Consider the following 144,179-nt stretch of genomic DNA (forward strand, 5'->3'; position numbering starts at 1 on the left):
GTATTGTTAAGCTGAAAATGTAGGGTCCTATAAGTTTAGTCCCTTGTTTGTACATATTGAAGTTTCTAAATTTGACAAATCAAGGGTTGTTGGTGTTTTTTTAATTCCATTTTCGTGGTTCGATGCTCAATGATTCCAGGACATCAAAATGGTAACGAATACCCCCCCCCCCCAAAAAAAAAAAAAAAGAATCAAAAGAGACGTTTATTTTGATTTTACGCTGCCTCAGACTTATCCGTAATGGTGTGTTGAATGACGCAGGTGGATTTTGCAGTGCGTTATTCGTTACCTTGCATTCACGTACGGCTTTAGACTTTAAATCTCATTAAAACTTTGCTCCCCTTTTTTCCCCATTCACAGCCCCTCTCCAGAGAGCAAAGAACCGAAGACAAACGGCACGAGCCGGAAGTTCTGGCACTTCGGCTCCAGCAAAAATAAGGATCAACGAGACAAATCGGCAACGCCAGTCAAGTCCCCCACCTCACCTCCCGTTACAACTAGCAGCAAACAATCACTGTTCGGTCTGTCGTTCGATCGGAAAACATCGTTCCGCGGAGCTACAGACGATCGCTCTCCGGCCTCGCCCGCTGCGTCACCCGGCCAAACAACAGCGCAGAAGTCCGCTGTAGACAAATTAAAAGAACGGGCAGAGGCGTTTACTCAGGAGTACGAAAAGAGAAAGGGCGAACGCCAGTCTCTCGCGGACCGAGAACCGCGCAGGGCCAGCATTTCGTTATACTTGGATCGCTACAGTAGAAGTGCTTCAGCTGACAGGAGTAGTAGCTTCAGTATCAGTAGCTCGTCGGGAAGGCGGTCGAGTACTGCCTCAAGCACTGACGAGTCCGACTTCGAGCCTCGACCGCGGCCGCGTTTGGCGACATACGCAACCATGATTCGGTCAACGCAGAGCATCGGTTCGCTCGCCGCCAAGTTCGAGCAGAACAAGGCAAACGGTTCGCCGGCCAAGTCCGTCACTTCACCATCGCCTCGAAAGGATCTGAAGTACAATGCCAATCTGGATGCTAAAAAGGCGTTATTCAGCAACGCAGCAAATGGAAGCACGAGTGCGTCATCGACAAAGAGTAAGGCGAAGGATCCCGTGCCGCTGATATCACGATCGTCTGTCCTGCAAACGCCGTCGACGTCGTCCTTGCGATCGAAATTCGAGTCGCCGTCGAAGGAGAAAGAGACGGCTGCAGCGCCGTTCACTCGCTCGACGCAGGTACGTCAGTCGACTGGTAAGTTTTCCTACCTCGACAAAATCGACTCGAAGGAGAAGGAAGTGTCGCCGTCGACTTCGTCGTTCACCAGAGCGTCGCCTGTAAGACATTCGACTATTGGAGTCACGAAATCCCCATCAATAGACGTTAAGAGCAGCTTGACGAAAACCACGTCGGTAGACTCTCCGCGTAGCGTCACATCTAGTTTAAGAAGTAATGATAGTAAGGAGACATCCAAACCAGTCTCCACTGTTACACCAACAACTTCCGCCTCGAAAACTTCCTCATCAAGCAGCCAACAACCGACATATATATCGCGGTACGAAACCGTCATCAATTCCGATTCAGAGTCTTCCGTCGCCTCCTCGTCGTCCTCGTCGTTCTCGGACAGGAAATCCTCGCGCACGTCGCCGTCGATCTCGTCGCGCTACGATGTCAGGTCGCCGCGCGAAAAGCCGCCGGCGTTCATCAAGAAGCCGATGAAGCTCACGTCAACGGAGGGCGAATCGGCAACGTTCTCGTGCGAGATGGAGGGCGAACCGAAACCGGAAGTCACGTGGCTGTACAGGGGGAAGCCCCTTTCGGACGAGGGTCGACATGAGATTTACGAGGAGAAAGGCACGCATTTCTTGGAGATCTTTAACGTGGCACCGCGAGATGCTGGACTATACACCTGCCGTATTGTCAACTCGGCCGGACGATCTTCGGCCCTTGTGGAGCTCATTGTTACATGTGAGTATAACAACATGCCTAGTTAATTACTGCTAATCAGAAAAGAGTCTGGTACATGGAATCAAAGTCGATGAAAGAAAGATTGAGGAAACTGTTGAGGAAATGTCATTTCGCTGAGTTCAATGTTATGGTAAATGGCTATTCCCCATGTATCTGCTAAGAATTGGTGGACGGAGAACTCAAATGTCACTAACTGTCTTTGATCATCAGCTTTTTTTTTTCTGGAAAGAAACTTGCTTTAGCGAAATGGAAGAAAATACCTATGATTGCAAGTGATGTTGAAATGTTCTGTTATTGTTTATATACCATTATATGTCATGATAAGCCCTTTTAGTGTGCAGGACAATCTTCGTCTTCCTTGGCATGGCAATTGATGACTTCTGTATTTTGTACATTACATACACGGGACCTAACAAAAAAATGGACTGTCTAAAGTTTTTCCACCGTTATCTCTGTCAAAGAGTGCACTGTTTGCGTTGTTCGCAGATCAACAGAACCCGCAAGCCATTGAGAATGATTACCATTGTAATTATTAGACATGATATCACATGACTCACTTCAATGAATCAGACAAGCGTAAGACACATCCAAATGTAAGCCCCTATACAAATTGATATAAGATGATGCATACATAAGTAGAGTAGGCCTGGTTATAGGCCTACCCATAAGTACATGATTAATGATATTTTTTGACAAAACTTTCGGCATAATATAAGTAAAAATATATAACAAACAAGCAAATAAACAAACCAATGGACCAAGTGATGTCAACATCCATGTTGTCTAGGCAGGACTTGAGTTGAAAATGAAGTAGAAAATAAAAAACACCCTTGTGAGATAGACAGGATAGGCATAGAGAGCCTACATGACTTTCTGCACTTTCATTAAGATTCAAAATTCCACCTGCCTTCTTCAAAACTTTTTAACGTATCAGGGTCAGAGTCCTTCACTTTGCACCTCACTTGTACTCTGCCTCCTTTCACCCGAAATGAACCATTAGGTCTAACTTGGTATTATCGTCTGTCACAGGGCGGATGTATTCTATCGTCAAGAGTCTATATCCCCAGAAGAGAGTAGGAACAAGAAGGAATCCCGATACCATGGTAACGAAACAAAAAAGGTTACCGCTCTCTTAGCGTCGGCTTTTGAATGCATTTGACCCACTTTTTTGAGCCGTGTTCTTATTGCTCCGTCGTCATTCACGAATGGGAAATAATGAATGGGGTGTGCGAACAACGGCTGGAGGTAAACAGTCGAGCCGACAAGGTACATTGTGTCTGATTCGATGGGGAGTATCACGACCTTCCCTCCCCAAATGGACTCCCGATCCTGAAAGCATCTTTGTTCGATATCGAAAGTGGGTAAATCACCTAGGAAGGTCTGTGATGGAGCGTGATATGTCAGAGGGGGTAAGGGGGTGAGTAAGGAAGGGGCGGGGTATAGGGTTATACTTTTCTCGGATGAAATTAATGAAACAAAACATCGCACAAAACATCAGGGAATTGTTTCTGTCTTGCATTTAGTAGGCCTATAACAAAGGAAACAGCATGAATCCAAGTAACCTATTTCACCCTGTACTCGGCGTTAAATGGCGTTTACGAACTCCCGAATTTTAGATGGACCCGTCCCCTTAAAATTAATTTTCAAACCCAACAGATAAAACAAGTATGCGTTCTAGTTCATAAACTAAACACATCAAACCATGGATCGTTTCATGGAACAAAGTCTAGAGAAATAAGAACTAGACTTGAACTTCAGGAATATTTCTCATAATGACTGAAAAGAGACTAGATGGAATCATGAGAATGTAAATGTATATGAACTGACACTTGTGTGCGGTCTGGTGGGATGTATGGCTGTATGTACAAGTGTATGGTGCACATATGTGTGTTTGTTGTGTGCGTGAATGTGTATGACACTTTTGGCCGACGAAATATATGTTTTTAGAGAGGCTGGACTAAATAGTTGCGAGTTTTCACGTTCGACCGAAATCTCGCACGCCTGCGGGGTTCCTATTCTGCACGTGGTAATAATAGACGACCCGGAATTCTCCAAACTATGCGGTTACATGTGAGCGATATCTGAAGAATGATAAACAGGAGGAAACTTACCAATACACTATTTCTTTTGAGAGAATCGGGTTTCCATTTTTTGACATATCGTAAATTCTGAGAGAGAGAGCGAGAAAATGATACCAGACAAGTAAGTTATATCTGACAAGGATAACGAAAGACACCTTCATCTTCAGAACTGCGTTAATGGAATTTTGTTATTTGCCAAGAAGTGTTATTTTCAAAACGCCGAGCTGTCCGCATAGCGGTGTGACAAGTTCAGCGTACGGTTTTGAAATATTTGAGAAGAGATGGAAGCGCGCAGGTGTTAATAGTGTGCTTTGGGTGGTTGTACAGGAGCGGGCGCGTAGGTCAGATCGGGCGGGCTCGACAGGCACCCCCGAAAGTGGCTTGGCCTCCTTTCTTTCAGTAACTCTCGCCTTTCAAATCCCTGTAGGCAGCCAAAAATCTAGAGTACTAGGTGTTCATCCACTCTGTAGATCACCCACAAACGCATACAACAAAATGAAACTCGACATGTTTATAAATAGCTGAAGTCAAAAAAAAAAAATGTCTTGTATTTTAGATTGTCTCCTTTGAGTCGATGTTCGTACGTTGCATCTCATGTCTGTTGATTCATAAAGTGACAGTCAATGAGAAATAGACGATATCCGATTCGAATCTATCCAGCTTGTAGGCCTGTGTGGTTTAAACTCGAGACAAAGCAATTTACGCTTATGAGGGAAGGTAAAGACAAACAAAACACACGACAGCTTAAAGGATTTTAGATGAAGTCAATTTCGAAACAGTTAACAACTGGGGCACTACAATGTGTATGATAGAAAGAATGTATTATGCAAGCCCTGGGTATGATTAGTATAAAATACAGTTACCAGTAACTTGTATAATGCATTTTGTCAAACTCTACAGTTATAGAGCAAAAGTTATTTTACCTATTCCGTGTGTGCAGCATGACGACTTGAAACAAAACCAAAAACAACAACAAACGGACTGTCAGTCTGATTTGGAATGCCAATCTCTATAATACAGTGTATCATGAAAGATTCTCCCATTATGCTATAAGAACGAAATATCCCTCACTCCATTATTCTTCGAAATAAATTACGATGTCTGTTTTGCTCTGTCATCATGGCAGTATTGTAAGACGTGAGTCACACAACACTCCTGTCTGAGTAGACTTCATCTTCACGTTGACGAGTTTTATCATTATGCGTCATACATAGATGAAGCAAAACAACTTTAGAGACGCTAGTTTCCACTTTTTTGACGAACTTAGTCATAAAAATGTTATTTTGGCTATGTTTTGCTTTGTTTTGGTGGCGTTTTCTTTTTTTTTTCTTGTTTCAATCTTTACGTTTTAAAGCAACATAGCAGTTATCATATACGAGATAAAACTAAAACATTGTCGATACTCGACAACGAAAGAGAAAAAACAACAAGAATGCTTGAATTGAGGCTAGAAGTCAGAGGGTAGTCGAAACTTGGAGGTGAATATCTTAATTGCTGGCTGGTATGCCTCGCTTCCAAGTTAGCCATTCAACATGTTCTGATGGATGTTATTAGATTTCTGATGTTGCGTGTAATCCTAACCATGCCGTTTAACCTCCTTCGGATCCCCGCCGAAATGGGGAGGCTCGAGTCGCCAGCCGAAACGTGTCATTTCTCGATTAACTTGGATGATAGCAGCGAACAAAGGGTGTATACCTTGAGGAGGATGGGGTGTCAGGTAATGTGCCCCTTTTTGCGACATCACGAGGCTCCGTTTTGAAAAGTTCAATGTCTATTTTCTCATCTAGAGATATAGATAAACGTGTATCCCTGCCATAGCGTGTAGGATAATGAAATCACCGTTGAGTAATGACTAAATCCGGAGGGGTGGGGGTGGTGAAAACCTGCTTAAAACTGTGGTTGATAGGAAGTTGCAAAACCTATAAGCTGTTGCCTTTTTCCCAAGTGAAGCCTTGACATTGTCAATAGAGGGATGCTGCCCCAACCAAGTTCCAATGCTGCACCCCTCCCCCTTCCTCCTACCTTTTTTTTTTCGTCAGGGGCATACTCTGTGGTTGCGTCATGTGGTTCCTCTTACAAGGCACTACCTTTGTCCGCCAAACATGCTGCTTTTGGGACTTGTACCAAGTCACACCATGGCGTAAACCACAGTTAATTCGACAGTTGCGCACCTATTGCAATATATTGCAAAGCAAGCCAGAGTTCATGTGGCTTGATGACTACATTGATATCAAGAGCAGCCAAAATGACTTGCGAAATTGCCTAAAAAGTCGTTTTCGTACAATATCATAAGCTGATGAATGGGGGCATTATTCTGTCAGAGGAATAAAGAGGGGATTTGAAAGAGAGGGGCGAAGAAACGGGCGGAGGCGGAGGAGGGGTGGGGAGAAGACGGAAAGTGCGTGAAATGTAGCGGTAATGGTATTGTAATATGAGTAAAACTAATAGTTGTGTTGGAAGTAATGACACTACTTTCTAAAGAAAGTGGGTTTGGTATTGGTGTTTGGAGCATTTGTCGTAATTGTTAACGTATAGAAATGACACATGTACTCCATTGATGGGACAAAATGTTATGGTCGAAAAGAATGCAGTAGCATACAAGGAGAGAAGGGGAAACCTCAAAATGGGGAGATGGGGGGGGGACTTTTCATCCTTAATGGGCCACACTCCCAGCTGAAGAAGCACCACGTCATGCCCCTGTCTCACATGGAGTTGAGCCTACGAGTGCCGATGCAGCCACAGGGGAAAGGGGGAGGGGAGGGGACAGGGGCAGAGAAGAAACGGAAAAATTAGGGAAAGAGAAAACGTTGATTTTTTTTTCTTTGCCGTTAAGAGTTCTCAAATTTATTTTCTTTTCATCCAGTTTCGATACCCGGTATACCCAGACGCGGTAGTCGAATTTTTAGGGATTAGTTAGAGCTTTTTCTTCCCCCGTCGCGTGCGTCGTCATGTTAAAGATACTCTTCACCAAGATTTTGATCTCGGACGCGTGTTTTGCTGAATGGAAACAATAGGCCTAGTACTTCAACTTTGATCATTTACCAGCACGCTGCTATTTACGAAGTGAATAATACGAAGGAAGGCCTGTAACATCTTGTACATTAGAAAATGTGGAATCGCCAGCCATGAAAACAGCAAGATAAGTGAAAACAAGTGAACATAATACTATATGAAGACAAGTGTCACGTTTTTAACACGAATTAAGGAGTCAGTCTAAAAAAAATCATTACCCCTCAAAGCCACCACACTCACTGTAAATGAGATGGAGAGGGCAATGGATGACAAAACACGGTACACACTTAGCTCTTCCGTTACCATGACAACCAGGAGGAACACAGTGCTGATGATATTCCGAGGTGTTAGTTCTGAGGGGATTGCCATTGTTGCTGTAGTTTGCTCATGTGTTAATTATCTTCTCACGTGTATAGTCGGCATTTATTTTCAAAGGATCATTTATCATCTATAAACAGCCCCAAATAGGCCGTCATCATTATCGGATATAAACATTAAAGTAATTGGGCCACTAATACTGGTAAACGTGTAGTAATAGTCCTTTATCTTCTCGTTCCTGTAATTGTTCTTGGATTTCAGAAACCTTGCCAGACTTCAGGACAGCAAGGACTGAATGTATAATTAAGCAGTCGACATGATATACCTATTCAAAACCACCACCCTTTCCATGTTATTCCATCACATTGCATTCTACGGTGGCTTTTGTTAATGTCACATGCGTCAGACTTGTGTCAAACCTCCCTGCTCAAACTAACAAAATGTGATCAGTTGAGAGAAATGAAAACCGTCCTTGAAATATTGTTTATTACCATCTCCGAATAGTTAAAGTGTTTTACGGTCCTTTAGGGAAAAGGGGGAAAGAAGAAATATCAACATTTCTGAATCCCTGATGTCGTATTTTTGACCATGAAGAGAGCAGTTAACGTGTGACCTCACGGGGCGATCTTTGCTGCCAGAAGTACTCGATTTCTTTAAAGGACAAGTTCACCTTCATATACACATGGATTGAGATAATGCAGCAATATAAAGTATAAGGACACATCAGTGAAAGTTTTAGGAAAATCTTACAATCCGTTCAAAAGTTATAGATTTTTAAAGTTTTTGTGCAGTCACTGCTGGGTGAGAAGACTACTGAAGTGTATGATGTCATATGCGAAGAATGATATAACGAAAATATAAAGAGAATTCCAAAAAAATCATTAAAAAAAGTAGGCCTACACATTCCCTCAACTTGTAACTGACGTATGTTGAGGGTAATTATTACTCCCCCTGCCTGCTGAAAGAGGCAAGTCATGTGCTGTTTTATTATGCGAGAGAAAGTGAAAATATGCTGAATCTTGTTTGTATTTTCTTTAAAATCGTTCTACACGTATGACGTCAGAAACTGTAGTAGTCTTCACATCCAGAAATCGCGAAACTGAAGCTTCAAAAATTCATAACTTTTGAACGGATTGTTAAATTTTACTCGAACTTTCACAAAATTGTTTTACTATTATTGCTGCATTCTCTCAATCCTTACGTTTATGAAGGTGAACTTGTCCTTAAAGCCACCCAACTGTCCCTCCCTGCACTATGGAGCAATAAAATGAGGCACCTTTCGAGAAGCGTGTCTTACTTTCATCTTCTTTGCCAAGGACATTATGTTGGAAACACAACAGATTCGGGAGAGATCAGTCGACGTTAAAGTACATTGTGTTTGCAGGTTGTATAGGCATTGTTGCTAGTTGTATAAAGAACTTGAACATCATCATGTAGGCTTACATTATTAAAAGGAACCACAATGAAATCTTGACGGTTACTTATTAATTTGTCTCCTTGCAGACCAGTTCATTGAACTTGTCTTCATTTATATGATTGATTCGGCAGGCCTAGTGTAATGATAGTGATATATCTTCCTACCTGGGGCTGAGACAAAATTACAGCATATCGAATCTTGCAAATAATGTATACAGTCTCAGACACGTACTGACTGATAGATCTTGTGATGTATTGTGCCAATGTTAATGGGGTTGCTCAACACCCATTTACCAGGTGTTTGTGTGTGGGGGGATGAGTGGGGACGTGGTTATGTTGAAGTTCACGGAACCCTCATGAGTCAAACTTCCAACACACACCCATACTCACACAAGTGGCAAAAGATGCAGACATGCCTGTTGAAGGCCGTCAGAGGAGGTATCATGTGTTCCGTAGAGCTCCATGGTAAAGGGTTAGTCACTGACAAGCCTTGTCAACATTAAAGGGATAGACGTGTGTGTGTGTGCGTGTGTTTGTTTGTTTGTTTGTGTGTGGATGCGTTTGTCAAATAGAACCTGTTTCAAAGACTATTCACCATTCCAATTAATAACATACATTAGTTTATCCTGAATTCATTGTGACACAAAACTTTCTTTTTTCCAGTTGACATTTATCATGATTAGGGTACCTACATAAATCGATCGATGTGTACAATCGATTATAGGAATTGAATGCTACAAATTGATTTACATATGAAATGCCCATACTGTAGACAAGATAAACTACGAGGCTTAGGATGCAAGTCGACTGCGATAAAGTGTGAAAACACAAATTAAATAAGCCAAGTATTCACTCGAGCTTGATATTCTGATAAATAATTCGATTTTGAATAACATATGGGTTGTTCACATCTCCAATAGGGATTGTTGTGCTCCTCATTATATCAGGTAATAGAAATACCAGCCCTTCATCCTGCTCGAACTGCTGGAAACGGCTGGCGACTCAAAACATGTGTAAATCTTATAAAGATTTTATACTCTTATACGTACCCATTTCAGCTTCAAAGTGACACTCCTATCTATCCTAGTCTTGTACCTGCAGTAGATCATGGGTTCGAATATCTCTGGACATTTTGTTTGTCCGTTTGTTTGAATTTTTAAATAGGATATCCAATGAATATAGCAGATGATATATTCTCAGCACGGGGGGGGGGGGTGACAAGCGCTCAAACAAGAAATTCACGAACAAGGGAATTGAGTGCCTAACGATTTGATTCATCACCTTAAGACGTGGAGCCAGGTAACACCGAATATATCTAATGCTGGCTGCCCCGATTCTTCTTTGTCTTGAATAGACTGGATAACATTGATGTGTTATTGTGTGTATAAGGTTTGCGAAGAGGCTCCGTATATCTTTAGCCTCGTAAAAAACCAATTAACACAATTATAGAATCAAAGTAAATGTTGTTTGGCGGCGACATTTCGAGACAGATATAAAGCAAACATTTCCGCAACTACAAAGCACAGCACAGATTTTCACGCTTAGGGGCATGCAGTATACAAACTGTATATAATTGATTCCCCTTCCCCTCTATTTCAATTTAAGAGCCTCGGCAGACATTCGCAGACGGAGTTGATTGTAACCGAATTTCAACTAGTTGTAACATATTCTTTGCGATCAATTACAAGTGCCACCTTGCAACAGGTCCCGTCTTTTGTTGACTCATCCTTCTCTCGATGGATATCGCAATTATTTCGATTTCTATCGTCCTTCTTAGGTATGATTGTCCATTCATGTTTGGAAGTGGATACCGCGATGTGATTGATTCGAATTCGAGCCCCGTCTCCTCCTCTAAATGCGGACAGGCCCCTCAAGTCTTCTCGCTACACGGTTGCATTCACACTCACCCTATTGTCGCCTTTCTAAATCCACCTAGTAAATGTTTTGACCTCACATTCCAAATCTGTTTACCCACCAGTCGTCTTCAGCAATGGAGAGTTTTTCTGAAGGTAGCCACCATGGCGGAGATCCAACGCCATGACTTCAGCGAGACATGCTCGACTCAACTTCGACCCTACTCGAGAAAGTATGCCCCTGTTTTATTATGTAAAGTGAAAGCGCTTTGCAAACATGGAACGAGTAGAAATCAAAAAACTTCCACCAAGAATGGCCCGCACTCTCTTTATGCTCAGGTGTTAAGCCATTCGATACCAAGGTCTTCTTTTTACGTGTGCAGACGACATAGGCGTGATCAGTTTGGTGTGAAAAGGTTTTTCCCTTGGGGGACCACACCTCCACTGTTTTAACATGCTGGGACATTGCAATGGGGAGATTATAGGGTATAGGGGTAAACTATAGACGTTGGTTTGGGGCGCCTGTATTGACGCTGTCTTTTGTGAATTTGTTGTCAGTAGGCCTATACAGCGAGTGAATCCGATACGCAGCTCGGCTAAACAGAAAGAATCCAGAAACCTTACGTAGCTTGCTCAACACAGTCTAACATTCTGACAAGAAAATTTGTACGAGGCATATCAGAGAGAACTACAAATACAAATACATGCAGATTTGTATGACATGACATGACATTACATACATGTAATGCGATGTTAAGAGAGAGAGGGGGGGGGGGGGGAGGTTAAACGGAAAACTGCAGAAGGGGGAGAGAAAGATAACAAGTAGGCCCTACCTGTTCCTAAACTTCAGTTATTAGTCATGCTACATAAGTTTTACAATAGATAGGCTTAAATGTTTGTTTTCACAAATCATACTTTTAATTGGCCTTTATTGTGGAATGTTTGTAGGCCTATATGTTTATTGTTTATTGATTAACAGTATTGTATTCATCAACTGACCGTGTTTGATACTTCTCTTTCGCATCCTGCATTTTCAGTTAATGGAAGATGGTCGCCTCTGGCTGATATATTGGAAGTAATCTGTGTCGAATAATAACGTCATTCTCCGATATTGTAGATGTTAAACTAGGCACTTACGAGTTAAGATTCACAGGAAATGTTATTTCAGTGACAAGAACACTGTATTCAGATTACTCGTCTCACTGTCAGCGACATATACTGATATAGGAGCCTATTGACATGGTATGTAAGTATGTTGTCCTTGAGACTGGATGAGTTGGAAAGCGTTGTTCATCATCATCAGCACATTATGTGATCTAGGCCTATATCTTAAGAGTGTCGACATTACAGTATGCTGCATGAAAATAACGGCCTGGCACCCAAATCCCAAAGATGGTCATGCTGCAGAAGATTTCACGAGCGGAGAAGGCCAGCTTATGGATTTTTTGTTTGTTTAGACCACATGATGTAGTAGAGCACTGATTTTCCATTCATGAAACACCGTGTACTTGTGAGCTAGTGGTTGAAAACAATTGCAGTTGAATTTAAGTCTAGTTAACTCCTGCTGAGGTAGCACATTGTGTAAAATTAAGAAAACTTTGGATCGTTTTATAGCGTTTGTTTTCCAGGGGAGGTAAGATGCTATTGTCAATCATGTAAAAAGTGAAATGTGATCGTGCTCTTGGGAAAAAAACAAAAACCCAATGATTATAGTGGTAATAGATTCTGACAAACTCGTACAAGTACACTTTGCGCTGGGTATCTGCTTGCGTCTCCTACGAGACGGTGTCAACTTCTGTTCAGACCATCGTAATGCGCAGAGGACTGCTAATGCAGCTGCGACAAAGGGTTTTGGCCTAAAAATGAAGAACGCAAAAAATAGGCACTGTAAGTCATAATGCCACTTCCCTTGACCTGTTCTTCGTGTTTAGACTGATGTCTTAGCCTTCATAACCTGGCTCTTCCACATCAATTTTGGATTAAAAACTCTGGAATAGTTCAACGAAACCTATCCTCCTTCGCTGACACAAAACTATGCAATTTGTGTGTGTGTGTGTGTGTGTGTGTGGGGGGGGGGGGGGGTGCTGCAAAGGTGTTCCTACCACGTACCGGTACATCTTCCACTTACAATGCGATTCCCATAACACATTCGTTATTGAGTTGCACTTATTGTTATGACCACTTAAATATCATAATTAATTTTAGTATCACTTCAAATACTGAATTTTGTAGTTGTTATTGCCGATGGTATTCATCACGTTCGGTAATGTTGTATCGGCGTTTGTCCAGTAGGGCCCAAGTCTTTTCCTTCCTATGATGATAAAGATGCGTTGGTCAAGTCCTTGGAATTCATCTCATATTATTCCCGGCGATGTGTGGTCATCGCCTGTCATTGTTCTGTTAAGTGGTCAAGCATTGAGTGTGACCAATTATTAGTCATTCGTCCAGACTGGCGGATTTCTCAGGATCAATTACACCGCAAGTACAAATATTTCGTATAGTAGGGACATTTCGAACAACAAACCACAACTAAAGCTTCTTGAGTACAGGTATTCTTTGCATGTAGTTTTCTATCTTATTACTCTGCATCCTCTACCTTGTTTGGGGATTTCTCCTTCATCACTTACTGAATGTGACTAAGGAGCAAACATTCCAGAAATACATACGCTGACCTCTTGAACGAATATTTCTGACTTCTGATGCGGGCATTAATTTGAATGAAACCTTCTTAAAGGCTGGCGTAACCGACGAGGAATGCCCTGAAAACAATGAAATGGGGGTGCGAGTTTGTTTTGTGCGGGGATGATTCACGTGCGACGGCATTCCATCCTTGGTCGCTGGGAATAACCACCATAAAAACTCTTGAAGAGGGGTAACCACCATAAAACTCTTGAAGAGGGGTGATCTCTCCCCCATTAAGGAGGCATTAAGTCGCCCATTAAAGTCTCGGAACAGAATGCGGACATGGCGGATACTGTACCTTCGTCCCATGTATAGACAAACGATGAGACTGGGTACGAGTGACAGCGTACGCGAGCAGCGTTAAGCATTTGACCAGAATAATCTCCATTGAGAATGATTAACTCTGTAATACGATTAGCCGGCACGGTCGCGCGAGCACGCACTTTTACAAGGTTGATGTCTCTCAAGCAAACATTAGAAGAAAAAAAAAACACTTAACGAAGACAACTAGGTTGAACAATTAGAACTGCTAAAGGTCGCCTAGCATGTATCATCCCATGTTAAGCTCTCCGCTGTGACTGTTTTTACGAATGTAGTGAATGAATGTATAGGACATTAGTCATTATCGTTACGTTATTTGCCCCTGATCACGTCCACGCAACATGACTTTCAAATTAGTCACCAATTACATCTTAATCATCTCTCGCACTGTTTTGTTCAAGTGCAAATCATATCAGCCGCATTGTTAATTGACTGTGTGATTTCATGTTCGTTAAGGTGTTTTGCATTCAATTGCAAACCGTTTCAGGCTTAAAACGTAGGTCACAGTAACACAAAGACTCAAAAGGACAAAACAAGTGAGATTTAGATTTCTGGCTCGTTGCGTAATATTGGTGATGAAAACTCCCTAATGTTAATAGCACCAGTAAAACATTCAGATAACAATATTACTCAATGCAGTCCATAATTTTTGTATTAACCATGGTGCGACAACGAAGTGTGCGTCTTCCCGCCAATACAGAAACCAACACCATAGCTTTGTGACAGGGAACTTCTGAAATATAACATTGCCGTCAATGGCTATTCACGATCATGATGATTGTTATGATGTTATGATGATAATGATGATGATAATGATGATACAATTGGATGATAAGGATGTCATGGAATTAAATTGCTAATAGTGATGATAGAAATCATCATTATCAACATCGTAGTCATCGTCATCATCATAGAACGAAAGAGGGCGCTGTTTTATTTACCCAGTGGGTCTATTACCATGGCACTCACAGAGGACCGGACCTGTCATTGTCACACTAATGATCACACTCCGTCAGACTTCGCACATGAATTTGTTACCAATTATGTCTGTGCGGAGTTTGTGAATGTATGTTGGTTAATGTCTTAATTTGATTGTGTAACTATTTTTCATTGGTTCTCTGGCTGTTATGTTTTTTTTTTTTTCCAGAGGACAATGTGGAGACGTGTTTAATCATATTGTAAGTCGGCAAATAATGAGGATAATGTGGGAATTGAAACTGTAAATGAAATAAAATAAAATATTATTTTCCAAGGAGAGTATGATGAATCATCCAACAGTTTTATGTGACATGGTCTTCATTCTCCGAAACTAGAGTTAACTGAAAGAAATATCGTTTTCACTGTCATACCCTAAGCATCCACACTAATGTCTGAATGGTTGAATGTTATCCTAAGTGGATAAGCCACGAGATTGAACCGTTATCCAGAATCAGACATTTCGAATTAACTCGGTTCTCACGTTTCATCCATTTCCCCCCTCTCAGCCAAGCCCAAGCGACCTCCGTTCTTCCTACAAAAGCTCTCCGACTGCGAGGTGCACGAAGCTGGAGCCAACGGGCGACTGCAGTGCAAGCTGGACGGGGAACCCGCCCCGGAGGTGGCCTGGATGAAAGAAGGGAAAGCCCTTCAGGAAAGCCACCGCGTTCACTTCGTGCGCAACGCCAACGGCATCCACGCCCTCATCATTGATGACGTCACAGAGGACGATGACGCCATCTACACCTGCGTGGCCAAGAATAAGCATGGTCAGGTCTCCAGCTCCGCAGAACTCATAGTCGGTAGGTTGAAACCTTAATGAATCTAGTATTGTTATCATCAGCGAAATCACGCACATTACACGCAAAAATTCAGAAACAGAGGGGGAGATAGAAGATGGATTATAGAGTGCTTCTGTTGGAATAGGTTTATCAGATTCACACGTACAGGCCTATAAAGTTTTAAGTTAGATTTCCGTTAGTTAGAATTAATCACAATCCAGGGCAAGATCGAGTGCCCTGACCGTCAAAAGAACACAAACCCTAACTCTAACCCTAAACCTAACACGTACAGGCCTATAAAGTTTTAAGCTAGATTCCCGTCAGGTAGAATTAATCACAATCAGGGCAAGATGGAGTGCCCTGACCGTCAAAAGAACACAAAGCAAGACAAAAATCAGTGTTGTTTTTTTTTTAACTACGTAGGTGGCTTTCAAGTCTCCTTTGTATTGTATTGATTTTTTTTTGTTTCAGTAAGGAATGCCTCTTAAAGTATAATGCATCACTAATTGCATCACGGCAATCATTAAAGTAGTACACCTTTTCCATCTATATTTCTTTTCATAAGTGATCAACCCCCGGATCTGTAGCTTTGTCAGGAGTATTCCGTCTTTGCTGCCGTTTTCGAGTATCTGTGTTAGTCACTGTATTTGACCTGATTTTTTCTTCCTGAGATCATATTACAGTACGGCGGAAGGATATGATTTCTGCGTTACATAATTTAAGCTTGTCCTTGGTAAACAGATAAAGATACACTTCCTTTTCGATCATAATAATTATGAATAGCATACTTGACAGCACTTCTTTAAACTGATGGACTCGTTACAACGCCCACACTTTTGTAGGAGACCTCAGCAATACATTAGGGGTAACTACAGCAGGTAAACAGATGTGGCAAGGTAAATGTGAAGATTAGTCTGTCTGTCTGTCTGTCTGTCTGTCTTTCTGTCTGTCTGTCTGTCTGTCTGTCTGTCTGTCTGTCTGTCTCCCTCCATCTCTCCCTCTCTTCCTCTCTCTATCTTTTATACCGTGACACCCTAACTCTCTTGCGTCCCACGTATCTATGCTACAACAACCTCTCTTTTTGCTTTGAGGAGAGTATCACGTGTCGTCACTAACTTTCTCGGGCCCATCTTTAGGGAAAGTAGGGAATCCAATGTGGTTTTTGATAGTCACAGAATGTGCGTACCATCTTTATGAGACCTTTTAGAAATGGAACGCTGGTGGGCAGATTTACCGTGACTACAGAATAAAAGTAGGAAGAAAAGGAAAGGGAACTGGAAAAGATGGTATAAAAGAAGGAGGAGAAGAAGAAGAAGAAATGAGAAGGCGGAGGAAGGGGATCGAGGAGGAAAAGGAGGAGGAGGAGGAAAAAGAAGAAGAAAAAAAGGAGGAAGAGGGGAAAGGGAAGAAGGAGGAGGAGGATGTGGAGGAAAACAAGAAAGAAGGAGGAGAAGGAGGAAGAGGGCGAGAAGAAGAGGAAGGAGGAGGAGGAGAAGAAGAAGATGAAGGAGGAGGAGGAGGGGAGGAGGAGGAGGAGGAGGAGAAGAAGAAGAAGGAGGAGGAGGAGGCCTGTTAGAGAAATGATGTCACATACTCTTTGTATTGATGCGTGGTTTCCTCACAAATACAAGCGACCGTGTGTTTATCGATGAATCAGTTCGACTCAGTGATTTGTTTACCTCGTCGTTTTCGGGGAAGGAATGTGATGGTGGGAGACTATTCGCAAAATCAGTGATAAAAACAATTAAAACCAGTGACGATAACACTTATGTGAAAATTCAATGCCAAAATACCCCAATTTTATGAATGCCCCCCAAAAATGTGACTGGCATTTCGTATGTAATGAGTAAATTCTGTCTTTCAGCCCTTATTTGTAGAATCCTACACACATCAAGCCACATTCGTGGTGTACACACAAATAACGTGTATCATACCGGCAGGGAGGGTTTGGTTGTGCAATGTTTCATCCTGTACATCCCTGTTATCATACAGAATGCACTCTGCTACTGTTTCCCCCACAAAGTTGTCACTTCTATGTTGTCTGCGTTCAGTGATAAGGGTCGCCCCGTGGCGGCTTCGATAATTCGACCGTTTCCTGTTTCTATCACTGTTTATCAGTTTTACCCCGTCCTGATCGAACCACAATTATCACTACAATTGGCATGTTAAGTAAAGGCATAAAGTTTTGACGTGAATGACGTAAGTCTTGTGGTGCCATTAAGCTAGCCCGATGTGCCAACCATTTTTGTCACCTAGCCTGTTTGTTGCTCAGTAATAACAGTCTGTGTTAGCCTTCGAGTATCATACTATTCGTCATAAGCATGATTCATGATGAATAAAGTCTTATCAGTAAACACTGACATGATACAGAGGACATTATTTAATTCAAATATATTTCAGAATGATCCGTTCAGTTCCGTTACTTCTGTTCTGATTGTTAGTCAACCAACATGGTCAATGATCACCTCAAAATAGTCATCTCTTGAGGAGGAAGTATCATTTATTTTCGGGAAGGGGGGATGATTCGAAATTAAAGGTGTGTTCATGACCTTTTGAAAAAAAAGGAAGGCAAGATTATGAAGATTACGTAAATTAATGTTTATACACATCGTGTTATATAAAAATGAGGTGGTTCTTTTCGTTCTGTTATTATTATTGTAATTATACATGGTATTTCTGTCTATTTAGGAAGTGAAGGCATCGAGGTCACGTGACTTTAATAGACCGTTATTCCGAGCTGCTGGAAGGGCACCATATTGTGTCACGTGATAGCTGACATCTTATCCGTTGAATTTCCTCCATTTTTGTCTGACATTGCCGATATGTTTGCCCGTCTGTTGCTCTGAGTTCATCCGTTTCATTCCAAATTACGCTCGTCTTAAAGACTAAGCTTTTCTCCAGCTACCATACTGCGTTGAAGAAAGATTGCAGATGAATGGAAATTTGATATGACTATTTCTTATTGGTGTTTTCACGATTGTTTTTTCATATTTGCAGAAATCGACCCACCGACCAAAAGTGCCGATGAGAACACTGTGTTCAACAACAACCCTCTTCATATCGACGAGTCAGACATTGATCCCAGGTGAGATGCAATAAACCAATACTTCCTTATATTAGCGTCTGATGACCTCAAAAAGAGATTTGGGTGTTCGTTGCATACACCTGTGACGATATGTATATTACAATTAATGTCTGTCTAACTTTCCTCGCAACCTTGTAACACGTAAACTGATCAGTACACCTCATAAATTCTACCCAGCCGAGGTGTCACGTTTCTTGCCCGGTGAAAAGATTTATTCGGTGGGATCGTATATCCCTCAACAGGTCATAATTATTTCCTGCATCAAATAAATTATTATTAACGAGAGGGGAAAAAAAGAGCGTCATAATCATTCATCTCTCGTCCTTGAAAGATTATTGTAAAATCACATATTTGACTTTAATGTATAGAATTAGCGTGGTGTTAAATACCCCGTAAAATCACGGTAAGAGATACCCCGGTAATAGATACCGCGGTAATAATAGATACCTAGGTAATAGATACCGCGGTATTTCAGTGGTACCGTTCTCTCATTCGCGAGATACCGTGGTAATCCCGGTCCGGAAGTACACCTCTCGGAGGTAAGCACTGTGCATACGCATATCTCCTAGACGGGAAAAAGACAGGAAGTGTGTCTAGGCAGGGAGGTGGAACTTCCACCTCCCTGGTCTAGGTCACGTGAGAAACACACCGCTTTAGCTTTACGGTTGGTGGTACTTCGTGGCACTATTCGAATTCAAATTTCGCATCCTTATTTGGCGCCAAGTTTGAATTACCATTCTCTAAATACCACGGTATTTCGCGACGTATTTCGCAGTGTCTTTCGTGCAGTGTTTGCTTTCGTATTACGAAATACACCGCGCACATCAACAAACGCAAATGAACTTGTCAACCAAATGTTTGACAGAGAGTCTGAGAAGTTCATGGAAATATTGCAGGGCTCAATGATTGATAAGTGGGCATAAGTATTTCTTAAATTATGTTAAAAGTTTCCAGAGAGGATAGATGTGTAACTTCGTCCCCAAATACTACTCGATTGTAGATTTTAAAGTGTTCTGTCATATGTCAAGTGCAGATGATGGCCAGTAAGACAAATATTTTCGTTTCCTCCATGTATTCTAGCTCTTCCATCTCGTCGGCTGCCCCAGCAGCACCCGAGCCGGTGCATACGGCTCCTCAGTTCGTCACCCGCCCCAAGTCTGTCACGGTGAACGAAACCAAGTCAGCACGCTTCTGCTGCACTGTTTCGGGGATTCCCCAACCCGTGGTCACGTGGGCACGGGACGACCAGGTGCTAAAGGATGAGGGACGATTCGAGATCTTCGAGGACCATGGCGAGTTCGTCATGGAAATCTTCGACGTCGTGCCCGGGGACTCCGGGATGTACACGTGCACAGCGTCGAATGCCGCAGGGAAAGTGGCCACGGGTGCACAGCTTACCGTTCAAGGTAAGCAGGTCTCATAATTAAAGCTTTTAAAAAAGTCACCACGTAAAGGGTCATTATCTCGGAAGTTCTTATGGAGAGACATAGAATTGAAAACCAGTATTGTATGCAGAAGATAGCAACAATTGATATATCAAATTTTTAGAAGACTTCCAACAAGGCCTCGTAATATCAGCTTCCATTCACTCGCTAAGCACACTGATCAGTCAGTCACGACTTTTCGATGCTTAGTGTGGAATGACATTCATTGCTTTCATCATGTTCATGAGGAATTGATTGCCCAGCTTTTTATTTCTTACTGTAATAACGTTAGTATGGTAGGTATATAAACAGTGTTATTTGATCAGAAGTTTTGTATTTAGTCAGGTGTTGGGCTACAGTCCTGAGTGTGTGAGTAGTAGACTATTAAGTTGAAGTGATCACGTTTTTCAGTAATGTGTGTTCTCGCATCACATTTTCCAATAGCAGTCAAGAAAGCAGAGAAGCCACCGGTGGTACCGTACACGAACTCGATGTCGTCGACCGACGTCAGAACGGAGGATGTCTTCTCCTCGGAAGACGTGGCTTCCATCCGTTCGGAACAGATCCCCGAGCCGACGCCGGCAAAGACAACAGAATTCGAGCCCCCGTCTCGCATTCCGCCCGAGTTTCTGGCCCGCCCGTCCTCCCAAACCCTGGTCGAGCCCAACTCGGCCAAGTTCGTCTGCCGCGTCGTAGGCGACCCCAAGCCCTCTGTGACGTGGAGCAGAAACGGCGTCGTACTCGGCGACGCCGGCAGATTCGAGATCTACGAGGAGGGGGATGACTTCGTGCTGGAGATCTTCGACACAACGCCGCAGGACACGGGATCGTATGTGTGCACGGCGACGAACCTGGCTGGTCAGAAGGTCGCTGAGGCGACGCTGACGGTGGAAAGTAAGCATCAAGATGATGATGATGATGATGATGATGATGATGATGATGATGATGATATTGATGATGAAAAAGCATTTTTTTGCGCCATTTATCAGTAAAAACATTCAAAGGTACCCACCTCCCACAATGTGTTCCACATCATTCACAAATTTGCTGGAAAAAATAGGTTCATCACAAATAACCCATGATTAACCGAGATTCATTAATTGTCAAAATATCAAAAGAGAAAATGACAGAAAACATAAATAGCAACTAGAGATCACGTGCTATCCATGACTTGCCATATTAAATGCCAAGGACGGAAAGAAAATTAAACAATACACGTCATTCTTAACGGTTTAGGAGTCTATAACTACAAATTTGAGCGAGGTATTGGGAACCACAAATATTATGGATGTGTCAAAAACTAGCAGAAGAATCACAAGGAAATTTTCCACCATAATTTATCGTGTGAGACAAAAGATGAATATACGCTCCATACAAGCATAATTTTTGTAAGCAATTCACTTCAGATGGAAATCTTATTAAAGAGATCAAATGCCAGATACTGTCAACCTCACCCCGATAGAATCATACGGGACTGGAGAAAAATCTTTGGACTTACGTGAATTTCTACCTAAACAACATAATTACCTCGTGTTTATATCCATACATGTCGAATTTTCCTTCGGCTTGCCAGTTTTTAGACTTGTGTGAGGTCGACTTAGGAGAAACTGACTGTATGTAAATACTTAGCAGATTGTATGTATGTAAATATTTAGCATACTTAGCAGTTTAAAATGAGGATGAATTTTCATATCTTTCACATACAAAAAGTCAATTTCACGAAATATGTAACATCATTTTAGGTATATAAACACATTTACACAGGATTAAAACGATCAGCTAACAGATGCTTTCCATTAATGTCCCGTATGGACATTGCAGTTTCCTACATAGGGGCGTAACTATAATAAGAAATGCTATCCCCTTGAAAAGACGGAAGTTAAGTATTAAAAGAAATAAATATCTGAGGTGCTTTAATAAAACACTGATGTACAAACGTGTTTCATTATCATTATCGTACTGGAAACAAAAATGATACTTTACAATGCAACACTCTCACAGTTTCGAATGAGACATACGGGTATAGTGAAACCTGTCTACAGCGGTCACACAAGGTGGCCGTTATAGATAGGTGGCCGCTATAGACGGTTTTCACGGGGGAGGGGTGGTGGCCGTTTACGGCAGGTAGCCGCTTTAGACAGGTGGCCGTTAAGGCAGGTTTGACTGTATATCCTAGATTGACTATTACCCCTGACAGAATACTAGCTTTCGCGCGTAGAGTGTCCTGTAAGGAAATCTCTTCTTTTTTTTTCCACGTTGTCTCGTTTGTCTAGCACTGTTAATCTCTACAGGAAACCCGCAGCTTGCTTGTGGCCATGGCTTATGAAATCTGTGCCGGGCCTAACCACAGTAGATAGAGATGGTTCGAACACTGGAAAATAGAAACGGAAGAAGCAGGTGCAGCCATTAAGTCATCAGTGGGCAGTGGAGCCAAAAATATCCCTAATTTCAATGCATGAGTGCATTGGACGCCGTGTGACGTTCCCCTACACCTCAATCAGTCAATGTATCTTTATCGATAACTGTCTTTTTGTCATTCTGAACATGTCATAGAGACTGTGCATCATAACGATCTTCTGCTTCACTTACGACGCTATAGAACTCTCCGCACGAACTGAATGGATAACACCTGCCTTGTATTATAATCTTTGTCCCCGCTAGTCTTCAGCACGTGACCGCGTGGTGACCCCGAGACGATTTATTTCCACTTTCGGTTTGATATAAAAGGTGTTGAGCGTGATGCACGTGCGTTATGTTTATAATTAAAACAAGAGAACGGGGGCCCGCTTTGGGGCTAAAAAGATGACAGGATTTTTAAAGGAAAGAACACCCAAAGAGAAATGTGGATTGAGTGAAACCAGCAACATTAGTAGAACACATCAGTGAAAGTTTGAGGAAAATCGTAAAGTCCGTGCAAAAGTTATGAATTTTTAAAGTTTTGGTTTTGGAACTGCTGGATGAGGGTTATGACATATACTGTGTGGACAACAATATGTATAAAGAAAATATAAAGGGAATTCCACAAAAATTCATTTTTCTAGCATAATGAAAGAGCACTTGACTAACCGCTTTCAGAAAGCAAGGGGAATAACTGCTACCCTTGACATGTCAGTATCAAGTTGATGGAATCTGTAATTTTCATGAAAATGATTTTTTGTGGTATTCCCTTTATATTTTCTTTATACTGCTGTCCAGACATGACACCGTATTCTCTGGTAGTCTCAACCCACATGTCTATGAAGGTGAACTTGTCCTTTAAGTTTTGCCATTTTGGATCATAATTCCAGTTGACTTTATATTGTAATTGAAAATGTGTCCAGAGTGAAATCAAACATGCGTATGCCTTCAATGTTCCTAAAGTGCAGTTTTACAGTATGTCCCCAAAAAAATTACAACGGGGCCCTCCGCAATGATATCTTTAAAAGTAGTGAATCAATCTAAATACAAATTCAGGGTATGAAACTATAACTCATTGCCCACATCTTACAGAAAACCCCATTCGATTTGCTTCAGTGGTCAAAGAGAAATACGGAATTTTGTAGAGGATGTCGGGAATCTCTTCTGTCCAAGTTCTGTCTATTGTTCACACACAAGATCATCGAAATGCTAAACTCGGAAGAATCTGATTCATGACATGCTTTACAACAATCCAAATTTCTCTGTGACCGCTTAACCAAATCGAATGGGGATTTCTGCAAAATAGAGCTAAAATGTTATATTTCAAGACCCTGAAGTAGCATTTGAAAAATTTAATCATATTGGGCATTATCAATGCGAAAATCTTATTGTAATTTTTTGGGGGACATACTGCAGTAAGTCGCCCCAAAAATTACAATCAGATTTTCGAATTGATAACACCTATTATGATCAACCTGTGTACGTGCTACTTCAGAGTCTTAAGGTATAACATCTTAGCTCTATTTTGCAGAAAACCCCATTCAATTTGGTTAAGCGGTCACAGAGAAATGTGGATTGTTGTAAAGCATGTCATGAATCGGATTCTTCCGAGTTTAGCATTTCGATGATCTTGTGTGTGAACAATAGACAGAACTTGGACAGAAGAGATTCCCGATATCCTCTACAAAATTCCGTATTTCTCTTTGACCACTGAAGCAAATCGAACGGGGTTTTCTATAAGATGTGGGCAATGAGTTATAGTCTCATACCCTGAATTTTGATTAAGATTCGTTCACTATTTTTAAAGATATCATTGCGGAAGGCTGCGTTGTAATCTTTTTTGGGACATACTGTATTGCAAGATTGGATGCCATTGTTATATCTAAAGGGAACATAAAGGGGTATGGCATGCGAATATAAAAGTTCCTCCGTTTCTTACTTTTTTCCCCAGGTAAATGCAGGAAGCTCTTTTCAGCCTTATTAGAGTGGGTTGAAAACTTTGGTTACCATGGTTACAAACATAACACGTTAAAAAAAATATTTAGTCAGATGTGTCTTCCTAGCGTATGGTATAGAACATTGTGCCAGGTTGATACCGTTAAACAAGTGTGAGTACACAACACCAACGGAAAAACAGACAAGGGGTACTACAAGGGTTCCTTAACGCGATGCATTATAAACTAGAGTACGGATATAATATTTGTATCCTGAAATAGATCGACTGATTACAGCCTTCTTCAACGTTTCCAATTTACCAATTGAGTCAGAAAGCACCCTTAATCACGAGTCAATGTTCCCATTTTGATTTGGCTGGAGGCCAAGCTTGCCCTGCTTTAGAAATCTCTTTAGCCTTAAAGTCTGCGGATGTTCCTTCGATGTACTTGTCCCCGGCGGGGGAGATCCCCGTTGAAGTATACCGCAAGCCCATCGCAGCCCACGGAGGAAGCATTACTCTAAGAACAAACCTGGCGTTTTCACAGTGTGAACATGAGAAACGCCTTGATTAAGACTAATAATAACATGTCACTTCCGGCTGAGATGACTTTAATGAGAAGAGTAAAAGTGTGCATGATATTTTAATGCCGTTTGTTTCGTAGTCCTTAAAGATAGAGAAATAACACCTAATGTCCTTCTATTCTAATTTATTTTGGTGAGATGATTTTTTTTCTTGTCTTTTTTTTTATTTTGTTTTGGAAGTGTGTGCTCTGAATACGCTTTACATCAAATTACGTCACACCTGGAGCCCTATATTTACTGCAGACAAAATGTGAAAAATCATCTGCATGTTTACAAATCACTTGTATTTTGCCAGGTTCTGCACCGAAAGGCTCAGCCCCCGAATTCCTGGAGAAAATTTCTGACGTCACGGTAAAAGATGGAGACTCTGTAAAGTTCGTCTGCAAGCTGGCGGGTATACCGCCTCCTACCGTCCACTGGTTCTATCGCAACCAGGAGATCGTAGGCAGCGACGAGGTGTACGAGCTCTTCCATGATGGCGAGACGGCGTCGCTCTGCCTCCCCGAAGTCCTCCCCGAGGATGAGGGCGAGTACTCTTGCAAACTTCGGAATACCAACGGAGAAGCCAGCTGTAAGGCTAACCTCAAAGTTCATGGTGAGCAGAGTCTTGTTTTTTTACCAAGGTATAGCATCTATAATGAATGCTGAAAATATAAATTACGATACGTACTCATTTGTGCACGTAACATTCTGCTCATGTTTCACACAACGGCAGAGTATAACACTTTTTGCTTCATTAGTATACATCAGTGATCATGAGCATGGGACCATTACAATAAAAAAGATGAATGAATATATTGATCGTGAATCTAAATTTCAATCAAAGGCATATTCAACCCATTCAAAATAATGTATACTAACACATTCAGGAGAAGACAGGTCCTGAAGCGTTTCTGAAGTCTTGTGACAGAAATAATTGTTGAGACCTAGATATCGGAACATAAGTACTGCACAGAACAAACAGTACCAGTTAGAGAAGAAAACAGATGATATTGGTATGACGATGATGATCATAGGGATCATTCAAGTTAAAAAAAAAAGTTAGAAGTGGAAGTAGTTGTAGCAGTAAAAATAATGATAGTAAGTTGTAGTAGTAGTAGTCGTCGTCGTCGTCGTCGTCGTCGTCATCGTGATAATGAGAATGATAATAATGAGAATGATTTGAATAAGAATAATGATGATAATGATGATGACAACAATAATGCCAATTATAATGATAAATGATAATGATCAGAAGAAAACAAATATGTTGTTATCATCACCACTTTTAAAACTCTAACTACTACTTTTACAATCTTACCGTCATTTTCACTACTGACCACATTATCATGGCCACCTTCGTTCATCGTCGTTATTATAATTACCCTTTTCCATCATCTGTCACAGCTGCACCTGCTGTTGTCAACAATGCGACCGAGGTCGACAAGGCTTCCACGGCGACCAAGCCCGAGTTCGTCCAGAAGCTGAAAGACATCCAAGCCATCGACGGCAATCCCCTCTCACTTCCGGTCAGGGTCAAAGGTGAGACTCTTGTCGGTGTTTTTATCACCATTATGTCGATAACATATACCCTTGTATTTAGATATATTCGATGAAATATTCTTAATGCATCAATGGTGGTAGCTTGTGTATTGATACCTATTTGTAGATATTTTTTCTGTGAGAGAGGTGTTGTCTACTTTGCTCAATGTAGATTATACTGACTTTTAACCTTACGTCGCCATCTTACCGAGAATAGGTTCAAAATAACATTTGCTCTGAACCTTTGGTTTGTCTTATTAGGCTCTCCCGATCCCGAAGTGAGATGGTTCTTCAACAACGAAGCCATCAAGGAAGATGACGACTTTAAGTTCGTACGAGACGGTGATCGATACTCGCTGGTGATCGCCGAGGTCTACCCCGATGACGCTGGCGTCTACACCTGCAAGATTTCGAACGCAGCCGGAGCGGACGAGTGTTCAGCGAAAGTTTTCGTCCAAGGTGTGTGCTGCGTACATTAGTACCTACATTTGTTATCAAAATTCATTGTTTCTTCCCTGAAGAGTGCCATCTAGCTAGTGTTTGAGTATGTATAGTCTGAAGTGGCATCGAAGACACCTGCTAGTATCAAATTTCGTGTTTACACATGCGTATGATTGGTTATTACTAGTTTCCTTTTTCTTTTTTAAGTGAAATTACTGATTGGGATAAATTTCACAAATCCCCCCTCCCTCTGTGCATTGCAATAATCCTTCTTGAGAATGGTTTTGCATTGTCATGAAGTCAAAGGAAGACTTCGTTTCTAAGACTTGCAGGGAAGGAGTACCAGATTTGCCGGAAACATCGTGTCGAAATCAGTTTTCAGTCGTATAATAGAGAACTGAGGTTATAATACAAGTCAATAATTATTACCTTACACTAGTCTTCTTTCAACGAAATGCATGGATTTGATTTGACCTGACAGAGAACGACTTCGATGGATGCCCGCCAAAGTTCCTCCAGAAGCCTCGCTCCATCAACATCGACGAGGGGAGCAGCGTCACGCTCTCCTGCAAGATCGACGGCGAGCCGCTGCCCACGATCACGTGGATCAAGGACGGCCGCCCCATCGAACCCGGAAGGAGATTCAAGATGGAGTCGTCGGGTATTTCCGGCACGACGCGCTCGCTCAACATCCCCACGGTGCTGTCGACGGACGCGGGGAGCTACACGTGTGTGCTGCAGAACGAGTTCGGGACCGAGCAGTGCAGTGTGTCGGTGGTGGTCAAACCCCTGGAAGAGGAACAAACGGACTTCCGTTCACTGCTGAAATCCAGGTATGTTGACTCACCATGTCTTTTTCCTGTCGGCATCTTTGTTGCGTAAGGTGCCGAAGATAGTTTTTATGTTTATAGTTGAGTGATAATTAGATGAATGTTCGAGTATAATCAAATGCCTATAGGCGTGCAAGAGACTGACGGCATTTAGTTCGCTGTGAGTTCACGGTCAGATGACATTTCATCAGAAAACATAATTACGACATTAAAGTGAATTGCTCATTTGTCACTTCTATAAGGAAAATGAAATCATCATAAGGTGACTGGGAGACACATCGAATATCTAAATGATGTGTATGTTATGTTCTGGCGAAAATGCAAATGCAAATAAAAATTGAAATGAAATGAAATGAAATGAAATGAAATGAAATGAAATGAAATGAAATGAAATGAAATGAAATGAAATGAAATGAAATGAAATGAAATGAAATGAAATGAAATGAAATGAAATGAAATGAAATGAAATGAAATGAAATGAAATGAAATGAAATGAAATGAAATGAAATGAAATGAAATGAAATGAAATGAAATGAAATGAAATGAAATGAGGTAATGGAAACTTGCTTATTTTTTGCTGCTCACGATAAGTGGACTGCTGCTTAAAGTGTGTGACGCCTATATTTCTATCGCTCTTGTTTGATGAAAAACGTTACAGATGGCGGAGGCACAGATTCAAGGGCTGCTACACATATTATTCGGCTTGTGAATCATTGATGAATGTTTATTTATTCCACTGCAGACCCCGTCTCCAGAACATCTCAAACTCCCCAAACAACATCTCCAGCGACCGAAGCGAAGTGGACCAGGTCGACTTCCGTCACGTGCTCACGCGCCACGTGCAGACCAAGAAGCGGCCGGTCTTCACCCGTCCCCTCACTGACCTCGAGGTGATGGAAGGCGAGCCCGCCTGCTTCGAATGCCACGTGGACGCGTCCCCGCCCCCTATCATCACGTGGACGCTCAACAAGAAGGAGATCAAGGAATCCAAGTACTTCCAAATGAGCTACACAGGTGAGATAGTGTTTATACAGCGTGAGCATTGGGTTGTCCCGTTGTACATTTCATCACTCAAATCGCTTAGTGATCAAAACACCTTTTTCAAGTCGGGTGAGATGCGTGTTCTGCCTGTCACAGGGAGCTCTAGATTTTCGACGCGGACGTTGAGACGACGAATGCGTTGGCCATTCTCCTCTCTCCTTGCATTGTGTTGCAAAGTAGCTTTCACGGAGATGCAGCCAGTACAAAGTAAAATTATGTTCCCGTATCATTATTGCATCAAGTAGCTCTCTGCGTCGTAAATGTAAGCGGAAGCAAAAATGGCCCGAAACTGACCATGAAAGCTAAGACGACGCGATATCAATTTTGATGAGCAATTTTGAGCATACGCAGAATATTTTGTCCACATGGTGAACATCTAAAGCTCCATAGCAAGAAAATGTCAACGGATTGCGACATTTGAACGTTCGTAGCTAAAGTCGTGATATCGGACTGCATGGCCTCCACAAGGAACTGTCAATTATGGCCTGAACACAAACGTGGTTAGCGCCCTCTATCATTTTAAAGGTTGATTTCATCGTGTCTTTGTTTTTATTGTTTTACTTTTTGAGTAAAGCGACTTCTGTTTTTTCGGGTGAGTTAGAAAGTACAGTGACTTTTAGTAAAATAGAGAAAGTACCGTGATCATTGCTGCAACAAAATCTTAGAGGAGCAGTGAAAGTTGAGATAAGACCACTTGATCATAAGTAGCAATAATTTTGACATTGAAATTTGAATAGAGATTCGTTCCAGGAGGGTGTGTGTAATAGCGTTGTCACACTTTTCAACATTCAAGTGACAGTTATTACATGATTTCTTAATGAGCAAATTATACGTCAAATGCCAGCATCATAAGGCTATTATGTCTGTGGTTAAAAACACAGCCAGTATGTCATTCCTAGTAATAAGGCTACTAAAGGTACAGGGCTACTCCTGCATAAGGATACAGAGCGTAAAAAAGAAAACTTACTAAAAAAAAACACGCACAAACGTAGGGCACAGCTGCAGCATCACAACCAATACAGTAATGAGAGGACATCTGTAGAAATATTCACCAGACTTTCAGCCTAAATCTCCGTCCTAATATTCATAAATTTCGCTGTAGGTAGGTGTTCTTTTCGAGGGAGAAAATGGCATGATCGCATTATCTGCCTTGTAAGTCAGTTATGAGCGCGCTGAACAAATTTAATTGTGTCTCACACAGCGTACGAAATGAATACCTCACAGCCCCACACTGGGTGACAGGTAGAAACACCCCTGGGGCGCCATTTTCTCCCCTACCGGCCCAGAATATGTATGTGCAGTCATGTGTGGAGACCGAGCGGGCGACTTTATTGGATCCCCGGCGGCGGATCATTGAGCGCGTTCTGCACGGAAAACGAGCGTACACACACACACACACACATACCAGACACGTACGGTGTACAATGTAGAATATAGAATGTCATAAAAAACCGAAGGAGACCACACACAAAGTATACTGCCCCTAGCAAAGAGAGCATTACTGCCATAACGCTTGATAGAATTAATTGATTTTGAATCACAACGGAGATATTTCACACCCGACATCGCCTGACACTGATCAAATAATCACATCAAGCCTTCTTGCACTGAAAGAAAGTTTGCTTTATCCTATCACTTGGGACATTTTAATATTCTTATTGTTTGACAGGTATTGATTTATTTGATTTGGTCGTGCTCAGTAAATTGAGTAATGTATTTAAGAAGAAAGATATAAAAATGGAAGTTGAATATAAGTTGCGTTAAATGAGAGCTATAATTTTTCAAAAACTGAAGTGACCATCAACTTATCAAGAGCTATGTCTGCTACCATAAAGACGAGAGGATTGATGTTTGCAGGGTCGTGAATGTCGTGAAGTGTCAAAGAAATTATTACAATAATGTTCAAATAGACCTACTACCACGTTTGTCTACCATTAGTTACGAAAATGATCATAGATTTGAACACTTTCAAGTAGAGTCATAATTGTGTTATTTACGCTAAATGATAAATTGAACTAGTGTCACTGTTTGCACTAAAATCGTTTTACGTCTGCTTTCGAATGGGGCTCTCCCGAGATGCTGTCTCTCAACATTAAATGAAGTGTGAACGTTCCCATTAAAGGATCTATGCAATGAAAAGGCACACTGATGATTTATGCTACTCTGACCATCACGAGTATACGAGTATCTGAGCATGTGCTATATATTGTACAATAATTTTCTACTATTTTACTTCAGATTACTTGGATGTGCCCATAGAACGCCTCCCAAGCCAAGATTCTGTTGATGACATCATCTGTCGGTTACTGCTAAATTGCTAATATGATTAACAAAAAAACACTGGAAGGCACCTTCTCCTAATCTGAGCATATCTTGCATGCTCCCATGTTACTAACATGATGAGCAAAATACATTGTTTGGTAACATACAGGTTATGCTCAGTCTCGGGGAATGTGCATTCCGTTGTCTTTAGTTAATCTTACTAGGCATGCTGTAGCAGTGATTGCCTGATGATGTCATTGACAGTATCTTTGTTTGGAAGGATTTTTTTTCTTTTTGTGGATGTATCTAAGAAATCTGAAGAAATGTAATGGAGTGAGCACAAAGCGTTGTGGATTACATGGGTCCTTTAAGCGCGCTGGTATATTCCGCAGCCGAGCGGAACGCGGAGATAGCCCCCTCCCCGTGATACCACCCAGTGAAGGCATCACTTATTATAACAGCCGAGTCTTGAGCGAGAATTTGACGAGAATGGACGGGTTTCTTTTGACTGCTCGCAGTACAATCTTTCCTCTGCTCTACTCGGAGTTAAGATTCTTCTTTTGACCTTGAACTGAGTTGGAATAAGAAATCTTAGATGACTACCTGCGCTGATTGTCAAGTAATAGGGAAAATATTTATGAATTTTCATCTGTTTCATGTTGATGCCGCGCTAACAGACCGGGATCAATTAGTTTCGAAATTGTAAGTCATGATAAATATCAGTAAAATTGTGGTTGCTTGTTCGTTTGTTTGTTTGTTTGTTTGTTTGTTTGTTTGTTTGTTTGTTTGTTTGTTTGTTTTTGTCTTGTTGTGAGTTGAGATTCATCGCTTTCAAGAGTAAAATCTGCTTTCTGGATAGTCAACAAAATCAATCACTGCTGGTCCGACATTCATTTTGGTAGAGTTGTACATCGGTCGGTTCATATTTGTTTGTTTGTTTGTTTGTTTGTTTGTTTGTTTGTTGTTGTTTTTTTTGTTGACATGTCCACTTAAGTCTCGTTTGTTTTGTTCTTTTCTTTGCTGTTTTTTTTTTTTTGCTTGTTTTTGAATTGTTGATTGAAGTACTTTGTAATCAGAAGGGTTTTTCGTATCGCTGCGCTGATCTGCAAAATCAATGTACATTATTTCGATGTGATTCGATGTATACAGGGCGCGGCTATTGCTATGTTTCGTCTGCGTTTTAACAGTGTACATAATCATAAGGATAACTTGAACTTGAACTTGAACTCAAAGGGTAAGCTGAAATGACATGCATACTCATATTCGCACATTCAAACCTTTTTGGAGTGTTATTTGTTGAAACTATCGGAAGTGTGACACAGAATTATCAACGCACATAATTAGAAATTTGGAGTTATTTGTCCAACAGTGGAGTATGTTTTCATATACATCAGTGATATAATTTTACAAGAAATTAATGTTTTATCCATATTATAGCACACGATAAATGTATTATGCATCATGTCAAATCTTTCATTTCATACTGCAAACACATCTTCAGTCGAAGTCTGTACGCAGTCCTTCTCAGTATAAAAACAAACAAACCAAAAGGAAGACAGTGATTGCTTGTTTTGATTTCATCAACATTTTGTTCGTTAACCATGAACAGCTTTGATAGTCAAGCCTCAATCTCGCCTCGCGTCATTAGGTGGCCAAATGGGTCGAGGAATATTAACTTGACTTTGACATCAAAATTGCGGGATTGGGAACGGCTGTACACTGCCGACTCGGTGTCTTCGTTTCGTTTAATTGTTTGTTTGTGTGTTTGTCTTTTTGTTTGTTTGTTTCTTTGTTTGAATTTTTGCTTGTTTTTAGTACGCAAGAGATCAACAAATAAATCCGACAGACTGACGTTTTCATTGACAAGAAATTGTCGTCTATAACCACACGCACAAATTAGACGAAAATTGAGGACAATCGACTTCCCTTCTTTCAAAAATATGAAATTGGTTTACGGCATAATGTGTTGAGTTTTTTCCAATAGGGTATCAGTCGAAGGTTTTAATAATACGTGTTATACTTACGGATTATAATTTATGCCAACTGCTCGAACGGTGACGTCTCCCTTCATATTCATTAAAAAAAAAACACCCCGTGAATCTACCACCTGTCGTAGTTGAACACCTTGCTATAGCTGAACACATTGCTATGTCTTGTTCTCCAATTCAGATAACGTGGCCAAGCTTCTGATCGCCGAGGCTTTCCCCGAGGACGAGGGGGACTATACCTGCACGGCTACCAACGACGTGGGGCAGGTCTCCTGCAGTGCAGACCTTACTGTGCAAGGTACCAAGACCAAGATATTATAATCATGAGGAGTTTAGATAGACTGTTAAACATATTAAAAATAGGAACATAGAAAGATAGATAAACATATAGATAGATAGATGGACATAGATAGATGGATAGATAGATGCATAGATGATAGATAGATAGATAGATAGATAGATACATACATACATACATACATACATACATACATACCGTACATGCACACATACATACATACATACACACATATACATACATATACATAGGTACAGGTAGATATATTGATAGATAGATAGGTAGGTAGATATATTGACAGATAGATAGGTTGATAGATAAATAAATAAATGAATAGATAAGTAGATAGAGATAGATAGTAGACGGATTGATGAATAGGTAGAGAGAAAGATATATGGGTGGATAGATAGATGGTGAGACATGATGAGGGATATATACATATATGGCAAGATGGGTTAAACGATATAAGTAGATAGATAAATGAATAAATGCTCTGATAGACTAATAGACGAAGTGATAGACAAAGTGAAGTAAAATAGAGTCAAAGGTAATGCAAATTTACCGAAGAACAGATGGGTGGATAGGTACGTAAGTAGAGGTAGTTAGGTTGATAGATGGATACATTGATAGAAAGAGAGTTCAACTGATTCATAGTTTGACAAATAACTAAAAAGATAGATGTATAGATAAGTAGATACAAAAACAAATAATAATATGTAGATATTAAAAAAATGGATATTAGTGTATAATACATCCAAATTGATAGAGACGAAGAAAAAGAAACAAAAGTGACCCACAGGTAGACAGGCAAAGAGGATAAAAAATTATCTATTATTGTATTTTTTTAAATATTTTTAGTGTTTAACTTATCTCTATTTTGTTGTTTCATGTCCTAGCAATTGACATTTCTGACTGATGATTTGCTATTTCACAGATGACGAATCCAACCTCAGTGTAGAGAAGGCTGTATGTGAGGAGGAAGCTGTGATAAGGGCGCCATCTAGCGACGGAACTCGCAGTGTGATCGAGCACGATTCTACCAAGGACAAAGTCGCAACAACTTTCAATGTGCGCCTGTCCAAGGTGATAAACGGGACCGAGCCCTCAACGGCGGTACAGCTTAACACGAACACCAATAACAATAAAGCGGTCGTTTCGGCGCCAGTAGAGCTATCTCCGCCTGTCGTGTCGCCAGAAAAGCCCGCTCCGGTGGTGGAGCCCGTGTCTAAGTCAGAACTAGCCGCGGTCAACGCAGTCATGGATCACGCAGCTCAGAACGGCGATCGCTCTCCTCCGGCATCCGAGCCGCCCGCCTTTCTGGAGGGCGGACTCCGCGACGTGACGGTGCTCGAGGACAACTCGGCCATGCTGAAATGCCAAGTCGTCGGCGAGCCCGAACCCGACATCCACTGGTACAAGAACGACGTCGAACTCAAGAACGATCGCAAGTACAAACTCAGCTTTCCCGATGACGATGTCGCGGTTCTTATCGTGAAACTGGCCACCCTAGACGACGCGGGGACGTACACGTGCAAGGCCGTTAACTCGTGTGGTTCTGCAGAGTCAAGCGCAAAGATCATCGTAGAAGGTAAGTCAGTTCAATATTCGCATTAATTCTTTGTATGCTTGAGTATAGACTGGCATAGAAAACCTATAGCATTATACACACTTTCCCAGACATAAAAAGGATTAAAAACGCCTTTGGGGGGGGGGGGGGGGGGGGGGTTGCACAACCACCTTTCATATATTTTCCCCTTTTTTTTTCTTTATTTTTATTACCACTGTTTTCATTTAACCCTATACACTAAGATACTACAAAGATGACACCTAATCTCGGTTTTAAGTGCCCATTTGGTTCAGGAGATTGAATTTTACACTTTTTCCGTGCCATGATGCTGCCGTAAATGCGATATAAATTACGCGTTTTTAACTTGTTTTTGTTTTTTTCTTGTAGAGTTCCGTACTTATCATCGTTTTCAAATGTTTTGATTGTGTGCAATCTTCAGTAATTCGGAGTGAAGAGCCCTTTTATGATGCAAGTGACGATGGTTGCGTAATGTTAGTCACACTATGACAATCAGACTAGAGACTATTTCTTTCTACGAGGCAGTAATCATTCAATATCACATCAGAGTCCTAGATATAACTCTCTTCGACCCGTTTACAGCTGAAACGATGCAAGCAAATTCTAATAGCATGGGAATATATGATATGCATGTTCGTGCGAATAATGTGCAACCAACTGTTACGGATCAAAAGTACTTCATTCGCTCACCTTTACGATAGCCAAGCAGAAAATGAAACCAGTGGTCAGTTAGAAATGTCGCACCGATCATCTTCTTGATTGATTACGCTCAATGGAAACTAACGAATTGATTTTTGGTGACACTTAGTTTCACTAACCCCAATGAACTCCGGTTTCGCCTGTGTATTCATGGGGGGGGGGGGGGGGAGATTGTAATATCTTGCATTTTGATGATATCAAACTTGGGTATGTAGGTAGGGAAATTATGTTTCTCTAGCTTGGGCAAGTGAATTTCAGACTCGATATCGTGTACTCGTCGTCCATAAGTTTCCAGTTATACAATCATCAATGGCGTGTATGTTTATGGTATGGAGAGGTGTGTTCGTGTTACACGATTAATTTCAACACTGATTAACAACAAATGTAAGATGTGAAGTATATGCAGTGTTATCAAGTCAATGCATTGTGTTGGAATAGTTCATTTGTTTGTTCGTTTGTTCGTTTGTTTTAAGAATTAAATACAATAATCTCTTCTACATTTCTGGATGGACCATGCAATATCGGGCATTTTCATACACATTGCATAATGCGCGCCCATCTTATGTCCTATTCAAGTTATGTTTATTGCATGGTATGGAAAATACATGCCACACTTAAGTTATGATTGTATTTGAGGGACCTTTAAGTCAGGTGATACATTACTGTATTCTGCGGCCATGTTTAAAGGTCCTTATTGTTCATGCACTGTTCTGTCTGTGACGGAGAAGGCGAGACCTGTGATCCTATTAAAATCCGACGTCTAAGGCATCTATTTTAGGATAGTGGCTGTCTTCGGTAAACGCTTCCCCAAATCCCATGAAATGTCACCCCAAGATGTCCAGTCGCATTCATGAAAGCACGTGGTAGATTTAAGATATACAAGTGTAAACTGTCTTCACTTTTACTCTTCACAATGAGTGCTGAGATTATTGTTTGGAATCTTAATTTTCTTTGAATCTCAGAGATGCCGAAATTCAAGATGATTTGTGACAATTGCATGCAAAATATTGTCACGTCAGTAAGTTTCATTCACTGACCATGGCCTTCTAGTTGAAATATTGGCTATACCGTATTAATTATATTGTATATGATTACGAAAGCAGAACAACTCAAGGAATCAAGATACTGTCATAATGTATCGTATAAAGGCTCCTGAATCTAAGATTTTCAGGTAGACAAAATTTTCCCCACCCGCCATCCATGTCTTCGTGTTGATGTTATCGCAGAACAAATATGCACCTGGCTAAACGAAAAAAGTATGCATCTCTGCTTTGCGTACGTTCTACAACCTGCCATAAAGATTGTTATCGGTGAAAACACATCTACCACTATTTAGATGGACATCTGACAGTGTAAACATCTTGTTTTAGAAAGAAAACAACGGCTGGAGTAGACCATTGTACGATGGGAATAAGTACAATTGTGATTATGTATCTGCAACAACTTGACTCCAGTAGTGTATCATACGAGTTTTACCTAGAAAGCGAAAAGGAGCAAGGAAAAGGGGTGGGGGTTAACACTACTTATCAGAATTGCAAATGGAAGCGAAAAAGAGATGTTTAAAATAATATTTAGCATACAGTGTGCAAAGATTGAGATAAAATTCTCGTTACAGGCGGCGCGGAAAATCCATTGCGAACTGATATAGAACTTGCTTGAGAAAAAGGTCTTAAATTGGAAATGATTATAGGAAAATAGATCGGCGAGGTAAGAAGAGATGAAACTCAAATGAAGACAGTGAATGACAAATGAATGTCAATCCAGTATTATGTCCAAAGAAATCCTCTAACTCTGTGGCCTATTTCTCGCTCATGTCAACTCACCTTGTGTCTTGATTTAATTGTTTTTTGATGATGTCATGTTTACCGCGAGAAGTTTCGCTCGTGTTGGGACTTAGGCATGTAAAACAGTTTTTTTTTAATTCCACTTGCGGTTAATTTGCCGAGAAGATTAGTTGGTCTGTCGGGAGCAAAGTAACCCCTGTCAGAAAAGTGCATCATCTTTCATTTCTTCTTCTTCTTCTTCTTCTTCTTCTTCTTCTTCTTCTTCTTCTTCTTCTCCTTCTCTCCCTTTCTCATCATGTCTTTCTATATACCGATACTTCTGGGCAATTCCGCGGTAACGGAATTACAAATTAGAGAATTTTGGCTCATATTCTTTCACCCTGTATACAGGATTGATTACTTTGCCTTCTCTTGATACATTTAAAAGATGCAGAGGTACTCACACTGTCACCCCAAATACAAATTTGTTAAATGTTCTCACTTGGTTGGTTACAAAGGAGGTCTATGTGCGATGGTAACGGAATTACCAGAGAATTTAGTCACAACTCAAACTCTGACTTTGGGAGTTGTTTCTCTGAAATCTATAACACATACACTGTAGTTTGTTATCTGATTTCATCTTTGATTGTGTCGACTTCAATTCGGTTGTATTGTTTTTCAAATATTTCATCACATTTTCCAAGCAGCACGCTTTTTTCCTGTAAAGTCAGTGGTAACGGAATTACACAAATGGTAACGGAATTACTCCTTCTGAAATACACTGGAAAAAATACACATTCTTGGTACTCATGTATTTTGAAATGTCTTGATAAAGATTGCTTATGCCTTTAGCTATAATATAACCACTAAATAAGTACTCTCTAGCCTTTGACCTTGAACTGCTACAAGTGTATAGGTGCCAAATGAGTTTTTATTGTCAAAAAACATAAAATGTTCATGCTAACGACTGTGAATTGAAGTTGTAACTATGTCAATCAAGATCTCGTAACTTCTAAGTACCACATCCATCAAAATTTGTCTACTTTTAAGTTAAGAATTTCACACTCTGCAGGTAAATGACATCTAAGACACATGGTAACGGAATTACGCTCGAATAGCCCTACACAAGTACAATTCTATAAATCCAGTCAACAATACTCAAATTTTCTTGTATTTCTTTTGTTGATATCATGCAAGACAGATTTCTCTGTTTCTTCTTCCTAAATATGCCAATAATTGACAATATGTGTGAATTACTTACAGGTATTCTACATAAATATGATGTGCACATGCATAAGAAAATGATAAAAAACTGTCCGGATTGACACTGAATTTAAATCTAAATCATAAAGTGCCAATTTACAGTGCAAGAGCACAATGTGCAGCCCCATCATTGAACACAATGTTTAATATTAAGGATGAACGCTACAGATGCTTGAAACTTTTAATTTGGAAAGTGAAGAGATGCAGTTGTGGTTCAATGACAAGTATAACAAATTACAATTCAATCATAAATAGAAAAGAAAATTTTCTTATATGGTACTGCACCAGTGCTTAATCATTATCATCTATATGTTGTGGCATATATTAATCACTAAAAACTTGTGACATTTTACTAATAGCTGAAGTTGCCCCCTGGTATATAATGTAGTGCATAATTTGATAATTCCCTTACAGTGTAAGTCCTACTTAAGCCCACCAAAATAAAATGAACTAAACTAAAAGGAAATAGAAAACAGCAAAATAACTTTGACAAACTACAACTCTTTGAACCATTAGAGTGAGTCCACCAAATTCTGTTAATTCATAGAAAGGTAAGAGGGCCTCTTTTATCCATCTGCAGCTCACTGTGTTAGAGATAGATTAATCAACCTGTGAATAATGTTAGTATTTACTTCTTACCACACAAAATTTCCAAATGACGTCTTCAGAAACACAATCATGACTAAGCCTATAATTTTCCTACAAGTTTCCTGTCTCTGTCTTTCTTCTTTGACTTTGTCTATTTTCTCATCCTGAGTGTTGCTATATATTTACTCACAAGAAGTGTGCATCTTCTCTTTTGCAGTAAGTTGAATTTTGACTGCCTGAAAGCAAATTATAAAATACACTGTAAATACACTGTAATGGCACTTGTATGAAAGGAAAGTGGATTGTACAGCAAATGGTAACATGAAGAGTAAAGGTAGAAGCAGAAGCCCATTGACTTTAATATTTAAAATCTTCTTAGGATTGGAAAGTATAGGCTTAAATGTTACATTTCAGAGCTGTATCACAATTACTGACTGGGTAAATGTTCATCACAAATGGTGTTTTTGTCTTTATTCCTTTTAAAAAGAAAGGATTAAAGAACAAATTTCAAAGGGTAGCAGATGCTCTGTATCAAATGGGCATGAAAATCAAAATACATGTCTCTGTGGAGGAAAGATCTAAGAAACAAATGAAAGAAGGTAATAGTCATACACTTACCATTAAAGATAAAGGACTTGAGGATGAAAACAGGACATGTTCAATAAAAGGTCAGACTATCGACTTGGTGATAATAAAGCCTTTAGCATACAGAAAGATCAAAGGTGTCACATTCAGTGGGCATCCCGTGTCAAGTAATGACTTCTATCACATTGTGTATGATCCTTCTCTTAAATTCTTGATCCTTCCTCACAAAAATCATTTCTCTCTGTCAGTAGCAGTGCTCTCTTTTCCTTTTAAAGAAATTTTATGTCCTTCCTCTTCTTTGTAACCTTTGTTCAATTTATGCTGCATCACACCCATTTAATAGTCCCTCATCACTATACTTAGATTTTGTATGAAACCATGAGACTTTTTAGCAAGAAAATATACAAATTGATATCTCAGAATTCAGTATTGAGAATGAGTATCTGTAGCAAACCCTATAAAGTTATCAGTTAGCACAGTCTCCATGTACACATGTAGTTCTTGTACATGAGAGAAGGTGAAGGAAGGGAGGAGACTTTCAGCACAAGAAGTCTTGTCAAGCGTGTACCCTGATGTCAGGACTTACTGTCAGAGGTATCCAGCTACACTGTATGCTGAGTCATGTCAGTGTATCATACCATACATCTATTTCAACTTTCACTCCTTTACTGCCAATCACTAACACTGTTAAGCTCAATAATAATGCCCTGAAGCTATTTCATGGACAGTTCACATACATATTGGCACGAAAGTAGGATATGTCATTCTCTTCCATATTAGATGTGCGTGTAATTCCGTTACCATGTAATTCCGTTACCACAATTACAGAAGAACTGAAGGAGATATTTCACAAAATGTTTTGTGACTTTTCAGGGAGTCACATGTAGAGAAAAAATTTACAAGGGGAGAAAAAATCAGTGATTAGTTTGTTCAGGAGAAAACTTTTTTCAATTTTATGGTAACGGAATTACGTCAATTTGTCAGTAGATTTTGAACATTTCTCCAAAAAATATCATAATGAGAGTGACTGAATGCTTCATTAAATGTGATTGTTGAAGCATAGGAATAAAAATGTGGAAGTATGGATAAAGCAGAGAGATATTTAAGTTGTTTCATTTTAAATTTTCATTTAATATTGTAAGATTTTAGATAAATACAATAAATAGTCTTCCAACTTCAAAAGTGTGTACAACAAAAACGAGGAAAGTTATTGGTAAAGGGTTTTTTGTTTCCGTAAATACAACAATCCGTCTGTACGGGAAACTTAAATTTCTGAGCATTTACTTAACTTTTAATTTTGCTGTTTTTGCCCTTCCCATACGGAATTGCCCTTCTGTCTTTGTCTATCGATCGATCGATCGATCGATCGAGTCGTCTGTCTGTTCTTTCTATCTATCTTCATAGCTGTCTCTTTCTTCTCTTTCTGTCTATCTCTCAAAGAAATATACGCGCACACATAATATGAGCAGATATAGAGTACATAATAATATATTTGTATATTTCTCTCTTTTTTCTGTCTGTCTATCTTTCCTTTACTGAACAACAACAACAACAACAAGACACAAAGAGCATTTCGTAAAGGAAGAATGATATCACTTAAAAGTTTAAATTTTCTTTTCTTTGCATTCTTTGGACATAAATTTACTACATGAGGTAAATTTAGGACAGCAAACTGTTTGATGTGAATAAAGATTCTATATGCCTTAATTATACAGTAGTGTGGTTTTTAATAATCATAATTTCGGCATGGAAGCAAAATATTTGACCAAAGAAATGAAAATGGAAAAAAATGAGACAGTGGGTACATAGATGTATACATGTACGTGCATTTATGCTTTGTGAAAGATATGAAACATGTTCAGAACTATCAAAATCATGCGCCGTTCTAACAAGACATTGATTTATAATGGTTAGGTGATATGAAATAGTCATGTGAATTACAACGTCGTAAGAAGTCAAATGGGAACAAACTCTGTCAGCTGAAAACCAACTATCCTAGATCAAAGTAAAGTTCATGTGACAATCGGTACGGGAAATGTACAGCACATGCATCTTTGTAAAGAATTTGCCACAAACCAGCAATCTAACAATGAATGTATGAATCGCATCCAAATCACACAATATTTACATTATGTGGTATTATCAATTTTGTATGTGGTGAGTTCATCTACCTGTATACGTTGACCCATCGGTGTGTTGTGTTAACGCTCTACACTCGAAAAAAAAAAAATCAGCCTGTCACGATTTTATTGTTGCCAGTTACAAACAAGGGGACACCACAGCGTACATACGTTAAGTGTACATTATCACCGTTGTAATCGCGACAGTAAATACGTCTACACTTCGCCTGTTTGTAAAGCTCTGTATACAAGGCGTGATTGGATTTTAAGCCCATGCACAACACCGTTCCTCATATTGTTTCCAAATGTAAGGTCCAGAGGTACGTCTGATTAACTTGTTTCCGTGGTATTCCTCACTAATTAGCATAAATGTGGTCAATGACGAGGGACGAGGAGTTAATTGAAAAAAAAAAAAATCGTCAAATGCACCTCTGTAGAAATAACGTTGCAATTAAGTACAAGTCCGGAGCTAACGGTCGGTTTTGGTCGACAAACCCCACAATGCTCCTTTTTTTTTTTTTTAATACGGCACTCGGTCAGATATTGGGTCATCACTCATAAAATCCAAGGGGAAGGAATATAGGATGCATTTCTTCGCAATTACGTAATACTGTATAAATATTATCACATTACCCACAATGAAGACGTTTTGCTTGACCTATATAGTATACCTTTTGAAAAATTCATCAGTCGCAGCTAAAATGAGGTCGATTTTTTTTTTTTTTTTTGGGGGGGGGGACATAAAAGATGTTCCAGCAAATAAGGGTCACTACCTTAGAATAGACCAAGGGTATCATCAAGTCTAATATTATTATGCCAAACCAGTTTGTGTTCTGAAATGTCACGGCGCAGACAAGAACAAACCTCAAAAGGGAGGCGGTAATCTCGAACGGTCTGCCGCATAATCCTATTCTGTACTCCCCATGACATTTAAAGTGGAGCGTATTAGTGCATGTAATAAGAGGGCATGTTTACGGGTTCGTAAAACCATCGGTCCGGTCCCTTACGCACTGCCTATCCTTTGCCAAAACATTAACCGACGAAATTTAGTATCACATATTTGCAACGTTAAAATAATCATATACATGTACATCAAGTTTGTCACTCAGTCGTATGATTTCAGTGAATTATGTCTGTAGTTTATGAATCAATTACTCAAAATTGTAATTATATATCTCTGAGTGATGGCATGAACTTTCTATATTTTAATGACGGGCAAATGAAAAACAGTCCTTTAAGCCATAATATTGGGCTGTTATTTTATCATGTTAAACATATATGCGAAGTCAATAATCAGGCCAAAATGGTAGTATTTAAGGATACTTAAATTTGCAATGTTCATATTTACTGTGTACAAATCATGACATTATAGAGTCATAGAGAGGAAAGAATCCAAAGGTCATTGACCTGTCAAGGCTGTTCCTGGAAAATTAACCCTTTGAGTGGCGATTGACACATACAGAAATCCCACATCGTTGAACACATTGTCTGAAGTCCCTTGCACACAAAGGATAAAACAAAAGTGTAATATTTTTTATGTCCGGAAGTTTATCTCAAATATTGCCGTACATCTCTACTTTAAAAAAAAAAGATTCCAGTTGGCATTTCACGAAATGAAATATTTATAATTTCAATCCCACCTTACATGTCGTTGAACAGCAGCCGACACAGAATACTATATTGCTTTCTTTTTGCTTCTTTTTTTTGTGTGTAAATATATGATACTATACTGTCTTGTGTATTGTTTGCTGGTACATTTACTCTTTTACCTCGGTGGTGGAAATAAATGAAGTATAATGAAAACGAAATACAACTGTACTGTAAATGACTACAATCGAAAATGTCTCATTATGACGTCATCTACAGCTCCTGCCAGCATCAAGGATGCCCCTCGCTCCGTCCAGGCAATGGCTGGCAAGGATCTGACCATCACGTGCAACTTCGTGGCCATCCCCGAGCCGGACGTCGTGGTGTGGAGCAAGAACCGCAAGACCATCAAGGAGGACGACAGGATCGAGGTCGACGAGACGGAGACGAGCACGACGCTGATCGTGGGCAAGGCCACGCACGCCGACGCCGGCCGCTACACCCTGCTGGTGGAGAACGAGCTCGGCTCCGATGAGGCTACCATCAACGTCAGCGTACTAGGTGAGACGACAGACCAAGCCGGCATTTTGTGTTTGTTTGTTTGTTTGTCTGTTGTTGTTGTTTTGTTGGTGGTGGCGGCGGTGGTGATGGTTGTGTTGGTGGTGATGCTGACTTTTATTGGGGGGGGGGGGGGGTGGTGTTCGACATCAGCAAAGATTTGTCTCATTTCGTAATATTAATACATTATAGCACCTATCTGTAATGGTAAAAATATGAATGTATGCACATTCTTTTCTTCACATGAAACACCCTGGATTTACTGAAATAGCCGGTCGTGGTTCTCCCACTGTGACTAGCAATGGGCAGCAAACGGTATCAACCAGGCACATTGTGCCATACGCTTGAATGAATGAATTTCATTAGGGGTCACCAGCACAGATCATTATTGAAATTGACAGTGGTGTTAGCAGTGATATGATGCAATTTTTGCCCTTCGTTCGATTCCAGACAAACCCGACCCGCCGGTGGGCAAGCCGATCGCTTCACACGTTACTCGCGAGTCACTCACTCTCTCATGGACCGGCTCCAGCTACGACGGGGGTAGCCGAATCACCGGGTACGTCATTGAGATGCGTACCGCTGGGGACAGACCCGAGGGATGGCAACGCGTGGCCACCGTCTCCAACACCTCCCACTGTCTGGAGGACCTAAAAGCGGAAACAACATACATCTTCCGGATCAGCTCGGAGAACGAGTTTGGGATCAGCGAAGCGGGCCAGGAATCCGATGAGATACTGACGGTTGTGAAGGAGCAGAAGAGTAAAGCGCAACCAGCGAAATCCGAGTCTGACTCCGATCGTAAGCCAACTCCTGTTTATTGCTGCTTGTTGTATAGAAAGGAATATAAGCAGAAAGAAGATAAAGAAACACATGAAGCTGTGGCGGAGTGCCTTTGATTAATTTTGAAAATGAGAAAAATCCATGTTGAAATAAAGGATGAAGACAGATTCAAAGTTAGGTGATTATGTGATTGAAAAGTAATGTCAGGATTCATCCCTAAATTTGTCGTTTGTTCAAACACTAGTGTGATAATGAATGATATGTGTTAGTCCTAACAATGTTGAATTGAGGATATACATCGTACGTGTCTTTATTTATTATCATACTTCAGATTGTGATATACACCTACTGGTAATGAACTTTAAAGCATCAGCATAGTACAGTAGCACACTTTTTTTATGGGCATAGCCGCATATACGTCGCATGGGTGTTGATGCGTGAGCGATTGGTTAGTCTAAGTATACAGACTTGAAATTGTCGCGTGAAGATTTATCGCCACAGGCAGAATCATCGTATCTCGGGTTTTGCCTTTAGCCAGTCGGAGACTGGCATAAAGTGAACGAGTTTCATCACCCATCCATACAAACCATGCTTATCTATTACCGCCCTTTGCGATGATAGTAGCGACCTTTAGTTCTGCGACGCGAACGCGAAGGCGACGCAGACCCCCGCCGGACGGGGAAACAGCTGTCTCGAGTATTTGCAGAACACCATTTTTTTGCCAAAATGGCGTCGTCTTACTGTTCGCGTCGCAGATCTAAAGCTCGCTCGTTTCGTCTGTGATTGGAAGTTCATGGTACATAATCATGAAAACGTTGGCATACATGCTAAAAATGTGCTGTTAGAGGTGCTTTGTTGACTTGTAATTGCCACCGACATATCATAGACAAGGAAAATGGTAGTAATTTGTCTTGTTTTGTTTCGTTTGGTTTTGTTCTCTTTAATGTAGAAGATGCAGAGCAGGTCGAGTTCCGTCACGTGACCATCAAACCCGACAAAGAGTTCTCGGAGAAGTACGCCATCAAGGAGATTCTCGGAAAGTAAGTTCTGAGAGTCAAAGTTTATACAAACTTGCCTAATAAAGCTTGTCCCCGACTATCGCGTATAGCTTGCCCTAGATTTTCCTCCTACAATAGTTTTGTCTGTCATGGCAACAACTAAATGCATACAAAATACATTGCCGGTATAGAAATAAGTTGAGTATACAGGTGGATGCAATAGCTTGTTACAAAGTCCTTAGATGAGGGATAGAATAGAGAGTTAAATACAGTAGCAAACCTGCTTATATTATAATAATAGTTCATTACCAGGTCATGCAGGGGAGGGGGGGTATGTCCACACATTTGAAGACATGAAACAGGTGTATTAAATAGGATGATCTGACCCATAAATTATCGATGCACTGCCAGGGGTCGATTCGGCACAGTACACAAGTGCGTGGACAAGGTGACCGGTAAGGAGTACGCCGCTAAGATGATCAAGACCATCAAGGCTAGCGAGAAGGAGGCTGTGAGGAACGAGATCGAGGTGATGAACAAACTCCATCACGCCAAGCTCCTGCAATGCCTCGACGCCTTCGAGTCACCCAAGCAGATGATCATGGTGCTGGAGATGTGAGTATATGGACCTAAATAATACCCATGTGTGTGTCCGCCGGGTGTCTATGTGTGTGTCCGAGTGTCTATATGTATGTCCTAGTGTCTTTGCGTGCGTATGTCTACAATGTTTATGGCTGACGTGTTTGTGTGTGCGTATATGTCTATGTTTGTGTGTGCCTCTTTTTGTGTCCGTGTCCGTGTATGTGTCAGTGTCTCTGAGACTGAGCGTGTCACAGGGAGTGTCTGTCTGTTTTATTTGTGTTTGTGTACTGATACACATTGCAGAGGACATAATGAAATGAGAAGCTCGAAAGTCTAGATCCTCCAGGGCCAATATTGAATTCATAAATGTGAAATATTGATAGGCAGATTTATTCACAACGAGTAGAGTTGAAGTGTAACTTAGAGGAAGTGATGAGCTTAATGTGCACGTGGACAGAAAAATTCTGAAATATCAAAAATTGTCAGTATAACGAAAGTTATTGCAACAAACAATAGTTGTATGCCAGCTGTCCGTAACCACTTGTAGCCGATCAGCTTTTTCTTTGTCAATCTATCAATTATTAAGGTTTCAGGTTGATAAAATTGTCAATGTGACCTGTTATAATTTGCCTCTTGTGTGTATGTGTGGCGCAGTGTGAACGGCGGAGAGCTGTTCGAGCGGGTCATCGACGACGACTTTTGCCTGACCGAATGTGACGTCATCAAGTTCATGCGTCAGATCAGTACGGGCGTGCGTCACATGCACCAGCAGAACATTCTCCACCTGGACCTCAAGCCCGAGAACATCCTCTGCGTCGACAAGACGGGCAGCCGCATCAAGCTGATCGACTTCGGCCTAGCGAGGGCGTTCAACCCCCGCGAGAGCACCAAGGTCATGTTCGGCACGCCAGAGTTCGTCGCCCCGGAAGTAATCAACTACGACGCCATCGGCTTCACCACGGACATGTGGAGCGTCGGGGTCATCTGCTACATTCTGTGAGTGCTCGCCGAAGAAAGATTCTCAAACTTTATCTATTGATATTACATGCGATTTTTATCTGTTTATTTATTTATTATTATTATTATTATTTCTTCTTTTTTTGGGGGGGGGGGATAAAGAAAGGTTTATGATAAAGGAAAGAAAAGTCTATGCCATGTGAAGAGGTGTTTGTGTGACATCTTAATCAATTTTTCCACATATTTTTCTGGTATAGTTTTGTGCCAAGGTAAGTCACGGATACCGACATAATATATCAGAGCATTACATATATATCATACTTTACCGAGTTTCTACTTCTCAAGTTGATGTAGAGCGGTGCGGTATGGGTACCATGCCCAATTCAGCTACCTCCAACTCACTGTGTAGCTACGTCTGAGCAGTAAGTTGTTTTTTTATCATAAAGTCCATTATCTGGATATACACGCATAGATAGTGAAAACCTCGTGATCGCTGATGTAACATTATGATTATCGTTTCGTCCGCCTTCCGCCCCCAGGTTGAGCGGCTTGTCTCCCTTCATGGGCGACAACGACGCCGAGACGCTGAACAACGTGACCCTGGCCGAGTGGGACTTCGAGGACGAGGCCTTCGACGCCATCTCCGAGGACGCAAAGAGCTTCATCGACGGTCTGCTCATCCAGAAGAAAGAGTTAGTCCGCAAATCCATTGTTTGTTTGTTTGTTTTTCTCTCGAGCTGATTTTAATGTTGTATGTCATATTGCTATTTTAGTGATAGGATCCGCTCGTCATACATACACTTATTGTAACGCTTTTATATCTTACTTTCCTTAACTTCAAAACGCAATAACTTTACTGCCGATTTATCTTGGTTCTTATTCATGACATCAAAGGTTTAGACGGTGTCAATAGCTCAGTTTCAAGAGTAATTTCAAGTTACTTAGAAGATGAAACATAGATCATTTTCGGTTACTTTTGGGGAGAGAGGAGGAAAAAATGGATACATCTTCAACCTAGTCTCGTATTCCTGTTCAAAAAAAACAAATTAATATATAATACTTAATTATTTCCCAAACATACCTTTTCAAATACTCTACAGTCCTTCCTTTAAACTTCAGAATAATAATCTATACTTCAAAAAATGCCATTACATGGGATGCTCTATTTTGTTTTGTTTTCTTGGGGGGGGGGTGTCAATATTATTAGTGCTATGCTTCTTTTGTATAGTCGTTTTGTATTGTTTGTCTCTATGAGGATAATTTGTGGTTCGATTATTGAAAAAGGAATTGGAATGAGTACTGCAGTAGACTGTAGATAACTTCTTCGTATCCATGGTTACAGGGAAAGGATGACAGCCGATGGGTGTCTGGAACACAAGTGGCTGCGAAACGACTCCAGTGACCTCAAGAGCAACAAGATCAGCACTGCCAAACTCAAGAACTTTGTGGCAAGGAGAAGGTGGCAGGTACGTTCACCTATACCTAGAATATTCCTAAACCAATCATGGCTGAATTTATCGTGAAGGGATGGATTTACCAAGTTTTGAGGGCGATGCAAAAAAAAAACCAACTACAACAAAAAGCATATCAATTAAAATGCGGAAGGTCATCAAGTAAATCATGTTCAGCACTGCTAGGAATTACCAATGTTAATACTCAAATGATGCCACCGTCTTTGAGGGCTACTTGAAATGATTATACAAACAAAAGGAAATATAATGAATTTTGCAAACCCAGTGCTGCAGCGATCTTTGTATTTTTTTACTGCTCTCATTAAAGTGGATTTCTTTCAAGATGGCTTTCTCTTTAAAGCTGCTTTATTGGGAATTGGTGCATAAAAAGCTGTGCTTTTTACATCTCGGAAGAGAGTATCTTTCTCTTTCTCAAATAAGTTTCCCCTTGTTCCCCTTTGTCGCTTCCGTTGCTTTCAAATTCCATATCTATATTCGTTTTTCTTCAATTTCGTTCATTGGTAGTTGTCATTGTGTACGTATTACTGTGATATCTATTTCCCTTTATGTCATAGTCTGGTATAATCTCCCTCTTGTTTCCCCCCCCCCCCCCAAGCCCCATCTCCCCTCAAGTTCGTAACATCCTGTATATGTATATGTGTGTATGTGGTGGATATCTTTTCCTTGGGTAATCATTACATGCCATATAAAAGGGTTGGTGATAAATTTGGGATGGTTGGGGGAATTTCGCTTTCCATATACTTGTTAATCAAAAGATTGTTCTTATGTTCTTTAGCCATTTTCTCTTTCTCTTTGTATAGATATCTCCCAAGTTATACATGTACTCTCTGTCGACACCAGAGTATATATTGCTTATTTACCTTTGTATATACCTCAAAACGGGCTTATAACAGATCTAAATGAGTTGCATATAATATATAATGTTTGTTGGTATCTTTTATTGTCTTATTTTAACAATACCGAAGGGTTCCAATGGCAACTCATGCAGCATAATTATTCTCCTTTTCAACATTAAAAGAAAATTACCGGATAAACTTTGACAAAGCACATGAACAGGTTACCAATTTGAAAGTCTTATCCTGAAGAATACTTGACATAAGATATGTTTTAGGGGGGTTGTTATTATTGAGGGGGCATAAAAAATTCCTTTCTTTCTGTAGCCTATACTCTATTTATGTTTCATCTTGATCTATTTTCTATGGACCTACCGTATGTTTTCTTAATTATTGTTCCCGTCTTTCATGTTGTTTGTTCGTTTACCTGTTCTTCGTACGGAGTCTTCTTTCTTTCCTTTCTTATAAAGAAAAAAGTTCAAAAGAGCTTTTTGCCAAAGGCTGATAAACTTTTTGTTATGAATGTTACTCATGTGTGTCGCAAGTTTTCAAAGTTAAAGGGTAGAAATCGTTTTCACATCTTTCTGTTGAAGCAGAGTGGATCAAACGAGTTAGATTCGAGCTCGTCTGATGTGGAAGAATCAACGGACGATGTACGTGTACACGTGGTATACGGTGCTCGCTTTTTGTGTGCGGTGCTAATACTAACAATCACCAACAACATGTTTGCTTTTATTATTCAAAACAGAGTGGTTTGGGGCGCAATATAGCCAATGGCGTGGTACTAATATTCGAGGGTTATTTCATATCTTATATCATCTGCGAAGAGGAACTACTAACAGTTTTTTTTTGTTTATAAACCTAATAGCTCATCTTTTCCTTTTAAGAGTGGGATTGAATTTTTTATGCAAGACTGAGGTTTGAAGTGTTCACAAATCATTCATAAATGCGATTATGATTATCGTCCGTCGTTGCATTCAATCATAATTTTGTGCTTTACATATCGATAACCTGCTCAATCATTATTTATTCATTTGTCAGTATATTAATAAACTGGACATGCACGCAATTAAAATCACGGTTAATCTACGGGTTAAAGAGTCTCTCAAAGTATACATATAATGGGATAGGAATGATAAATATGTCTTGGTTAAAGTCACGTGGGTGCAAATCAATGTCACCATCCGAGACATGACGTAACAGTGTATTACTTTAGGTCGTCACGGCTCATCTTCACGCATCGTACTGATGCCTCGTAGACACTCAAGAAAGATAAAACTGAAGACTTTAAAATAAACGTTTAAAATGCACCTTTATACAGTGGACTCCCGTTATCACGAAGTCCTCGGGACCCACACCGGCAGTTTTCAAACGTTATATCGAAATTTCTTCATAACCGAACAAATAAACAATAAAAAACAGAGAGCCATTATGTTGCGGCCTGAAAGTTTACTTCGTTGTAACCGGAATTTCGTTATAACCGTGTTCGTTATAACGGGAGTGCACTGTAGCTCTTCTCTCATTTGAAGCTCTGATATGACATATTTCGATCGAATAAAACATTGGAATTCAAGGTTAATTTTCGACCCTTTCATATGAGAGAAAATAAATGAATCTATCATTAATTCGTGAGAGCCACGTTTTTTGGGGAAAGAGGACGGGATATAAGGAAGCACTTCTAAAGATCAGCCACTGACGTATTTCGGGCATTTATGAGATGGCTAGTCACGTAAGCACAACTCATGGCCTTGTTAACTCATACCTCATATGCAGTGATGCTTCAGTTTATTACTATAATAATTTCTAATTTCATATTCTGATTGACCCAATGACGTCACTCATGTAACATTTCTAAGCTCGTTTTATCTAATGCTTTTACTCCATATTTGAGCATCATTATCATAATTTTTTTATATAATTTTGAATAAATTGCTGAAATTTCTTGGAGTGCAACTGGTGTATGCAGAACCCAGATCTGACACAGGAAAGCAAAAACTCGTATTCTGTTTAAAATTACAAATTACGCCAACAAGAATTGCGAATTAACATATTTCATTAATTTGAATTAATGTTGATTTATCAAGGAAAAGAAAAACTCGTCAGTATACAGAGTGGCGTGAACCAAGTATCATTGAAGAACAAGTGCAACAACTGAACTTCACTGCTCAGTCATTTCTCGATTGAATGAGACCAATGCTGATATGTATCATCAATTCTAGGTTCTAAATACATTACTAATCGTCATCAACACCATCTCATTTCCACAGAAAACTGCCACAGCCGTTCGTGCCATCGGGCGTATGGCGTCGCTTTCGCTCTTCGGAAGCGCCAAAAAGTCTGCCGACACCAAGGCCCAGTCCCCGGCGCTTCCGTCGCCGAAGGAGAAGGTGGAAAGTGAAGCGGCGCTTCCAACGCCTCCCAATAGCGACATCCAAGCAAAGACCGAGTCTTCTGCAGCGCCATCTACGGCGAAGACCGAAAACACTAAACTCGAGAGCGAGCTTATCGTGCGAGAGGATAGCGTGAAGCTTAATGCGCAACCCAAAGTAGAGGATGTGAAATTAAATGACAGCCGATCAGCAAACGACAACAAAAAGGCTAGCGAGGAAGCGGCGAGCGACGGCGCTGACGAAGAAGGAGACGAGGTTGATGGTCTGAGGAAGGATTTGAACCAGAACATTCCGGGAGCGCCTCACTTCACAAAGGAGATGGTTGACTGCGAGGTCTTCGAAGGAGACAGCGCGCGCTTCGACTGCCGAGTGGCAGGTGACCCAGAACCGGATATCAAGTGGTTCCAAGATGGCGTCGAGATCGAGGAGAGCGCTCGATTCATCTTTGACTACGACGACGGCGGCCTGTGCTCGCTGATCATCAGGAGGATCCAGGAGGACGATGAGGGGGAGTATTCGATCATGGCAACCAACAGCAAGGGGGAGGCGACATGTGTGGCGGATCTACTGGTGGATGGGTTCTAGAGTTTAGTCTTGGCATTATCAGCAGATGAAACCTTGAAGATCTAATGTGCGCATGGACGTTAAATCAGTATAACACACGAAAGTAGTGTGGGCAAATGTCTGTTGTGCTATGTCCTTTGTGACGTCAAACAGCAATAACTGCGGTCAAGCTTACAGCAATGACAATTACATGTCTCTGCGAGAACGCAGCCAGATACAGACAAATTGGATATGGCTTTGCGGCTCTTCTGCAGACCACGTGCACAAGGGTCGAGTCAAAGTTGAAAGATATGATTGGTGCTTCCGAAATTAACTTTGTAATGGCGATTTTTTTTTTTCTAATCACAGAAGCAAAGTAAACAGCAATAAGACTCTGTTTAGTAGATAAGATTGAGTGGCTTCAACAGCGCGGGGAATGTCCGATTTTCCCAGGGCTAGAAAGATACACCGCCGGACAGGGGGTTCGCCCAGTTTGGAAAGATCTACAACAGTTTGCTGTTACAAGCCAACCTCGATAGGAGCAGAGCGAGGTGTCAAAAGGAGCATTTGTCTACCTTATGGAGAATAAGGTGAACCTATGTTGCATATCTTTTTATTCTTATGAGAACAAAATAATACGTCAATACATTTTTGACAATATTCTTGTTTTACCTATCCTACATGCGGCGGAATGTTCTTTTCTTTTTCTTTGAATGGTGTTTCAGCCACATCAAACTACAGGTTAAAATTTGAGACTTTTGTTATATTACCAGAGGTAACTTATTCAAACATGTATTCATTACGATATTTTGTATTATCGTTTTATAGAACATGGACTTCAGCTGCCAAAGTGTGTAAAATCTACGCACTTGTATGCTTGTATAGATATAAGATTGTGCTTATTGTATGATTGTTTTCTAGTGTTTTGTAAGGTAAAACACGGACGCAGCATCCGAGACGACTGTTTTAGCTCCATTGTGTATTGCGTTTTACGAAACGATAACATGTAATGGCTTCCAACAACAAAACGGAGTGTTTCCACATCTGGTTTAATCCAGCTAGGCCTAATTGCTCTTTGATATCATTCTTGACGGATGAATATCGAGTCACATCTAACAGCAAATTGGGTCTTATCCAGAGCTTCTTAGAAGACTTTAATATGTATTAACACGACGCACAAAAAGAAAAGTTGTGTCTATTTTGTATTACGGGCCTTTGAGCAGTATCCGTTGTAAATAATATTTAGCTAGTCTTGGACTGCTGGGGCTATGCATAGTATTTCTTAAAGAAAAACTGATCAAATTTAGGGTATAAAAAAAGGCAGACTTTGAGGAACAACTTGGCCCAGATTTTACCTGCCGTCAGTATTTAGTTGTTTTGTTTTGTTTTTTCCAGACCAGTGTCGTAGTGAGATGTAATAAGATTATAGACTATGGTATACATGGCTTATAGAGTTCATATTTCGACCTTTGGGATGTCGGGAGTTTTATGATAATTATGCCTTCTTCATAGTGCATTGATGTTTGATCCAACCTGGTAATGTATAACATTTATTATGGCTACCAGTGGTATGTATGTGGATTAATACTGAAAAATTTACGCGCTAATTGACTGAGGAAATATTCACATCAGTGCATGAATAGATATGATCAATAATCTTATTCATGTGCCACACTAAATATATTTTCTTCTTACAGACGATATCGCGAAAACTGGTCTTATATGCATTATAGTCATTAATAATATTGCATCTTGACATTCTGCAATGAATGATACACAAGTGTATGATACATATACTCATCATAGAGATACGGATTGTATCCATGTATATGCAATTAATTCATGTTATACATAATATATATTATCATTATTATTGTTACTCCTACACATTGGTGCGAATTTTGTAAGGACCAACTTGTATATTTGCCATTCCAGAATGTTCCAGTGTAAATAATGCTTATATTCCAGTAGATTCTAGAAATTATTCTCCATTTACCAGGTAATGATTATTTTTATCAAGAAACAAAATTATATTTGACATGTGTAACTGTGTAGTTTGATATATCAGAGAATTCAATTGGTTATTTCAAGCTTTTATTCCGTTCATGTTACCAACGAAACGCAAACGTTAAATATCTTGGCACTATACTCATCAGCATTATTATGCGTATTAACACCGTTTCAAGCAGCTAACATTTTTATACAGCATGGATTTGGTAAGTGATGCGAAGCTTTCCGAAATTTTAACATCGCATCATTGGTATGTACATGTATTGCCAAATGTATTGGCACATTTTCTTGTGTCGTGTGTTACAGGCCTTGGCATTTACGAACACATCATACGTATTGGACAAATGTGTTTTAATTGTTCAGTTTTTGAAAGATCGTTTTGTGTTTTTATATTCCCAGATAAGGGTACTTTTGATCGCATTGCTTCCTCCCTTGTTTTCTATGAAGTCTATGCATGTGTATCACAAACTTATTCATTGTATTAATTTTGGAGTCAAAATATAGTAATCAGAGTGTATGAGTTGTCCATGTATTATTTTTTTCTGAAATGTAATAAAAAACAGGTCAAATAACGTAAACTTGTGTGCACTGTGATATTTGTATCTCGACTAAACGCGTCGTATCTGTAAAGACATCAGCGAGTGAAGTGCATGCAAAGAATGATTTTGATATAAGTACAGTGCACTCCCGTTATAAATGAAACGGCTATAACGAAATTCTCGTTACAACGAAATAAAAATTCCGGTCCCAAAATTATCATCTATGTAGGCTAATAATATTTATAATTACACTGCACTGTTCGGTTATAACGAAATTTCGATACAAGGAAAGAAAATCGCCAGTCCCGAAGACTTCGTTATAACGGGAGTACACTGCATTTTTTCTTTTATTTGGGCGCTAAGCATGCAACCAGGGGACCGTAGCATTTAAAACTCTTTCGAAGAAATAAGCAATAGGGGTATCGAGCATCGCCTAGGGGCACAGCCGCTGAAGGGACTCGAACCTGGGATCTAGTAATTGACAGCCCGTGGTCTTTATCCACTCGGCCACATCAGCTTCCCAATGCAACGGAATTATTACCTCAACACTCTTGTAGGGATGGTATATTTTTGGTTGAGAGGAGGGATTCAGATTTGGACTTTTTGCGAGATGATTAGAAATCACTTATGAAATATTAAAGAGCGTGCAATTCTAAGAGAAGTTCAAATTTAATTTGATAGCAATCGGTTTTAGAATGCCTGAGATATCCAAACTTAAAGTAAGACAGAAATGTCCTACCTTTTATTCGGTCCTCTTTGTTGGATATCTCGGCCATTTCAAAACCAATATTAGAATATGCATTGTACTTTGAGTTCATCTTAGAATAGGACTCTCTTTCATATTTCATATAAGAGGTTTCTCATTATCTCGCACAACAAAAAGTTGGAAATCTGAAGAACTATCCCAACCAAAACTATACCATCCCTTTAAAGACAATCACAAGACAAATGTTTCCTTTTATTTGGTATCAAATTTAGTAATCGTTCACATACATCAACATATACAATTCAATAAATTATATTCATCTGCATATCATAATGGTGATGATTCTCATGGTCAATAGTTTTACTTTAGAATATACAACAGTACCGACGGAACACACTTCATGCCATCGCAGTAAACAATTATGCATTACTATCATTTTCAACACCAGATTTCTCCATTCTTTTCATCCTTAAAGAAGAAGAAAAAAAATGAAATCCAGTTGATCAGCAACATCACATGAAAAATACATAGTTTCATATACACATGTATTCGAAAATGCCTTACAAATGTGTTACAGTGCACTTCCGTTATGACGAACACTGTAATAACGAAATGAAGTAAAAGTATAGGTTACAGTATTATCATCTATATATCTTTATACACTTTACTGTTCCGTTACAACAAAATTTCTGTTACACCAAAATTTCGATATAACAAAAGAAAACCGCCGGTCCCGACGACTTCAATATAACGGGAATGCACTGTACTATAAATGTATCAATTTCTTTCAGCAACACTTGGTATTATGCCTACAGATTATAATCTAGTCCCACCGTCCCACGTACATGTAATCTGTCTGTACAAATCAGTCAGAAGACACACTGCTCTCTATCTGATAGAGTATGTGGGTTACATTGTGCAAAAGGCACATAGTTAATGTAGTAAATCAGGTTATTAATACTGTAATTTCATGTTAAGAGATGTTCTCAGTCGTTTAGAGAAAAGAAAAATAGTCATTGGAACAACGGAAATATATATGGGCCGTGACGCGAGAAAAGGGCCCTTAGAGCATTATATACCGAAAATGAGTTTTCACCTCCATATTGTAGAAGAAACTCTGACGTATTTGGATATGCAAACCTTTGTCTGAAATTCCACTCCTAAATGCTCCAATTACGACATTCAAAACAGCATGTTTTGTCCAAATCCTGTCACTTTTTGATGCGTCTATGCATTTCCACGTAGTTAGCCAGTTGATCTTTTTTTGCGCGTATTGCTTTGTTAAACTTTCGCGCCGTTTTCTAGCGTTTGCGCGCAGCGCCGCTAAGGGCCCTTTTATGTGCTATATGTTTTTCATTGGACTCCGATACCCAGAGTTTGGGTTGTGAGTAAATAAACTTTCAAACTTTCAAACTTTCAAACTTTCAAACTTTTCGCGTCACGGCCCATATATATATATATATATATATATATATATATATTGTGCATGTGTGTGTATGTATATATATATATATATACACACACACACATAGATACTGGTATTATTATCCGCGTGTTGGAATAAGAGCATGAAGACGATGAAGACAAACAAGTTGACATAATGCATTAGATTCCAACTTCATTTATTTGTAAACCAAATTTTCGACCCTTGCACTGTTACCCTGAGGAAGATCCGTGCAAGGGTCGAAAATTTGGTTTACAAATAAATGAAGTTGGAATCTAATGCATTATGTCAACTTGTCTGTCTTCATCGTCTTTATATATATATATATATATATATATACATACATATACAATATACATTATATATTAAAGTACGGATCCAGCTTGAGGGGACATTACATGCTCATAATTACTTTATTGAGGAGACACAGTACCTTATAGAGACAATTCTAATTTTTGTCTCTTATACGTCTCCAGCTATATTATACCCCATTTAATCGCATGCTTTACTGCTGACATTGCCAATTTACACAATGTCTCCCTAAAGCTGGATCCAGAGTGTTATACATATATACTATGTATATATTTTAACAAGACCAATTTACATTGATAATTTGAGGACAAATGGGGCACACAGTACTCATGGTGTTAATGACCATCTGGCACGCCATCAGGTAACACGTCTCGTAACAGGTCTCGGCATGCTCTGTTTTTAAGAACAAGCTGGACGAGCACTGGAAGAACTGTGTATTTGATTACGACTAAGTGCTATGTATAAGTCCTTGGTCTCAAGCAGTTTTCACCCCTCCCTGCCATGTGTAGGTCCCATCGATTTTTTTCTTTTTTTAATTCTAAGGCGACATGTTTGAATGAGATTAGCTCCTGGCTATATTAATTGGAAGGATCAAGAGCAGCCAAGGATACAAGCCTGATCGATGAACAGGCTCTGACCTACAGCATCATTCCGGAAAAGTGAAGTAGAGTAAGTAATAAAGCCCATTTTAAGGTGGTTGAAAAATTTCACCCTTCAGACACGCACAGATTATAATGCCAATATTGTCATCATAAAAAATATATCAACAATGAAACACAAATGCATGTTCTACACGGTCCAAAAAGTGTACCATCTTTCTCCTTTCAATATTCTCACCATTATGATTTATACAAATCCTTTGAAGCAAACTAAAGGAACGGTCAGTCAGTAACCTCAGTCAGTAACCTGAGGGTTACTGACTGCCTCAGTAACCCTGAGGATTCACATCATTTTAGTGATTGTACTCTCCTCAATATATCATTCATGGTTCATTTTCACTTTATACCTAGTCTGGTTTCCAGACCCTGAGCCAACTGTAGTCCCTTCCACAAAATACAGGATATAGAACTTCAGATGGTTCTTGGGACTATCCAGCTCAACCTGCTACTTCTGTCGTCATTAAAGGGCATTAATATATTCTGGGAAGCAAAATGGTCAAGGCAGAAGGTCTGGAAGCCAGACTACGTTGTAAATATCAAATGGTGGGGCATGAAATAATTTATTTCCAGCATTTATTTTGAGAGAAAAAAATAATGAAAGAAAAGGCTACCACAGACAGTACTGGTCTGAGCGTTTGAAAACAAGAGGGTATGGTTGTGATTATGACACATATTGAGTGACATCGATAGTATTCAAGAGTGTGGTATGAGGGGGAAAAAATGCAAAAGACATTAAAGCTTGTTTGCAACATCAGAACTATCATCTCACAGGTATCTCACGTCTCACAAGTGGAGATGAAAATCTCCAAAGCCGCATTCTCCTTTGTTCACTCATTTGAATTCCTACGACAAATTAATGCTTAATTTCATCCCACCAGGATTATCCTGTACTCCTCTTGAGTTATCAATCACATGGCGTACTGACAGCACACATCGACACAATACCCTAGACAAGAGGTGACTCTGGCCGTCAACCTCACAAGAACCTTACAATTGCAATTTGCAGTTATTGCAGATATCATGAATGATAACAACCAATCAGGCAAAGGCATGATGGTTGTTGCCATGGTACCTGCCACACATTACTCCTCCCACTTCCTGTTTTAAAAGATTTTTTTTTTTCTCTCTCTCTCCAGTGGCGGATCGGGGGGAAGGATGCGTACCGGGCACATGCCCCCCCCCCTTTATTTTTTGTCAAAACAAAAGAAATCAAAAGAAAAAAAGATGGAGGGCTCTTGCACCCCCTTTAACTTTGTGAAGGTGCCTCCCCTTTACGGAAATCCTGGATCCGCCTCTGAATCAGGCAAAGGTATGACAGTTGTTGCCATGGTACCTGTCACACATTGCTCCTCCTACTTCCAGTTAAGATTTTTCCCCCTCTCTCTCGGTGATGATGGTCAGTCCAGATGAGCCAGATGAGCCTGGACTCCACTTCTTGGGTCCTCCCTACAGGAGGATCTGGTTCCTGAAGCTGGACGTGAGCTGCTTGTCCGGCAGCAAGATGGCGTTCAGGACCATGACTTCCGGCGGTATACTCACATTGGTCCCTGTGGAATGGGAAAAATGTGAAGATTCATCAATCAGACCCACCTCTCTCTACTTGCCCTGGGCTACTAAAACCCACTCTTGGGCATGTAAATGTGAGTACGCATTTGCCTGTAATAAGTTCAGGACCCTTGCCCAAATACCCATTTGGTGAGGGAAAGAAATAATTTTGTGAGGCCTTGCATAATTTGAACTGCATAACAGGTGCATTAATATGTGATTCTGTCCATACTAAATCACAAACATCCAAACATAGATAGGTTGAATGGTCAGGGGGCTGGCCTCCTGGATCAATTTATTTAATCCATGGAGTCCTGATTGGGGAATTTTGCTGCAAAATTCATCATCTTGTCATCATTACAGAGACATTTCTGAATTTCACTGCCTTTCTCTAATATGCAAAGTGTATCGAAATCACAAGACAGATGAAATGCACCTTACCCTATAGACTGATCTGCATGTTTCCCATGACATATTTTGTTAATCAAATTAGTGACATGGCAACATGCACATTATGCTCAGTCAAGGGAAAAGTGCATCCAGATGTCTTTTGTCAATCATATAAGTACTATAGCAATGATTGACAGATGCTGTCACTGGCAAAATCTTGGTTTGGGAAGTTTTGTATGGACGTATCCAAATAATCTGAATAAAAAACAGTAAAAAAATTATTATAAATAACATATATAACACATTAAGATATTCTTTCGGCCACATACTGTAGGTGATGTTGAGGGGATCATGAATCAATATAAGTCAACATGCATTCACACTCCACAGTTTTGTCTAAGAAGGCATCAATATTGAAACATGCTTTAAAAGTTAGGGTGGGTTAGTGCCAGCATGATATGAACAAGAAGCACAGACAGGTGAAAAGGTCACTCCACTAAAGGTGATGTTAATATGAAAATGGAAAAAAAACAACAACAAGGTAATTAAGATGAAGGACTATAAGCAAACTCTTCAGATTCATTGCGAAATGAACATGAGCATAGCAAAGCTGCACATACGTGTAATATGATCTTTACACAGACCATGTACATGTATGTATGCAAACTAAATAAGCATTGTCACATTTTCTTTCCCAGACATGACTAGGAACCACATCAGGGCAATAACCCCCAGAGGACAATTACCCCCGGCTAAATACTGGCTTGTGATAAGGTTAGAGTAAAGATTAGGGTTAGGATAAAGTTAAGGGATATAGTTTGGCTTAGGGTTGGGATTGGGTTGGGATTAGGTTCAGGATTAGGATTAGGGTCAGTGTCAGGGGAAGGGACTAGGGTAATTGTCCACAGGGTAATTGTGACCGTGCATCACAAAAACGAACAAAAAGTCGCACACACTGATTTTGCGTGAGGACTGAAAATAAGTGAAATGGGTCAACCTAACCCATCTTGACTTTTTCATATTTTCTGAAAGAGCAAGTCTTCTTTTACATTATGCTAAAATTTGGGATCATAAAACGGGCGGGAAAGTGTGTTTTTTAGCAGTTTATCTCGAACATTTTTGGTGATTAGGTGTGTCTTTAGAGTCCCTTTTTTCATTTCTGAAAAACCTTGTACACACTCTTCACTTTCAACTCTAATAACTTTTGAAAGGATAGTGCTACTGCTTTGAAAGTTGGCATTAATTATGGACAGAATGTGTTAATGAGGCATGCTAAATTTCAGTTTAATTTGATAATCCCTTCATTGTTGTTACTCGGGTGGTTTACTTCCTGTTTTTTGTCCCATTCATCGCACAGCCAGCACGGTTTGGTAAAGATTAAGCGCTTAAGTAGACACCGTACTTCAGAGCCTCTTTTCTCAGTTCACACTTTTCCTGAGTTTGTGCTTTCTTTCCAATATCTAGATAGGTTAGGAGAGTCCATTTGATTTGAGTTATACATCATTTTAAAGCTTAAAGTCTGCTCTTTCAGAATATGGTCTTAACTAAAAATTCATGTCTGGCGACTTTTTGTTTGTTTTGTGGTGCAGGGTCACAATTGCCCTAGACCCCTAGAAACATAGATTTCTAATCACCAAGACAGTTCAACAGCACAAAAGCACCAGAAACAGCAAAGGAAAAAACCAGCTTCTGACATTCACTTGAGTGAAGTTGTATGGTAGAAAGATGAACACAAAGCCACATTTGCACCCATGATGTGATTGGCCAAGACAAGCTAAAGAGGTGCTTGTGTACTGTAATATTGCAGTAATAACATTTTTTTTTCAATAATGACACTATACATGTTAACTTGGCCATCAAATACAGAAAACCATGGCGCATTACAAACATTCTTTCTGTTACATAGAAAATGTGATGTTGAAAGTTTTGCCATCAGAAAGTTCCAAGTGATTCTGATCAAATTTGTACCAAAGATGATAGTTGCTACTTCACCTGTAGTCATTGCTACAAAGTCTTTACCCCTCTATGCTCCAATGTGCATCACAGGTAGTACAGGAAAAGACCACTCACTTTGTAGCAGCCATGTATTTTTGTCAATCTTATAAAGCTTGCAATGTAAAGTACAACACAACAAAATAATACAAATAAGATTGTGATATATCTACAGGTACAATGTATATGAAATGTCCCATGACTCTATACAAAGAGAAAGTTTGAACAGCTAGGTATTTCGTAAACATGACACGCAAGCTCCTAATAAAAAAAAAAAGGGAAACAAATTACCAAAAGCTTTGTGACTTTGACATAAAAATACTGGCAAAATTATGATTTGATGAAAACTGCTGACTATTATAAAGTTACTATTCTAGGGCTTTGAAAAAAGAATAAAGTATTAGTTGCTGAACAAGGACATTAATACATGTATGCTCTCCTCTAAAACACACATCACAATGTTGCACTTTTCTTTATGTATGTACAAAGCAAAGTCCTTAGAGCTAGCATTGAATTAACAAGATATGAAACTTAATACAACACAACTTGAGTCAAACTGAAACAAAAAAACCAAAGCAAACATTTGCATGCAAAACAATTACAATCTAAAAACAATGACCAACTGATACTGATACAATATATACTCGGAAATAAAATCTATAAAAACACACAAAAACGTAGCGACTGTACTGAAAACAAATCTTGTAACAAATCTTTTGATACAGCATCCACAGAGACATGCATCGGCAGAAGGGATGTAGGATCTGGAGTGGGCTCTTGCTGTTGATTTATTTTACTCATTTTCTTCCTTTTAATATATACATACAAAGAGTCCCCTGAGATTTCATTTTAAATACTGTTTTCCAAGTTTATGAAATACTGAGTATGTGGGGAAAGTTGGTTGCAAAATAACCCTGATTCGTCTTTATTATGTGCAAGATGGTTACCTTGTTTGGCTTCAACTCTAACATTCTTCAAATCATCACCCACAAACTTGAAATTTCTCCCAACCCTCTGGACCAATCACAACACCACCGTGGCAATTCCTTTTCAAATTGATGGACTTGCTATTTTTCAACAGATGAGTTTAAAACAGTGTTTCATAAATAGGAATGGTTTTTGTTTTGCTTTTGTATTTTTTCTTCTTTTTGATATAAGTGTTTCTCTTTCTTTTTACTTTTCCTGGAGCAGTCCAAGTGGCAAACCATTTTCAACATTTTCAGTGATGTTTGAATTATCGCACAAGTGCGTAAAATTGTCGGTGTGTGTGTCTTGTGTGCATTTGAGTGTGTGTGTGTGTGGGGGGGGGGGGGGGGGTGAGGGGGAATGGTAGATGGGGAAACTTGGGTCCCTGACTATGGGTCATAAGTCCTCCTCTCAGTTTCTGTTGCTGTACCATGGTGTCGTCACAGAGACTATTTTTCTCATTTGATATCTTTCACCTTGTTTGTTCATAATAATGCAATCATGTAATGACAGGTAACAGTCTGAAATACAGCAGTTGTGACATTGGAAATAAACTGGGGGAGGTTGGGGTCCCAAACAGACATGGGTTGATTGCATACTATTAAAGCTTAAGACATTAATGGTCATGGCGGCAAATTTGTGGCATCAATACACGCAAATTCTTTAGAAGAGAAAGATAACTATTGCAAGAAGAGTTAAATGACAGCTCAAAAGCCAGATATATCCAAATATCAAATTCATATGACCTGATGAAGTTTTAGCCAATGAGATCTAGACAATTTTAGTAGAGCAAGATAGGAAGATACCAAATGACTATGAATGGTCAAAGGTGATGTATAAATGCTTTAATTTGTTGCTATTAAACTTCTGCCACAGTTGAGGTATCATGCTGTTCTAATACCAAACCCCCACTGCAGATAAAATTTTGTCAGAAATGAAGATGGATGTTGTAAAAGGCTTACTAACTTGAAATAAAAGACTGATGTAGATGCAATGTATGCTTGAAAAACTTTGCATTTTGGTGTATTTAGCAGCCCAGAAGGTGGATACTGTAAGAGGCTGTTAAGTTATTAGCACCAAGTAAAAAAACTGATGTAGATGTAATGTATGTTTGCAAAACTTTGCATAATATGTTTAGCATGTTTAGTAGCCCAGAAGATGGATATTGTAAGAGGCTATGATACTAACTTCAAGTAAAGGACTAATGTAGATTCAATGTATGCTTGCAAAACTTTGCATTTTGGTGTGTTAAGTACCCAAGAAGGTGGATACTGTAAAAGGCTTTGATACGAACTGCAATTACTAATGTAGATGTAATGTAGTATGCTTGCCAAACTTTGCATTTTGGTGTTTAGTTGCCCAGAAGGTGGTATTAACTAACATAGAGTATCAGACTGATGAAAGTGTAATGTATGCTTGCTAAACTTTGCATTTTGGTGTGTTTAGTAGCCCAGAGGACCCAGTTGGACCAGGGATCAGGGCAGGATGGAGGAGGGTTGCTAGGATACTGTCACCAGGCAACGAGGCATCATACCTAGAGTAGGATCTGGTTTTTGATGCTGTAACCCAGCTCTTTGTGCGGCAGGACTATGGAGTTGAGGATGACGATTTCTGGCGGGATGACCACGTTCCCACCTACACACGGGTTAGTCATAGGTTAGTCAGGAGATCTTATAGTCACACATTTCATGAGACAGATACTGCATGTGATCCCATAAATTTGGGAACCCTTTGATGAATATACACACTGAAATCTTCAATCATCCCAAGACAGATACATGACAAAGCATAGTGATAATCCTACAATATGACCACTTTTCTGGAAAGCTTCATAATAATAATGATGAATGACCATGATACATATTTCTCAATAAAATTGTAGGGTGAGAATAACATACTCTCTAATTTGCATATATTGGAATGTGGAACAAAGCATTTAAGCTATCACCCTGTACACACAATGTACATCTTTGATATCAGAAACACTTATTGTATAATATATTAAGAAGCATTGTTTCAGAGAAAGAAAAAAAAAAAAAGAAATTTACATGACAAATCTTTGACAGGCCGTTTTCCGTCTGATAATCAAGGTATTGATAACTTTGACATGACTGTGTTGAACACGCTTGAAATAATTGATTTTGTTTTGTTTTAGAACCACAATACAGAGAAGACTATTGCTGCGAACTCTAGCCAATTGCACTATGGAGAAAGAATGGCAAAATGTAAATGTTACTTCATTCAAAGGATAAAATAAACAAGGGCGTATCATACTTGTCCATATGCTTTGCAGGGGAAAAAGGGCAGAGTAAAAGTGTGAATTGTATCTGAAAAAAAAAGATAATGCACAGTAAACCAACAACCCAGCATCAATAGTGAGTGAGAGAGTTGCTTTTAATAGTAGCAAAAATAAATGAGCGAGGATTAAATATCAACTAAGACATTGCTCAGTGGGTCTAGTAAGTCTATAGATAGTATTAGATGACCACTACCGTATGCCCCCCCAAAAAATTTACAATGGGACCTTCTGCAATGATAACTTTAAAAATAGTGAATCAATCCAAATACAATTTCAGGGTATGAAACTATAACTCATTGCCCACATCTTACAGAAAACCCCATTCAATTGATTTAGTGGTTAAAGTGAAATGAGGAATTTTGTAGAGCATGTCAGGAATCTCTTCCCTCCCAGTTCTGTCCATTGTGTTCACAGTCCAAGAGCATCCAAGTGCTAAACTTGGAAGAATCAGACTCATGACATGCTTTACAACAAGCCACATTTCTCTGTGACCGCGTAACCAAATTGAATGAGGTTTTCTGCAAAATAGAGCTAAGATGTTATATCTTAAAACCCTGAAGTAGCATTTAGACAGTTTAATCATATTGGGAGTTTTCAATGCGAAAATCTGATTGTAATTTTTTTGGGGACATACTGTACAGTGCATTCATCCCTAGATATTGAACAATGAAATATCAATCCCCACGATGTTTTCGTTTTTTTGAAAACCATGACGGCAAGCATCAGATCAGTGAAAGTCCAAGCAAAAACCAGGCAAATCAAAGGAAAATGAGACAGTTCATGGTTCCAGTTTGCACATGAGCAGAAAAAAAGGTAATTTACAGTGACAGACACATTGGCTTTAAATTCATTGAGATATTACCGTAAAGCATCTGTGATGTAATTTTAATCATTCCTGTAATTCTTATAAATGGTGCTTGCCAGTACATCTGCCTGACAGAAAGCCTGGTATTTGGCAATATTAACCCCCCCCCCCCCAAAAAAAAAAAAAAAAAAAAAAAAAAAAAAAGTTTGTTAATGCATTCAAAACAATACAATGAAATGGAAGCTCTCCCACATGTTAATATGGACCATCCTGGTCACCTGACCAACGAAAGTTCATCCTTCGAACATGATTGATGAATTCCATCAAATTGTTATGTCGGGCAAGCTATTGCATTCTGTCAATTTGAAACGAGTGATGTGCCTGACCAACTGAAGAAAAGAAAGGTCATTCATACCCATGTGTACACACACTAACTCTGAAATGGCTTATAGTGACAGCTTAAATGCTGGAACTTGATGACCTCTGTCACCCTAGGACAGGTAAAATTTGTCCTGTTTAATCATCAGAGTGTAATATCTCTTCTGTTGCATAGTTCATCATTTGTGTTGTCAAAGAGATTACTAAATTTGATTAATTTTGCAGGCATAAATATTTACTTCCTCTACTTTGGCAGATGATTACAAAGATTGTCCGAGGTACTGGTGTACAGTATTTATCTCCAGAAAAGTAGCAAAGATTTGTTTGTTTCTTTCTTTCTTTCTTTTTCTTCCCTGCCTTGTAAAAGTTGTGATACGACTTGTACAAAGCAGCTGATAGGCATTAAACTATCAATGTTTGCAATGCTATAGAGTGGATCCCAGGTACAAGTGTATCTAGATTAACTGTCAGGATATCAGTTATGCTCAAGTCCTACTGTAGTAATCAACGATCTTGCAGGTTTTAATACATTCTCCTCTAAAATCTGGTTCTCAAGCCGCCCATAGTCTTAAAACCCAATCACCAGATTAGATTTCAGTACTTTTATTTAACCATCATTAAACCATGGTTACACAAGAAGAAGATATGTATAGATGTAAGTGGTGTTTTCGTGATAGATAGCATTTGCTTGGCTCAGTGTTAGCTTTACACTCCAGACATTTAACAGGTATGCTGCTCTCTCCCTAATTCAAAGGCACTTTCTTAATAGAAATGTAGTCAAAAACTAGCATGAGACAAATCTGATACTAGCCAAAATTCAGACCCAGCCAACACTAGACATGACAGTGATAACAGTGCTCACGCACACATATTGTGATTGATCAAAATATGAAATGTAAACAGGAATATTCAGTAAGTTTGAATACTGGCTTCACCCTTACTGTGTTTCACTTGCCGATTGGCACATAAGCCGGAGTGCTTCATCGGCACAGATGTCTAGAAACGTAATTCTCAATGAATGGAGATAATCTAATCCCCTAATCCCTATTGTGCCACCATGGCCTTCTCCTTGGACCAAGGCACATTGCCACGGTTGAGTGGGCACAGCTTCCTGTACAACTAGGTTAAATTCAGTTTGGAGAAATTATACAATGCTAATGTACAGGCTTTGCAATAAAGCATAGTGCCTCAGCACATATATGTACAGGGGTTAAACCATCCATTGCAAAGAAGAAGTGGGCTTTTAATATACTTCTTCAGAAACTTTGTACAGAGTTATTATTTTCAGTTTTTATTTAAGATCTCTTTGATTACCCACTCTCTTAACCCTAACTAGGCTGGGGGGGGGGCCTCCGAGGCCCCCCCTCGACGTTTCGCGCGATGTATCGCTATCGCGAGAAGCTATCACCGCGACGTTTCATGACTTTTTTCTTTCGAGTCTCCCGCATCTTTTGACACCAAATTTGCGATGCCCGGGTGCGCGGTTCCGAAGTTGCGCATAAATATGCACGTGCATGTCAGACCAAAAATTGCTCAAAAACGTGAATTTGTGTACAATTTCAATGCAAACTGTGTTTACAGGCAAATTACATAAAAGCATGATTATTTTGAGGGTTTATCAATTAAAATCAATAAATAACGCATTTTCTTGTTCAGAACAATGTCACAGACAAATTTCATCGAAAAAACAATGAAAACATAAAGTCAAAAAAACAAAGAAATACATAAGAAATTCAAAAAACAATAAAATACTTACGAAATTTTTTCTGATTGTGCAATTTTTTCTCTCACATTTGCTAAGGACACTAAAAGGAATATTTACACCAAAAATGTGCCTGTTTTGAGCTTTATTTAGTGATTTATACCATATTGTCTGATTTCATGCACCATTATGCATAAATTAGCATAATTTAGTGTAAATGATGATTTTTGAACAAATTAACTTCATGGTACTTTAGATTACATCATAGGCAATGCGTGCGCCAATTTTCGTCGCGATCGCGTGGTCGACGGCCGAGATCAAGAGGGGGGCCTGGGAGGCCCCCCCCCGGCTCTGTCATCTTCCTAAATAGCCCGGCCTAGTTAGGGTTAAGTCATTCTTGCATTGGGCCAAAGCACTTCGGCCACCATACACTTTACACCTCGCAGTAAATGACTACCACACTATCAACACATTGACGCGATTTATTGGCTAGATAGTACATTTTGGCTAAGATGCTGAAGAATTTTTCAGTTTGTTTCTTTTGTAATATTTGTTTGCAATCCAGCTATACAGGTGTATCATAAACTTGCACACTCGATCATGAATTGGGTCATACATAATATGAAGGCATGAGAATGAATGATAGTAGAGTATCATGAGAAGCAAATGGTACCATGACAGATGAGAACTCTATTTATCTAAGGAACAAAAATATCTTCTTCTGAATATTGCCACAACCATGATAAGAGATGTGTATGTCTGGAGAAACCATCACTATAGTATACAAAAATGCTGTTTTCTCCTATGTTTTAATCAATCATATCAACAACAACAACAAAATACTTTTCTTAGAACTAGTAAAATATCACAGGCCCAGTGGGGTCCAGGCAAAGCTTCCACGGGATAGGTGAACATCACGATGTCATGTTTTATGATTCACATATACTTCAAACTGCTTATATACATGTAGGTCCCTATGACAAGGTGTGTATAACACACAATACATCAGATATACACTGTAGCAGCCATGCCATACCACTCTCTGATGTATAATGTAATACTATTCCACCATTTTGACTGCTGCTGCATGAATTGTAATGTTGAAACTTTTAGGCGAGTCTTTTTTTTGTCACTCTGGCACAATTTCAAAGAACGTCACTTTCTGGTCAGTTTTCCTCTGTTTGCATTTGTTACTTATCCATCATGTCAAAGGTGAGAGTATTTCTGTAAATATCAAATATTTCCCAGACATACACATATCTGCATAATAATACTTTAATACTCTTGCACAAGTTCAGTCAAGTGTAAAATTGGCAAAAACTTCCACACCACAAAATTTTCCATATTTACAGTATTTGAAATAATGATTAACCCAAGCAGGCTCAGCCATGAGGAAACTGCAGGCTGGTATAAAGGAAAACATGTGATATGACAGAATGAAATCGTATTCAGTGGGTTAAATAGAAATGAAATGACTACTGCATGATCATTCAGCGCCATACAGAAGCAAGATTCTCATGAGCATCCCAGAGATATATGAAACCATGATAGAATCTCAGCATTTATGAATCACCCAGTATTAGAAACTCTTTGCAAGCCCACAGGATGTAGAAAGGAAAGCTTCGCTTTGGAGGGATTAGTGTGCACAATCAGGTTGTGTTGCTTGGAAATGTTCAGAGAATTATGCTTTCAGTGAATGAGAGGGGAAAGGAGGTAGGAATTTTCAAAAACATCTGTTTTATAGTCACAGTGAGTACGACATAAAGATATACCTAACATCTACCTGGTGAGAGAATTTCATTTTATTTTTCTCTCTTGCTGGTTATGCCATACCCTAATTTCTAGAACCCCATTCTATCCTGTTGGCTAGTGAATGAAGGTAAAAAGCACCAATACTGGCTTGAGACTATGTGTGCATACAGGGGCCAACAAATACACATAATCTAGGCATGTGAAAATATAGTAGCAGCATAATCCACTTTACAAATCTAATTGCAGAAGTATTGCTTTAAGGCCACTTTCTTTCCTTATTAAACCTTGTTTGTTTACATGCTTACAGGACTTCTTCATAACTTATGGTTTTCACACATACTTCTCCTTTCAATGTGTTTCCTGTGATCTTTTAAAAACTACGCTGTTTTTTTTTTTTAATTATTATTTTTTAGGAATATATAACTCGTCTACATGAGCACGCATGCACATGTTTCTATCTTACCAGATACAAGGATAACACTTACCCAGAATGGTTATGGAAGGGTTGAGTTTGCCTTCCTCGTTGAACAGCGTGCCGCTGTCGATCTTGGCATGGTCCAAGTTTGGGTTGGGGTCGTTTGGAGTGCCCTCCACCCTAGACCAGGCCCCAACCATGCTGTTCCAGCCAATGATGCTGTGAAGAATACAGCAGTGGTCCTGGAACCGGGAAAGAAGAACAAGAGTAACAATTTCTGCATGCCAACGATATAAGACAAATACTTTTTTGATAGATTAACATTTGTCATGGCCTGTAAGTTTGGGGCACATATTTTGGTGATTGTCTGTGCAATGCACTATGTGACTTCTTTTGATCTAATATAAACCTGTGAAGATTTCCTCATTTTTTTACAAAGTTCACCCCAGAAATTTGGCAAGTATAGTTGGTGGATGTTTCCAATTGAATACCACAAGCCAAAGCTGCTTCATTGTTTTCAAGTCAAAACTATCAAGTTTACACAAACATTTTGAGAATCCTTCAATTATGCGATTCCTATTTCCCTGTAAATTTACATACACATTCAAGTCACCTCATTTTCATCCATTAGACTTGCCGTAAATTGAGTACTAGATCTCCACACGTAACAAGCAGTATTGAGCATGTGTTGTGTTACTATAACTATCAAAACTAATGTACATGTGTCCATACATATCTGGTCAGAAAATGCACTAAGAAAAAAAATACACTGTACAAGCTAAAATTTTTGCATACACATATTTCCATGAATTGCTCCTTGTCACATTTTCTTGTGTTGTTAATTTCACAGTTGCAAAGGTCCAGTAACCATTACTTCACCTTTCAAGAAATAAATCTACAGTAATGAGCAACAAGCAACTATACTCTTTAATACCAAATGTTTTCAATCGGTGATTTCCTGTACATAAACAAGTAGCGTGTTCTGCATATGAATTATTGTACTAGCATGATGCTGTCAATAATGCTACTATGCTGTCATGGCCCACACAGTGCGTTGGACCCACATAGCTAGTAGTTGTGTGTGATGCAGTACTGGCATGGCATACCGGGAAATTGTTACCGGCATTGTTATTTCACAGTTTAAAGGCATTTAATGAATTTCACAAAAAATAAAACCAAAACTTTCAGCTCATAAAGTATAAGGCGTATCTGGTAAATTGGCAGCGAGACAGACGCGGTGCAAATTTCGTTCAATTTCCGACATCAAAAGACACCCAGCGATGCTTGGCGACGGTGTACAATCACGAGTTTAGACAGCGTGTCGGCGGGTGTCACCGAGTGCCACAAAGCGTCGGCAACTCAGGTCAAAGGAAGCAAACAGTTGCAACAGTCCAGTATGAAAGTAGTGTAATTTCTAACCTGTAATGTAGCACCCTCCAGGATAATTGACTCTCGTACCCTGACACCAGCTCCGATGGTAACATTCGGTCCTACCGTCACATTGGGACCCAACTAGGAGAGACAAAATCCAAACAAACCTCGAGGGTGTGGGTAACAGGATTTACCAGTAGATATGCTTCTAGCATACCATCTCTACATGCAAAAGACTAGAAGTAAGAGTTCTTTGTTAGCTTGTACCATGTGCCAGCAATGTAGCCTCAGAAAGTAAATTTACTGAGTAAATTGCAAACGATGAGTAGCTTGATTTCAAAGTTTGCATAGCCAATGGCATAACAAAAGAAAAGCTGGGGGAAAATACTGTCTCACAAGGAACATACATATTGTACAGTATGTCCCCCAAAAATATTACAATCAGATTTTGCACTGATATCACCCAATATGATTAAACTGTCTAAATGCTACTTCAGGGTCTTAAAATATAACATCTTAGCTCTATTTTGCAGAAAATCCCATTCAATTTGGTTAAGCGGTCACAGAGAAATGTGGATTGTTGTAAAGCATGTCATGAGTCTGATTCTTCCAAGTGTAGCACTTCGATGCTCTTGTGTGTGAATACAACAGACAGAACTTGGAGGGAAGAGATTCCTGACATCCTCTACAAAATTCCTTATTTCTCTTTGACCACTGCAGCAAATCGAATGGGGTTTTCTCTAATATGTGGGCAATGAGTTATAGTTTCATACTCAGAATTTGTATTTAGATTGATTCACTATTTTTAAAGATATCGTTGCGGAAGGTCCCGTTGTAATTTTTTTTTTTTTGACATACGGTATAACTCCCTGAGGACTGTCCATTACAATAGTCAAGGCAGTACCAGTATGTTACATCATGTGGTCTACATAAATACACTACATTTCATTCTAATCCTGTTGGCAGCCAATCAAACACTGGAATCATATTACCGGATGTGACGTCTTTGCTCGCAATATAACGACTTTGAACCTGACTGCACTAGTCATGTGATTGTATTATGACCAATTGCCTACCAGTATTTATTTATGTAAAGCAATTAATATCAAGATATCTCATCCACAGACATTCTGTATCATCACGTTTACTGGGTGTCCATTCTTCAACTTGATTAATTTCTTCAAGTCGTCTTTACATCTTTGCCGGAGAAGAGCGATATGAATATTGAATGTGCGCATAATGTGTAGTTTGTTCAACTCACTGTGGATGATGGATCCACGCTTGCTGTGGGGTGAATGTAGACGTCACCTCGTATTTCCGGACCGGTCTCCAAATCATTCTTTGCCAGCCGATCTGCATGTGTCTCGTGGTAGAGGCTTAGGTAGAGCCTGTTGGCATAGATTGCTGACCTAGACAGGCAAGACAGGTGATTGTCAATCATACTTTATTCTAACACACATGTTCAGCTTCATAGAATAACATAACATAGTCCATGCCGATTCTTGAAAATAATACGTAAATGGCAATCATTTTTCCTGAAAGGCAGAGAGTGAGGCAATTGTACGGAGTTGTACACAAAAGCGATCGGCTGACATTGTCGACAGTAAACAAGTGAATGAATATGCACAGCAAATGTCTGTATACTGTGATGTCAGAGGCATGCAACGGTACAAAACTTTGAGTTGGTTATGACCCTATCATGGGAGTAAATGTAAATGGGTGACATCAGAGTGCAATATCCACAATTATAAAATGGGTTCAAGAATGTAGCCAATAGGAAGCGCTGAAATGAGTCACGTGTGCTTTGGTTACTCAGTCCCATTGCACTGCGTGTTAAATCCTATTGCCAATCGTCTGTGCGCGCGGTGGCTCCTTTGAATTGCATGCATACGCGCTGTCGTCAATCCTGTAAACAACTTCTAGTTCGGACTGCCGGCCGGCGCGGCCAGCCTTTCTTCCCTTGTGCATAACATGTGTGGCGTACGTATCATACATACAGTGTACAGTAGACCAAGCGTTGTGGGACCGGACGCGTACATGGAGTCACTTTGAAGGGCAAATCCAACGATTTAGCAAGTCAATTCTCACGCCGTTTTCAGAGTATGTTGTCTAGTAGGCCTATATGAGGAGTCTATATCAAGTCTTTAAGGTAAAGGGTGCATATTCTATGTGAAATAAGTAAGTTTTCATGCGGGAACTTAAGTGTCCGGAAACCCAACCCCCCATCATACTTATACTGTATGTGCGGTATTTCTGAGTGCGACGTGCGTAAATGTTTGGGACGAACATCTTCGGACGTCTTGACCCACAAAGGTACGTGAAAAACGCTGAAAAATGCTGTTAGTTTTCGAATTTTCGACCCATTTTATAAAACAAATGATGCACAGGATTATTTCGTGGCGTTAGTGGAGGCGTATAGTGCACTCGAGGGTATTTACAATTGTGAAACATGCACGAGGCGAAGCCGAGTGCATGTTGCACAATTGTAAATACCCTCGAGTGCACTATACGCCTCCACTAACGCACTCTATCCTGTGCATCATTTGTATACTGATCAACTAAAATTGCACACTGACCAGCAATAGTGTGCAATGGTACTTTACCTGCATGTCACATGATGAGCAGTCAATTAATCAGATAGCTCAAATCTTTTTAGTTGTTGTATAATCTGGAGCAGTACATTATTCTGGTCTTCTTTACGATGTCATCTGTCACACAAAGAATTTTTCTTTCCAGAAATATTCCATATTATTTATAATTATAACAAGTCTTGTCTTACCCTGCTGATTTTATCTGGCTCCAGAAATTGTTGGTCTTGAAGGTGAAGAGTTGCCCTGTGCTGGCCAGGGGTGCAAGAATGTCTTGCTCCAGTCTTATTGTGTCCTTGGATGGGAAGAGGGGATCCCCACTGTAGGAGAAAGACAAAATATACCTGGTAGACACACACCTACAATCCTTTATCAGTACAGCACATATTATGGGTGGGTTTGTGTGGATGTGTGTGCACGTGCTTCAATCATCGAAACATATTGATTTCTACTTTTACTGTACACAAATACTACACAGAAAGGACAGCTTTGTTACAATTGTGACCACACTATACAATTTTGTCACTCTATACAGTTATCCCAGTTTGAGTTACTGTCTCACGTATCATGTGAATGGAATGTAATAAGTACTATTGAATGTGTGTGTGGGCGTAGTGTTGTATGTGTGTGCATGTTTTGTACATTGTTACACCATAGCATATTTGTATCATGCTTGTGAAAAATAACAAATTAGCACTACTAGAGGTTATCAAAGCAACTTTTGAACACCTTTCAGAAAAAGAAAAAAAAAATCAGAAATCAGATGATAAAATGATTTCTTTGAAAGTAAACTATACATTCATTATTTGCCATACAAATCCCAAACAATATAAGGCAAAAAAAAAAAAAAACAATACACAAACACATTCATAACTTACAAAATACAATGAGCAGAACATTTGTGAAGGACTGAGAGGCATGTCTTGTCATGAAGTAGGTGTCTATCTTTTATTTTGATATGATACTCCCTTTAATGAACCGATTGTTTCTATTCATCGATTTCATTTACTTTTTTTCTTGTCACATATGTAAGATAAGCCACAAAAATTCTGAAGTAGGCAGAGTACCCAACATCTCTGCTCTGAGAGTCATGTCACTTCTGGCTCTGAAGCGACTTACGTGTATTATCGTCAGTCCTGTGTTACCTGCTGACCTGCTACATTAGTGGAGATAGGCCTGCGAGACAAATTGCCTGCAGAGAATTGATTCATCTACAATTGGTGTCAGACTCCATTCTCATGTCTGTGGACATTGCTACACAAATGTCAGAGTGGTGATGGGCTGGATTCCTAGCTGGATATTATTTGCTGGATTATTATTCACACAGCGACTGGATGCGGATGTCATAACGTCTGGATTCTACACGTGTCACGGTGGATTTATACTTTGGATTACAGTAACCTGTGCCCATTAGTGAACATTAGTTTATGGCTTCTTTTGTGTGATCATTCTCAGCATGATTTTGGTCGTAAGAAAATCAAACATAAGAAATCTGTGCAAGTTCTCAAATGATAACAAAAATTATGTAATTGTAATCAGCACCACATTTATCATCAAGGTTGAAAGCAAAGTTTAAACACACAAGCAAAATTTGATCCTCTACCAATCAGAATGGAGCATTTTCATTCATTATTATTTTCCTTTTTTTCAATAGTAAATGCATGCAATCAAGAGCTTTCCAGGCACAAAGGCCCTGGCATTATTCCAGCAGAGAGTACTCACTTGTACACCTCATCCTGGTTTTGCTGGAAGGCCTTTCCAATGTGCTTAAAGATCTCTGGCTGCAGGATGTACAGTCCACAGTTGATGACGGAACTGACAAATGTCTGAGGTTTCTCAACATAATGCATCACCTGTTACAAAAAAAAAGAAAATTGTTGGGTAAACATTTGGCTTATTACAATGAGTGCAAGCACCACTTCTCCACAGTTCCATCAATGACGCCAATACATTCCTTTTCCTCTCAAATCATTAGTATTTTCTGTCTGTAATGCTTGTGAACAAATGAACAAATAGTAGAATTTGGTATTTAGCTGTATATCTCACATGGCAATATAATGAGTAACATTCACATACACTCGCATGATTCAGGGTTCATGTTTACTCACAGGAGTCATACTGTTGTTTTTATGCCTATTAATCTGTGAATATTACATTGCACTCACGAGACCATAGCCATTTTTTTTTTTGTTTCCCCATGCACCCCTTACTCACTCTAGTACACTGAAATTAGGAGCAAACTCAACAGCTTAGATGCTCAGAATAACCTCGAATGTGATGCATATCCATTGGTTGGATACCACATTCTTTTATCAGATTGACTTTTAGGAATCTAGGAATGGCTGTGAAGGAGTGTTGCTGTATTTCAGAGGTGTTTGTGTGGACACTGTGGCAGAGTGGATAGGACTCTCCGAGTTTTCACTGGAGGTCCTGAGTTCAAATCCCATCAAGTGCCTACGCTCATGGACAAGATTGTTTTTAATCATCATGTCCCTCTTGACCCAGGTGTATAAATGGTTACCTGGCAACACTACAGAAATGATAATGGAAGGACCCTTCGGAAGAGCAGTGGTAACTCTGAAAAGGCTACCCTGGATAATAAAGACTGTATCATTATCATCATCATCATCTGCATCATCATCACCTGCATCATCATCTTCATCATCATCATCATCATCATCATCATCTGCATCTGCATCATCATCATCTTCATCATAATCTTCATCATCATCATCATCATCATCACCATCATCATCATCTGCATCATCATCATCATCACCTGTATCATCATCATCATCATCATCATCATCACCATCATCATCATCATCATCATCAATGGTATTAATACTATCAATCGGTGTAATACATTGAAGATGAGCATCTTACCTCGTGCGTGTTTTCATTCTCCACCAAACAGCCATAGGACAAGCTCTGGTCTCTCGTGGCCTGGCACATGGAATGACGGAAAACAAGGAGAGACAGCGTAAAACATTTTCCAATTCAACAAAAACAGTATCATCAATGACTGGAATGAAATGATATGATCAGAGAAAATTTGTATACTGTGTTTCCACATGCAATATCAAACCTTTTGATAGCTGAAGTTACATCAAGCTTATCAAAAATCTGTGGTGATATACCCATGTACGCATGGAATGTTAGTTCCATGTCTAACCCTCAAATGCACATGCAAATCTCAAATATGTGCTGCTTGAACTCCCAAATCCACTGACCCTACCTACTAAAATATCAAAAATCCTTCATAAAATCCATAAAAATTGCCAGATCACTACAAAAATCTAATCATCTGTCACTTGTGTCATTCTCAACCTTCCCTGTAAGTTTAATCCAAATCCGTTTGCAACTTTTTGAGTTATTTTGCACATCGACAAACGGAAAAACAAACAAACAAACTAACAAACAAACCAACAAACCAACACCGGTGAAAACATACCCTCCTCCCTTGGCGGAGGCAACTACAAACAACAATACATTAACACATGTACACAAATCAACAATACTACACCCCTACCAGCCCCTCACCCCATCCCCCAGTAAACAGAAAGTACAGTGACCCACCTCTGTGGACAGCATGGTGTAGTGGACACCCTCAGCAACCTGCTCATGGAAGGCCCACATCTCAGCCAGGGGAAACTTGCAGCAGATGTCGCCATTGAAGACCAGGAACGCCTTGGGTTGGCCCGTCAGGATCTGGTCCCGAAAGTGGTAGAGTCCGCCTGCCGTTCCAAGGGCTGTGTACTCTTGAAGGTACCTAGTGAAGAAGATGCATAGCGAGAGAGGAAAAATCAGTATACAAATGACGCACAGGTCTGAGTGCGTCAGTCGGAATTGTGTGCATAAGGTAACTATGGAATGCTTAACCCACGAGGCGAAGCCGAGTGGGTTTAGGCTAAATTCCATAGTTACCGCATGCACACTATATTCCGACTGATGCACGAAAAGACATGTGCGTCATCTGTTTTATAGAATTGGTAATTTTCTTGCCAAAAACCCATTTTTCTATCGTGTTACCCGATGACAAATTTACTGGATGCACTTCCTTTTGGCTTGCCATAGACGCAGAGACTCCAACTCTCCCGTTTTCGACGGGAGATCTCCCGCCGAAAGCCCATTTTTGCAAAATCTCCCGTTCTCCCGTTTGAGATTTAATTTCTCCCGCCCTGGCTCTTTGTCTCCCGTTGGAAGGGATTTCTTACTTATTTCTATCGTATGTTGAAAAAATAAGCCTCAGATAGCACAAGAGAGCATCTAGAACCCTAGGAACTTAGCGCTTCGCACACATCAAGTTGGAGTCTCCCGTTTGCTAGGGGTTTCAGGCGGGAGAATCTCCAGATCAGAAGGTGCTTTGGGTTGGAGTCTCTGTAGACGAGAGCCCGGAAACCATGCATCAGAGCCCGAAAACCATGCATCAGTTTTTACTGGACGCATGGTTTCTCTTCAGAACCATGCATCAGTAAAAACTGATGCATGGTTGTTTTAGCCAATAGGCGTCTCGTACTGAGTGCGCGAACGCTTGCTTAGTGCACGAACCTTTGTTACAAGTACACATACTCTTGCTACAAGTGCGCGATAACATGTTTACCACTGTGACTCAGCGTGCAGCCAGTAAAAATCGACACATAGCTCTCGACCAATGAGATCGCAGGATTCTCGCTACCCATTTTATAAAAAGCATTAGCAATATTCAGCCTAAGATATTGTACAAGCATGTAAAATACTCTATCAGGGCAATTATCCCCTGGCTAAATACTGGTTAGTAGTGAGGCTAGAATAAAGATTAGGGTTAGGGTTAGGTTTAGGGTTAGAGTTTGGGTTAGGATTAGGATTGGGATTACGTTCAGAATTAAGATTAGGGTTAGGGTCAGGGGAAGGGTCCAGGGGGTAATTGCCCAGGGGGTAATTGCCCTAGAACCGTGAAATATCACATCCATACAGAAATGAAGTGTGTTTTATGTGGTTTAGCTGAAGGACTCAGCAAAAATGAGAGAACCAGATACTATAGTGTGGCTGCCCTGCCAGTTTGTCAAAGACTCAACACAGGGGAAAAGTGCCAGAGAAACACCTGCATACTTACTGGAAGTCATGAATAATGCATGAATGTGAGATTCCAGTAACCACCCATAGTAAAACTACTGGTATGCATGTACTCTAATTATACACTGGGTTATTGAAACAGATTCATGAATACTTGTTAGGATTATATAATCCCACTGAAATTTGGACATTAACCCGTTGAGGACGGGCTGATTTTGCTTCAACATTCATTTTCCATAGACACTTGCCTGAGTATACTCTGGACTCATCCTCAACATGTTGACAAAGTGTGTGCAATCCTCCTCAACACTTGCTTTCACTCACCTTACGTTGAATTTGAATTCCCGCTGTATTGAGGCGATGAATCTGTTGAGGGAATCTGTGGGCTGGTATGTCCCTATTAGCATGACTTCTTGTAGGTCTGGCAGCTGTAAAGGACAGTACATCACAAATGCAAAATTGCAAATAACATTTTAGCAGAGTAAACAGCTGCATATGATGGTGGTGTGGTAATCAGACTTGCAACATGTCAGAAGAAAAATATTCTGCCAATTATGTACAATATACACATACTCTATAAGCACTTTATTTTTTATAGTGAATTCACACACTTTTTTTTACACCCCATGTGAGCTGTTTAATATGTTTTTTATGACTTTATTGGGGATATTGTTTCATGGATACCGGGTAATACAATAATACAATAATATGCAACCCAATGACAAAAGAGCTGATTGTTTGGTTGAATTTATAAGAAAAGTGACACAGATTCTGCATTAGCATTCCCAGAACCTTTAATATCAGAACTTATTTGCCAATCACTTGAAATCTACATGATCAGAACTGCTGTTTCAAGGTCTTCATAACATGCCATTTCAGCTGAAATACTCTTGCAGCAACTTCCTTAATACAATTTTACTAGATATTACAGTACTATTTAAACCTTTTGCTAAAATGCTCCAGACATTATCGCCACCAATTCTGTTTAGATATGTGTAAACAAATAAAAATTCCTTTCACTGATGCTCTCCAAGAGAGAATAAAGTCTTTTTTACCCCTGTGCATATATTGCACCTGACGTTTCCAAATCAAAATCTGTGTGACTTTAAGCATTCAACTGAGAATGGATTAAAGGACAAGTTCACCTTCATAAACATAAGGATTGAGAAAATGCAACAATATTAGTAGAACACATCAGTGAAAGTTTGAGGAAAATTGGACAATCGATGCAAAAGTTATGAATTTTTTTAATTTTTGTGTTGGAACCGCTGGATGAGGAGACTACTACAGCTTGTGAGTCATATGCGTACAACAGTATAAAGAAAATATAAAAGAAAATTCAACATATTTTCACTTTTTTCGCATAATAAAAGAGCAATTGACTTGCCTCTTTCTAAAGGCAGGGGGAATAATATTACCCATAACATTTATCGGTAACGAGTCAGGGGAATGTGTACTTTTTTCAAAAGATGGAATTTTGTGAAATTCTCTTTATATTTTCCTTATATTGTTGTACGCATGTGACATCTAAGTTATTCATACACTGCAGTAGTCTTCTCATCCAGCGGGTACTGCACAAAAACTTCAAAAATTCATAACTTTTGAACGGATTGTCTGATTTTCCTCAAACTTTCAATGATGTGTTCTACTAATATTGCTACATTCTCTCAATCCTTATGTTTATGAAGGTGAACTTGTCCTTTAAGTTCTTGACTTTCGACAGACTGTCATTACATAATTGCTGGTATATATTGCTATCTGAGCACATGCAATTGAAAACTGCACAAATGCCAGGATAAGAATGGAAATTTCTCCCTTGGCCGATATGCAAAATGAATGAAAGACAAAGTGAAATATATATATATATATATATATATATATATATATATATATGTATATATATATTTCTAAGATATATATTTCTATATATATATATATATATATATATATATTTCTATATATATATATATATATATATATATATATATATATGCATACAAAAAGCATTTGTTACCTTGCTGCATGCCTCCAAGTGGTGGTATATAATGGGAAAACCAGCAACAGGAAACAATGGCTTCGGGAGTTCCAGTGATAGTGGCCGAAAGCGAGTACCTTTTATTAAATCAAATGCAAAGTGGGGGAATGAGATAAATGACTTACTGACAAGTAAACTGGTGAATCATACAGAAATCACATTTACACTTAAACAAAGCACCTGTGTATGTTTCAATTATTGTGGCTGAAGTGATATTATTGACAGATATCAGTTTCACTGATACAATTAGTGCAAACATGTTAAAATACTGCATTGTCTATGACATCAACAGTATCGTCTCAGAGTATGACATAGCATCTATGACATCTATGACAAGGAGTCCATGACATTAACTAAATTTAATTATGCAGGGAAAAGAACTTCATTGACACTAGATTTGATGCCATTCATGTTGATGGATTCGATTAAACGTGTTTATGCACTCAAAGTCAAACAGTATAATGTTATATGGTATAAAGTTTCGAAGTTACTAGGTCTAGTCAGTTTATCTGTATTGAAAGTGTACAGCGTGTGCACCTACAGCCATGGTGGCAGCAGTTTCTGAGATACATGTAGCTTCTGCGTTAAGCGCTATTTATATATTGCTTGCCACCCATGCCAAGATTTGCGAGATTCGCCATTGTTCAACATATATGTATGTGCATTGAATCTGTACTGTGCGTATGTGAACACAAATCTCTCACACAGCGTGAATATTGACTACCGCACTCGAATCGCGCTCGAATCATGGCACGAGCGCTAATCCATTCATATACTGTAGGTGTACGGCGGTACGTCGAAGCATGGGCATTCCATAGGCGGTCGAACGTTGGGCGCAGGCAATTGAACGGTGGGTGTCAGCAGTCGAATCATGCTCACTAAATTGCTTCCACAATTAAATCTCTTTATACCTCAATAAAAATGTTGCAAGTAGACTATATCTTTAGGTTGGTGATCAGTAAGTATACGCACATACTTTTAGTACTTACTTTATCTGCATCCGTGCATTTCTTATCAGCGTAGACCTGTAACAATTTTATCGCATAAAATCTAGGTGTCAGTTTTTGGCATGGGCGGTCAAAAAAGGGCAATATCAATATCAATATTAACATTACGGTTAGAAATAAAGGCCTCTCGTAAGAGTAGCCTGAATACTCCTGATTAAATCTAACTGTTTGTAAATTTATGCATATTACGTGCGTAGCCATTGAGTCTGTCGTTGCGGGTACTTTCTATTTGATTTGTCTAGTGATTAATAAATAATTCAGCGATCAGCCTTTAATAGACTTAGTGTCTTCAGCAGATCAGCAGGGCAGCGCAGATACTTTGCAGTTGTGTTGATGAATGATGTTGTATTGTCAACTGTCAATTGACTTGTAGGCAAGTACCGACAATAACAATACACAAGTTCTAATGTATGGGACTACAGTACACTATAGTTTTGCATAGTCGTAATGTATGCTTCTTTTGATTACCTTTTTGAGGTCCTCCAATAAGTATCACTGCTTTTAACATGATTGCAGCTCAGTTCAGAGGAATAATATTCTAGCTGACAGAAGTCGATGCTTGGCTCGGTGAGGTTCTTGAGATATCGAGTCCCTTTCCTTTCGTCGGTGTCGTAGCGTCTACTTCGACCCAACCAAAGCACACAAAAACCGTGTTGACGTGGACGAATTAGTCTTCCTCAAAGCCCGAATGATGATGAGCACACTGGTGGATCACGGTGTCGGCCCTGCTAAAAATATATGTAACAATTGAATGATACAGTCAAACCTGTCTATAGCGACCATCGTCTATAGCGGCCACCTACCGTATACGACGACTAAACACAATTCCCTCAAGAGAAAAAAAAAACACGTTCACCACCCTGTCTGTAGCGGTCACCTGTCCACAACGGCCACTTTTTCTCGTCTCCATTAATTGGGTGGCCGCTATAGACAGGTTTGACTATACTTGTATACTTTGCAACCCACTTTGCAGGAAAATAAAACGAACATACTAGTACGAAATGAAACTATTGAATAATATGTCAGTAAAACGAAAAGCTCATCCCATCATCAAAGCCAATATTTTTCACTACTTTCACCGGACTACATATAGGCCTACTATAATGGAAAGAGATCTTCTGTTTTGAACACAAATCATTCATAATGGACACAAAAATATTAAACTTACCAAATTTCTTAAAATTTAGGTCTATCTTCATTTTCTTACTGGTGAAATGCAGGCCTATCTACTATAGGCCTATAGGGCGTATATTAATATTTATGTAGTCCGTCAGAATAGTTGATATGTCATAGTTCAGAGACAGGTTCTATCAACAGCTCCTCATGAATGTGAAAATGTTCATCCAGTCATTCTGGCTAACAGCTTCGTTTTTAAGTCAATGTCGACATTTGTTGTGCTGACGTACCACCAGTTCCCAGCTATTGATAATCTAAAGACAGATTTCACTAAATATGTATCTGTTTTCAGCAAACACACACAGGCCTATACACAAAAAGGCTAGTAAAACACATAGGGGCCTACTGAAAGTTTGATGAATATCTCTCAGGCATATTTGCAAAGTAATGATTTTCATTTATGTATTTATTTATTTATCTATCTATTCATTTATCTATTCATTCATTCATTCATTTATGTATTTATGTATTCATTTATTTATTTATTTATTTATTTATTTATTCATTTATTCATTCATTCATTCGTTCATTCATTCATTCATTCATTCATTCATTTATGTTTGTATTTTTTTTTTTTTTTCATTCCACGTACCAACCTCGACGGTAATTCTGCAATTCTATGTCATGGTATATTTCAAAGGAAGTTTTTAAAAAGATATTTTACAGGGCCTGTGACCAAAACAACAATGTACTCTTTTTTATTTGAATTTTATGGTGTTCTTCAAAAGTACTGTACACAGTATAGGTCCATGCGCCAAATATGAGTGAAGACTGATGTTGTGTGCGTGGTGGTTGTTGTTGCTGTTGCTGATATGGGTTTACCCCTTTTTTCATCCACAGTTTAATGTTAATGCCCAAATAGGGCCCTTGGCTACAATACAATTTTTTTTTTCTCGGCGTTGACAAATCCCGGACACAATGCATGTATTAAAATGAAAACAAACGAGCATTATCAGTACTACTCAATAGTAAATTATATATGAATACAAATAAAAAACGACTGTTCATGATTCTAAGCACAACCGACGATGCGGCAGCTGCAGCATGATGCATACTGTCCATATATGCAGCTAAAGCTCAGCGCGGCGTGCTGGACGTACGTAGATCACCTGTGTAACGCCTAGCGGCAGTAAGGCTCAGTTAAGTGGCAAATTTGCATCGACAATCCAACGTTTTTCTCCATTCTGTTCCGAGAAAAGTACTTAGTCATCTCAGAAATTACGTTTCATTACCGGCAATATTCTTCCCTATTTTGTGCAGACACGTTCACTTGCCAGTGTGAGGCCCACAAAATCAGACCGACAGTAGTATAGTGTTCACATATTGTTCGTCAGAGCGTGCTGCGGTTGCTACGCGAAAAGCGACCCGGAACTCCGGGCGAGGAGTTATTTGTGTGTGTGTATACAACCGCTACGCTGCATTCCGACTTCCGTGTTTGTCGTGGTAAATATAGACTCTAAACGTGCAACGCAAAGCCACCCACCTGGTATCATCCGAGGACATTTTGATATCTGTCTAACAGGTTGTTTATCATCTCCGGAAATCATGGCCAATCTTCACTGGGAAGCTGTTCGCAGACAGAAATTCATCGATAGGAAACACGAAGCTCTTCAGAGACAGGAGGTAGGTGTGACAGCCGACACTCGGTGTTAAAGCCAAGGTGGCAAGGGACTGTACAGTGTACTGGTTGAGGTGGGGATTCATGTTTTGAACATTCCTAAGTGAGATAATGAGCAATCTCTTATGAAATATGAAAGAGCATGTAATTTTAAGAAGGATTCAACATTTATTTGATGAAAATTGGTTTTCAAATGGCTGAGATATCCCAAAAAAAAGTGATGGTAATAAAAAGGCGACAGGCCACACCTTTTTAAGGATCTGTTTGTTTCACCTTGTTTTTGGATATCTCAGCCATTTCGAAACCGATTTTCATCAAATAAACTTTTGATACCCCTTAGAATTGCATGCTCTTTGACATCTCATAGAGTGAATTCTGAATATCTCGCAAAACATTAAAAAGCTAAATCCTCGCCTCAACCAGAACTGTACAGACTGATTTTTTTATCTTAAAGGGTGTGTACAGTGTACACACCCTTTAAGTGCTGAGTGATACTCTATCCAGAGTTTTTCAGCGTATTCATCCAGATCCAGATCCAGAAAAATCAGTCTGTAAAATTCATTTATCGTCGGGGATATGCTCCATGGAGACTAGACTCTATACCTGGCTCTTTCAAAGTAAAAAAAAAAAGGAAAAAAAGTCATATAAAACTCCTCCGAACGGACATTTTTTTTTTCCAGTGAAGTGGCAGCATAACTCGGTCAGAAAGTCTAGTAAATATAGGGCATTGTAATGCTTTATTTTGCACTGCCATCCCATGACCATTCCATGGCCCATGGATGTTTTTTTACCCCAACTGGATTATCTGGTATTATAATCAGAATGTAATGCACTTGTTGTAAACATTGTCATTCAATCATTGCATTAACTACTCTGAATGAAGAGTCTGATTCTTTGTCAATGATGGTATCAGTTCAATGTTTGGTGTCATATTTCTTGACTGTGAAATGGGAATTTGCTATTTAGGTACATACTGTACATGTGCAACCATACTGCATACATAGAATTCTAAGATATCAAAGTTGTTTTTTTTTTTTTCTTGTATAAAGTTGTACCTTGGTAGAATAATGACAATAAGATAAGAAGAAGAATGAAACAAATACAACAACTGCTCATCTGTGCCTTCCCATCAAAGATATGATAGAAAGTTCTTACAAATGAAAGGGTGTGCAATTTATCGACGCTGGGGCGACAAGACCTCGTAGATCGACGAAATGTCAAATGGTCAGGAGAGCAAATAAACATGGCAGCCAAAGCACTGCATCAAATGGGAGAGCCTTTCCTTTCACATGCCGTGGTGGCCTCATTTTTGGGGTAGGACAGCTAGGATTTGGACAGGACATCACTTAACTGATTATCTGACCATTAATAAAAAAAAGTCATTTTCACCAAAATTTCAGATACAAGGTCGTGTCGCCCTAGCGACGTTATGTAGTGTAAAGTTCATGTGGTGGATTGGTATTGGCCTGACTTTTATCACAAATCCAAATTATCAAACTTCTGTGGACAAAGTGATATTTTCAGTGCAGAAAATAGACTCCCCCCCCAATTGACTGCATGTAGAATATGGGCAATTCCGTATGGGAAGGGCAAAAACAGCAAAATTCAAAGTTAAGTGAATGCTCAGAAATTTCAGTTTCCCGTACAGATGGATTGTTGTATTTACAGAAACAAAAAACCCTTTTCCAATAACTTTCCTCGTTTTTGTTGTACACACTTTTAAAGTTGGAAGACTATTTATTGTATTTATCTAAAATTTTACAGTATTAAATGAAAATTTAAAATGAAACAACTTAAATACCTCTCTGCTTTATCCATACTTCCACATCTTTCTTCCTATGCTTCAACAATCACCTGTAATGAAGCATTCAGTCACTCTCATTATGATATTTTTTGGAGAAAGTTTCAAAATCTACTGACAAATTGACGTAATTCCGTTACCATAAAATTGAAAAAAGTTTTCTCCTGAACAAACTAATCACTGATTTTTTCTCCCCTTGTAAATTTTTTCTCTACATGTGACTCCCTGAAAAGTCACAAAACATTTTGTGAAATATCTCCTTCAGTTCTTCTGTAATTGTGGTAACGGAATTACATGGTAACGGAATTACACGCACATCTAATATGGAAGAGAATGACATATATAATCCTACTTTCGTGCCAATATGTATGTGAACTGTTCATGAAATAGCTTCAGGGCATTATCATTGAGCTTAACAGTGTTAGTGATTGGCATTAAAGGAGTGAAACTGTATGGTATGATACACTGACATGACTCAGCATACAGTGTAGCTGGATGCCTCTGACAGTGAGTCCTGACATCAGGGTACATGCTTGACAAAACTTCTTGTGCTGAAAGTCTCCTCCCTTCTTTCACCTTTTCTCATGTACAAGAACTTCATGTGTACATGGAGACTGTGCTAACTGATAATTTTATAAGGTTTGCTACAGATACTCATTCTCAAATGATCAAAATCATACTGAATTCTGAGATATCAATGTATATTTTCTTGCTAAAAAGTCTCATGGTTTCATACAAAATCTAAGTATAGTGATGAGGGACTACTGAACGGGTGTGATGCAGCATAAATTGAACAAAGGTTAGGAAGAAGAGGAAGGACATAAAATTTCTTTAAAAGGAAAAGAGAGCACTGCTACTGACAGAGAGAAATGAACAGGATAATTTTTGTGAGCAAAGATTAAGAATTTAAGAGAAGGATCATGCACAATGTGATAGAAGTCATTACTTGACACGGGATGCCCACTGAATGTGACACCTTTGATCTTTCTGTATGCTAAAGGCTTTATTATCACAAAGTCGATAGTCTGACCTTTTATTGAACATGTCCTGTTTTCATCCTCAAGTCCTTTATCTTTAATGGTAAGTGTATGACTATGACCTTCTTTCATCTGTTTCTTAGATCTTTCCTCAACAGAGACATGTATTTTGATTTTCATGCCCATTTGATACAGAGCATCTGCTACCCTTTGAAATTTGTTCTTTAATCCTTTCTTTTTAGAAGGAATAAAGACAAAAACACCATTTGTGATGAGCATTTACCCAGTCAGTAATTGTGATACAGCTCTAAAATGTAACATTTAGGCCTGAGACTTTCCCGTCCTAAGAAGATTTTAAATATTAAAGTCAATGGGCTTCTACTTCTACCTTTACTCTTCATGTTACCATTTGCTGTACAATCCAGTTTCCTTTCATACAAGTGCCATTACAGTGTATTTTATAATTTGCTTTCAGGCAGTCAAAATACAACTTACTGCAAAAGAGAAGATGCACACTTCTTGTGAATAGATTTATGGCAACACTCAGGATGAGAAAATAGACAAAGTCAAAGAAGAAAGACAGAGACAGGATACTTGTAGGAAATTTATAGGCCTGGTCATGATTATTTTTCTGAAGACGTCATTTGGAAATTTTGTGTGGTCAGAAGTAAATACTAACATTATTCACAGGTTGATTAATCTAACTCTAACACAGTGAGCTGCAGATGGATAAAAGAGGCCCTCTTATCTTTCTATGAAATACATTGTAACAGAATTTGGTGGACTCTAATGGTTGTAAAAGTTGTAGTTTGTTAAAGTTATTTTGCTGTTTTCTATTTCCTTTTAGTTTCGTTCATTTTATTTTGGTGGGCTTAAGTAGGACTTACACTGTAAGGGAATTATCAAATTATGCACTACATTATATACCAGGGGGCAACTTCAGCTAATTAGTAAAATGTCACAAGTTTTTAGTGATTAATATATGCCACAACACTAGATAATAATGATTAAGCACTGGTGCAGTACCATAATCATATTAGAACATTTTCTTGTCTATTTATGATTGAATTGTATTGTAATTTGTTATATTTGTCATTGAACCACAACTGCATCTTTTCACTTAACAAATTAAAAGTTTCAAGCATCTTTAGTGTTCATCCTTAATATTAAACATTGTGTTCAATGATGGGGCTGCACACTGTGCTCTTGCACTGTAAATTGGCACTGTCTGATTTAGATTTAAATTCAGTGTCAATCCGGACAGTTTTTTATTATTTTCTTATGCATGTGCACATAATATTTATGGACAATACTTGTAAGTAATTCACACATATTGTCAATTATTGGCATATTTAGGAAGAAGAAAACAGAGAAATCTGTCTTGCATGATATCAACATAAGAAATACAAGAAAATTTGAGTATTGTTGACAGGATTTATAGAATTGTACTTGTGTAGGGCTATTCTAGCGTAATTCCGTTACCATGTGTCTTAGATGTCATTTACCTGCAGAGTGTGAAATTCTTAACTTGAAAGTAGACAAATTTTGATGGATGTGGTACTTAGAAGTTACGAGATCCTGATTGACATAGTTACGACTTCAAATCACGATCGTTAGCCTGAACATTTTATGTTTTTTGACAATAAAAACTCATTTGGCACCTATACACTTGTACCAGTTCAAGGTCAAAGGCTAGAGAGTACTTATTTAGTGGTTATATTATAGCTAAAGGCATACACAATCTCTATCAAGACATTTCAGAATACACGAGTACCAAGAATGTGTATTTTTTCCAGTGTATTTCAGAAGGCGTAATTCCGTTACCATTTGTGTAATTCCGTTACCACTGACTTTATAGGGAAAAAGCCTGCTGCTTTGAAAATGTGAAGAAATATTTGAAAAACAATACAACTGAATTGAAGTCAACACAATCAAAGATGAAATCAGACAACAACCTACAGTGTATGTGTTATAGATTTCAGAGAAACAAGTCCCAAAGTCAGAGTTGAAGTTGTGACTAAATTTTCTGGTAATTCCGTTACCATCGCACATAGACCTCCTTTGTAACCAACCAAGTGAGAACATTTAACAAATTTGTATTTGGGGTGACAGTGTGAGTACCTCTGCATCTTTTAAATGTATCAAGAGAAGGCAAAGTAATCAATCCTGTATACAGGGTGAAAGAATATGAGCCAAAATTCTCTGATTTGTAATTCCGTTACCGCGGAATTGCCCATATAAGTGTGCAGATATCAGAATCTACATGTATTTCAGACATATTATGTGCAAAATCTGATAAGAGCTGCCTATAATGTAATTGTGATATTTTTTTTTTTTTTTTTTTTTTTTGGTAGTGTTGGAGTCCTGGTCTTTCCAGTTGTGTAGGCCATTTTGGCTGAAAGAAAAAGCAGTTTTTTTCCCAAACCACTTGTTGTGCTGTAGACCTTCAATAGCTGATGGGATGTGGAATTGAATAGACAATTGAATATCAAATCTTTCCCTTTGTTATCATTGCATGATGCCTTTCAACAGGAAGAAGGTTAATTTTTGTCCACACATAACACATACCACTGTAATGGTAAACTGGTTACTGACAAAGATAATTATTTTCTGCCATCATATCTCACTTCCCTAAGTTGTGTATGTATACCTGGGGGTTTTCATGATATTTTGTGTGTATTGGGGGGGGGGGGGGGAATTGGGGTCAGAAAGTGCAATTATTTCATGGCCTTGTCCATGCTCTCTCCAAACACACAGTAATTCATGCCACACTGATATGAATCAAACAGTTGTACTTAATGTAGGAACAGTCACCTCTTTGAATTGTTGTGTGAGCTTTTTGTTTTGTTTTGTTAGCTTTTTAGAAGTTCACTGTAAACAACTGGTATGACATACGTTGCAAGACTATTTGAATTCATGAGATAATTCATTTTTTCTTCTTTCCCAGTCTGTTACATTCAAATCCAAATGTGTACACTGTACCTGGATTTGTACACTAATCCAAGGGGGGGGGGGGGGGGGGGGAGGGACATTTTTCCAGTTGCTCCAATACTTACATGTAGAATACTGTAGGCTAAGTGTAGTATACATGTAAATGCGGTTTTCCTCTTGCTGAGAGAGCATAGTTTCTGTGAGCACAATGAGCTACAGCATCCCAATTTCTCTAGCTGTGGGATGGAGACAATACACTTCATGTTGTCATGACAACATCTGCTTTGCAGAGGATGCAAGCATGCATCGGTGAGACAGGTGCTGTGTACTGAGGGTAGGATCATAAACCTGTACATCATCATTCCTTGGGCAGGTGTATTGAAATTGATTGATTGTGGTTGATATAGTATGAGTGTATGTACAGTGTACATATATGTCACAATAAAATTTCACTTGTAAACACATAAAATCAGAAACTTTCATTACTGCTATTGAATTACTCTTGGGAAAGAGAGAGTATTGTAAATTTCTTATATTTCAGGTACTATCGAAACAAAGTTCAGGTATAAAGTAGCAAAAGCCATTTTTGGTGATCGAAAAAAAAAATGGATGTACAATTTGTATACGTACAATTGTTCTTCAACAGCAAATTATCTGAAAAAGAAACAACTGAAGGAACAAATTGAGTTAAACACCGTCTTGTCTTCAAGACGTGCAGTGTACTGAAAGTATAAACTACACTCTCTCACACAACTCACACAATCTCTATAACATTATGTTACATACACTGTACTTTCTTCCTCTTCCCAAGTACCGGGAAAACAGTCATAAAACGCTGTTGGTTTGGATGCTTTAGACATAGAGTGATGATAGATACTGACTAGATTCTGAGTGAATGGTGTGTTGAGGTGTGTCATTAAATGTTGTTGTAGCAGCCTGAAATTTATGCACGGACTTTTGTTGACTTCCAAATGTCAGTCCAGAGCATGATTTACCTATTATCGCAGTAGAGATGTACAGTTTTTAAAGATAGATCTGCATTTATATATCTACTGCATGAGGGATACTGGTTATCTTATTTTCCGTAGCGCTGCCAGGGCAGCAGACGTGACATGTAAAGTCAAACTGCTATTCACATTGGACATGTTTGTTACATTTTGCAACATGACACAAAAATCAATAAACCACATCACATTGTCTTGTAGGGAATGCAAGGTGAAATAAACTAACCACAAAGATGTTTGGTACATAGGGAGATCGAGAGAGACAGCAAAACACACAACTGTCATGCAGCTCGGTCAATACAAGTCTAGTCTACTGTCAAGTCTAAAAGTGTTGTTTTTTTTTCTGTTGAAGTGATATTTATGATAGTGAAAACAGCTGACATGTACATTGAAAAAAATGTAGTGTTTTGGGTGGCATCCTCTTCACATGGTTCTAAAGATTGTCTACAGATTGACAGACCCTCATGGGTGTTGTAATAATGTAGTTGTGTTCAGTAAGCTTGTCATTACAGTGTACCAACTGCTTACAATCCGTTTAAAACTTTCTTGGACTGCCTTGATCGGAATTCTCAGAATTGCAACTTAACATCCTGCTGTTTATTCAAAGTCTGTCTTATTCAAAGTCTTAGTACATTCAAACCAATGAATGAGTCTGTCTTGCAGTATGTTAATTGCATTTTAAGACCATCAATTGAAACAAAGTTCTTATAAAACTTTTGAAAAAAATGCATTTACAGCATATACATGTACATACATATGTTTCACAAACAGAGCAAATTATGGTCATTTAGGGGTAATGTTCAACCTGATCCAGCATTGAACTGAGTACCCTGAGAAGGGAAAAGGGCTGTGTGATTCCAGTTATTGATGTTGAGTGCATTTATTGTGGCTGACATTTGGCACTGTACTATTTTGACTTAGAATCAACTGCTACCTTCAGTGTACTGTGGTGGCAAACTGTAGAATTCTTGCCTGGTTAGATGCTGTATACCTGTTCCTTCACACATATTATAGTATGTAATGAGTGCATGCTGCATTAGCCAAGAAAATTAGCAACCACTTAGGTTGTATGGTATCTGTCACAATTAAGGTCTTTGCCAACTGCCAGTCTGTAATAAGAAGATCCCCCTCTAAGCCAGAAAGAATCCTTGAATAGGGTGAGTCTCCCCGCTGGTCAGTGGGGGCCCTATTCAGCTGGACCGACCAATTCAGCTGGACTATTGGAGATAGGACATGATGCTCTGGGCTGGATGGTTCATCTGGTACGGACAAAAGATGTGGCTTGCATTATTCATCAAAGCGTGTTGAAAGCCTTGCATAGAATTTGTTTCCCTTTGTGCAGCCATGAGAAAGGCGTACTGATGATACCCATTGTTATCAAATCCCATGGAATGTAAAGAGATCAACTCACCTCTGGAATCGAATCTTTTCTTGACTCTGTTATCAGCTTAAATAGTATTTGCCCACCATCTGGAGTCCAGTTTACCAACACATTCATACTAAAATGTGCAATATTTCCTTCATGTCTTTACAATGAAGACTTTTCCGAACAACCAGAAAACCAGCTTGAGGTTCACCTAATGTAATTACACCAAATTGTATTCCAGTTCTCGATCCTCACTACACCTATTGGTGTCTTTAGCATGAAGTTTAAACATAATTTTATGCTGAAAGATTCCCATGCATAGATGAAACTTCTTTGACACTGTGAGGGATACAAAATCTTGAGGCACACCAAGGTACTATAATTCTAATAAGTAAAATGTTCATTAAATGCTTGTGTCATCCAACTGCATCATGTTTGCAAAAATGGATAGACCCATGTTTGTTCTTCACTCATGAGACTGTTTATTAATTCTTTCTTATTTTGAGAAATTATGATCTAAGCTGTTTCTACCATGTGGAGGTCAGTTTAGACTGAGACTTTGAAAATGACAAACAATGAACAATATGGAACATATTTGAGTGAGTGTTTTTGTGGAACATTGGAATGTCCAGCAACTCTGAACTTGAACTGCTTTCATTTAAACATGCCCCTCTAACATACAATGTACATTTACATGTGAAAGAACTGGTGCAGGCAGATCATGACAATTGATGATAATTTGCTGAATACTGCTACTCACTTCAAAGTGATCAGGTTTGAAAAACTTTTTTAATATATATATATTTTTTAAGTGATGGAGTACTAATTTTTTACGATAATGAACACAGATGTGCTTCTTTTGTTTATCACCCAATCCTTGGTGTGAATTTCTCGTATCTTGATAAATAATGCTGAATTTCATTTCTACTTTTGTTTTTGTGCTGAAACACAGGAGCAGAGGAAGGAGCTGGCCGAGAAGAACCAGCAGCAGCTTGCCGACATGGGGGAGAAGGGGAGCCAGTCCGCATCCTACATCAAACAGGTGATGGAGTACTCCCACGGGGCCACACCCTGCAACCACCTGTCCATGGATGAGAGGAGGAGGTTGGAACACCAGGAGATCCTCAAGGAACACTTTCACAAGACCAGGTTACGATACAACGTGAGTCACCTGACAGAGTCACATGACATTGTCACAAGTCCCCAATTTGTGAAACTTTCTCAAATTCTCAAATTTCACAAAGAGCCAATTAAGATTCGCAAAAGTAAAATGCCTGCAAGTTTTTGTCCACACAATGCATTGAATGTTAGTACATTTAATATACTGGTACTTTTTTTTTTTTTCCACAGTCTGCAATTTGTGAAAGTTTCATGGAGCCAAAAAGACCATCAGCTCCAGTTTGTGAAAGTAAATTTGATGCCACAAATGTTTCTGGTTTTACAGTATGACTCCACCCCTGGAGGATGCTGAAGATATGCTTTTTTTGTTATCCATCTTCCTTATTTGATTTGAGAATGAAACCTTCATTTAGTATTTACACTACATGATGCAGGTATACAGCTATGTGAAGTGAAGGTGTGCCTTGTCAAATTTTAGGCAAATCTGTCAAGGCCAAGGGTCATTGAACTTTGGCAAAGGTGTCAATCTCAGCCATAGCTTCCACTGTGAAAATTCAGTGATGATATTTATTGGGAATGATGAACAGAAAATGAATTTGGAAATATTTTGCTTTGTCGAAGCAGGATCAAAGATCAATCACCTTGAGATCAACATAAAGCAGTCAGGATGAATAATTCTCAACCAAAAGAAAATGTACAGCGGAGGGCCATACATTGTGACATAATGTAGGCCTATACAATAAATATGGTGTATACAGTCAACCTTGCCTATAAAGTCAGATCTATTTGGACTGAAGAAATAGCTTTGACTTATTCGACTTATAAATCAATAGAATATAGACAGAAGAGGACTTGAAAAGACCTTTGACTTAGGCGATTATTCGACTTATGCGAGGTCGACTTAAGCAAGGTTGCCTGTACTTTAATTGTACAATTGTCTGAGATGGACACATCCCAGTCTCCTGAGCCCTATGTTACATTGTGAGATTTTGTCACAGTGTGTCTCGATCATTTTCAACGGATCTTTTCTTATAACCTTATTTGCCTTTTGTCACATTAAATTGTTCAATGCCTGATGCAATTTCTATCAACCGTTGTATTTCCCTTCTTAGGATGTGGACTGTGCCCAGCAGTGGTAGGCAGCCAAGACTCATTGTTACCGTGGAAACCGCATCTGGTGTGCTAGAGTCAACTGTCCGAGGCTGCCTATAAGAAAGCTTATCAAGAGTGCAACTTAAAAATATGCTTTGCCTGCAACTGATGTATCCACATTCATACATTATGCAATTTGAAAATCACAGGTATAGGTTGAGGAACTAACATTTAGCAAGGGAGGAGAAAAGTAGATTCAGCTTTATTCTGTCACGTTTATAACGTTTCCCGTGTAGACCTGTAAGGTACCAAGCAAAATAGCAATGCTGTGTTCTCATTTTGGCAAGCTTCGCTTCAATTTTTATATGTGCATCTAAATTTTGAGTGGAAGCAAACAAATATTATAAATGTGCACTCGTATGCAATAAGCACATAATTTGTTTTATTTTGTCTTTTTTTGTGCATGTGAATGTGTAGTACTTCTTACATTTTGATGATGTGAACAGATTGTGTTCCAGTGCATTCACATGATGCAATTTGTGCAATTTCGGGGATCCTGTTCTTGAATAAATATAGCATCACTGAGGTTGATGTGGGTATGGCGTGAAACATGACTACTAATAGAGGAAATAAAAGTGTTACGTTATAGACAACTGTACGTTAATGCGTCCTTTTGCCACTTGTAATGTTAACAAGAAGTTCACTGGAGTGGATGCAAAGTTGGTCTGTTGGTGGTAATGCTGGTTCAAGATCAAGAAAGGTACTAAGTCTGTGGATTTTGGACAGTGTTAAAGGTGCATTGTCCCGGTAGTGTAGAGGGCGCTGTTGATGATACTGCCAATCACCGTTAGCATTGATACGAAGATTACCGAAGTTGAGCTGTCATCAAGAGTAAAGTGCGTAGGTGTTGCTAAGTAACGTTGCCTTCGTTGTCTTCTCTGCGCATCGCGCAGTCTGTAGTAATGCCAGGGTGCGTGCATATGTGCTTGTTATTATGACATCACAAAAGAAGTTTGCTAAAGCGGTCATCCCCCTCAGCCGAATCATGAGCCGAACTGTGATCGGACCACTGACTACAGTGAATCGGACTTCTTCGGACTCGGGGAAGTGGGCCAAAGCGTAAGCGCTAAAGAGGAGTCGATAGCGTTGGTCTCTATAGGAAACTTGCGCCGTGCGCCCACGTACGCATTTGTCTAAAACACCGGGACCATGCACCTTTAATAGCTTTCTGGTTCTCATCTGATAGCAGTGTAAGTAGGGTCGTTTTGTAAACATGGCTGTGATGTAGGTGATGGCAAAAGAAGTGTGAATGTGACAGTGTACAATTTGATAATCTTCAATGCTTTTTATTTGCCATGATGGGTGCCTTCACACTGAATGTACAAGTTTTATGCATTGGTGTTCATGTGCCTGAAGAAAAAGAAGGGCATGCTCTCTCAGTTCTTAAGTTTGTTTTGGGTGTGTTTTTGTTTGTTTGTTTTCTGTCAGGTACTGGATGGGATAGTACCATTACCAGCTAGTCTGGGTTAACTACTGTGGGATGAGTTAGTATCAAGCAAGCTTCTTTTAGTCACCATAACCCATGCTGGGCATGAAATAGAATTAATAGGTTAGGTTTCACTGAGCTGGTTTAACTTCATGTTAATTAGACATCATAGCTATGGTGAAAGTGGCATGTTAAACGCTTCATGTTAGAGACCATGTCAGCACTCCTGTCTTTAAGTTATCATTTGCACTCCAGACTACTAGATTTCTCTCTAAATCATAGATAGCTTGGTAAACAAAGAGCACTCAAAGTATAGTTCATATACTGTCATTAACAAGCTCTTTGTCAGTTGTTGGTTAAGCTCAGGCCCTTGCAAGCAGTGAGTTACTTTGTGGTCCTCAAAATTGCTTGCTGTGGATGTATTACTTAACAAGAGTCTGAATGTGAGGTGCTCAGTTCTGCCTTCCTAATACCAATGTGAACTTCGCATTTTTAAATTTCACCAGAAATTACCATCAGGTGCTTGATAAAGACTGAGATTTACCATTGATGATAAGCACTGCAGGAATGACTTTTGAGTGAAAGATTTAGCAATTTTACCTTTCATTAAAACCAATAAGGTAACAGCCAGCCTATCAAAATATAGTTACTGTATTTACTGGTGGATGCACCTCTCTGATACACAGAACCACAAGTTGGTATGGTTTCAAGATTGGGGGGGGGGGGGGGGGGAGTGAAAAAGTAGGAATGATGATAGCTTCATCAAGACTATTTGAAAAAAGTGCCTGTAATATCAAGATGTGCTCTTCAAATGCGATGCATTGTTATTCATATCTTGTGCTTTCATCTGCATACAGATTTTCATTTTGTCTGTGTAAGTGCACTGGCATGTTAAAATAGTCATTTATAGAGATACATTTTATTTCATTTTTTTAAATCACATCATTATTGAAATTTTAATCATAATAGCGACTATGTGGGATTATGATATATTGATAACAACTGTAAGAATCATTGATAACAATGATTGTAGTAATGGTGATTAGGGGAAGGAGAACAAAAAGAATATTAAAATTGATATTGTCCATCTTATAAATATTAATAGTAGAAGCGGTAGGAGTATAATATTGGTGTTACTGTCCTTGTTGTTATCATTAATATCATTGTCCTAACGTTGTTATTTCTATCATCATTGCTTTCACAACTACGTATATATTAGTCAAATGATCATTACCACTATCATCGGCATTATCAATGTGTTAATCACACATATTCCTACAGTGTTTTCGTACAATCACATTAGTCCAATCTTATTGATTCCACAAGACCTTGCAATAAATTATATACTACATGTATGAAAATTATGCATAAAAATCAGCACATGAAAATACTGCGGCATTTACATCCATGAGTTTATCTTTTGATTATGTCAATTATGTACGCATACACTGTATTCTTTGATGCACAACATTGTTAGATAATCTATTTGCAAAATGTGCTTTTGTACTATGACTTTTCTACCGTGTAAATTATATGCTTTAAATATTGTACAGCATTAACACTGGTACTGGATATCATGTTTATTTCTTGTGTACAGCAAGGCATGTGTGTGTGTGTCTGTGTGTGTACAAGAGATAATGTGAACATGAGCACAACACAGAAATGTACTATACAATGTGTTCCTAAAAAAAAAGGTAACACAAGTTCAAAGGTCAGGCATTTGAAAAATGAAAGGTTTGAAATCATTATGGTTAGTTGGGATAAGAGAGCAACTCTCTGGCTTTCATTTGACACCAAGCGTGTAAAAGTACTACCATCGGTCACTGAATTAGATGCTTCTGAAGGTAATAGGTACAATATCCATTTTTTCCAAGATTTTAAAAATCAGAACCCGGAATAACGCTTTAAGAAATAATCAAATCGTAGTTTCTTTTCTGTTTGAAATCTTAAAAATGTGTGATATCATTCAACCCTTACCTTTAATGGGCCAACACCTTCGACGTGTCCACCTCCCCTGTCGACACAAAGCTGTGAACGACGTTGCATGTCTTGCACTGCTCTTCTAACCATTGCGGGATCATGACGAAGGACATTGATCTCATGAGGTTTTGTACCCGACAAATCAAAAACTTGGAAAAAGTAGGTTTTGTACCCTTCTCCTTCGATGGACCCTACCTCAGTGACCCGTGACAATGTTGACGCAAATAAGGTGTCAAATGAAAGCTGATGAGTTACTTTGTACTTTAATAAACAAATCACAAGAATAAAACAAGTATTCTTTACATGGCTGACCTTTGAACTCTTGTTACCTTTTTTTAGGAACACACTGTATATGCTGCACCTTTGTACATGTATATACTGTTTTCAGAGTACCTGTCTGTAAAACATACAACACCACCACAAAAACACAATTTGATTATGAGAAAAACTTCCTATAATGCATAGTTATAGTGCCAGCAGTGAATATTTCTTTTGAATATATTATGCTTTCAGTGTTTTGTAAATCATAAATACATAATATATGAAGAGTTTGTTCGCAAAAAACGATAAGTCCATATTTGCCAAATAGAGATATTTGCGATTAAAGGTCAAGAAAAATAAAGAGAATAATAAGAAATTTTTTGCTTCTTTTGACCATAACTTCAACAATGTACCTTTATATGTAGTGACCAATATATCATTTAAAAGGTATTATTTTGTACTTTATGACAGAGATCGTACTTCAAAATCTTCAAAAATGGACTTATCGGTTTTTGCGAACACTTCATATATATATATATATATATATATATATATATATATATATATATATATATATATAATAGTGTGTGTGTGTGTGTGTGTGTGCGGTGTGTGTGTGTGTGAGAGAGAGAAAGTTAGTTACAGACAGACAGAATTAGCAGACATGATTAGCCCAAAGACAGTGACACAGTCATCCTGTTTTGAAGAAAATCCAAACCCAAATATACCCAGATGTGAATAGAGTGAGAGCAGCAACAATGGTATAACACATCAATGAAAGTTTGGGGAAAATTGGACAATCTATAATATTCAGAAGTTACAAAATTTTGGTGCCGTCATAAAGATAGAAGACCGCACTTCATGACGTCATTCTGGACAACAATAGTTAGAAAATGTAAAGAGAATTTCGCAAAATGTTATTTTCATGAAAACTACACATTCAATCGATTTGTTATTGACATACAAAGGCAACAATAATTTTTGCCCCTGTTTAATTTTCTTTTTCTTTACATTGTTGTCCAAGACGACGTCATGAAGTGTAAAAGTCTCCTGATAGCCATCGACGACACTGAAACTTCAAAAAATGTATGACTTCTGAATCAATTGTCCGATTTTCCTCAAACTTTCACTGATATGTCCGACTAGTATCGCTAATATCATTCGATTTACATTTTGTATTTGGGATTTGGTTTGATATGCATGGATACACACCATTTCACAGTAAGTTATGATGATTATTACAGCACAATGGAGAGGTTTACAGGACCTAATTTGCAAGTGTGAATAGAAAGTCATTGTTGTTGTATCGATTTATTCAAATTATTTGAGTTCCGAAATGTGGTATAGGTTGAGAAGAAATGCGCTTTTGAATGGTTTTAAAAGTCTTGCTCGCCGCTGCCAATCGAAACCAATAAGATTAAAACATTACCCTCGCCAGAGATGGCGCTCTTTCTCCTGTACGAGTTTACGTAGAGTAGCACTCGTGCAGGTGGACATAATCGGCGGCCGGGGTCAACCTGCAGTGTCCTGTCGACGACTGACAAAGTAGACCTCTCAGCGTCAGAACTCATTCTCAGCCCCGTTTCTTGATTAAAGGGGATATCTAGTTTATATATAAGTTATCTGGTAAGAAAGAGTAAAATATTACAAGTTCAACATTAAAATTTTGATCAAAATCAGGTGAAAAATAAGGAAATTATGACATCTTGAAGTTTCGCTAATTTTTCAGGATACAGGAACTGTTCTTGAACGGTCAATATGGATATTATGCAAATGGCAAAGTGAGCATGTCATACCCTCACAACTTGCCATACAGTTTGTACGTACAATTTTGAATTTCCAGTTTTTCTTTCAAACGCAATTACGCCCGAGGCTCAAATCCTGGTATATCCAACTGATCACTATTCCGAAGTTATTCAGTCAGGAATAAAACCATGTTTCAGACTTCAATGACAGAAACATTAAAATTTCTTCATTTTTTTTTTACAGGATCAATGGAAAATTGCGAGGTTATGTTATGACAAGGTTAGCTCACTCATCTGCATATTATTCATATCCACGGTATAAAAACTGTTTTGCAGAAATCAGCAAAAACTTCAAAATGGCATAACTTCTTATTTTTCATCCGATTTCAGTCAATTATTTTTACTATTGAACTCGTAAGATTTTACTCTTTTTGATCAGACTAACTTATTTTTTGGACTGGAGTTTCCCTTTAATGAGAAAACATTCCTTACTTTAATTACAAAATGGCTCCATAACGAGAATTTTAGCAGACGGTGAATCATTTCTCTTTTAAGCCCACCACTTCGAGTATTTTCACCTGACCAGTAAAAAAAAAAAAAAAAAAAAAAAAAAAAAAAAGGTCTTCAGAGAAAAAAACATAACCTTACCGCCGCCATACTTCAAGATCTCTATCGATTTCTATTTTAGTGCCACTTGCGTACTTCCGGGTTGAAAAAAGTGTGGGGGCCCAGAGTGATGACACCTTATGAATTCTTTTGTATGGTGCACAAAAAGTGTGGAGGCCCGAGCCCCCACGGGCCCCACGGCTGCGCCGGCCATGGGCACTACAGATCATGTGGTGCCTGAGAAAACAAAACAACAAAAAAGTGGGTAAGGTTATTCATAGATATGATTCAAGGAGAGATGATAGCAATTATCGCCTAATTGCCTTCTTTCGTTTTGTTTTTTAGGCATCCAGACAGATGTACATAAAATCGTCTTGCCTTTCCCCCTGTGCCTATCATTTCTCGAATCAAATTGAACGGAAAAAAAAGGCTTGTCATCAACAAGTATGACCTAGACGTCCTCGAGATTCAATTTCTTCCATCATTTTATTAGTTTTTGATGCTCACGAGATGTCTCTTGTTACACAAACTTTTCTCAACTAAGGTGCTGTGATTTGGAGCAGCGTCTCACGGGATATACAATGAGCCGAACAAGTGCAGCTCAATCTCGTTTATTATTGTTATCCTCAGTATTGTAAGTATTATCATTATTTTTGAAATCATCACTGACCTTAGATCGTGAAAAGATCCTGCTTTATTACTTCAATGAAAAATTGGTTGTCATATATCTATATTTGTGTGTATGTTTTTGTACTGCATGTGTTCACTCGCGTATGTATAATTGTGTCCAACATAAGCTGTATAGGCCACCGTTAAAGATCTTTGACGCAGTGTAACGACTGCCTAACACCTAATGTGTACATAAACTACACTCTATGTGCAGTTGCTACTTCCAGTTGCAAATTTCCTCTATTAAAGTCATCAAATCCCAGAAAACACATTTCTGTGGCTGGATGGTGTATCTTTTCTTTTTCGTTATCATCACTATTACTATTTTTTTCTTTACCACTCAATGTCAACATTTCACTATGGAGACATACACTATCTCTTTTCTAATTACTGCTTCTTCTTCTTTTTACTACAGCTACTTCCTTAATTATTACTACTTAATACTTGGCAAAAAAAAAAAAAAAACCCTTCAGTAAATTTAAATCAACATTTCTGTCACAAATAGGCAAACTCTCATACTCTTTTCAGATTCTTTTAAGATGTAACGGAATGTGACCAGATCTTTCTAGTCTGATGGCTCTAAAACTGCTGACACGGTGAGATTCAGAGTTGCCAGTTTAATAAGTATTTCATGATAATTTTGCAGCAAAAGTACCTTGACCATAACGGTAATTTGATTTTGATGCAAAATTATCATCAACAAGTAGTCCTCATTAAAATGAGTAACTCTAAAACAATGCTTGATGGGTTGAAGTACTGAATAGAACACTACTGCTACAAACTATATAAGGTGTGTTTTATCCCATTGGTATCTTGTACAAGCTGTACTACAGTGGGTTTGCTTTGGTGTCAGTGATGTACTATGATACAATATATTTGTAAAAGAAGACATCTATAAACATTCAAATACTGGTGCTACAAACAAACAAACAAACAAACAAACAAACACCACCACCACTATCACCAAAATTCCTTGCAGTAAAATTTATGTCAGAGATGATCCAATGGGGGGGGGGGGGACTACATCATCTTTACAATACAAAACAGAAAAATCTAATTCTAATTCCTATTAGATTTAAGAAATGTTGATATCTGTGAATCCATTCTTTCAGCTCTGTCAATGTCTGAAGCAGGTGATCATGGAACGCTGAACTTTGCTTTCAAATTAATAACAAAATACCTATAATAGCAAACACTGTGAAGAGTGTGATAGCAAAATGGGCTAAGCGCCAATTTTAAGCACTTTACAGTAAGTTCTGCAACTGCTGTCAACATACAGAGAAAATCTATCTTCCAAGTCATACCTGACTTACACCATAACTAGGAATATTTTTTTAAGTTATCATAAAAACAAATCCATTATTTTCTTACTTTTTTTTTGTTTTGAGCAGCTTTGATTGCAAAAAAAAAATAATCTCAATTTAACAAAAAATGGAGTTAACTCATTTTGCAATCAAATTATCCTCATGTACATATTGACCAAGTTTGTTTATATTGTTGAGATTTGTTTTAGGGCGAGGCACACAAATGGCACAGACAAAGCATTCAACATGATATGATAATAATGATAACAAATCAAATGAAGTGAACATAGTACATAATAATTACTTTTCATAATAACATAATACAGACTGGTATTCACTTAAAATAAAGACTTTAAATTCACAAAGTTAAAAATAGGTTAATTATGCTTTTTTGTTGTTGCTTTTTAGTCATTTAGTTTCTTGCTCACAAGAGCGTTAATCTAAATACTGATATACACATGTAGAAAATATAAATACGTAAAACATGCATCAATATCAAAATTCATCTTACTCTTAAACGACTAATAACAATAAATACGACAAGCAATGGAAAATCATCATACCTTATAGCTACACATCTTATATCTAATCTAACATAATAAGAACATACATAATGATAACATTTCAGATGTAATTGTCTGTGCCATTTGATGTACCTGCCCGCGAAGCGCCGGAAATAGTATGTATAGATTGATGTTTTTTTTTTTTTTCATTAAGATGATAATAGTGGCAGTCATAAATTTTCTAAAATTTGTTAATCCCATAACTTCTATTTGAGCGCAAAATAAATATAATAATCTTTTTCTCTTTTTTTTTATCTCAGTGGCATCGCTTCAGCTTTGTAATTCAACGATTTTTTTTTTTTTATCACAAATTTCTCAAGCATTTGCACGATGTTGTATTCCTATAGGTCCATGAAAACGTTTGTCCAATGGTCATTTGCTGTTAGTTTTATTTTTCCATTAGGATTTTCCCAAAATTCTGTTTCTTTGTAATTGAAATAGTGAGAGGTTTTTGCTTACTGCAGAACAGTTTTATGTGAGCAACGACTCTACATCGCTTGCTGAAGCTTAGATAATAGCCAATAATTCATCATTCTTGTCATAAATTGATCAATTTTATAACTTGCGAACGTCTGCCACTATTATAATAATGGACCGAAGAAAGAACCTTCGTGTGAATATTTTGCTTTTGTTGTTCAGTTTGTTTGTATTTTGTTTGTTTGTTTGTATTTTTGGTCTGGGTTTGTATTGTATTGGTTTTTTTTTCGTCTTTTTCATTTGCATATGGCCAGCTTTCCGCAGATTGTAGCAGGTTACTTAATGTTGCGTCGGAGTGAACCCTGTGAAAGAAGAGAGGAAATATGGAAAAATGTTTTTTAGAATCTCAACATGTCATTAATGAATTACAGTATAACATATCAACTTTATCATATATGATAGAATAGCTTCAGTGTGTAGGATTTATGTAGAGTAATCATGATAACGTTATTGAGTTTATTAATGAAAATGATAAAGATTACATTTTAGTGATTAATAATATTTTGAATTCTATGAAGTCTCCTCTTTCCTTCGTTGTTCGACTTAACTGAATTTATCACTCGGTCACCAGTCTTTTGCATAACGCTACGATTGAAACCCGACTTGAATTTGCTATTGCACACAAAACAATGATATACATTATACACATATATACACTTCATAGTCTTTATCCTGTATAATAAGGGTATGCACAAAATTAAAAGAAACGATAAACAAATGGATAATTGATCAAATAGATCAATACATACTTGAACCTTGAAATGAATTAATAAATATACTAATTATCAATCTCCATCATGTAATATCGCAAAATGACATTGTTATTCATTAGCAAAAATGTATCGTCACTAATTCATTTACCGTGACTAATGCGTAGATAATTACCTTCCTCAATGCACTCGCCCTCGCCTCTTCCGCCTCATCGGCCTCGATCTTCTCAATCATCTTGGCGACGTAGGACTGCCTGACTGCACGTCGATACACGCTGGTGTCGTGGTGCTTTGCGTCTTCCTTGATGACGAATCTCAGTGCACTCTCCCAGTCCATCCCTGTCGTGCCCTTGAAAGCTGGAATCCTCTTGTACACGGAGGGTACCACGCCCCTCGCACTTGGTTGCCAAAGTGGAGTTGGTCTGCTGGTGGACGTGATGGTGGAACGGGCATTCCCTGTTGACTTTGTGCCTCTGGCGATTGCACGGGGAGTGTACTTGCTCTGGAAGTGATGATTAGAGTCAAGTCAAACAGAGAGATAAATAAAGTAAGGGCCGAGTACTTCAACTCTTAGACGACACTTGTAAGCCTAAGGTAATTTAAGAAGTGCAATTTTGTTAGAGAGATATTAGAAAACCCAGATTATTGTCCAAACTGCCTTGTCATTCTTGAATGTAGGAGAAATGGTGAAGTTATGAATTGATATCGATCTCCTTTTCTTTCAAAGATTACAAGATCTTACCTTAGGATATAAAGAGGAAGCTCTGTTGGAAGGAGAGCTGGTTTCTGCTCTGTCAATCCAAGGCTCTACAACTATCTTCCCGGTGACACTGCTTCTGTGTCCTATCTGTCGCTGCTTGCAGGGGAGTTTGCTCTTGGTGCACGATTGAATGGCTCCGCTGGGCGAAAGGTGATGGTCATCCCTGGTCGACGATGACCGGCCTCCCTCCCGAGCGTCTGCTGGAAGGCGAGCTGGCTGATGAAGAGGAGATTTACGTACCGGTCGAGGGAGTAAGCTCTTTCGACTCATCAGCGTCTTGCTCGTGACCAGATGACCGGACAGGAAGGGATCTTCCTTGGGCAGACTGCTACCACAGTTTGCGGTTGTCGTTGCCTCCTTTCGACATCGAACAGGAATTGGTATGCGGGTTCTCACTACCACGACCTGCCAACATCGAGAAACGAATTCATGAAAAGTGTCACTGACCAGGTCGATTATTCCCGGATTAGGTCACAATAAAACTTGGTACTTTTAAAATACTAACATTTTGCCTCGTAGAACAAACGCAAACAGAAAAACTGACCAGCAATGAATATTATCTATTAGTGGAAAATTGAGCAAAGAAAATGGGATTCCATCGGGATCCCGATGGAATCCCATTTTCTTTGCTCAGTTTTCCACGTATAAAAATAAATATACAAAAAAAAATAATTTTGTTCATCAAACAGTGACAATAAACAACCATGTACAGTGTACTAAAATCTGCTCTTCTGTTGCAGGTGGATTACGGTTCAGATGAATGAGGGAATTTAGTGCACTAACTACTAATTATGCAATGAGAACTTCAAAACTTTACCTTCCTCATCACCATGTCGAGTACGTTACTGAGGATTTCGCTGACAGTCGAAGTGGGGTCGTCATCGCGCTGTACACCAGATGAATCGACTCCCTGGTCGTCTACGAGAGTGCCCACTTCGTCATCAACAGGTGGCCTCGCCTCGCCTCCTCGGTGCAGTCCACCTGCCGCGCCATCTACATCGACCCATTTCCCTCGCTCGGTCGAAGAGCGAGAATCTGGGCGTGTCCCACTCAGGTTAGGCTTGCTCCGGACTGGGATCTTGCTGGTTAGTGACCGGCCGCAGCTGTCTGAAGTCGAAGTGCGACTTTCTGTGGAGTCGCAGTTGTGGGTATGAACCTTAGCAGAAGTGTTGGCCAACTTGGTCGAAGTTGGTGGGCGACTCAGAGCAACACTCCCTTTTCGCGACATCTTAATGGGAAAAAGAAAGAAAACATTTATTTTCAATACTTCCAAGATTAACAATACTACTGAAGGTATATTTCGCACGTAAAACTTCACGACTAGTTTACTTTCACTTTCAACTGCACAGTCATATCTAAGTCTTTCTTATTTTTTTTTTTGTCTTCTGGATGACATCTCTTCATCTCTTTCCCTGCTCATATTAGTTCTTTCCTTTGATGTAAGACATCTTATTCTCCGCATGCTATCATTTACAATTTTTTTTGGTCAACATAATCAAACATAATAATATGACACTCATTAAAGGTAGTTTCTACAATTTCAACAATTTTGACTTCACATACATCTGTAACATAATTACAGTACATGTGTTATGCATTACCATACAGAACTTATCACTAGTTTGAAGAGAAATGCTCATCGAGTAACATACTTGAACACATTTTACAAAATCATATTAATCGCTGAACAAACGAAATCCTGTTTTCTTTATTTACCTCTACGATCCCTACCACCCGGTCGATGAGATCGTTAACGACCTGGCTGCCTGCTGAAGCAGCATCCTCTTCGATGGTCTTCGTGTCATCAGCGACATGATCACTCGCTCCAGTTTGGACCAAAGAGGCGTTTTCTACCACCTGGATGTCTTTAGGTCCTTCTGGTTCCGAGGAAGCTTGGAGAACCCCAGATGGTGATTCCATGGGTGCCTCGTTCCCCTCTTGCTCTTCGGTGACTCTGGGTACTTCAGCCACTGGTAGGATGCTTACTGCCGTCTTTATATCAACAACGGATCGCTTTAGTCGACTTGCGGAGAACTGAGAGGGTTGGTGTGCTCTGGTAGAGTTTGCTCGTCTCGGAACCGGAATCTTGGTTGTCCCTGCCCAAGAGGTCTTCCTGGTAGGCGAGGATGGAGCGATGTCCTTCCTGGTCTGAACATTCTTGGTGGTCACACTCTTTGCTACTGGAATCTGACTCTTGATAACTACCTTCTTCTTCAAGGAAAAAAAAAAGAGGAAGTATAGATCATAGTTAATGGAAATGAATTGACCTCTATTCATCTTCCGCTTGTAATATAACTACAAAACATATCTTTCTTTCTATGATAACAACCAATATGATTCGCTGAAAAGGTTCATCTGATTGGAAAATCAACTGGATGAGCGTTCGTTTTATCACAATCAATGAAAATTACCTTTACTTGATAAGACTTTCGCCTGCTGGCTCTGCAGGCTTCTTCAGATCGAGCGTTGTGAGAAGGACTTCCCACGAGCCGACGTAGCTGGCGCACGCCGATCTGAGAGAATGGGATCGTATATTGAGGAAAGTGAATATTGTCCGAGGTCTCGGTTGAAGGTTCTCCCTTGTTGTTTCCGAATGTGGATTGCTTCCCTTATCCAGCGTGAGGTTTTTCCAGAGTCTCTGGCTAGGATGGAACACTTCTTCCAGTTGATGTGGTGGTTTTCACTGGCCACATGGTCGCTGATGGCCGACTACTGCATGTGGGAGGTGGATTCCTTCTTTTTCCCTCTTGTGTAGTAGGACGCACTAACTGTGTCTACCTCTAGTTTGTGTTCATTTTTCCTGGTGCCAAATTTCCTAGCTGTTTCTCCAATGTAGCTTCTTTCACAGTTACCACATGGAATCTGGTAAACTACCCCCGCTTGGTCATCGATGGATCGTTTGTCTTTTGGGTGGACTAAAGGTAATTTTCATTGATTGTGATAAAACGAACGCTCATCCAACCAATATGATTGCTATACATATAATGGGTAAGACTAATAACATTTCATATTATCACTACCTTTATTGGGGTCTAATTTGTTGTTTCCCTCTAATGGTTTAGTTACTTTTATTTTTGATAATACAGTCATGAATATCAAATTAGCTAAAAAATACTTATATTGTGCCCTCCCATCCCATTTCCTGTATGACTCATTATGTCATTGTTTATTTTGTGACTGTCGTTTGCTACATCATGTACAGATCTTGACATAGTAAACGGTTAATATTTGACAGTTTTTTCTTCAATAACTTTATGTCTATTCAAAATACTCTGTCTATGATCACTTTGTTTTAAGGTGAGTGTGAACATAGATGATTTTTACCTTCTTTAGCACGATGTCACAGTCATCCTTGCCAAGGACTGGGACGATGTCTTCGCAGATCTTTGGTACCCCTTCAGGGAAGGCCTCTGTGCCATGAGTTTCTTCGACTGGTGTTGGCGGAGTATTGCTGAGGTCAACCACGGTGTCCTTTGGTTGTCCAAGCTCTGCCAGCCCTCTGTACTCACCAGGCTCTTCCACTTCCTTGGGCGACGTGTTAACCACCGCCTCCGGCTCAGCTTCAGATGGTGACGTGCCTGAGCTTTTGGAGGTCTGGCTGACTTGATCTGCTCTGGACGAGTCGGAGGACTCTAGAGCCGAAATATCACTGGTCAGAGGCTCGCTATCCGCGGCAGCAGGTGCAGACGTGTTGGTAAGCCTACTCTCACTGGGCAACTCCTCCTGGTGAAGGACGGAGGGGATGTCGGTGTTGGAAGGCAGTCGTCCAGCTGCGATAGCGATCTTCGCTGACATCTCGTCCTTCGCATGTTAAAAGAAGATAAAAAATGTAATCCTCATGTAATGATGTCATGTCTATAATGATCGAGGAGCATCATAAACATCTTCAGTTTTGTCATTAAGGCCGTTACTGTGAGACTGAATAAGATACGGATACTAATGATGAAAGATGGTAGTGTATTATCCCTTCGGAGCAGTGCAAAGGTATACTCAAATCTGGAAGCTTTTGTTCGGCATTCGACAATAAATTAGCCAACTTGATAAATATGCCAAATGGTTTGAAAGGCGGGGAACCATTAAAGTTGTTTCTGTGGACGCGGAAAATCCTTCCCTCAACAGAGGAGGGGGCCTTCGGCACAATCTCTCACCAACATACAAATCGGTTATCCGGAAATGATTCATCGACGTCTGAACAATACAGGCAGTAAATGCTCATCAGCCAGTCAGAGCGAAGAAGTGACTCAGACGAGTCATGAAACTGTACTCTCTGTGATTTTCAAATAATCATGTAAGTCATTACGTGTTGTTTTAATCAAGTATCTTCAGTTTTGACCTTACCTTTTTCCAGTCCAAATCCATGACCTGACCAGTTGTCCTGGTGATTTTGGGGGCATCATCAGGATCTGGTTTGGCTTCCAGAGAAAAGGCGATGGTGGCATCTGGATCTGCCCTGATCTCTGCTGATAGATATGCCCTGATTTCTGCTGATGGACCAGCCACTTTGGACGATTCGAACCTAGCTCCTGCTTGATCTACGGATGGCTCCATCTCCTTCTCTCCGTTTCGAGCTCTGGATGTTTCATGCTCCGACAGAGCGTTACCCTCTTCCTCCACCTCCTCCTTTTCCTCCTCTTCCTCCTTCCCCTCCTCCTCTTCCTCCTCATCCTCCTCTTGCTCCTTCTCCTCGTGGTCCTCATCAAGCCACTTGTCGTCACCCTTGGGAGGGTGAATGACTTCTTCTTCTGCCCATGATGATGGCGCTTCTCTGCAAACTGGAATCTCATTATCCAGCGGAAGAGGGTCTGTGATGTCGGTAACCACTGTTAAAAGGCTATGATTTGCGGCCTGCATTGGGGGGGGGGGGGGAGGGGAGGGGAGGGGGGAGGAGAGAATAGGAGTCGAAGGTCGTCGTGTAATGATGTTCAACTCTTGAGTGGTGTCATTTCCTTATATACTTCACATTTGATTTGATCGAAGCTCAGCGCTCGGATTTTTGCTTCCAGAGACCTAATCTTTATGTACGAGTATGTTTTGCGATTGTAACGAATCTGAATTAAACGCAAACAGAGGGAAACTGACCAGATATGAATATCCACTAATAAATCTGAATTAAAGTAAATTATAAATTTCATATGAAGGAGTATTTTGTTTTCTTCATGTATTCGCTCTAAACAAATGTCCGGTAACAAGTGCTAAGTCTATGAAAAATGCATTCACAGCAACACACATATCTTACCGTAGTAAGATTCAATATTATATATTAACTTGCTAGTTTCTTTTTCGTGCCGAAACAAACTATAGAGGTGTCATACCTTCTCCTGCCCGGCTGTGTCAGCCCCATGAAGGATGACCTGGCTGATGTTAGAATCCAGCATCGCTCCAGCTGGGCCAACAATGATGTCGGTGAGGATGTTCGGTTCATTGGTCTTCTCGGCTTCAGGAGCTTGCAGGTGCTAAAGAATTGACCACAGCAGAATTCAAATGTTGACTTATTTTGTTTTTTTCACAAAGCAACGGGATGATTGAGAGTTGATGACAGTTATTATCTTGATTAATTTTCACCAGCGGCTGTCATCAATGTTACTATGAGGACAATATTTTAGAATGTCCTTCTTTCTGCTTTTTTTTCTTCATGTCCATTATTTTGTAAACTTCTGATATTCTCTTTATTTGATTTTACTTAAGTTTTGAAAGTCAATCGAACATACAGTGGAATGCATCCTAGTCACACACACACACACACACACACACACAAATGAGCTTTAATAATGATAATTATATTGTCTTATTCACCCTGGGTAGCTGCCTCTTCAGTGTTGACAATGTTCTACCAGAGGGCCCTGCCATTATGATCTCCCCAGCATTTCCAGGTATCCATTTTTACACCAGGGTGTATAAAGTGGCATCACGTTAAAAAGCATCTGGTCCACAGATGTAAACACTTGGCGGGACTCGAATTCGAAACCTTCTTTTCTTGTCCACTATACCACAGTGTCCCCACTTTCGTTACGTCATCCATTTTTAAAAAGTCTATCTTATTAAAGAATGGTAAGCGAACAAACGGACAACATTATAGATCAAGTTGTTATGTCAGCTTCGAAATTTAATGATGGAAGCAGCTTACCTCCTGCCCCTTCGCAGTTAAACCGAGACACCGTTCCTCCAAGATTGATGTTCCGATCTCAGTCTGATCTTCCAAGTCATTGATGGGCTCACTCGTTGCAAAGGCAACAGCTACTTTCTGTGCTTCTCTGGAGATGACAGACTGCCAAAAGGACCGCTCGGCTCGCTTGAGGTCTCTCAGCTGGAGTTCCGCAATTTCCTGGAAGTAGAAAAATCAACATTTTCAATTTCAACATCTTAGGAAGACAAACAAACAAAATTTCGATACGACATTATTCAAACCCTTCGATGAACAACCTATATCCACGTGTGGACCGACGAAAACCCGCCCTTAGAGCGACAATGTGGAATTAAAAGCATCTAGTGAAAATCAAAGCAAAGCAAAACACTGATGGTCTAATTCCTCTTTTCATAATAAACTGCACACCCTATCTAGAATTTAGCTAAATTTATTGGCAATTCATTTTGGAAGTGACACCTATAGCATTCATTTCATTGAATGTGTGTTAGTTGTCAAAAAATAGTGTCCGCTTAATCGTAATCATATTGTTGATATAATCGTGTTTTATGGTGTCTTACTTTGATAATCTCCATCTTTCGCGTCGCTTCCTCGTCAGATCGAGTTGGACACGTGACTTTCACGTCCAGAGTATGATGGCACACGCCCTCTCTGGACATGGAGGAAGAGCTTGAGCTGACACTGATGACGTCATAGTGAGAACCTGTCGGAACATTGTCACCATGCACAGTGAGATATTTCTTTTTAAAAGTTAAGAACATACTGAACAAAGAGATTGCCAATGTCTCCCACTCATTCCCTTGAACATGATACTTTTTTTTTCTTTCTTTTGGTTTTGGTCTTCAATTCTGAGACAACGTAATGTTGCTTATACTGACGCTGGAAGGTTAGAAAATAAAGAATAGTAAAGGAAAATGTTTGAAGGTGATTTCCCTTTAATGCTAAAACGCTAAACAATCGTATCAATTTTCGTCTTTCTCAGGTAATATGCCAATGGGTATTCCCGGCGGCATAACATAAATTGGAAGTGATCTCATTGGAAAGGAATAGGGTTGTTTTTAAGAAATACAAAGATGAAGCTGGATGAAGATTATTCAACTCAGCATGTGTCATCGAAACAAAACTGATTTGGGTCATAAAGCAATCGGTTGCTTTGACCATGTGTTACTTTTTGCCAATCACAAAATGTTATTTTAGCATTACCTGTATTTGATAGATTATTGTATTGGTACAGAGTCCTCATAATCAGATCGCGTGCTTCACGCACACCCTAACTGGACATACTTAAAGAGCACCACCTTGTGTCTTCTTTACTTTGAACGGCTGTCCTAAGTATCTGCCCAACGGACAGCTGCTGTCATATAGGCCTACAACCTTCGTCTTTGTTCTTAAAAAAAAAACATAAATAAGGTTGTTAGTCTCGTTGATAAATCAGTGATGTTCTACTTCATTCCTCTCTTTTGAATCTCAAGTGATTCCTTGGGGTAAAAGGATTGTTTTGTTTTTAGATTCCTTTGCTTGCAAACTCACTACCAATAGCTTCTTAACTGTCTGTAGGTCTATTTCGAAGAACATTATCAGTTGTGTTCTCTTTTTCTCTCTCTTAATTCAAATGCCACCTCTGAAATATAATTCCCTAAGGATAGATAATATCATTCAAACACTCGTCTTTATAAGTCTTATCGCCTTTTTGCCATTTCATTACTGGTCTTTTTTTAATACGCGTATCTTGATATTTCGGGACAGACTACAAAGTTTGTTTTCACTTGCCCGGCTATGAATAGAGGCATCCTGCGTAACGCCTGTGATCTTTGAAAAGAAAAATTTATTCTCAACGGCTGACACAAGAAAGGAATGGAATCACAACTTGCCCTTATCCTGGAACTCGGTGTAAGGGGGTTGCCAAAACTCATCTCCGCGGTATTCTTCACTGGCGCTCTTGATGATCGGGAGCGGGGGATGTTGCTGCCCATCAGCTCTCGGCTCAGGCAGGTCCGCGGAAATGGTGGTATCTTCACTCCTCTCTTCGGCGCTTTCCTTCCGATATTTAGAAAATATGCAACCCATTCTTTGCCAGAGGGCCTGAAAGCTGGACGAATTCAAGCCTCTGTGATGCAAAGAATGGTTGTTCTTTTTCTTTTATTACTTTGGAGTTCAGAAGAGGCACTTCGTTCTTTCTCAAGCTTCCCGTACAACTTTGAACCCGTGAGAAGTTTGATACACGCTGCACATGCGAGAGAGTGCATGAGGCTGCCGTAGTTACCCAAACATTGTGTCTGTCATATTACGCGCGCAAATCATTATGACGCAATAAATGCATGCGCGTATCATTTAAGCAGATCATCACACGTCACATTTGGTTGATATGTTGTTGTTGTTTTTGCGCACCCAAAGAGACATAGGCCTACTAGCAAGTAATAAAAAAACACAACAACGAGATTCCTCTCAGTACCTACTCATTATAATACAATACTCTTTAGTAGTGACTATGTAGTATCTACGTAGGCACCACAGATCATGTGGTGCCTGAGAAAACAAAACAACAAAAAAGTAAGGAAGGTTATTCATAAATAGGATTCAAGGAGAGATGATAGCAATTATCGCCTTATTGCCTTCTTTCGTTTTGTTTTTTAGGCATCCAGACAGATGTACATAAAATCGTCTTGCCTGTCCCCTGCGCCTATCATTTCTCGAATCAAATGGAAAGAAAAAAAAAAGGCTTGTCATCAACAGGTATAACCTAGACGTCCTCGAGATTCAATTTCTTCCATCATTTTATTAGTTTTTGATGCTCACGAGATGTCTCTTGTTACACAAACTTTTCTCAACTAAGGTGCTGTGATTTGGAGCAACGTCTCACGGGATATACAACGAGCCGAACAAGTGCAACTCAATCTCGTTTATTATTGTTATCCTCATTATTGTAATTATCATCATTATTTTTGAAATCATCACTGACCTTAGATCGTGAAAAGATCCTGCTTTATCACTTCGATGAAAAAACTGGTTGTCATATTTTATTCACATTTGTGTGTATGTTTCTGTACTGCATATGTTCACTCGCGTATGTATAATTGTGTCCAACATAAGCTGTATAGGCCACCGTTAAAGACCTTTGACGCAGTGTAACGACTGCCTAATGTGTACCTAAACTGCACTCCATGTGCAGTTGCTACTTCCAGTTGCAAATTTCCTCTATTAAAGTCATCAATTCCAAGAAAACACAGTTCTGTGCATGGCTGGGTGGTGTATCTTTTCTATTTCATCACTATAACTATTTTTTCTTTATCACTAATTGTCAACATTTAACTATCGAGAAATATACTATCTCTTTTCTAATTACTTCTTCTTCTTCTTCTTCTTCTTCTTCTTTTTCATTACAGCTACTTCTTAATAATTGCTACTTAATACTTGCCCCCCCCCCCAAAAAAAACCTTCATGACATTTAAATCAACATTTCTGTCACAAATAGGCAAACTCTCATACTCTTTTCAGATTCTTTTAAGATGTAACGGAATTTGACCAGATCTTTCTAGTCTGATGGCTCTAAAACTGCTGACACGGTGAGATTCAGAGTTGCCAGTTTAATAAGTATTTCATGATAATTTTGCAGCAAAAGTACCTTGACCATAACGGTAATTTGATTTTGATACAAAATTATCATCAACAAGTAGTCCTCATTAAAATGAGTAACTCTAAAACAATGCTTGATGGGTTGAAGTACTGAATAGAACATTACTGCTACAAACTATATAGGTGTGTTTCATCCCATTGGTATCTTGCACAAGCTGTACTACAGTGGATTTGCTTTGGTGTCAGTAATGTACTAGATACAATATATTTGTAAAAGAAGACATCTATAAACATTCAAATACTGGTGCTACACATAAAACAAACACACCACAAACAAACAAACAAACAAACAAACAAACAAACAAACACCACCACCACTATCACCAAAATTCCTTGCAGTAAAATTTATGTCAGAGATGATCCAATGGGGGGGGGGGGGGACTACATCATCTTTACAATACAAAACAGAAGAATCTTATTCTAGTTCCTATTAGATTTAAGAAATGTTGATATCTGTGAATCCATTCTTTCAGCTCTGTTAATGTCTGAAGCAGGTGATCATGGAACGCTGAACTTTGCTTTCAAATTAATAACAAAATACCTATAATAACAAACACTGTGAAGAGTGTGATAGCAAAATGGGCTAAGCGCCAATTTTAAGCACTTTACAGTAAGCTCTTCAACTACTGTCAACATACAGAGAAAATTTATCTTCCAAGTCATACCTGACTTACACCATAACTAGGAATATTTTTTTAAGTTATCATAAAAACAAATCCATTATTTTCTTACTTTTTCTTTGTTTTGAGCAGCTTTGATTGCAAAAAAAAAAAATCTCAATTTAACAAAAAATGGAGTTAACTCATTTTGCAATCAAATTCTTCTCATGTACATATAGTATACTGCCCTCCGCGGTCTCTACGTCACACGATTCATGAGGTCATTAAATGACAAATACACACAGACAGCGCTTTGATGAAATATATAACTAGCATTTGCTGCTGACTTTATTGACCAAGTTTGTTTATATTGTTGAGATTTTTTTTTGGGGGGGGGGGGGGGGGCGAGGCGCACAAATGGCACAGACAAAGCATTCAACATGGTATAATAATAATGATAACAAATCAAATGAAGTGAACATAGTACATAATAATTACTTGTCATAATAACATAATACAGACTGGTATTCACTTAAAATAAAAACTTTAAATTCACAAAGTTAAAAATAGGTTAATTATGTTTTTTTGTTTTTGCTTTTTAGTCATTTAGTTTCTTGCTCACAAGAGCGTTAATCTAAATACTGATATACACATGTAGAAAATATAAATACGTAAAACAGGCATCAATATCAAAATTCATGTTACTTTTAAACGACTAATAACAATAAATACGACAAGCAATGGAAAATTATCATACCTTAGCTACACATCTTATATCTTATCTAACATAATAAGAACATACATAATGATAACATTTCAGATGTAATTGTCTGTGCCATTTGATGTACCTGCCCGCGAAGCGCCGGAAATAGTTTGTATAGATTGATGGATTTTTTTTTTTCATTAAGATGATGATAGTGGCAGTCATAAATTTTCTAAAATTTGTTAATCCCATAACTTCTATTTGAGCTCAAAATAAATATAATAATCTTTTTCTCTTTTTTTTTATCTCAGTGGCATCGCTTCAGCTTTGTAATTCAACGAATAATTATTTTTTTTTTATCACAAATTTCTTAAGCATTTGCACGATGTTGTATTCCTATAGGTCCATGAAAACGCTTGTCCAGTGGTCATTTGCTGTTAGTTTTATTTTTCCATTAAGATTTTCTCAAAATTCTGTTTCTTTGTAATTGAAATAGTGAGAGGTTTTTGTTTACTGCAGAACAGTTTTATTTGAGCAACGACTCTATATCGCTTGCTGAAGCTTAGGTAATAGCCAATAATTCATCATTCTTGTCATAAATTGATCAATTTTATAACTTGCGAGCGTCTGCCACTATTATAATAATGGACCGAAGACAGAACCTTCGTGTGAATATTTTGCTTTTGTTGTTCAGTTTGTTTGTATTTTGTTTGTTTGTTTGTATTTTTGGTCTGGGTTTGTATTGTATTGTGTTTTTTTTTCTTTTTGCTTTTGCATTTGCATATGGCCAGCTTTCCGCAGATTGTAGCAGGTTACTTAATGTTGCGTCGGAGTGAACCCTGTGAAAGAAGAGAGGAAATATGGAAAAATGTTTTTTAGAATCTCAACATGTCATTAATGAATTACAGTATAACATATCAACTTTATCATATATGATATAATAGCTTCAGTGTGTAGGAATTATGTAGAGTAATCATGATAACGTTATTGAGTTTATTAATGAAAATGATAAAGATTACATTTAGTGATTAATAATATTTTGAATTCTATGAAGTCTCCTCTTTCCTTCGTTTTTCGACTTCACTGAATTTATCACTCGGTCACCAGTCTTTTGCATAACGCTACGATTGAAACCCGACTTGAATTTGCTATTGCACACAAAACTTTGATATACAATATACACATTTTGACATTTCATAGTCTTTATCCTATCTAATAAGGGTATGCACAAAATTAAAAGAAACGATAAACAGATGGATAATTGATCAAATAGATCAATACATACCTGAACCTTGAAATGAATTGATAAGTATACTAATTATCAATCTCCATCATATTGTAATATCGCAAAATGACATTGTTATTCATTAGCAAAAATGTATCGTCACTAATTCATTTACCGTGACTAATGCGTAGATAATTACCTTCCTCAATGCACTCGCCCTCGCCTCTTCCGCCTCATCGGCCTCGATCTTCTCAATCATCCTGGCGACGTAGGACTGCCTGACTGCACGTCGATACACGCTGGTGTCGTGGTGCTTTGCGTCTTCCTTGATGACGAATCTCAGCGCACTCTCCCAGTCCATCCCCGTCGTGCCCTTGAAAGCTGGAATCCTCTTATACACGGAGGGCACCCGTCTGGAGGGGACCACGCCCCTCGCACTTGGTTGCCAAAGTGGAGTTGGTCTGCTGGTGGACGTGATGGTGGAACGGGCATTCCCTGTTGACTTTGTGCCTCTGGCGATTGCAAGGGGAGTGTACTTGCTCTGGAAGTGATGATTAGAGTCAAGTCAAACAGAGAGAGAAATAAAGTAAGTGCCGAGTACTTCAACTCTTTGACGACACTTGTAAGCCTAAGGTAATTTAAGAAGTACAATTTTGTTAGAGAGATATTAGAAAACCCAGATATTGTCCAAACTGCCTTGTCATTCTTGAAAGTAGGAGAAATGGTGAAGTTATGAATTGATATCGATCTCCTTTTCTTTCTAAGATTACAAGATTTTACCTTAGGATATAAAGAGGAAGCTCTGTTGGAAGGAGAGCTGGTTTCTGCTCTGTCAATCCAAGGCTCTACAACTATCTTCCCGGTGACACTGCTTCTGTGTCCTATCTGTCGCTGCTTGCAGGGAATTTTGCTCTTTATGCACGAGTGAATGGCTCCGCTTGGCGAAAGGTGATGGTCATCCCTGGTCGACGATGACCGGCCTCCCTCCCGAGCGGCTACTGGAAGGCGAGCTGGCTGATGAAGAGGAGATTTACGGACCGGTCGAGGGAGTAAGCTATTTCGACTCATCAGCGTCTTGCTCGTGACCAGATGATTGGACAGGAAGGGATCTTCCTTGGGCAGACTGCTACCACAGTTTGCAGTTGTCGTTGCCTCCTTTCGACATCGAACAGGAATTGGTATGCGGGTTCTCACTACCACGACCTGCCAAAATCGAGAAACAAATTCATGAAAAGTGTCACTGACCAGGTCGATTATTCCGGCTTCGGTCACAATAAAACTTGGTACTTCTAAAATACTAACATTTTGTCTCGTATAACAAACGCAAACAGAAAAACTGACCAGCAAGGAATATTATTTATTAGTGAAAAATTAAGCAAAGAAAATGGGATTCCATCGGGATCCCGATGGAATCCCATTTTCTTTGCTCAGTTTTCCACGTATAAAAATGTATATACAAAAAATAATAATTTTGTTCATCAAACAGTGACAATAAACAACCATGTACAGTGTACTAGAATCTGCTCTTCTGTTGCAGGTGGATTACGGTTCAGATGAATGAGGGAATTTAGTGCACTAACTACTAATTTTGCAATGAGAACTTCAAAACTTTACCTTCCTCATCACCATGTCGAGTACGTTATTGAGGATTTCGCTGACAGCCGAAGTGGGGTCGTCATCGCGCTGTACACCAGATGAATCGACTCCCTGGTCGTCTACGAGAGTGCCCATTTCGTCATCAACAGGTGGCCTCGCCTCGCCTCCTCGGTGCAGTCCACCTGCCGCGCCATCTACATCGACCCATTTCCCTCGCTCGGTCGAAGAGCGAGAATCTGGGCGTGTCCCCCTCAGGTTAGGCTTGCTCCGGACTGGGATCTTGCTGGTTAGTGACCGGCCGCAGCTGTCTGAAGTCGAAGTGCGACTTTCTGTGGGGTTGCAGTTGTGGGTATGAACCTTAGCAGAAGTGTTGGCCAACTTGGTCGAAGTTGGTGGGCGACTCGGAGCAACACTCCCTTTTCGCGACATCTTAATGGGAAAAAGAAAGAAAACATTTTTTTTTTCAATACTTCCAAGATTAACAATACTACTGAAGGTATATTTCGCACGTAAAACTTCACGACTAGTTTACTTTCACTTTCAACTGCACAGTCATATCTAAGTCTTTCTTACTTTTTTTTTGTCTTCTGGATGACATCTCTTCATCTCTTTCCCTGCTCATATTAGTTCTTTCCTTTTATGTAAGACATCTTATTCTCCGCATGCTATCATTTACATTTTTTTGGTCAACATAATCAAACATAATATATACAAATATGATACTCATTATAGGTAGTTTCTACAATTTCAACAATTTTGACTACACATACATCTGTAACATAATTACAGTACATGTGTTATGCATTACCATACAGAACTTATCACTAGTTTGAAGAGAAATACTCATCGAGTAACATACTTGAACACATTTTACAAAATCATATTAATCGCTGAACAAACGAAATCCAGTTTTCTTTATTTACCTCTACGATCCCTACCACCCGGTCGATGAGATCGTTAACGACCTGGCTGCCTGCTGAAGCAGCATCCTCTTCGATGGTCTTCGTGTCATCAGCGACATGATCACTCGCTCCAGTTTGGACCAAAGAGGCGTTTTCTACCACCTGGATGTCTTTAGGTCCGTCTGGTTCCGAGGAAGCTTGGAGAACCCCAGATGGTGATTCCATGGGTGCCTCGATCCCCTCTTGCTCTTCGGTGACTCTGGGTACTTCAGCCACTGGTAGGATGCTTACTGCCGTCTTGATATCAACAACGGATCGCTTTACTCGACTTGCGGAGAACTGAGAGGGTTGGTGTGCTCTGGTAGAGTTTGCTCGTCTCGGAACCGGAATCTTGGTTGTCCCTACCCAAGAGGTCTTCCTGGTAGGCGAGGATGGAGCGATGTCCTTCCTGGTCTGAACATTCTTGGTGGTCACACTCTTTGCTACTGGAATCTGACTCTTGATAACTTCCTTCTTCTTCAAGGAAAAAAAAAGAGGAAGTATAGATAATAGTTAATGGAAATGAATTGATATCTATTCATCTTGCGCTTGTAATATAACTACAAAACATTTCTTTCTTTCTATGATAACAACCAATATGATTGCTATACATATAATGGGTAAGACTAATAACATTTCATATCACTACCTTTATTGGGGTCTAATTTGTTGTTTCCCTCTAATGGTTTACTTAGTTTTATTTTTGATAATACAGTCATGAATATCAAATTAGCTAAAAAATACTTATATTGTGCCCTCCCATCCCATTTCCTGTATGACTCATTATGTCATTGTTTATTTAGTGACTGTCGTTTGCTACATCATGTACAGATCTTGACATAGTAAACGGTTAATATTTGACAGTTTTTTCTTCAATAACTTTATGTCTACACTTTGTTTTAAGGTGAGTGTGAACAAAGATGATTTTTACCTTCTTTAGCACGATCTCACAGTCATCCTTGCCAAGGACGGGGACGATGTCTTCGCAGATCTTTGGTACCCCTTCAGGGAAGGCCTCTGTGCCATGACTTTCTTCGACTTGTGTTGGCGGAGTATTGCTGAGGTCAACCACGGTGTCCTTTAGTTGTCCAAGCTCTGCCAGCCCGCTGTACTCACCAGGCTCTTCCACTTCCTTGGGTGACGTGTTAACCACCGCCTCCGGCTCAGCTTCAGATGGTGACGTGCCTGAGCTTTTGGAGGTCTGGCAGACTTGATCTGCTCTGGACGAGTCGGAGGACTCTAGAGCCGAAATATCACTGGTCAGAGGCTCGCTATCCGCGGCAGTAGGTGCAGACGTGTTGGTAAGCCTACTCTCACTGGGCAACTCCTCCTGGTGAAGGACGGAGGGGATGTCGGTGTTGGAAGGCAGTCGTCCAGCTGCGATAGCGATCTTCGCTGACATCTCGTCCTTCGCATGTTAAAAGAAGATAAAAAGTGTAATCCTCATGTAATGATGTCATGTCTATAATGATCGAGGAGCATCATAAACATCTTCAGTTTTGTCATTAAGGCCGTTACTGTGAGACTAAATAAGATACGGATACTAATGATGAAATATATTTTAGTGTATTATCCCTTCGGAGCAGTGCAAAGGTATACTCAAATCTGGAAGCTTTTGTTCGGCATTCGACAGTAAATTAGCCAACTTGATAAACATGCCAAATGGTTTGAAAGACGGGGAACCATTAAAGTTGTTTCTGTGGACGCGGAAAATCCTTCCCTCATCAGAGGAGGGGTCCTTCGGCACAATCTCTCACCAACACACAAATCGGTTATCCGGAAATGATTCATCGACGTCTGAACGATACAGGCAGTAAATGCTCACCAGCCAGTCAGAGCGAAGAAGTGACTCAGACGAGTCATGAAACTGTACTCTCTGTGATATTCAAATAATCATGTAAGTCCAGTCAAACACGTTTCATATACGTGTTGTTCTAATCAAGTATCTTCAGATTTGACCTTACCTTTTTCCAGTCCAATTCCATGACCTGACCAGTTGTCATGGTGATTTTGGGGGCATCATCAGGATCTGGTTTGGCTTCCAGAGGAGAGGCGATGGTGGTATCAGGATCTGCCCTGATTTCTGCTGATGGACCAGCCACTTTGGACGATTCGAACCTAGCTCCTGCTTGATCTACGGATGGCTCCATCTCCTTCTCTCCGTTTCGAGCTCTGGATGTTTCATGCTCCAACAGAGCGTTACCCTCTTCCTCCACCTCCTCCTTTTCCTCCTCTTCCTCCTTCCCCTCCTCCTCTTCCTCCTCATCCTCCTCTTGCTCCTTCTCCTCGTGGTCCTCATCAAGCCACTTGTCGTCACCCTTGGGAGGGTGAATGAATTCTTCTTCTGCCCATGATGATGGCGCTTCTCTGCAAACTGGAATCTCATTGTCCAGCGGAAGAGGGTCTGTGATGTCGGTAACCACTGTTAAAAGGCTATAATTTGCGGCCTGCAAAGGGGGGGGGGGGGAGGGGAGGGGGAGGAGAGAATAGGAGTCGATGGTCGTCGTGTAATGATGTTCAACTCTTGAGCACACATGGTGTCATTTCCTTACTTCACATTTGATTTGATCGAAGCTCAGCGCTCGGATTTTTGCTTCCAGAGACCTAATCTTTATGTACGAGTATGTTTTGCGATTGTAAAAATCTGAATTAAATGCAAACAGAGGGAAACTGACCAGATATGAATATCCACTAATAAATTTGAATTAAAGTAAATTATAAATTTCATATGAAGGAGTTATTTTGTTTTCTTCATGTATTCGCTTTGAACAAATGCCCGGTAACAAGTGCTAAGTCTATGAAAAATGCATTCACAGCAACACACATATCTTACCGTAGTAAGATTCAATATTATATATTATCATCTATATAGGACATTTTAGCGGCGCATTAAAAACGCGTATTGTAGTCCGCTCGATTTGTACCGTTCAATATCAGAGCATATTGAACGAATCGCATAGACCAACGTATTAATTCCCCATAGGCTACCTTTATTACTTGCCGTTCAAGATCACACCATATTCAATTCTGTCTCGTTTATCGCGTGAGCGCTTGCTGAATGCGCAAACGCTTGCTACTAGTGCGCGTCATTTTGTTACATTTTTCACAAGCGCGCAAACATGTTGCTAGTTGTTTGTTTCATACGCAGTTTTAGGGGCTTCCCCTTTTCAGCGCTGGGATGGGACTGCCGAGTCAACTTCAAAGACGAGTAGAAGCCGGATGATTTTGTGCAGTTCATGGTTGCTCTACTTGATTGTATAAATGATAATAATTATATTGGATGGCCTTGATTCAAGGAATACCAGGGAATATTGCACTCGTTAGAGTCAATATTGCACTCATCTTCGATTCGTGCAATATTTGCCCTAACTCGTGCAATATTCCCTGGTATCCCATTCATAGCCATCCAATATAATATAATTAACTTGCTAGTTTCTTTTTCGTGCCGAAACAAACTATAGAGGTGTCATACCTTCTCGTGCCCGGCTGTGTCAGGCCCATGAAGGATGACCTGGCTGATGTTAGAATCCAGCATCGCTCCAGCTGGGCCAACAATGATGTCGGTGAGGATGTTCGCTTCATTGGTCTTCTCGGCTTTAGGAGCTTGCAGGTGCTAAAGAATTGACCACAGCAGAATTCAAATGTTGACTTATTTTGTTTTTTCACAAAGCAACGGGATGATTGAGAGTTGATGACAGTTATTATCTTGATTAATTTTCACCAGCGGTTGTCATCAATGTTACAATATGGACAATATTTTAGAATGTCCTTCTTTCTGTTTTTTTTTTCTTCATGTCCATTATTTTGTAAACGTCTGCTATTCTCTTTATTTGATTTTACTTAAGTTTTGAAAGTCAATCGAACATACAGCGGTCCACAGATGTAAATACTTGGCGGGACTCGAATTCGAAACCTTCTTTTCTTGTCCACTATACCACAGTGTCCCCACTTTCGTTACGTCATCCATTTTTTAAAAGTCTATCTTATTAAAGAATGGTAAGCGAACAAACGGACAACATTATAAATCAAGTTGTTATGTCAGCTGCGAAATTTAATGATGGAAGCAGCTTACCTCCTGCCCCTTCGCAGTTAAACCGAGACACCGTTCCTCCAAGATCGATGTTCCGATCTCAGTCTGATCTTCCGATTCATTGATGGGCTCACTCGTTGCCAAGGCAACAGCTACTTTCTGTGCTTCTCTGGAGATGACAGACTGCCAAAAGGACCGCTCGGCTCGCTTGAGGTCTCTCAGCTGGAGTTCTGCAATTTCCTGGAAGTAGAAAAATCAACATTTTCAATTTCAACATCTTAGGAAGACCAACAAACAAAATTTCGATACGACATTATTCAAACCCTTCGATGAACAACCTATATCCACGTGTGGACCGTCGAAAACCCGCCCTTAGAGCGACAATGTGGAATTAAAAGCATCTAGTGAAAAACAAAGCAAAGCAAAACACTGATGGTCTAATTCCTCTTTTCATAATAAACTGCACACCTTATCTAGAATTGAGCTAAATTTATTGGCAATTCATTTTGGAAGTGACACCTATAGCATTCATTTCATTGAATGTGTGTTAGTTGTCAAAAAATAGTGTCCGCTTAATCGTAATCATATTTTTGATATAATCATGTTTTATGGTGTCTTACTTTGATAATCTCCATCTTTCGCGCCGCTTCCTCGTCAGATCGAGTTGGACACGTGACTTTCACGTCCAGAGTATGATGGCACACGCCCTCTCTGGACATGGAGGAAGAGCTTGAGCTGACACTGATGACGTCATAGTGAGAACCTGTCGGAACATTGTCACCATGCACAGTGAGATATTTCTTTTTAAAAGTTAAGAACATACTGAACAAAGAGATTGCCAGTGTCTCCCACTCATTCCCTTGAACATGATACTTTTTTTTTCTTTCTTTTGGTTTTGGTCTTCAATTCTGAGACAACGTAATGTGCTTATACTGACGCTGGAAGTTAAGAAAATAAAGAATAGCAAAAGAAAATGTTTGTAGGTGATTTCCCTTTAATGCTAAAACGCTAAACAATCGTATTAATTTTCGTCTTTCTCAGGTAATATGCCAATGGGTATTCCCGGCGGCATAACATAAATTGGAAGTGATCTCATTAGAAGGGAATAGGGTTGTTTTTAAGAAATACAAAGATGAAGCTGGATGAAGATTATTCAACTCAGCATGTGTCATCGAAACAAAACTGATTTTGGGTCATAAAGTAATCGGTTGCTTTGACCATTTATGTTACTTTTTGCCAATCACGAAATGTTATTTTGGCATTACAGTACATGATTGTATTTGATAGATTATTGTATTGGATACAGAGTCCTCATAATCAGATCGCGTGCTTCACGCACACCCTAACTGGACATACTTAAAGAGCACCACCTTGTGTCTTCTTCACTTTGAACGGCTGTCCTTAGTATCTGCCCAACGGACAGCTGCTGTCATTACTTTTATATGCCTACAACCTTCGTCTTTGTTCTTTAAAAAAAAATCATAAATAAGGTTGTTAGTCTCGTTGATAAATCAGTGATGTTCTACTTCATTCCTCTCTTTTGAATCTTAAGTGATCCCTTGGGGTAAAAGGATTGTTTTGTTTTTAGATTCCTTTGCTTGCAAACTCACTACCAATAGCTTCTTTACTGTCTGTAGGTCTATTTCGAAGAACATTATAAGTTGTGTTCTCTTTTTCTCCCTCTTAATTCAAATGCCACCTCTGAAATATAATTCCCTAAGGATAGATAATATCATTCAAACACTCGTCTTTATAATTCTTATCTTTTTTTTGCAATTTCATTACTGGTCTTATTTTAATACGCGTATCTTGATATTTCGGGACAGACTACAAAGTTTGTTTTCACTTGCCCGGCTATGAATAGAGGCATCCTGCGTAACGCCTGTGATCTTTGAAAAGAAAAATTTATTCTTAACGGCTGACACAAGAAAGGAATGGAATCACGACTTGCCCTTATCCTGGAGCTCGGTGTAAGGGGGTTGCCAAAACTCATCTCCGCGGTATTCTTCACTGGCGCTCTTGATGATCGGGAGCGGGGGATGTTGCTGCCCATCAGCTCTCGGCTCAGGCAGGTCCGCGGAAATGGTGGTATCTTCACTCCTCTCTTCGGCGCTTTCCTTCCGATATTTAGAAAATATGCAACCCATTCTTTGCCAGAGGGCCTGAAAGCTGGACGAATTCAAGCCTCTGTGATGCAAAGAATGGCTGTTCTTTTTCTTTTATTACTTTGGAGTTCAGAAGAGGCACTTCGTTCTTTCTCAAGCTTCCCGTACAACTTTGAACCCGTGAGAAGTTTGATACACGCTGCACATGCGAGAGAGTGCATGAGGCTGCCGTAGTTACCCAAACATTGTGTCTGTCATATTACGCGCGCAAATTATTATGACGCAATAAATGCATGCGCGTATCATTTAAGTAGATCATCACACGTCACATTTGGTTGATATGTTGTTGTTGTTTTTGCGCACCCAGAGAGACATAGGACTACTAGCAAGTAATAAAAACAAACACAACAACGAGATTCCTCTCAGTACCTACTCATTATAATACAAAACTCTTTAGTAGTGACTATGTAGTATCTACGTAGGCACCACAGATCATGTGGTGCCTGAGAAAACTGTCACGTGAGTGACTTTTTTTTTTCTCTCTGCTACTCTGACACCAAAATAATGGAAATTCAAACTGTTCGTATACAGTTATGTTCGAGTTTAATCTTTCAAATCTTTGCAGCTTTCTCGTTCATAACAATACATTGAGCATAAAATATAATATGAAACAAATCACAAATACATAACTTAGGTTATCTTGGATGACCTGAACTGGTGATCCCCTCAGCTTGGCTCAGTCGCCATCAATGTCCGATACCCTCGTCGTCGACCTCGGCACAGTCGCTTGGCTTGTCTCTTGGAAGCATCCCTTGACTTGGCCACTCAGCTAGACGCTACCCTATCGGCGGTCCTCTCAGCTCCTCGGCCTTCACTAGTCCCTGCAACCACGCAGACTCATGCCTTGACCTGCGATGCCCGAGCTCAAACGACGGCGAGCAGGCAAATGGAGATTGAGCTCCGTTCCAAAGTTCGGATCATAACTGTCCGAGTTCAGTTTTATCGGCAGCTGGAGCTCGCATCTCACCGACGTGGAAAACCCCCAGAAGAACGACTGCTGCCTAAGCGGAGATCTATGCTGGATGTCTGATCAAAGTATTTCTCCCCGATCCTCTACATTACTGAGCTTTTTATTAGCTTCCCTAACCATAGAGATTAACACTAAAGTCCCTTACACTCCCATACACTTGCTTTTTCATGCCTTTTCTACACAAAAAGGATCATCCAATCATCATGCTTAAATATAACCCTATTGAAACTCTACACAATGTCTAGCCATCGTCTAGACTGCTGTTACATAACATCTTTACTCATGAACTTGTGAACAATAAACCACAACCAACACCCTAGTGACACTGACATAGCTGAGTCTCGACTGAGCTAGAGAACATTCCTAGCCACCACCTGGATGGGAGCTATTACATAACACCTCTATTCACTCAATTTCTATAGTCTGAGTTAATACATAATATTGCAAACCGGGGATGCTGTTGCCATGCTATTTCTTTAACTTTTGCTTTGTCTCATTTCATGTGACTGCCCTGTCTGACTTTGACTGATCTAGACATGCTGTTGCTATGCCAGTTTATTCTTTAACTTTTACTTTGTCTCATTTAATATAAATTTCCAGACAATCAATCTCTTGCAGTTCGACCTAGTGGCTTTCTAGGACAACTTTAAAGCTCTAAATCTTTTGCAAACTCAAACAAATTCGATTTCACTTCACTGGCAAAATCAAAGATAAATTTCTCTCCTGACAATATCCCCCACCTTAAGATATAATTGGGATATCAAAATTATATCCTACAAGAAATTTATGCAACATACTAGTCAATCAACCAACATACTATTCACAGTGTATGTCAATAGGCATGTGTTCAAAAGAGAGACTGATAGACACCAATATCCACAGCATATATACATCATACATTACACTACCCCTTTTTCTTCTGCCATTCTTGTTCTGAAACAAAACAACTTCACAATCATCTCCCAAGCCTTTTAACAACCAACTTTTGCTTTGCTGGTATTCCTAATAAAGGCCTTATAGCTTACTTAATACATCATCTTCAAATCCTGCTCGAGTATAAGCTTTAAGTCTTCTATAACTAAAGCAGAACCATCGAACATGTATACATAAAATCTTCATTGCCTATAATGATACCTTTTAGCAATAATATCTCTACTATCACACATTCTTGCTCAGATATCCTAATATGTTTGTGCGTACTTTGACTTTCATTTCCCTATACTTCCATGTTGCACAAACCTTACAACAAAATAATATTGTTGCTATTTACATGTTTATCTGGATGAAAATCTACTGAAATGTAATCTTGCTACCTGGTTAACACCTGCTACCTCTTAGTACGCCTAGTGTTCTAATACCTCATGTATACTTGAACACGTGCACTGTAAGATTTAACCAAGCCTTAAGCATTACTCCCTACTCTTAATCCCTTTACATCTATATTGTAATCGCGATTCGCTGATCCTGTAAGAGAAATAAGAGAGAGAGAGAAAGGCTTTTGTAGCATTTGCACTTACATGAGCATTATTTTCTTCATGACAATTCAACAAAATTAATATGTGTTTCATCATTTATGTTCCTCTCTTTCTTTGAGCTTTACCTCGTCAACATGTAATGGACAAGCAAGGACCATTACAAACAACAATATAAACAGTTACAGCAATCTACTCATGAGGTCAGCCGTTCGGCTTTTTGACTATCACAATGGATGGAGAGTTAGAAGGCTCGATTACTCCTAACTTCAACATGGAATCAACTTCCTTGCTCATCTCCTCTTCCATAGCCTGAGGTACCCTATGAGGCGGAGATCGCACTGGTCGTTCAGTCGTCAACGAGATTCCACATTGGACTGGATCTACTGTTACCCTGTCAACAAACTCCATCTGTACTACGCTAGGCATACCGGGCATCTCCCTATTCCAACCAGAACCAGCCTCTGCCACATCTTCCTCGTCAGCCATGACCTCAACAACTTCCTCATCGCCTTCGACCCCCTCAATCTCAAAGCAACTGGCCACTGGTACCTCTTCACCTCGACTATAGTACCTCTTCAACAAATTGATGTGATACGTTTTGGCAACACCATCAACGTCGATCACATAGTCATAGTCAAACTCGTACTTGAAATTATCAACATGTCCTCTTTTCTGCCATAGAGGGCGCAACGACTCATCATCTTTCTGTTCCTTTAGAAATTCACTCGACCGCACATTATCAACAGGATCTGCAACAGTCAAACCTTTACTAGGCCTCGAATCCTTCACCTTTTGTGCAAGAGTTTGAACAGCCATCCCTGTATCATCCAGCTCACCTGGGATTGCGACCTCGACGTCCTGTTCTACACCATCATTTGAACTTTCTAGACCCATATCCGGGGTTATGACCTCTACATCCGGGTCAGACACAACACTCTTTGGGACCCAATGTAGATTGGGGTCACTCGGTTCACGAGCCCCTTCTACATTCCCGATAACTACCTCACTCAAACAATCAGGCATGCACACGGCTTCAACTTCCCCTTCAAAATATGGCGAATCAACAGCTACCTTAGCCACGGGAAAACGCCTAACCGTACCGTCAATTAACCTCACTGCCTGATGTTGACCTGTTAGTTGGTCATTTCTAACCAATTTCTCAATCACCACGCACGTACTACAACCTGTATCACGCAAAACAGACACGGGTGTATTATCTGGCATCAGTCTTCCAGACACAACCGGCATACGATTCGCCTTCGCAGCGACATCATTGTATGTCATTCCACCTTTTTCAACCACTTCATTCTTTACACACTCAAAGTCGTTGACCACTCTCTCAAGGAGGAAACAACCTGCCGTCGAACCAACAACTCCCGGCTCGGGCTCACCCCGCGACACCTCATTCGCCACATTCATGTCTACTTTTGGGGCCGTACCTTCCCCAGCACCCATCAAACCTTGAGCTGATACAGGCCTAGACAACATGGGACAATCTCTTCATGTGATTTGGGTTTCCACACATATAGCAACCCCTGCCCTGAAAAGTCCTATTTCCCATAGTCTTTCCCGCCTTTGACTGAGCATCAGCCGGTTTCTGATACGTACTAGTCCTTTTGACCTGATTTTGTTGGGGCGGTTTGCTTTCCGGCTTTGAATCTGATCGGTTTCTTTCCGATTTCTGTACACCCGAAAATGCATGAGGACCGTGAGCTTCTACATAGATTTCTGCACAATCAACTACCTCGTTGAAATCTTTACATTTTCGTTCCTTGACAAACCTAACTACTTCTCTGGGACAATCTATCAGAAATTGCTCTTGCAAAATCAAATCTTCTAGATCCTTCCTAGTATCCCCAATCTCAGCCTCTTCCACCCAATGATCAAAATACCCCTTCATTCGAGTAGCAAACTGTTTTGGGCGCTCAAACTTCATTGGCTTTGCTGATCTAAAACTCCGCCTATACCCCTCTTCAGTGAGATGATAATATGACATCAACTCATGCTTCACTGTAGCATAACTCTGGCGATCATCAGCACTCATCCGATTCACAACATCTAACGCTTTGCCTGTTAGATTGGAAATCAAATACAACACCCACATGTCTACCGGGATATTCTGACTTTTCATCAACATTTCGAACTTTGTGACATAAGCATCAAACTTATCATGTGCGTCATCAAATCGACCTACTTTCAGCTTTAAGCCAGCTAACTGGGGCCTACCAACATTCGCTGTTCCTTCCTCTATACGCAACTGTGCTAATCTTATTTCATGTTCGCGCGCCTTTTCTAGAGCTTCGCGTTCACGATCAGCTTTGCGTGCTTCACGATCAGCTTCACGGGCAGCTGCACGGGCAGCTTCCTGGGCAGATTCACGCGCTTCGCGTTCAGCTTTAAGCTCTGCTTCAATTGCCTGGCATCGCTCTGAAACAAAGCTGCTCAATTCACCACCACTAAGGCCCATTTCTCTGCCTAATGAAGAGAACTCTCTGATTTGCTCAACACTAGCCATACTGACTATGTAACTTCCAGACTAAGCAAACGTGTAGTCGCACAAAACAACAGCTGACTAGCACCTAGCTATCAAAGTCCGACAAAAGTACTACCTTGCAGCCAGCGTATACTTATCAACAATTTGTATCTCCGAACGAGCGTACAATTGCAAATGACAAACAGCTGAAATTCACTCAACAAGTATTCCACATACCAAACCGCTAGTACCTTGTCAAAAGCGTACTGGAATGCAGGCAATGTGAAATGACACGAGTTCACTCAACAAACATTCCACATACCAAGCATGCCCTGTCAATAAGCATACTAAAGCTGTATCTCCCAATGAGCATACAATTGATTTGGGACTGTACAAACCCAATACAATCTACCAAACATGCCTATACCAGGCAACACCAAGGGCGTAACCTTGCAATAAAATAACACTCCGCACAGATTCATTCATGCATGCAAACCCCGAATCTATCACACTGCCTCTAACCGGCAATACCAAGGGCGTAACCTTGAAAAAGGAGTAACACTCCACATAGACTCATGCACACAAACCCGAATCTATCAAACATGCATATAACATGCAACACCAAGGGCGTAACCTTAAAAACGGAGCAACACTCCACACAGATTCAATACCCGAATCTATATCACACATGTGCCTCTAGTAGGCATCACCAAGGGCATAACCTTGGGGAGAAAAACTTCAATCAAACTGTCACGTAAGGCGACATACTCGCACAATTCGCACTGGGGTAATGTTTCCGATCAAACGTACGAAACAGTTATTATATCGACAATAATAACACCTAGTAAGGCCAAGTAAAAAAAGAAACCAGTTTCTCGTCCTCGCGCGCATCGATTTTGGCCGCCGCATCGATTTTTTTACTATTTACTATTTTCAAAATGGCGCTGAAAATACCAAGAAATTCATAATTCTCGTCCAAGCCCGCTCTCCGCCCGCATCGATTTTCAGTTGCCGCATCGACCTTTTTGATATTTACTATTTTTTCGGCCGCCGAAAGCACAAAATCGACAATTCACCTACCAATCGTGATGTGTACGCGTCCTCTATCTTAGCTGAGTACAGCTGTAGCTTCCGTAGTGCATATGTAATAACGCATGCATTTCACACTGCGAGCTCGGCAAGAAGGAATGACCCACAGAGCAGTCGAACTGTAGTTGGATGGGCGCGCGGGCGCGGGCCTGGGCTGTTACAGCGCACTCGGTACGTCGTGAACGCGATAGCGGCAACATCTTTTGCGAACGATCGCTGATACTAACCGCTAGTATTCCACTTATATTTCGCGCATTGTTCGTATTTTTCCCCGTTTCTCATATTTTAAAGGGATGAAATGTACTGTACAAATGCTTGTGAGGATTGTTTCGAGTTTACATTTTCATGTCATTGTGACTATGTGCACGTGTGTGCAGTGTCGGAAGGTCGGTGCCAGTGCAGTGGCCGTGCCGGCCGCGTATATGCGTGTCTGTAGCTAGCTGCCAGGGTCCCCATCCCCCTGGTCTGTCAGCTGTCTGCACGCACGCATTAACACATTCGAATGTGTAGAGGCTCAAACACTGCTCTGTTAACGTTGCATCTGACGGCGATGTATTGTTCTCTTTCGAAGAGAAAATGAATGCGCTTTTCCAGCAAATGTAGAATTATTAAATGGGTGTATCTACAAAATAAATAACTTTTCCACGGATTCTGGTTTGTCTCGTATTTCTGCGGGATACTTTTCTTTACGATGTAAATTCACGGACACGGCCGTGAGTCGTATCACCTGTAGTGTGATGTATACAATCAATTCATCATCCAAATGATGAATGATTATCAAATGAGCTTTTTAGAATATGAAGAAACATCTTTAAATGTTTAATGCTATAATGCCATATCAGTATCATTTTGACATCCATCTGCAATTGTACCAGCCAGTTTCCAGTTGAATGTGCTACAATTGTACTGTGAAGAGATGCAGATACAATATACCAGCTGTGTGGACACAAAAAGTCACAAACACAATGATAAAGCAGTGTTTTGAATATCATGGAATTTATTTCAGTCGTACATTTGTTGATAGAATGTTTTATACCTGTTTCAATTAATAGCACAATACATCAGAATTGCAAGTACACTGGTATCAGAAATGCCATTACAACACTAAATACCAGTATTAAGATGGTCATTTTCCCTTGACATCTGTAGTGGAAATGTATTTCTGCATTCATGAAGTTTCATTTCAAGTATGGTACATAGCGACAATACATGTATATCTATTTGGTTGAAATGCACAGAGTGCAGGCAAGACATACACTTGGGACCTGGTCTCTCATAACACAGCTACCAGAGTGATATTTCATTTCATAAATTGGATATAGAAAATAGTAAAGCCCTCTCTCGTTACCTTTCTCAGAATTACCGGACGAGAAACACTATTACTTTCATTTTGACAATCCTCGAAAAAATAGTAAGATATCAAATAGTAAGGACCTCCCTCATCGCCTTGCTCAAAAAACCCGGACGAGAAACTACTTTCTTTTTTTACTTGGCCTAATACGGTAATGCGTATGATTGAGCAATGAATTTTCAATGAAACACAAACATCGCATTTAAGCCTAAAACATGTTTAAAAGAGTATGTGAATAACCTTTTCTAATCAGGTAGCAGTATCTCGGTGGGACCTCCAAATTGTCACGTGAGTGACTTTTTTTTTTTCTCTCTGCTACTCTGACACCAAAATAATGGAAATTCAAACTGTGCGTATACAGTTATGTTCGAGTTTAATCTTTCAAATCTTTGCAGCTTTCTCGTTCATAACAATACATTGAGCATAAAATATAATATGAAACAAATCACAAATACATAACTTAGGTTATCTTGGATGACCTGAACTGGTGATCCCCTCAGCTTGGCTCAGTCGCCATCAATGTCCGATACCCTCGTCGTCGACCTCGGCACAGTCGCTTGGCTTGTCTCTTGGAAGCATCCCTTGACTTGGCCACTCAGCTAGACGCTACCCTATCGGCGGTCCTCTCAGCTCCTCGGCCTTCACTAGTCCCTGCAACCACGCAGACTCATGCCTTGACCTGCGATGCCCGAGCTCAAACGACGGCGAGCAGGCAAATGGAGATTGAGCTCCGTTCCAAAGTTCGGATCATAACTGTCCGAGTTCAGTTTTATCGGCAGCTGGAGCTCGCATCTCACCGACGTGGAAAACCCCCAGAAGAACGACTGCTGCCTAAGCGGAGATCTATGCTGGATGTCTGATCAAAGTATTTCTCCCCGATCCTCTACATTACTGAGCTTTTTATTAGCTTCCCTAACCATAGAGATTAACACTAAAGTCCCTTACACTCCCATACACTTGCTTTTTCATGCCTTTTCTACACAAAAAGGATCATCCAATCATCATGCTTAAATATAACCCTATTGAAACTCTACACAATGTCTAGCCATCGTCTAGACTGCTGTTACATAACATCTTTACTCATGAACTTGTGAACAATAAACCACAACCAACACCCTAGTGACACTGACATAGCTGAGTCTCGACTGAGCTAGAGAACATTCCTAGCCACCACCTGGATGGGAGCTATTACATAACACCTCTATTCACTCAATTTCTATAGTCTGAGTTAATACATAATATTGCAAACCGGGGATGCTGTTGCCATGCTATTTCTTTAACTTTTGCTTTGTCTCATTTCATGTGACTGCCCTGTCTGACTTTGACTGATCTAGACATGCTGTTGCTATGCCAGTTTATTCTTTAACTTTTACTTTGTCTCATTTAATATAAATTTCCAGACAATCAATCTCTTGCAGTTCGACCTAGTGGCTTTCTAGGACAACTTTAAAGCTCTAAATCTTTTGCAAACTCAAACAAATTCGATTTCACTTCACTGGCAAAATCAAAGATAAATTTCTCTCCTGACAAAAACAAAACAACAAAAAAGTAAGGAAGGTTATTCATAGATAGTATTCAAGGAGAGATGATAGCAATTATCGCCTAATTGCCTTCTTTCGTTTTGTTTTTTAGGCATCCAGGCAGATGTACATAAAATCGTCTTGCCTTTCCCCCTGTGCCTATCATTTCTCGAATCAAATTGAACGGGGAAAAAAGCTTGTCATCAACAAGTATGACGTAGAGGGCCTCGAGATTCAATTTCTTCGATCATTTTATTAGTTTTTGATGCTCACGAGATGTCTCTTGTTACACAAACTTTTCTCAACTAAGGTGCTGTGATTTGGAGCAACGTCTCACGGGATATACAATGAGCCGAACAAGTGAAACTCGATCTCGTTTATTATTGTTATCCTCATTATTGTAATTATTGTCATTATTTTTGAAATCATCACTGGCCTTAGATCGTGAAAAGATCCTGCTTTATCACTTCAATGAAAAACTGGTTGTCATACATTTATATTTGTGTGTATGTTTCTGTACTACATGTTTTCACTCGCGTATGTATAATTGTGTCCAACATCGAAAGCTGTATGGGCCACCGTTAAAGACCTTTGACGCAGTGTAACGACTGCCTAATGTGTACCTAAACTGCACTCCATGTGCAGTTGTTACTTCCAGTTGCAAATTTCCTCTATTAAAGTCATCAATTCCAAGAAAACACAGTTCTGTGCATGGCTGGGTGGTGTATCTTTTCTATTTCATCACTATTACTATCTTTTCTTTATCACTCATTGTCAACATTTCACTATGGAGAAATACACTATCTCTTTTCTAATTACTGCTTCTTCTTCTTCTTCTTCTTCTTCTTTTGCATTACAGCTACTTCTTGATAATTGCTACTTAATACTTGCCCCCCCCCAAAAAAAAAACAACCTTCATGACATTTAAATCAACATTTCTGTCACAAATAGGCAAACTCTCATACTCTTTTCAGATTCTTTTAAGATGTAACGGAATATGACCAGATCTTTCTAGTCTGATGGCTCTAATATAAAGACACGATGAGATTCAGAGTTGCCAGTTTAATAAGTATTTCATGATAATTTTGCAACAAAAGTACCTTGACCATATAACGTTAATTTGATTTTGATGCAAAATTATCATCAACAAGTAGTCCTCATTAAGATTAGCAACTCTGAAACAATGCTTGATGGGTTGAAGTACTGAATAGAACACTACTGCTACAAACTATATAAGGTGTGTTTCATCCCATTGGGATCTTAATTGTACAAGCTGTACTACAGTGGGTTTGCTTTGGTATCAGTGATGTACTATGATACAATATATTTGTAAAAGAAGACATCTAACATTCAAATACTGGTGCTACACTTAAAACAAAAACAAACAAACAACAAACAAACAAACAAACACCACTACCATCACAACCACCACCGCACCAAAACTCCTTGCAACAAAATTTATGTCATAGACGATCCAATGGAAGGACTACATCATCCTTACCATCGCAAAACAGAAGAATCCAACTCTAATTCCTGTTAGATTTATGAAATTTTGATATCTGTGATCCATTCCTTCAGCTCTGTTAATGTCTGAAGCGGGTGATCATGGAACGCTGAACGTTGCTTTCAAATTGATAACAAAATACCGATAATAACAAACACTATGAAGAGGGTGATAGCAAAATGGGATAAGCACCAATTTTAAGCACTTTACAGTAAGCTCTTCAACTGTCAACACACAGAGAAAATTTATCTTCCAAATCATACCTCACTTACAACATAACTAGGAATATTTTTTTTAAGTTATCATAAAAACAAATCCATTAGTTTCGTATGTTTTCTTTCTTTTGAGCAGCTTTGATCGCAAAAATCTCAATTTAACAAAAAATGGTGTTAACTCATTTTGCAATCAAATTCTTCTCATGTATAGTATACTACCCTCCGCAGTCTCTACGTCACACTATTCATGAGGTCATTAAATGACAAATACACATGACAGAGCGTAGATTAGATATATAACTATAGCATTTGCTGCTGACTTTATTGACCAAGTTTGTTTATATTGTTGAGATTTGTTTTAGGGCGAGGCACACAAATGGCACAGACAAAGCATTCAACATGATGTAATAATAATGATAACAAATCAAATGAAGTGAACATAGTACATAATATCTACTTTTCATAACAATATAATACAGACTGGTATTCACTTAAAATAAAAACTTTAAATTCACAAAGTTAAAAATAGGTTAATTATGCTTTTTTGTTGTTGCTTTTTAGTCATTTAGTTTCTTGCTCACAAGAGCGTTAATCTAAATACTGATATACACATGTAGAAAATATAAATACGAAAACATAGGCATCAACATCAAAATTCGTCTTACTCTAAAACGACTAATAACAATAAATACGACAAGCAATGGAAAATCATCATACCTTATAGCTACACATCTTATATCTAATCTAACATAATAAGAACATACATAATGATAACATTTCAGATGTAATTGTCTGTGCCATTTGATGTACCTGCCGTGAAGTGCCGGAAATAGTTTGTATATAGATTGATGGATTTTTTTTCCATTAATATGATGATAGTGGCAGTCATAAATTTTCTAAAATCTATCAATCCCATAACTTCTAGTTAAGCTCAAAATAAATATAATAATCTTTTTCTCTTTTTTTATTGCAGTGGCATCGCTTCAGCTTTGTAATTCAACGATTTTTTTTATCACAAATTTCTCAAGCATTTGCACGATGTTGTATTCCTATAGGTCCATGAAAACGCTTGTCCAATGGTCATTTGCTATTAGTTTTATTTTTCCATTAAGATTTTCCTAAAATTCTGTTTGAAATAGTGAGAGGTTTTTGTTTACTGCAGAACAGTTTTATGTGAGCAACGACTCTACATCGCTAGCTGAAGCTTAGGTAATAGCCAATAATTCATCATTCTTGTCATAAATCGATCAACTTGCGAGCGTCTGCCACTATTATAATAATGGACCGAAGACAGAACCTTCGTGTGTATATTTTGCTTTTGTTGTTCAGTTTGTTTGTATTTTGTTTGTTTGTATTTTTTGTCTGGGTTTGTATTGTATTGTTTTTTTTCTTTTTTCTTTTTCATTTGCATATGGCCAGCTTTCCGCAGATTGTAGCAGATTACTTAATGTTGCGTCGGAGTGAACCCTGTGAAAGAAGAGAGGAAGTAAGGAAAAATGGTTTTTAGAATCTCAACATGTCATTAAAGAATTACAGTATAACATATCACCTTTATCATATATGATAGAATAGCTTCAGTGTGTAGGAATTATATAGAGTAATCATGATAACGTTATTGAGTTTATTAATGAAAATGATAGAGATTACATTTAGTGATTAATAATATTTTTAATTCTATGAAGTCTCATCTTTCCTTCGTTTTTCGACTTCACTGAATTTATCACTCGGTCACCAGTCTTTTGCATGACGCTACGATAGAAACCCGACTTGAATTTGCTATTGCACAAAACATTGATATACATTATACACATAATATGTACACTTCATAGTCTTTATCCTGTATAATAAGGGTATGCACAAAATTAAAAGAAACGATAAACAAATGGATAATTGATCAAATAGATCAATACATACTTGAACCTCGAAATGAATTAATAAATATACTAATTATCAATCTCCATCATGTAATATCGCAAAATGACATTGTTATTCATTAGCAAAAATGTATATATATCGTCACTAATTCATTTACCGTGACTAATGCGTAGATAATTACCTTCCTCAATGCATTCGCCCTCGCCTCCTCCGCCTCATCGGCCTCGATCTTCTCAATCATCTTGGCGACGTAGGACTGCCTGACTGCACGTCGATACACGCTGGTGTCGTGGTGCTTTGCGTCTTCCTGGATGACGAATCTCAGTGCACTCTCCCAGTCCATCCCTGTCGTGCCCTTGAAAGCTGGAATCCTCTTGTACACGGAGGGTACCCGTTTGGAGGGAACCACGCCCCTCGCACTTGGTTGCCAAAGTGGAGTTGGTCTGCTGGTGGACGTGATGGTGGAACGGGCATTCCCTGTTGACTTTGTGCCTCTGGCGATTGCACGGGGAGTGTACTTGCTCTGGAAGTGATGATTAGAGTCAAGTCAAACAGAGAGATAAACAAAGTAAGGGCCGAGTACTTCAACTCTTAGACGACACTTGTGAGCCTAAGGTAATTTAAGAAGTGCAATTTTGTTAGAGAGATATTAGAAAACCCAGATATTGTCCAAACTGCCTTGTCATTCTTGAATGTAGGAGAAATGGTGAAGTTATGGATTGATATCGATCTCCTTTTCTTTCTTAGATTACAAGATCTTACCTTAGGATATAAAGAGGAAGCTCTGTTGGAAGGAGAGCTGGTTTCTGCTCTGTCAATCCAAGGCTCTGCAACTATCTTCCCGGTGACACTGTTTCTGTGTCCTATCTGTCGCTGCTTGCAGGGAAGTTTGCTCTTGGTGCACGAGTGAATGGCTCCGCTGGGCGAAAGGTGATGGTCATCCCTGGTCAACAATGACCGGCCTCCCTCCCGAGCGTCTACTGGAAGGCGAGCTGGCTGATGAAGAGGAGATTTATGGACCGGTCGAGGGAGTAAGCTCTTTCGACTCGTCAGCGTCTTGCTCGTGACCAGATGATCGGACAGGAAGGGATCTTCCTTGGGCAGACTGCTACCACAGTTTGCGGTTGTCGTTGCCTCCTTTCGACATCGAACAGGAATTGGTATGCGGGTTCTCACTACCACGACCTGCCAACATCGAGAAACGAATTCATGAAAAGTGTCACTGACCAGGTGGATTATTCCCGGCTTAGGTCACAATAAAACTTGGTACTTCTAAAATACTAACATTTTGTCTCGTATAACAAACGCAAACAGAAAAACTGACTAGCAATGAATATTATTTATTAGAGGAAAATTGAGCAAAGAAAATGGGATTCCATCGGGATCCCAATGGAATCCTATTTTCTTTGCTCAGTTTTCCATGTATTAAAAAAAATATATATATATAAAAATAATTTTGTTCATCAAACAGTGACAATAAACAACCATGTACAGTGTACTAGAATCTGCTCTTCTGTTGCAGGTAGATTACGGTTCAGATGAATGAGGGAATTTAGTGCACTAACTACTAATTATGCAGTGAAAACTTCAAAACTTTACCTTCCTCATCACCATGTCGAGTACGTTATTGAGGATTTCGCTGACAGTCGAAGTTGGGTCGTCATCGCGCTGTACACCAGATGAATCGACTCCCTGGTCGTCTACGAGAGTGCCCACTTCGTCATCAACAGGTGGCCTCGTCTCGCCTCCTCGGTGCAGTCCACCTGCAGCGCCATCTACATCGACCCATTTCCCTCGCTCGGTCGAAGAGCGAGAATCTGGGCGTGTCCCCCTCAGGTTAGGCTTGCTCCGGACTGGGATCTTGCTGGTTAGTGACCGGCCGCAGCTGTCTGAAGTCGAAGTGCGACTTTCTGTGGGGTTGCAGTTGTGGGTATGAACCTTAGCAGAAGTGTTGGCCAACTTGGTCAAAGATGGTTTGCGACTCGGAGCAACACTCCCTTTTCGCGACATCTTAATGGGAAAAAGAAAGAAAACATTTATTTTCAATACTTCCAAGATTAACAATACTACTGAAGGTATATTTCGCACGTAAAATTTCACAACTAGTTTACTTTCACTTTCAACTGCACAGTCATATCTAAGTCTTTCTTATTTTTTTTTTGTCTTCTGGATGACATCTCCTCATCTCTTTCCCTGCTCATATTAGTTCTTTCCTTTGATGTAAGACATCTTATTCTCCGCATGATATCATTTACAATTTTTTTTTTGGTCAACATAATCAAACATAATTTAATTATACAAATATGATACTCATTATAGGTAGTTTCTACAATTTCAACAATTTTGACTACACATACATCCGTAACATAATTACAGTACATGTGTTACGCATTACCATACAGAACTTTTCGGTAGTTTGAAGAGAAATACTCATCGAGTAACATACTTGAACACATTTTACAAAATCATATCAATCGCTGAACAAACGAAATCCAGTTTTCTTTATTTACCTCTACGATCCCTACCACCCGGTTGATGAGATCGTTAACGACCTGGCTGACTGCTGAAGCAGCATCCTCTTCGATGGTCTTCGTGTCATCAGCGACATGATCACTCGCTCCAGTTTGGACCAAAGAGGCATTTTCTACCACCTGGATGTCTTTAGGTCCGTCTGGTTCCGAGGAAGCTTGGAGAACCCCAGATGGTGATTCCATGGGTGCCTCAATCCCCTCTTGCTCTTCGGTGACTCTGGGTACTTCAGCCACTGGTAGGATGCTTACTGCCGTCTTGATATCAACAACGGATCGCTTTAGTCGACTTGCGGAGAACTGAGAGGGTTGGTGTGCTTTGGTAGAGTTTGCTCGTCTCGGAACCGGAATCTTGGTTGTCCCTGCCCAAGAGGTCTTCCTGGTAGGCGAGGATGGAGCGATGTCCTTCCTGGTCTGAACATTCTTGGTGGTCACACTCTTTGCTACTGGAATCTGACTCTTGATAACTACCTTCTTCTTCAAGGAAAAAAAAGAGGAAGTATAGATAATAGTTGATGGAAATGAATTGATATCTATTCATCTTGCGCTTGTAATACAAAACATTTCTTTCTTTCTATGATAACAACCAATATGATTGCTATACATATAATGGGTAAGACTAATAACTTTTCATATCACTACCTTTATTGGGGTTTAATTTGTTGTTTCCCTCTATATACAAATGGTTTAGTTAGTTTTATTTTTTGTACAGTCATGAGTATCAAATTAGCTAAAAAAAATACTTATATTGTGCCCTCCCATCCCATTTCCTGTATGACTCATTATGTCATTGTTTATTTTGTGACTGTCGTTTGCTACATCATGTACAGATCTTGACATAGTAAACGGTTAACATTTGACAGTTTTTTTCTTCAATCTATGTCTATTTAAGATACTCTGTCTATGATCACTTTGTTTTAAGGTGAGTGTGAACATAGATGATTTTTACCTTCTTTAGCACGATCTCACAGTCATCCTTGCCAAGGATGGGGACGATGTCTTCGCAGATCTTTGGTACCCCTTCAGGGAGGGCCTCTGTGCCATGACTTTCTTCGACTGGAGTTGGCGGAGTATTGCTCAGGTCAACCACGGTGTCCTTTGGTTGTCCAAGCTCTGCCAGCCCGCTGTACTCACCAGGCTCTTCCACTTCCTTGGGTGACGTGTTAACCACCGCCTCCGGCTCAGCTTCAGATGGTGACGTGCCTGGGCTTTTGGAGGTCTGGCTGACTTGATCTGCTCTGGACGAGTCGGAGGACTCCAGAGCCGAAATATCACTGGTCAGAGGCTCGCTATCCGCGGCAGCAGGTGCAGACGTGTTGGTAAGCCTACTCTCACTGGGCAACTCCTCCTGGTGAAGGACGAAGGGGATGTCGGTGTTGGAAGGCAGTGGAGGCAGGGAGAGAATAGGAGTCGATGGTCGTCGTGTAATGATGTTCAACTCTTGAGTGGTGTCATTTCCTTACTTCACATTTGATTTGATCGAAGCTCAGAGCTCGGATTTTTTGCTTCCAGAGACCTAATCTTTATGTACGAGTATGTTCTGCGATTGTAACAAATCTGAATTAAACGCAACAGAGGGAAACTGACCAGATATGAATATCCACTAATAAATCTGAATTAAAGTAAATTATAAATTTCATATGAAGGAGTTATTTTGTTTTCTTCATGTATTTGCTTTAAACAAATGCCCGGTAACAAGTGCTAAGTCTATAAAAGATGCATTCACAGCAACACACATATCTGACCGTAGTAAGATTCAATATTATGTAAGCTAGTTTCTTTTTCGTGCCGAAACAAACTATAGAGGTGTCATACCTTCTCGTGCCCGGCTGTGTCAGCCCCATGAAGGATGACCTGGCTGATGTTAGAATCCAGCATCGCTCCAGCTGGGCCAACAATGATGTCGGTGAGGATGTTCGGTTCATTGGTCTTCTCGGCTTCAGGAGCTTGCAGGTGCTAAAGAGTTGACCACAGTAGAATTCAAATGTTGACTTATTTTGTTTTTTTTCACAAAGCAACGGGATGACT

General features: G+C 39.4%; 4 protein-coding genes and 1 pseudogene across 4 annotated transcripts; 3 read left to right on the forward strand and 2 right to left on the reverse strand.

The window, feature by feature from the left end:
- Window positions 1–26,428: 26,428 nt before the first annotated feature.
- On the forward strand, window positions 26,429–35,514 carry LOC139728614 (myosin light chain kinase, smooth muscle-like). The gene is made up of 7 exons (XM_071639559.1): window positions 26,429–26,441; window positions 26,598–26,795; window positions 27,259–27,610; window positions 28,350–28,621; window positions 33,080–33,196; window positions 34,131–34,784; window positions 35,483–35,514. Exons 1-7 carry the CDS (start codon window positions 26,429–26,431, stop codon window positions 35,512–35,514), a joined length of 1,638 nt encoding a protein of 545 aa, XP_071495660.1.
- An 8,135-nt stretch (window positions 35,515–43,649) lies between these two features.
- LOC139728625 (myosin light chain kinase, smooth muscle-like) lies at window positions 43,650–52,544 on the forward strand. The gene is made up of 8 exons (XM_071639568.1): window positions 43,650–43,947; window positions 44,395–44,745; window positions 45,677–45,767; window positions 46,137–46,340; window positions 46,962–47,303; window positions 47,804–47,956; window positions 48,607–48,730; window positions 51,837–52,544. Exons 1-8 carry the CDS (start codon window positions 43,650–43,652, stop codon window positions 52,542–52,544), a joined length of 2,271 nt encoding a protein of 756 aa, XP_071495669.1.
- A 7,045-nt stretch (window positions 52,545–59,589) lies between these two features.
- LOC139728637 (mannose-1-phosphate guanylyltransferase regulatory subunit alpha-A-like) lies at window positions 59,590–82,980 on the reverse strand. Its single transcript, XM_071639579.1, has 12 exons — window positions 82,941–82,980; window positions 81,445–81,542; window positions 79,755–79,858; window positions 77,955–78,147; window positions 77,262–77,321; window positions 76,098–76,228; window positions 74,567–74,695; window positions 73,049–73,196; window positions 71,836–71,928; window positions 70,487–70,658; window positions 64,600–64,700; window positions 59,590–59,719 (listed from the first exon to the last, which is right to left on the reverse strand). The coding sequence occupies exons 1-11, from the start codon at window positions 82,978–82,980 to the stop codon at window positions 64,600–64,602; spliced, it is 1,269 nt and encodes a 422-aa protein (XP_071495680.1). The 3' UTR covers window positions 59,590–59,719.
- A 2,213-nt stretch (window positions 82,981–85,193) lies between these two features.
- Window positions 85,194–95,717, forward strand: LOC139728350 (uncharacterized). The gene is made up of 3 exons (XM_071639298.1): window positions 85,194–85,271; window positions 94,298–94,507; window positions 95,577–95,717. Exons 1-3 carry the CDS (start codon window positions 85,194–85,196, stop codon window positions 95,601–95,603), a joined length of 315 nt encoding a protein of 104 aa, XP_071495399.1. The 3' UTR covers window positions 95,604–95,717.
- A 33,981-nt stretch (window positions 95,718–129,698) lies between these two features.
- Window positions 129,699–131,930, reverse strand: LOC139728361 (uncharacterized; annotated as a pseudogene).
- Window positions 131,931–144,179: the final 12,249 nt, after the last annotated feature.

Source organism: Diadema antillarum, unplaced genomic scaffold (assembly GCF_040938485.1).
Source record: "Diadema antillarum isolate AM-2024a unplaced genomic scaffold, OU_Dant_1.0 scf00000019, whole genome shotgun sequence".
Taxonomy (NCBI): Eukaryota; Metazoa; Echinodermata; class Echinoidea; order Diadematoida; family Diadematidae; genus Diadema; species Diadema antillarum.

Coding starts and splice junctions, on each gene's coding strand:
- LOC139728614 (XM_071639559.1), top strand. Junction 33,197..34,130: donor TGCAGACCTTACTGTGCAAG/GTACCAAGACCA, acceptor GCTATTTCACAG/ATGACGAATCCAACCTCAGT. Junction 34,785..35,482: donor CGCAAAGATCATCGTAGAAG/GTAAGTCAGTTC, acceptor CCTTTACGATAG/CCAAGCAGAAAATGAAACCA.
- LOC139728625 (XM_071639568.1), top strand. CDS start 43,650: ATGACGTCATCTACAGCTCCTGCCAGCATCAAGGATGCCCCTCGCTCC. Junction 44,746..45,676: donor ATCCGAGTCTGACTCCGATC/GTAAGCCAACTC, acceptor TCTTTAATGTAG/AAGATGCAGAGCAGGTCGAG. Junction 45,768..46,136: donor ATCAAGGAGATTCTCGGAAA/GTAAGTTCTGAG, acceptor ATGCACTGCCAG/GGGTCGATTCGGCACAGTAC.
- LOC139728637 (XM_071639579.1), bottom strand. CDS start 82,980: ATGTTAAAAGCAGTGATACTTATTGGAGGACCTCAAAAAG. Junction 79,859..81,444: donor ACTTGGAGGCATGCAGCAAG/GTAACAAATGCT, acceptor TGTCCTTTACAG/CTGCCAGACCTACAAGAAGT. Junction 78,148..79,754: donor GAATTCAAATTCAACGTAAG/GTGAGTGAAAGC, acceptor CTTCTTCACTAG/GTACCTTCAAGAGTACACAG.
- LOC139728350 (XM_071639298.1), top strand. CDS start 85,194: ATGGCCAATCTTCACTGGGAAGCTGTTCGCAGACAGAAATTCATCGAT. Junction 85,272..94,297: donor AAGCTCTTCAGAGACAGGAG/GTAGGTGTGACA, acceptor GCTGAAACACAG/GAGCAGAGGAAGGAGCTGGC. Junction 94,508..95,576: donor AGACCAGGTTACGATACAAC/GTGAGTCACCTG, acceptor TTCCCTTCTTAG/GATGTGGACTGTGCCCAGCA.